The following is a 131,414-nucleotide window of genomic DNA, read 5'->3' on the forward strand; positions in this document are numbered from 1 at the left end:
AAGACGGACAAACTGCTTCAGCTTCCCGACCGTGGTCGGAAAACACAGCGAGGGATATCGTTGTTTTTGGTCTCCAGTCTCCAGCTCGTCAAGATCTGCATGCTTGCCGATCTTGACGAGCTGCACAAACGGCAACTTCCGCTGTACCTGGACTCCTCACAGCTAAACTAGCTGTCCTCTGCCTCACCGCTGGCTCGTCCTGTGATAGCAAATTCGCCGCCAATTACGCATCTCTGAATTATTGCCTCTGGACGAGGCCATTTGCCATCGTGGTTCCAATCTGGATGACGACAAATCCGACACACTGGACCTTTAAAGACATTTCAAACTGAGCAAAGTAGTCCAGCGTGTCTTCCATCTCCTGAGGCGCTCCGCTCTGCTCCCCTCCACCACAACGCTGCACCGATGCACAAGGTAGACATAGTATTCGCTTCTCCTGCCCAGCAGTAAACGGTTGTGTGTGTGTGTGTGTGTGTGTGAGTGTGAGTATGAGAGAGAGAGAGAGAGTGTGTGTGTGTGTATGTGTGTGTGTGTGTGTGTGTGTGTGTGTGTGTGTGTGTGTGTGTCATTAAGTAGCTCTATTGTGGGTCAGCAGGTCAAATGAACTGTCTCGGGGTTACAAATATCTTCAATGACAGGTGAGACAGAGGTTAAAGATTGGCCAAAAGGAAAACACACACACACACACACACACACACACACACACACACACACACACACACACACACACTGTGTGTTCTCCTGAAGTAGCCAAGCCCAAAGCCACAGTAGCCAAATGGGTCATTAAGCCCTCCCTCCCGGCCTTCCTCCCTCCCTCTCTCTCTCCTTCATGCTGCCGAGGTGTCAAAGCATCAACTGGGTGGCCTCAAGCTTCACATGGGGTCATAAAACACTCCTTTGGCCACTCCCAGGTCTCCACGGCAACCGCTGTAGCGCCACTGTCCTTCCAATACATCAAGCCCTCAGGAAGAGTACAGGGCTTTAAAGCTAATTCAACGTAGAATCACAACGACGGGGTCCGTCACGTGATGCTCTTTTCACGTGAACATTCATCGGGAATCAGTGGATAATTTTTCCTGAAGGCTCGGTGGCGGTTAGTAGAAAACGTTAGTGGGCTTGCTTGGATGCGGAAGGTAAATTCATCTGAATTTACTGTCTTTTCCTAAAGCTCCTTTAAAGCCCAATTAAAGTAGGGCTGCAAATGACGATTATTTCCACCATCAATCTATTGTTTGGCCTGTAGAAAAAAAAAAAGTCCACAGTGACATCTACAAATGTCTTGTTTTGTCTGACAAAAGGTCTGAAATAAAATCAATTTATAATGAGATTAGAAAACGAAACGCAGAAAAATAAACATTTAAGAAGCCTAAATTAGGGAATTTTCACCCATTTTTGATGGAAAAATGACAAACAATGAATAAAAAAATTTAATTATCAAAATAGTTAATAGGTTAATTTTCTCAATTGACTATATTAATTGGCTAATTGTGTATGGAGTAATACAGGTGAAAATTCAGGATTCAGGGCCTTTTCTATAAGGACCGTGAACATAAGTCTTTATATTATTGAATTAATCATTCTGTGGTGTGAATGGAAATGAGCATTGACACAACGGCATGCCCAACGTCTAATCCTCGGCTCAGATATGACAAAGATGTAATGAATTAACCAGTGGGAACCATCAAATATTGAATAGAATTAATAAATAGAAGATTCTACCACACACTCGCCTCAGTGGCTCCAACCCCCCTCCCAGTTCATCTCGGCTGTATTAAAATTCACACACAAACGTGAGCAGCAGCAGAGGTTTTCATACGGAGCTGCTGGAACTCTCAGGGTTCGTTGGAGGAGCCGGTAAAATAAGCGACAAGCCCGTCAACATCGCAGTCCCTTAAACAGAAACTCAGTAGTACGACAACACTGAGTCCTGTGTGTGATCTGTGGGGGGTTTCTCGTTATCCAGGAAACTCAGATGAGGAAATAAACTTTTTATAACAGGGTGCAAAGGTCAACATCGGCCCAGATCAGTTGTACGCACAGCTAACAGAGAAACAGACAGACAGCGTTTAATGATACAGCCATTGATGGGAATCTGCAGCAGGAAGCCTCACAGATGTATCAACAGTGGAGGAAGAAGTACTCAGATATTTTACTCATGTAAAAGAAGCAATATCACAGTGTACAAATACTCTGTTACAAAGAAAAGTTCTGCAATCAGATATCTACTCAAGTGAGAGTGCAAAAGTGTTAACGCCAAAATAAACTTTAAAAGTACCAAAAGTAGAAATTGTGATGAACGTCCCATTTCAGAGTAATATATTCTATTATTGGATTATAACCGTTGATGCACTCACGGGCTTTTCCCTCTAATGATGCATCTACTAAAGGTGGGGCTAACTTTATGTACGTTAAATAATGCAAGGGAAGCTTGTCAATTTCCTCCTAGGATTCAATAATGTATTCATTATTGATTTGTTTATTATTTCCTGTTTTATTTATCTCAATCCGCAAGGTAACGAGTAACTTCAGTCATCAAATATGTAGTGAAAGCAATAGTAAAAATACAGTTGTTGCCACAAAGATGTTGTGAAAGAGAAGAATAATGGAGCAGAAATTAATTAAGCAAAATTAATCTTCTCCAGTTAAGTTAAAGTACCTCAACATTGTACTTAAGTGCAGTAGTTAAGACGTATTTAGGATAAATTAAATTACTCTGACAACAGATCATCCACGAGATGATGTGAGTGGATCAAACACTTAAACCATGATTTAAAACTTATTATAAAAGCTTAGAAATAAAGTCTCCTTCGTTCCAGAGATGGGTGAAGTGGGTTTATTTCATCCAGTCATTCATTCATTCGATACCCGCCCTGCCGTGTTCACGCGTTGACCAGCAGAAGCTCTCACGTTATCGCAGCCGGCTGGTAAACCGGGAGCACGCCGGTGTAATAACACATATGTCTAATGGCACCGAACACCGCCACGGGGCTGTAATAACCTCGTCGTGGCTGACGGGCCTGCCGGTACCGGGGCGTTTATATGTGGATGCAGATAGCGAGCACGCAGCCGATAGGAGACCGTTAACCCATTCCTGGTCACGGGCAAACGAGCCCCTCATTCCCGACCGCACCATGCTGAGGACGGAGATGGACGGCTGCGTTTGAGGGTTCAGGAATAAAGTGGACAGAGGCTCACTCACCACTTGTCTGGTTGCGAGAAATGTAAAAAATGTCCAGGATGCGGCGTGATAGTTTTTCGACACCGGGACACACCGTCTCATGTATTCGGCGAAACTCTGTTCTTATCCCGGTTCAGCTGCGCTCGGCTCTGTCGCCCTCCTGGCTGGGTTTTTTTTTTCAACAGTAAACTTGCCGATTCCAGGCTATTGTTAGCTGGGCACGGAGAAGCCTGCTGCACAGAAGCACCCGCCCCCTTCAACGGCGCTCCGGACACGCCATTGGTTACTGGTGTGACTACCCGCCGCTGATTGGCTGGTGTGCTCCGGAGTCCGGGGCGGGGCGCGGCTCGTTGCTAGAGAGCGAGCGGTGAGGCGTTCACTGCCGTCGGGAGGAAAGTCAACATTGCAGCTTTCCTCTAAGCTCTGGCTGCGGACGTTACATTCAGGTGTAACTCGGCCAGTGGGTGACTCGCGTGTTTTCTTTAGCTTGTATATTTAGATATCATTACAATTGGTATTTGCAAAAGCTAGTCTTTCATTCTCCTGCTCTAATACAGTGGATAACAAACGGTGAGCACTGCATGGAAATATATATATATATAAAAAGATAAAAACGTAATGACAGATTTAGTGATTTTTAAATGAGACTTCTGGTAGGGTAATATATTTCTGCTTTGTCATCTTGTTTAGTGACATTCAGCGAAAAGAGAAAGTACTTTTACTTAAGAAAAAGAGCAATGCAACGACGTAGAATAACACATAGTACATTTTTGATTTATAATCATTCATAAATTAATGTACGGATCCTTATAGTGTTGCAGCTGGTAATGGTGGAGCTTAATTTGAGTATAAATTAATGTACGGATCCTTATAGTGTTGCAGCTGGTAATGGTGGAGCTTAATTTGAGTATAGGATCCTTATAGTGTTGCAGCTGGTAATGGTGGAGCTTAATTTGAGTATAAATAGCAAAACATTGAAATACTCAAGGAAAGAAGAAGCACCTCAAAATTGTACTTAAGTAGCGTACAGTAAATTAGTAAGTGTTACTTCCCACCACCGATCAAAAACTAAAAAGAAGTAGGAATTTATAAAGAATGTAATTCACCGAGTACTCTATCTCACATTAGTAAGACAAAAGATGAGGGAAAAGATAGTAAATAGATTATGTTTGAGGTGTAAAGATACATATTTCAAAGTTGATCAATACAAACAAAATATATAATAATAATGTAGTCTACATATATATTTAACATACATTAAACTATATATAACACAAAATATCCAATCAAATATTATGTATATCATGGGGCTTTACCATCTGTACAGAATACAACACCCTCTTTTCCTTGGACCCTCATGTATTGTCTTTTCAGAGCACACTGTGTGATAGTGTTCATGATCATTATGAAGGTGCCGCACTAAATGAGGAGAAGAATAAGAAGACAGGGCCATCTAGTGGTGAGAGGGAGGAACCACAGCTCCTCGCTCTCACCTTATTGAGTTGAGTTATTCAGCCTTTAGTGTAGGCTGAATAACTCACAGTTGATGACAAAATAAATACAATGATACTGCAATGATTTAGACCTGAAAATATGGCATCTTAAATATTCCTGTTTATTATTATTATAATAGTTACTTCAAACACTATAGGAGCTTATTATATCTGAGTGGCCAGGGAAGCTCGCTTTTGAACAACATCAGTCTGTTCCTTGAAGAGGTGATAACTAATAAAATGCCAGTTGACATGCGCCATCGTATTAAAACATAATCTGGGGAGGACTTTTAACAATCACAAGTAGAACATGCTCAGCCAGATGTTGTGTTAAGTTTAGGCTGAGCCCATGGACACACACTCACTGAGGGAGGTTTAACACTTGGAACGTGTCCAGGTCAAAAGATTAGAGTGAAGCAAACATGAACGTTTAAATTCATCTTTAGTTTGAGTTAGACAAAATCATTCCAAGTTTATCTATTTCCGCCACGCCGGTGTTAGCGTCTCTGCCACAGCAAGGAAGCTGTCTGTGGAAGGGCAAAGGCAGAAAGGTGACATGATACAGACCTTCCCGCTGAATCAGAACATGTGTGAGTCAACAGCATTAAAGCATGTCATGTTCCAGTAACCCAAATTACAAGTATGAACATGAAAATAAGCGTGACATGTTTCACAGTGACTGGAATCAACATTAAAACACAATACAGCTACATCCACCTTGTGTTGTAAAATCATGGGAGGAATCCGACTCTGAATTATTTATCAAAAATAGGATGCCATAAAGTTGCATTGCGGGAAATGTAGGATCCAGCTGTTTTAAAGTGCCCCCAAAGGGACATGTCTGTGATATTCTATTTAGAGGATAGTAGGGAATTCCTTGGAGATAAATGTACATATTTACCTCCCAAAGGAGGCCAACTCCTGCCTGACCTGTGGATTTGTTGCTGAGGAAAAAGCTTGTCCTGTGGAGCGGCTCTAACCTCCTCTGGTCTGAGAATGCCACAGTACCTTCTGCAGGGAGAACCCTTCTTCCTACATGATCCCTGACCCATTCAGTCTCTGTCCTATACCAAGAGGAGTGTTGGGCAGAGGGCAAAGAATAACATCAGCATTATAGACTTCTTCTGACACTCCAGTGGCTCAAGCATGTTTTTTTGGGGGGGACAATGGGCAGTCATGGGCTGTTCGGCTCTTCGTGTGTCTGACTTCACTAAAGGGTCTTTACGTCGTACGCCTACTATCTCAGAGGCAGCAGGTCACATCCTCTCAGTTTATGAGTTGCATCATGAAGAAAGAATGTGTATGGAAATCTGACAAGATGCACATTTCTTATTAATTATCCTAAAGATACAATAATACATGATTTAATTCCATGACAGCATCCCACATACCATTAGTGTTTGTTTCCCCAGCAGGTTTCAGCTTTGACCAGTTGTCTAACTAACAAGTCTAACTTCTGCAGCTCAACAGTGACATTATTTTGTATTTTGTGCTTCTAAATTGTTTGTTTATTAAAAAAAAAAAAAACTAATGTACAGTGGCCCAACATGGGCTGAGGCTCATATGCAGTGGCGCTATTGTCCTTCATGTCCACACAAGCTGCAGAAAACTGCACAAAAACTGCTGTGGGCTAAAGCTGCATCGACCTTTGGGAGTCAAATGAAACCAGATGAAGACTGAGGAAGAGGACGTGCAAGAGGCAGTGGAGGGGAGGAATGGCAAGCAATCAGAGAGTAGGAGGATAGAGGAGTGAGGGGCCGGGGCCGGGGCTAATGATGGAGGAGAGGGGAAAGGAAAAGAGGGGACAAAGGGAGGGAGAGGAGAACTGCGGAGTTCAGTCACTTCCGCACCATGTGAGCTAACGGGACTGAAGCTCATTTGCTCCCGGGTTGAAGCCCGCATCCTCCGGGAGAGAGCAGCAGCAGAAGCAGCAGCAGCAGCCCGGGGCGGTCAGAGACACAGCGGCTTGCAGCGCGGTCTCCCAGCGGCGGAGGACGCAGACCTGCCGTCAACATGACGTCGGACGTGTTGGTGTCCCTGTCGCTGCTCGCGGGGATCGTCGCGCTGAGCGACGCAACCCGCAGGTTGATGACCAGGGCCCTCGCGGACACCGGGCTCTCCGTGTACGCGGTGGAGCTCGTGTCCACCTTCCAGCTGTGCTTCTGCACGCACGAGCTGAAGCTGCTGTCCCAGGTGGGCGGCATCGAGCCTCGCCTCGCGCTCACCTTCACGTACCTGGCGGCCGTGGTGCACGCGCTCACCTTCGGCGGGGCCACCGGCAACCCCTCCGGCGCGCTCGAGCACGCGTACCACGCAAGGTTCTCGGGCGGGTGCGCCCTGCGGCGGATCGCGTGTCAGTTTGCCGCTGCCGCCGCCGCGCGAGCCGCGGTGCCGGCGATGTGGGGCGTCGGGTTGTCGGGGTTGCACGCGCGGCACAAGTTGCTCGGCTGCCGGTGCGTCAGCGCCATCCGCGCGCCACTGCCCACGGCCGCCGCGGTGGAGCTCGCGTGCGCCTTCGCTGTTCAGACCGCAATCACGCACACGCGACCGGTGGAGGAGAAATACCGCGTGCACGCCGTGGCTGCGGTCATCGCGGCAGTGGTTTATGCAGGTATGACGCTGTACTATGTTTAGTTGTTCCTCTTTGTTGATGTCTGACATCCAGCCTTGCTCATCTGCTCGTTAGGAGCAGATTTGTGTTGTTTCAGTTTCTTATTTAGCTGAATACATAAAGTTACATTAATAAATAATGACATGATGCTGGCCTTACCGGACTGCACAATAAACAAACAAACCGTTCTGTCCCAGTGTAACCAGTCCACTAAGCCTCTGTGTCCCAGTCCACTCATCCTTTCTGTACCAGCATAACCAGTCCAAGCCTATATGTCCCAGTCCGCTGCCACTCTGTCCCAGTATCTGTCATTCTTCACTACAGCATTCAGGCATCCAGCATGTGAGGAAGCCTGGTACCCCAAGGTGAGTCTGATTGGCTCACTGACTGAGCATTAAGCCACATGTTAAGGTATCCGTGTCTGTGTCTGTCTGTGTGTGTGTGTGTGTGTGTGTGTGTTCAGGCGGCAGTGTGACAGGAGCAGTGATCAACCCGGCACTGGCCTTCTCCACACAGTTCCCATGCAGTGGGAACTCCTTCCTGGAGTACTGCCTGGTGTACTGGCTGAGCCCACTTCTGGGTAAGACCCCTGAGGCCCAGCGGTCTCTGTTAGAGTCCCTGACCCTGGAACACATCCAGTATTTGACCCTGTGTTTCAGAAATGACATCTTCATGTTTTATTATCAAAACATGAGCATAAATATAGGATTCATGTTGTGGGTGAAAGTTACACGAGTATACTGCACCGGAGTACAATTTTGAGGTAATCTAACTATGTTTTAGGTATCATACCTGATACTCACTATACATTTCAGAGAGACACACTACACTTTTTATTGAGCATTTAAGTTTATCTACAGAAAACTACAGGTGGAAGTAATACTTACTGAGTAAGAGTACTCTGTTATGAGTAAAAGTATCAGCATAAACTTAAAGTAGCACAAGTAAAAGTACTCATTATACAGAATGGCCTCTTTCAATATAATTTATTAAATCATCACATTAATGCTTGAAAAGGTGAAGCTCATGTAAATTACTTTATATACTATATTAAGTAATTCACATGAGATTCATCTCTGTCTCCTATATTAAATATAGTGGTGACTTAATCACACATAATATATTACATGATGTAGATTTTATATTGTCTCTATGATGTGGTGGAGAAGAAGTATAAAGTAGCACAACATGGAAATACAAGTACCACAAAACTGGATCCAAGTACAGCTCTTGAGTAAATTAACTTCCATATGTTGACACTCATTGTCATGAACCTTTACAGAGGTGTCCATTGTCGGACGTTTCAGGCTGCAGGGTTCTATAAAATCTGCAGATTTTTTAAAACATGTAAAGTTTGTTCTTTCGGTTGCAGGGATGATGAGCTCCGTGCTGCTGTTTGATAAACTCGTCCCTCTGCTGTCGGGGAAGTCTCCGTGCCTCCGGCTCCCCCAGGAGACCAAGAAGAGGGTGTGAGCTTGTGGACATCTCAGACCTGGAGCACATGGGGTTTACTGACAGACAGCTGGCTCGCTGCTCAGCACAGCCACAAGTTAAGAAAGTAGCAGCACTGATATGCACTTTTTTTCTTCAGACTTCCATACCTCAAGAGCACATCTTAGAAGCATCTCATTTGAGATCTCATTAACAACGCATGCGCAAGTAGATTGACCAAATAAAAAAAATGGTCAAACACAAACAATTGTTCAGTTTTCACTCGTGATAAAAAAAAATTTAAAACTTGAGATCATGGTGCCTCTGCAACTGTTCAAATAAGTGAAACAGAGTGTTTTAACTAACACAACCAGGTTTGCCTTGTACTTGCATGACTTTAAGGCAGATTGCAGCACGTCAATCTCAAGCCTGCAAATCAATAAATTGCCATGTTTTTGTGTGTACTCCAACAAGTTACTTGAGCTAATTCACGCTATCAACTGAAACATTTACAGTAGAAAGTTGAGAATTGGATGTTACAAACTTTATTTGTATAATCTTTTAACAAATGAACAGTGCCTTCTTGAGAGAAAAAAATATCTTTTGATTTGTGTTCATACCTAATGTGACATTGCAGAGCCAAGCAGTGTAGGAATGTAGAGCACACGCTCCATGTGAGCACAAGTTCAACTAGTGCTTTTAAATGCTCTGTATAAAAAAGAAAAAGCTGGAAAGCCAGATTAAACTGTTTTATTGGACCCCATTTTGAAATAATGATTGATTGATCAGTGAGGTTTCAAATTGCAACCGACTGAATCTCGCTCCGCTCGCTGCTCCCTTTCCAAGTGTCTGAGAACTACGGTGGCCTTCAGGGAACATAGGAAACGTGAACGGCTCTCTATGGCGACCCAAATTGCACAAAAAGGTTGATGTCGCTACGACGTTGCATGTTACATGGACTGAGAAATGCACATGCCACTGCTCTGAATCCATACAAAAACTAAACTTGTGTTTAATTAAATTGTATGCATATGGTGAAAAATAAATTAAAAAATTCACAATACCACCTAGCTTACAGTAATGCAATATTAAATGGCAACACCTGTATATCGATATGCATCATATGGCCAGATTCTTGCCAATGCACCACCCCTCCCCACTCATTGTACTAATTTTTACGGCTTTTATCCTTTAATTGGAATAAATCAAACAAAAAATAGATACAAAAACTATGCATTTATTGACAGTTTAATACAAAGATATTCGTTTTCCTCTGCAGGAAAATCTGATATTAAATTGGTCATTAGGTACAAAACAAACAGAAACTTAGCGCTTTGTTTAGACAGTTAACAACAGGATCTGGGCTTCATCTCAAAAGTCTATAGTAGCTGACTTGACTTTATATGGCATACTTTAATAATATGGTTTGGACAAATTAGCAGAGATGAATGCGACTAGAAAAAACAGCAAAAAGCAACAAATGAGCTCTGATGAAGTGAGAGAAAATGTGGCAAGCTACAAAAAGAGACTAGTGAGATGATGTTTAAATACACAGGGAAAAGGTTTGTACGAGTAAGAGCTGAGCGTTAGAGAAGTGCTGCCGTCCTTTCCTCCAATCCCATGATGCAACACTGCATCGGTGCCGCTGAGGCGCCTTCCATCTACAGAAAGAGTGGGACAAGGCACGAGTGAACCAGACTGCTCACATTCTTGTCACTCGTGTGTATTTACTATTGTGATATTTTTTAATTCACGTTAAAGTCTCGCTGCTGTCGTTACCAGTGTTCGACGTCTGCGTCCTCAAACTGACCGGCTTCCATCGCTGCTGCATCCACCTCCATACCGTCTGTAAACGACAACAACAAGCACACCAAATTTGAACAGCATCCTATAAACAAAATCTGGTAAAATCAGCGGTTGTGTTTTTTTCGCAGTGCCCCAATATGCTTTGAATTAGTTTTCCTTCAGATCTCCGTCTTCTCTCTCTGGGACTGTGACATAATGCAAGTGAGAAGTTACTTTAAATTGAACAAAAAAAAACAACTAAAACTTGTACTTTTCGAACCAATAGTATCAACATCATATATTTAAGCTAGATTTCTCAGTTTCACAGAATTAAAACAAATTGTTTAATGCTGGAAACGGCTAATCCTCTTAGAGTCTTAAAAGCTGCATTCTCTCTCCTGACCACCAGGAGGTAACTCATCTGGTTGTATAGAAGTCTATGAAAAAATTCCTCTACTTCTTTGATTTATTCCCTCTTTAAACATGAGTTTATGGTCTTAATCTGTAGTTTCAAGTCTTCTTCAATACAGAATTATGTTAATTTAGTAAATTATGGTCCATTTAGAGTCAAATAGACCATAACACTTTTAAAAACCCACCTATTTTTAGGCCGTTTCCTCGAAAATTGCATACCCAAACTAAAAAGGGTGCATCTCTGCAACCACTAGGGCTATTTTAATAATTTGTGTTATAATAAAAGGCTACACATGTGGGATTTTGTTCAGATGTGTACATATCAATCTATATGTTACTGATTAAGAGTATTGAAGATGACGCACAGAACATTTTTTTAAAGGTTTTAGGTCCACCTAGAAAAAAAAAAAAAAAAAATCATTATTTCTTTGAAATGATGCAGCTTTAAAAAAGGTCCAAATCTAACCCAAATCATAGCACAACATGTGAACATTCTCTCTCCAAAGGTTGACTTTGATAAAGTGAAGCAGAACAAAGTTAGAGAGGGTTTAGTACAGAGAAAATTCAGGCAAGGACTTTTGCGCACATCTGTGACATTTGAAGTTCCTCATGTACTAAACCATATATTTCAAATTCAGGTTAATTTGGAAAAAACACGAAAGCAGAAGGTGTGGCTGTAACATAATTATGGGACTGCTACTGTTAAAACCGCACGCCACATTTCCACTGCACGGCTCCACTCAACTTATTTATGGCACCACCTTGGTCGACTTTCCAAGTAAGCCGAGCCGACACTACAAGGTGGAGTTAAAACACAGCGGACAACTGATCAAATGCCCCACTTTTTGTTTGTTCATTTACTTGACCCAGATTTAAAAAAAAAAATACGGCAAACACCACCCCGTGCAATTGATGTAAAAAAAGAAAATAAATCATTGAGTGTCCCGCTGAAGAAGATGATCTTCCAGCAGTTTTACGCAGCAACGCTACGGCGACCGGCTGCAAGAGCAAAGAACGTGTAAACTCTGCAGCGGAACGTGGACCCTGAATTCACGTCGGGAAAACGATATTGTGCGGGAGGAAATGTTGTTCGCAAACTTTTAGGTGAACTGCTTGAGGGAGAAGAAACTAGGGCCAGTGAGCATAGACCATAGACAGATGTTCTCCATCAGTGCCATCGTGTTGCAGGTGCAGCATAAAAGACGTGTGTGTGTGTGTTGACTCGTACCTTCGAATTCGGGGTTAGCTTCTTCGGTCCGGACCCCGGCCATGTGGTACTGCTGAGCGACCGAATGGGCCAACATCCCCTCCAGCCTCTCCAGCGTGGCCTGGCCCTCCTGCGTGAGGGTCGACAGACCCTCGTCACAGGTGTAGAAGGTGGGGATGTCGGCGTGGCCGTGCTCTGTGGTGGAGGAGAGAGACGCTGGCTTTAGACACACTTTAATCGAGTTGTGCTCAAATCTAAATACATCAAGTGTTTTAATAAATGTAGTTATTTGTCAACAATTGAAACTTTCCCTAGGATAACATTCACAAAAACATTAACTATAAATCTGCTTGCATTACTACATTATAATGTGTTACAATAATAATAATAAATGTGTATTTACTGCTTATAATCATTAAATAGTCAGGTTAAAGTAACTCGACCCATCAGAACCACACCTCTGGTTCTGAAAAGTGAACCCAAAGCTGAAGTGTCTTAAACCTATTTTCTACTGGCCAGCAGGGGGCGACTGAAGACATTAGAGTTCAAAATTCATCAGTTTTGTTCAACAGAAGGAGTTTAGTCTGTTCATGTGCAGGGATGGCTGCTGGACATCTTACCTGCTTCTGCAACCACAGAGTCCAGAAAGCCATGGAGATACAGACAGAAAGAGAACGTTTTATATCGTTACACTCAGTCCACAGCATGTTACATTATTCTGCTTCTCCAAAATTAAAATAAGAAGGGCGAAAAAAAAAGAAAACAAAGGAGAGAGGAGACTGCAGCAGTTTGACTACAAAGTGGGAGGTTTGCAAATATAAAAGTAAACAAAAAAGAAAAAAAAAGTACAAATCCAAAATATATGCAGTAGGGAGAGATATGTTTGTGCATAGTGTCGGGCGATATAGCGTAGAAATAATACATTGGCTATTTAGTTTGTCACGATAAACAATAAATATATATCTTGATGTTTTCACTAAAATGTCATAACAGTTTCATTTAATCCATTGTGATCATACATCATGATCACTTCAATAAACTAATCTGGAGTTTGAGGGAACACGGCTCATATATGACGGCTTAGAGGGCTTTTATTTCGAAATTCCACATCAGAATTTCCTGATGTTTTCCGAGTGACGCGCTGTTATTCTGAAGGGAAACTGGCCCTGTGTTAAAAGATAGAACCGATCCGGGTATTGCTGATGATGATGATGATGATGTGATAATTTGTACTCTATGTTCAATATACAGTCATCTACTACATCCCAAGTAGAAAAGGCAGCAAATACATTGAGTATATGCAATATAAGTATTAGTGGGTAGTAGTCCAGATTGTACACATTGCTGATAGCATGAGAGTGTGTGAATGAGCGTGTGTCTTTGTCCTCACCGGCCTCCTCCACGTCGTACTCTTCTCCTTCGAAGTCGTTGTCGGAGTCGTCGTCCTCTGGGTCGGGGTGCAGCGCCTGGCATTCGCACATCGCTGAGAACATGGGCTCCACTGCATGACAAACACACACCGACACACAATGACATTAGAGGCAGTGCTGCCCTCTGTGGTCAAGTGTAAACACTCACTATGCTCCGTTTCCTGTGTTACATCTATCTGCTTCTAATAATAAGTTATATTTAACCCAACTTGATTGTTTTAACCCAATGGTGCTGAAAAAAAAGAAAGTAGTATTACCAAAACTGCTGAAAATCCAGTCGCAGTTATTTTCCTGATATTTTGGACTAGTGTTGAATCATAATAAAATGCATTAATCAAAGGAAACTAAAGGGCTCCAGGTTTTGTAGTTCTTAGAAGAATTATTGTAAATTGGAGAAACTTCAGCCTCTTCTTGAAGTTGTTTTTTTTGTTGTGTATCTGTGGTTCTAAAATCTGATCACATGTGGTTTACTTGGTCATGAAAACATTATCAATAACTGATCAGAATGAAGATGTGATCCTGGCTGCAAAAAAAAAAAAAAAAAGGACATTTCAGTAAAAGGACCAGAATCAGTCCGACACTCACATGCCACCTTGTCGCTGGGCACAAACCGGATCTCTGTGATGGCTCCTAGATCATCATCATCATCATCATCATCACCGCCGCTGTTACTGCTGTTGTCTTCTTCATCGGCCGCTCCCTCTGGCATCGCGGCCCCGTTCTCACCTGCGAGATGGCAGCGGACCAGACATAGTAGTGAGACACAAGCCGTTAGAAGCTTCTTCTCCTGCTTTCACCGGAACCTGTAGGAGGTTTCAGCATGAGGGTTCACGTGGATGTTCTCCACACATAAGATTTTAAAAAGGTGTTCTCAATGAAGAAACCGTAAGTAGCAGATCTTAAAACAGGACATGAAAAAATTCTCAATCTGCCCCTCAATATCAAATGTAATCCTTTGCGTCGCCCTCACCTGCAAGTTTTCCGTTGACCATGACGTACAGGTGCTCCTGTGGGTAAGCGCTGACGTCTCTGGAGATGGCGTGAAGGCCGATGGTGGGGTACTCCAGAGAGAAACCCATCCCAGAGCCGTCGAACCACGACAGGCGCCTTCTCAAAAAAACAAAACGGTTGTTTGTTCATAAAGGGTGCCGGCACATTTAATAGCACCAGACAGGGGCAGGAGACATGGGAACGGAGGGAGACGACAAAGCTGCAGGACCCACACAAAAGGTTAATATGTCACTTTCAGGAGTGCAAAACACGTTCTGAATACGATTTCGGAAACCATCGACTTTTATTCAAAATGTACCGATTGTTTTTGGGCAACAACTAATCTGTATTTTATTCATTAATCAATTACCTGCTTCAGTTACTAAATGTCATAAAAATAGAATTTAAAAAGTAATAATTTCCCAGAGCAAAAGGGTGAACTCTCATTCATATATGACAAAGAAAATAATAAAATCCTCAACTTGAGAAGCATTTTGCTCTTTGAACTAGGGCTGCAACAACGAATCGATACAATTTGATTATTAAAAGAGTTGGCAACGACTTTCCTTATCGATTCGTCGTGTCGCGCCATTGTTACGTTACACAATAAATCGTGGAGATGTTTGAGCAAGGAAAGCACCCGGCTACCAGTACCGGAGATCATAACGGAGAATGTGAGGTCTTTGGCAAAGACGCGCTGGTAAAGACTGAGAGGGTCATCTGAGTGAAGCCTCATGTGTTTCACTGAGACATGGCTGCACGCGGATTTTCCGGACCACAGCGCGTCGGTTTCCGGCTTCGGGCAGACATGACGACGTGATACTCAACGGTGAGAAGAGAGGTGGCGGGACCGCAGTGTATGTGAACGAGAGGTGGTGCAGTCCCGACCGTGTGTGCGCGAAGGAGCGTTTCTGTAGCCCGAACATTGAACTGTTAGTCACGTGCCACTATCAGCTGACGCTTGTAGTGTTATGTGTATAATAAGTTTAGGAGACCGCTGTATCTTTGGCTAACTTTATAAGCTCAACATTAGCATAACACTGAGACTGTGACTGACAGGTTCGTACAACTCCAAGAGCGGACTGAACACGGCCTAGTCCTGCTGACACCCAGGTATGTTACTCTGGTGCAGAGGCCGTCTGTGACCACCAGGACTGTGAAGAGGTGGTCTCAGGACCAGGACTGTGAAGAGGTGGTCTCAGGACCAGGACTGTGAAGAGGAGGTCTCAGGACCAGGACTGTGAGGAGGAGGTTAATGACGCCCTGCAGGACTGCTTTGAGTCAACGGACTGGGATGTGCTGAGTGGACCACATGGGGAGGACATCAACAGCATGATGGACTGCATCACAGAATACATCGATGCTTTTTTTTTTTATCCGAGTCATCGAAAAAAAACTCATCAACAGATGAATCGATTCTTAAAATAATCTTTAGTTGCAGCCCTACTTTGAACAATAAAACAGACTATCAAAATAGGCTACCATAGAATGGGAAGTAAAAGGAGTACTCTTACTTTTTAAGTACATATTTCGTTATTATATGTACATGCATTGGAATTTGACAGAGTACTTGTTACAGTTTTGTATTATTACTTGTACTTAAGTAAATGTAAAGAAAAAAAAGTATAGTTATTATTTTGAAAGGGACTAGCCCGGAAGTGGTTAGCCCGATGAGCCGTGTTATGCTGCATCTGTTATTATTACACCTTCTACCAGCATATTAGTGTAAGGAACACAGTGGCTGTAATAAACACTGATAACTCATCAAAGTAAACGCCACTCTAAAAACTGGAGGCGGTGGTTTGGGGACAAAAACAAGCGCCACGTGCATCACTCACGTTTCGGCGACGTACAGCGTGCCGCAGCCCAGCTTCTGGCCGTCCAGCACCACGCTGGTCTCGGCTTGCTCGTGCCGCACTCCCTCGGTGGGCGGGCGGAGGTTTTTCAGGAGCACCATCGTCCGTGCGACCGGAGACGTCTGCGGGCCCGCTGGTGCAGGCGGCGGGAGAGGACAGGAACCGGACTCAGCTGTCAACAAGAAGCTGCGTGACCTATTTCGTGCCACAAAAACTCGCTAATTTTACCGGGATAATAACACTTTCAGAAAATGAACGCTCGACAGCTGAAGGAAGCTAAACCGAGAGCCGGGCTGTGCGCTTCTTCTCTGGGATTAACACAACCCGTCCAAGCCGACACGGGCGGTGTGAACGCGTTGAAGTAAACAAGTTAGTCTGCTAACCTCGTGAAGTGTCGACCTTTCAAGGCTGAAATATCGCGGCAGGACGTATCGAAGCAAAACGTCCAAAAAAAAAGTGTCACGTGACCGCCACTTAGAAATCGTGGCTCGGAGTTACGTCTGTTTTTTTTGGGGGGGGGGCTGACTGCAATACCAAACGTTTAGGTGCATACCGCCACCAACCGTACCGGAGTATGTAGTACAGGAAACATAAATAAAATAGAACCAAACCACCTTTTATACTACTACTTACTACTACTTTATACTTTGTACTCTAATTGTTATGTTAATTTATTCCCCTTATATTTAGTGATCTTTCAGCTTTAGTCTTCAAATGGATAACTCTTAATTCCACATTTCTTCCATTTTAAGCGCTTTCTCGATTTCATTCCGTGTCTACAGCATCCACACCGACTTCTGAACGCTGTAGTGACACAGTGTAACCAGCAGAGGGCAGTGTACGTGTTCAGACGGGACGAACGGTACGTGACCGAGACAAGCTGTAACCATAGACACAATCAATCAAGCTTCCGGTGAAGACTTTCAGAATAAAACGCACAAAAACGTAAAACAATACTCAAAGCCCCACGTGCCTTTCAAAGTCTTTTTGTATTTGTACTTAAAAGACACATCTAATTAATAGTGACAGTTGAAATTAGGACATTCATCAATACATCCATATATAAAAACAAAAAACATACATTAAATATATTTAATACCATGAATAAAAATGAGGCAAAGACACAGCGTGTTTTTGAGGAGATGCCAGGGATGTTGGTTTTAATAACTTAGAAAACATTCATGTTACAGCAATACTACAGTAACGGTACAACAGAGAAATGGAAGAAGCCACATTCACCTCCAGTGAATTGAATGCAGATTAACATTTTAAAACCAACAGATTCTGCCACAGTGCGAAACACAGATGCACACCGGGTTCAGTGGAATGATTTTGGGGTTGGGGGGGTTTGGTGGCATCAACACACATTAGCCTGATCTTCCTTTACTGCCAACACAGGTGGGGGGGATTCATCTTGTTTCAAAGAGGCTTTTTTTAAATTGTTTTTTTACTATCATTGATATCCAAATGCTGTCAGATCACAATGAGAAAACAGATGGGGGGTGACAGATTGTTGGTTCTGCCTCCAGAGGGGAGTCCAGGTGAGCTCATAAATTATATTAAATCATTCTGACGATCAAGATGCCGCATTAAGGGAATTTTCCACCACAGCCTGATTTAACTGAAGAAACAAGCATCATTTGAAAAGAGATAACCTGTCTGAAGAGCATTTGATCTAATTATTATCTAATTGGTGTCTTTTTCCTCACAATGGATTCCCACAACACCTGCTCGACTTTAGGAAAGTACCTGAAAGAACAGTAGCCAACATGCATCAGAGAGTGAGAGGGTGGGGCCAATATGTACCAGTTATTTGATGCTTTTGGCAAACTGAGAAGTTCTTCTGCACAAAAGTCTGCATATGTGACCCAAAGTTTCTAAACACTGACATTTATGCAAAAAAATTATAAAAATCAATGGATAATTCTCTGAATTCAAGTTGTGAATTCAATGTTGCCAAGGCTAAATATAAACCACTAATATATACTGTGAGGTAAAGACTTGATTAGTTTTTTTTTGTAATCATTATGGTATGTTCTTCAAAGTTACTGTAAAGGATACAACATTTGTCGACTAAAGTTTCAGACCATCTACTGAACCGGATCCCCGGTCAACACCTCTATGAGTTGGTGACCGCTTCACAGATTGCACTCGGTACGATACATTGGTACACACAGGCAAAGGTAATAAAGTGCCCGACTCACTAAAAAAGAAACTTCATGGAACGAAAAGTCGAAAAGATGTATCTTTCTTATCCGAGTCTCTTTATGCACAGCTCCAGATTAACATCGACCTTGAAACATCATTTTATACATTTCTCAGACGAGTCATGTTACAAAATACACTTTCACATGATCCGACATGGGGAACCATAACTCTTCTTAAAAAGGGGAACTCCTCCAACTCTTTACTGTATAAAAGTAGATGTTTGTCGAATTGGATTTGTGTGTGTGAAGATCAAGAAAACAGAAGAATCTCCTTTGACGGGTTGAATTCTTGCTGGTTTAAGGAGCTTTTCAAGACTGATCATTGCATTTTGGTTATTTTTTTCTTCCTCAAACAAATGTTTTTTTCTTGCACCTTTAGTTTGAGAGTAAACTGCGTTTGTAACTCGAGTAAAAATATGAACATACTGTACTAATGTTTTCGGTGGCTTCCGCTGCTTCGTGTTGTGCGTCAGGAACCGTGTTCTCATGCGCGCTCAGGCTGTGCGAGGCTCCAAGGGTTGTTTGTTATCAAAACACAAAGAAAACGAAATGAGGTGGACTCTGGAGGATCTCCCGCCTCACCACATCACAACCAGAGCTGCAGACTGATCTGGATCTGGATTTATCAAACTGATAAAAAAATTAAATAAAAAAAAGAGTAAAAAATCCTTCCACTTCTACTCACAGCTTTGAAGATTAAACACCCTATTATATTTCTTAGGAATTAGAAATGACTCTTCTGAGACTTGTGATTTTAGCATCATAAAATAATAATGAATGTGTATAATTCAGAATCGGGTGGATTTCACTTTATATTTCTTTATCAGGGGTTCAATCAACAAGAATAAATGTCAAGGTATTTGGTTTGCAATCACCTTTTGTGCATTGTATCATCTTTTCTGTATCGTTTGTTTTCTTGCAGGTGGGACGTAAAGTGTGCTCCATGCTGCTCTTACACTGTGAGTAGAAGGGAGTTGCTCGTTAAATGGGTTTTATTGCTCGCTTTGGAGAGTTGGGAAGATTTCATCTTAAAAGTTTGATAAATCCAGGCTCAAGAATTTGGACATCATCCGTTTCAACTGCTGCTTCTTTATTTTTCCACTGAAAGAAATGTAATGAAAGCTCGGCAAGGATTAACTTTTGAGTCGGACTTTCTGCATCTAAAAAAGGGGGAGGAATCATTAGATATTCAAAGTGACCGGTTGCTTGATTTGCGACCAGTGAATACAGCGTCACAAACTCCTGCCCTTCACATGTGAGAACAGCTTTACCGGCGTGCGGCGCTGGGATGAATGTGAGCGGTACTCGGCTCTCCGTCAACGTTCTGGGACAAAGCCAACGGCCTGCGGGAACCTCGAAACAAAACGAGCAAACTCGTAGTTGAAACCTCATCGGTCCACACATCACTCACAGCAGCATCTCTCCTCCTCTCCTTCATATAGAAAATAGAACACTATATTTTACAAGAAGACTAAGAGAACAGAACATCTACTATCTTACAGGAACGGCGCACAGGCAAAGTATGTACAGCAAACGTGGTCTCCACTGAACCACGGCGTGTTTGGAGCGCGAGGGCCGACCGGTCTGAAACCGAACACTTTGGCTCCCAGTAGAGAACATCCAGGGTGTCCCTTGGATCCAGAATGTGGGCCGAGTTCAGCTCCGTGAAGGGATCGTCTGGATATTTTGAAGTGGGGTTGTGCGAGGAACTTCTCCAGAGTCAGTGTGTTAGCAAAGCAATAATGCGTGTCTGTTTCTCCAAACTTCATCTACTGTAGTAGTCACTGACTACGGAGAAGTACCTCAAACAGCCACTTCAAAAAACTAAACCAACCCTGTAATGCCAAATGAATAAGGATCATTCTACGTTCTGACGATGTCGTTGCTGACTTGTTTTTTATTCGCATCTTGAGAGTTTGAACTACATGATTTTACCCAACAACTGAGTTTAAATGTCTGGATCCTCTGAAGTCTGCATTTAACAGAGCAAACATTTCTAAGATTGAGGACACAAGCACTGAATCTTGTGCAGCCAACAGTAGGAATCACTTTATGTACCTCTAGTAGGATCCAACCATGCAGATAGTTTAATATATATATATATATATATATATATATATATATATATATATATATATATATATATATATATATATATATATATATATATATATATATATATATCTCACAATGGAGGTGAATACTTATTTAGTTTGTGGTGCTCACTGCACTAGAAAAAAGGTGCATTTAAAAGTCACGTGACTTCTTGTTAACTAGATCCTTTTTGGTCTTTTCTCCAGCATAGAGAGAGAGACAGGAAACATGGGGGAGGAAGACAAGCAACCAATGTCCCCCGGCCCGATCACACCGAGATTGTTGCTAGAAACGCATCAGCTAGGCGGCAACCTCTGGTTCTGCCGCGTGAAGCCGATGCGGAAGGGTGATGAACTTGAGGCTTCAAAACAGCAGTCCATAAACCAATGGGTGACGTCACCATGACTATGTCCACTTCTTACACACAGTCTATGGGTACGGCCCCAGTGTTGTCCGAGCTGTTTCTGCATCAAAGTGAGCGACGCGTCTTGGTGTGATCGGCCCCTAAGGCTGCTGGGTACCTTTTCAGGACAGCAACAAACCAATGAAAACGCCACTGTGAGCACTAAGAACATAACTCATAACTCATGGTATTGGGGGTGGAGGCCAAAAACTCTGATATCTCAAAACCTGGACAAATAAAAACCACAACTATCTGCATGCGTAGATACTACTAGAGGACGCTTTTTGTTGGTGTTGTGGCGATCAAGTCTGGTGTCTCTAACCATCAGGTCACATGATTCAAAGTGTTCGGTTCGACACCGCCACCCTCCTTGGCGGTGGGTTATTAAGTGCTATGAGAATGACGAAGTGCTTTTAGGTAGATGTACGCTACAAACAGACTCCTGTGACCAACTCAACGCAAACCCAAATGGGACGAATCCACCATCAACCTGTCGCTTGGACCCTGTAGCAACGAGAACTTCAGAGGGTCACGAGGACCTCCGGCTGTGTGCGAGTGCGTCCACTGAAACATGAATGTCCTGGCGCCAGGATGCTTATATTGTTTTGTTTTTTTGGGTCCGGCTGGCTGTTTCCGTTCTGCCAGAGGTGATGATGAGCGTGAATGTGTAGCTTGTGAGTCTTGTGGTTGTGAGGTCACGGTATGTGACCGTGGAGAGCGCACTCAACACAATACAACAGCGAGGAGGAAGAGCAAGACGTGGAAGAGGCGGAGGCAGTGGGAATCCAGTTTTCAAAAAGGGAGGTTTCCTGGGGTGAAAGGCCTGACAGTTAAAAAAAAAAGACAAAGACGCAAGTGTTATTCACACAAACACAGCCATCACGACTGCGGACTGTTCTGGGCAGAGTTTAATGAGTCTGTCTGGCCCTCCTTCTCTTCCTCTTCCTCCACCTCCTTCAACTTCACCACCTTTACCACCTTCACCTCCTCCTTCTCTTCTTCCTCCTCTTCCTCCTCCTCCTCCTCTTCCTCCTCCTCCTCTTGATGTGAGGGTCCGTTGTGCCTGTCCTGTCCGTCTGATCCCGCACTGTTCCTGGGAACAGCGGGACTCCCGGCCACAGGCTTTGCCGGGCCCCTGGAGGTCCGATGTCTGTTTGACGGAGACAGGCTACGGCCCCTCCCCTTTTCCTGAGTGTCGCTGAACTTCTTCATCGTCCCCTTCTTCTGTCTTCCCCCTTCCTCCTCCTCCTCCTCCTCCTCCTCCTCCTCCTCCTCCTCCTCCTCCTCCTCCTCCTTCTTCTCCTCATCTTCTTCTTCCTCCTCCTCCTCCTCCTCCTCCTCGCCTGCCTCTTCATCGTCATCAGAGTCGATGCGGTTGAGTCTTTTGCGGATCGGACGATCCTCTTCCGACGACGACGTCTCAGACTCCTCCGAATCGTCCGACTCGTCTGTCGAAGGCCGCCTCTTTTTCAGCATCTGAGCGAGCCGCTTGCGGCGCTGCAGCGACAGCATCTCCCTCCTCTTCCCACGGCCCATCTTCTCCGGGTCCTCCTCCTCCCCCTCTCTCTCTGTCCTCCTCAACCGCCTCGCTTTGTCTTTGTCCGTCTTCTCCCGCTCTAGAAGCTTCCGTTTCAGCCGCCTCCCTCTCTCGCCGTCGTCGTCATCGTCATCGTCGTCGTCGTCGCGTCTCCGCCGCTTTTGCCTCGCCCGGTTTCTCCGCAGGTCTTCCTCCTCTCTCCTCCTCTTGTTCACTCTTCTCCTCTGGCCATCTTTCTCCTCATCTTCGTAGTCCTCAGTGTCTCGGGAAGAAGGCGACGCTGAAAGAAAAGGAAAGAGTAAGGATCAAAATCTTAGCTCTGCAGAGATGATACTTGAATAGAAACCCAGTTAAACTGAATGTGAATCAGCGTGACCCAGTGCACATGCTCAGAGTGTGGTGATCTGGGAGAAGATGACCGACCGTCGCTGTAGTCACTGGAGAAATGCTCCTTGCGAGGTCTGCCGCGGGCTTTAACCTTGACCTTCTTGGTGGAGGCCCGGGAGTTGTCCGACGACTCGGATGTCTCGCGGTAGTTGACCTGCTGCCGCTGGCCGCGCCTCAGACCCCGCCTCTTCTTGTCGGCCTCGCTATCGGTCATGTCGCTGAACTGACCCGAGCCTACAGAGGACAAGCACAGTTTTTAACATCTTTTGGTTGGACAAAGCAAGCGATTTTAAGACATCACCAACAAAAATATTCTATCATTAATTGCAGTCTTTAAAAGATTGAAAACTTGACAGCTTTTGCGTTGAAGTTTGAATTTGTAGTGAAATTGTAAAAACACTCATTACAAGAAAAGAAAAGAATATTCATATACTCATTCACGGATCTGAAACCAGACAAGTTTAACATTATAAAATAAAAAGATGCCAGAGGGCCCGTGTCCACATCGTGGTTTATTTTTGAGCACCAGCGTCTTTTCCAGTATCATTGAGAAAGCGCGTCCACCTCTATTTGTGCGCTTCAAGTTGAAAACCTCCGGGCTTTTGAAAAGCACTGGTGATGCAACCGTAGTAAATGGAGGAGAGGCTTTTTCCTGTCTTTCCATCCTGACCTTTATATGTCAGACACTGTCATAACATCTGTGGGACACCACCGAGTGGAAGGCTATATGTGTATAACTAAAATGAGCATCATCTAAAAATCTGCACAATGTCAAGTGTCTGAAAAACATCTGTAAATGTCTAATTAATGCCTACTACCAATAAAAAAAAGAAAAGATGCGATGTGGAAACGAGCCCTTAAATTATAGAAACACTAAAAGTGTAGTACTCATGTCTAAAAGCCATTTCGATCAGCTGTGCAAAGCTCCCTTCATGAAAGCGATTCTTAAATCATCTCGATCAACTCTGCAACTGTGATGCAGAGCACTTCGCCGGCGCACTCACCCATTTCCTCATCGCTGTCCTCCTCCTCTTCCTCGGAGGAGCGTCTCCGCCGCCGCTTCAGACGCTTCCTGCCCCTGCGTTGGGTCTTGCTGGGTCGCTGCTTGGGCGCCCCTCTCACCGCCCGTCTGGGCCGGGACCCACTCTCTACGCTGCCCGCGTCCTCGTCTTCCACCTCGTCATCGTCCGGCCCTGACGCAGCAAAATCTTCGTCCTCTGAGCTTTGAGGGGAGAGTAAGCAATTTAAAAAAAAAAAAAATTTAAAGCATGAACAAGGCGAGAGGAAAAGAAGCACAGAGGGAGAGCGGAAAAGGTTTGTTTGTCTGTGTGTGTGTTACCTGTTGCTGAGCATGAACTCGTCCTCACTCTCTGCCGCCGTGCTGTCACTCTCCAGGTCGTTCAGTCGCCGCCTCTTCCTGTTCCTGACAGAGTGGGCCTGGCTTCTGATTGGCCGCTGGCTCCCCTTCCCTCCTTCCTCGGACAAGACGGCGGAAATGTCTCGGCCTCGCCCCGCTCCTGCATTGGAACAGTGGGTTTGAGTTGACGTTAAGGGGAAACTTTGGCACCAAATTAACAGAGACGAAGACCAGACACCTTGAATTTAGAGCTGTGGGGGATTACGAGTCTCTGTATATATCATCGTGAATCATGACCGAATATCGGACTTATCTTACAAGACTTTATAGCTTGCATTTTTTTTTTTTTTAAACAGCTTTCACCCTTTGGGGCCGGGGCCCACTTCCAAGCGGGGGCAGATGTATACATTTTTAATAAAATGATATCTTCGCAATAATACATCACAGAGATGTGGTTTCAAATCTGGCGGATATGGTTTCCACTTCCTCGTCTGAGCATCTAGACATGGACGTGTCATATGACGCGTGCAAAGCTTCAGTGTGAGTCAGAAGATGCCAAGCAGAGTCCTGAGAAAAGCTATATTGGAGGGGACGGATGGCGCAGCTTCAGTGCCTGAAGGATTCGCTAACAAGGAGCTAGCTGGAGCTAGCAGTGAACTCATACAGACTTGTATTAATGTATTTTACAGAGTGGATTCAGAGCTGCGAGGGTCCAGAGGACAACATGCAGCATCGCTGCAGCAGTCTCCCTGTCCATCTGCCTGCCAACACATCACCATAGCAGGCCTCAAAGCCAGCCAAAGTCACCATCCCCACCATATAATAATAAATTTGGTTTTAGACATTTAATTACATGTGTCTACCATTGTATTCATATATTCCACTGCTTTTGTGAACCTAAGACCTTTGGTAAAACATTTTCCATCACCAAAACCGATATACCACATGAGTAAAGTTATGCTTTCACAACAAATATGAAAAATTTCCAAAATCAAGATTCAATTTTTCAGCTTTAGTCATATTTTCTCTTTACACTTGTGCCTTGGGACAATGGTGCCTCATTATATAGATAGCTGAGATTGTTCTGTAATTTTATTTCATATGCTAGTGACTTCAAAAAGGGAAATTTAAAACACACACACACACACACACACACACAATATAACCTACCGAGCTGCTGTCTAAGGGCAGAATAAACATATATATTGTTAAGGTTAACTGCAGGTTATCACTTTGTCAACAGCGTGAAATCTCACCTCCGCAGAGGTCCCTGATGTCCTCCTCTATAGCCTCATCAATGGCATCATCAAAGTCATCAAACCTGCAACACACACAAATCAGATGTTGATAGCTTCTGTCTGGGATTTGTGTTTTTATTGTGAAAGCTCTTGCAAATATGACACAGCATCTGGCCACACCCACCTGTAGCTGATGTGCTTCCTGGTTCTGGTTGATCTCCTCCCCAGATTTTTGCTCTTTTTGGGATCTTTCTTCTTTGCAGACTTCTCCTCTTCTCCCTCATTTCCCTCCTAAAAAACAGTTGAGACAAATTATTTGTAATAATGCATCGCAAAATATGAGCCAATATTCATTAGACAAATGGCCAAAATGTCAAGTTTAGTTTAAGTCTGTTCTACAAGTCAACACCGGCTTCCCTTGCGAACTAGAACTGCAAAACGTTTGCGAGCTTCTTCGTTCAGAATCTAACCTTTATTCAACCAGAAGACAAAAAAAAAGATCTTTCTCAAGGCTGTCCTCGCCAAGACAGGCAGCAGCACGTATGACACGGTTGTAGAATTATAAGCAAGACGTGCCGACTTCCAAGTCATTTGGAGTCACTTTAAATTCGACCAATGAGACCAGCTCCTGAAGTTGCAAGTGACTGTAACGGATTGCAAGCTGAGGGAGCAGCACAGCCTTTAAGGACAGGTAGTAGGAAGAAGTCCTAGATTTGAAGACAATAAATTGATGGAGGTCTTATGAATAAGAATTTGCCAATGGTTAAGTATACGGATGGACAAGAGGAGGGCTTTAAAAACAGGCATGGAGTCTCCTTTTGTCCGCGAAGGAAAAGCACAACTTCTTTCTCAAATAAAAAACGATTCCATCTTTTCACCAGTTGCTGAATGTAAAGCTTAAATCAGAGGTAATGCATCAATCATAATTCCAAGATACGTCATACCTTAGAGCCCTGAGAAGAATGGTACCGATCACATTTCAATTTTAAATGTGATGAAATTGAAATGGCATTAAAACATATTAAAAGGGATTTTAAGATGCACGGAAGCAATCACATTATCCCCCATGTTTTCACATCTTCACTCATTATTTTATTACGGCAATTCTTATTATTTACACTGATGTGGTAGAACAAATTACACACACACACATATATACAGTATATATATATATACACACTCTTTTACTCACAGGGATGATGTTTTCCACACTGATTCCCACGTACACCAGCCGCTCCCTCCTGCACAGATGGGGAGAGAGGAGAGTCAATCCACATCGTTTTGACTTGAGCTTTTTTCCAGAAAGTCGTGTGTGTGTGTGTGGATTTAAATGCACATGCATGCAGAAGACAAAATGTATGTTAACTTGCGCAAACACATGTAGACCAGATGCAGCTGTGCGGTCCTGCCATGTCATGAGTTGTGAGCCTGCGTTTTTATTTTATGTATGAAAGGAGACTTGTGTTTTATCACACTGTCTCAGAGAGAAATATAAGCAGGTGCTGCAGCTGTTTGAGGAGCATTTTAACCTCCCAGAAGAGCCCACTAACAGTGCCGGACAAAACATTCCAAATGAAAGCTCTGAACCTCCCTCGGGGTCGATCCACAGATACCAGATCATCTGTGTTGTGGAACGCTTTGAATAAATAACTGGTCATCAGTCAAAGTAATACATGGCAATGTCAGATCTCATGGGTCTACAGAACAGTATGTATCTATCAATCATGAACAATCATCTTTTTGGTGAAATGAGCAGTAAAGAGGTACCTTTTAAATGGTTGTTTTTTTCAAGACAATTAAAAGACTAAAGTAATTCAACTTCAAAGTTCAGTCTTGACCTTGGTAGAAAATAAACAGTTCACTTATTGCATGGTCGTATGGACTTCAAATGCAAATGCTCATTTGACAATGACATGAATGTTATAGGCTTCGGTTTGAGCAAACACACTATTTAATCCTTTCCTCACAACTTTGCTCTTGTATTTTATTTATTTTTGTGCAGAAGTTCAGTCCTTTTTCTCTGACATTAGCATAATTATTTCACATTTACACTGGTTGTCTTGAACTACATCCCCTTCCTGTAATTATTTTTGTTATAGTATGTACCTCCGCTCTGCTCGATCTTTTTTCTTCAGAGCACTGTCCAGGTTCTGCAGCTGCTCCTCCAGTTTCTCACACAGCAGCTTCTGATCGGAGGAAACCCGCCCCCCCAAGAAAAACACACATTAAATGTAGGAAACATCTCTTCTAAAACCTCCTGTATAAAAGCGAAACTCAACAGTAAACCAGCATCACTGAAATGTGTCCCAAGCACAGAGTACACTAAGTAGGTAAGTAGTGTCGACAGCAAGTGTTGCCATTGGAAACCATTTTGAGAAATAAGCAACCAATTCATTTAGTGTCACTTTTTAAACATAAGAAAAGAAAAAAAGGGACAGCAACCAGCACAACGTGCACCCTGAAATGAATAGATTTAGAATGTGTTACATCGGTGATCAGTGGTGGGCCGTCAGGGCCTTCTAAGCCTTCTCTGCTGGCCTAAACAGAATCACAAAGTTATAGCTATTTTATAATTTAATTGTTTTTCACAAATACACTACATGTATTATAATTATTTTTCCCTATCAGGTTATTTTCTCATTGTACAGCTCTGTTGCTCAGCCTGCAGTCTTCAGCCATCAGACTGCAGCTGGTTTGAAGGAGAAGCTTTCATCCAATCAGATTTTTTTCTCTCCAGTGTCTCTAGGCCAGCAAGGCAGTTTAAGCAGGCCTTTGCAGATTAAAGTACACAGGGAGTGGACGTTGTAGTTGATTGTCATGGACTTCAACCAATCAGATCGTTAGTTTGATAAGCAGGGCGGGTTCTTTGACATGCATGGCCTGCGAGTTGGCGTGGACGTGTGATTGGTCAGTGGCCCAGCGTGACCATTAACATGCGCTGTGATTGGCCAGTGTGTCAACAGGGCGGAGCTCAGTGGGAGCTGGAATGGTTCAGGCAGAAGCTAGAGAAGTTGTGACATTTTTTTTGCGTGTTTTGGCGCTCGGTGGAAGATAAGAGGACTTGGTGGTGGATTTGAGGCGTCGACTGCTGCTGTCGAGCGGATATGTTCTGCCCTAGAACGCGTGGAGGTTTCCGGGGGTGCGGTCGGGAGGCTCGGCTGTCCTCACCGGTCCTTGGCACCTGTTGCTGGAACTGAAGCGCCATAAACCGTACAACCGCATTGCTGAACTTGTTGTTAATAAGGATAGGCGGATGGACTTTGTCTTTAAGTGAACAGCATCAGGTGAGTTGCTTTTTGTGTTTCATCTGCGGTGGCGTTGCGTGCTGTTTTTTTTAAATCATGGATTGTTTTGTCATGTTATAACGAAGTGTGGTTCTTGTTGATGCGGGGAAATCCCGGGTCAGAGAGGCGCTGCGTGAGCTCTCCCTGACTCAGAAACGTCCGCTGAAAAAAGAAAGAAAAAAACTCCTTCTTCACTACTTCGACTTCTTTCTTTTTTTTCGAGAATAGGCGCGGGGGGCTTGGCGCTTATACGGTGAAAATAGCTCCGCGGGTCGGTCCACACCGTGTGACCTCCATGCCCGTAATAGTGCAAAGAAATCGTCCGTATAGCAGAGTGAGCTCTGCTGTCCACACATGACAGTGTGTATGAACGCACTGTGCAGTGGGCATCGCGCCGTGTTCAATACACGCAAGGGTCAGACAGGAACTCCCGGGACCCTTTTTTTTTTTCTTCTTCCCCAGGCCGCACCTGATGTGGACACACGTCATTGAAGGCCTTGGTCTAAAACCCACGGCCCGCCACTGTCGGTGATATTTAAATATTGCTGGTACAGTCAGAACCAGAAACAGCAACAACACTGCATGTGCAAATGGATTCAACTGAACGGAAAACAAGAAGGAAATGTGCGTTTACTGCAAAGCGTGTACAACATACACATGTACTTGTGACATCGTCATTATTGAGCTGTATAACGCAACATATCTTAATCACTAATAGAAGGTGACTGAAAATAGAAACCATATTTTTTTGTTCAACAACCAAAAGCTATTGGCAGCCTGGCAACCACTTTTAAAAGTTACTGTTGTACTAGTACTGCGTGTAGTGAGGTCTGCTGTTGTACTGAACTGTCATATGAAAGAAAAACTCAATGAACCTTTCTACAAACTATCCACTCCCTCTACGGACCACACGGTAGACTTTTGGTTTGATACACGGACTACTTGACAGATTGAGGAAGAGCTCAAATGTGCTTTATATGTCCCCCTTTCTGTCTCTCTCACACATACACATATATATGTGTGTATATATATATAAAGCTTACATGCTGGCAGGGGGGACAGAACCACTGTCCATCTGGAATCAGCATGAGCGGCGGCCGCAGACAGGCAGTATGGTATCCGCTATCACAGGAGTCACACAGCAGGATCTGAGGACACGAACGCAGGTATATGTCATTCACAAAGAAACTGACAGACCATTTTGCTTGCTTACAGATTTTCAAATAGGACATTTTGCGGCATTTTCAAATCAAAATTATGTGAATTCAATCCTGTTTAGGCGTTTTTTGGTATTTATTTTATATTGTTTTTGGCCTGAACGCATTTTGGGAATCTGTGGCGGTCCAGTTCATGCAGAAGTTGTTTCTTTATTTATGGGTCTGGCTTTGCGCACTTTGAATCAGAAGAACAGCCTCTCACCAGTTCGGGGTGGTTGGGCAGGCCACAGTGACTGCAGGCGTCCTCGCTGGGAATCTCCTCCGACTTGAACGATTCCTCTGAGTCGCTCCCTCCCTCACTCTCCCCCTGTTTCCTCCCTCTGCCCTCCGCCTCCTCTCCGTCGTTCAGTTTGCGTCTCTTGGCGCGAATGTTGGACCATCGGGGGCGGCGATGCCTCCGTTTTCCCTGAGAGAGCGAGCAAGCGAGAGAGTGAGAGAGAGACGGACAAAAAAAAAGAAAGGTAAGTTGAACCTACGTTTTTTGTGTTTATTCTCAAGGGGACATATTTAGAAACTGATTACCCTTTGTTTCCTTATTTGCCCGACTGGTTCCGTTTTGCCGTCTTTCTTTGCGGTTGAGCTCTGCTCCTCTTCCTCTTCTCCCTCCTCTTCTCCCTCCTCTTCTCCTTCTCCTTCTCCCTCTCCCTCCTCCTCTTCCTCATCTTCCCCCGTTCTGCTAGGCAGTGCCTGTTTTTTTTGCGGTTTCTTTCTCTGGCTCTCAGCCACCTTTGAGCTCGGCCTGCAGGTTGGCAAAGCAGATCTTCAAGAGAAAAAAAAGAGAATAGATTGATTGTCAGATTACAACAGACAGACATAAACAAAGTGTATTTTTAAATCCTTACAGTTTCATGAATCTTATCACACACATACCGGCAAATCCTTGCAGATCTCCTCAGCAGCCTCCCGTCCTCCTCCTCCTCCTCCGCCTCCTGCTCCCTCTCCTTCTCCTCCTCCTTTCCCCCCTTCCCCCGTAACTTGTTTCTCCGGTGGGGGGGGATCTTGATCTTCAACCGAATTCCTTCTTTCTGGAGCTCAGAGGAGGCTTCCTCCAGGGGACCCTTCCTCTCCCCTGATCCAAGCCCAGCGTCCTTTGCCCTCACCTGGGCAGCCAGCCCGCCGTTGACCCCGTCTCCCTGGTGGTCCATTGTATCCTGCTGGTCCACTTTCAGAAGCGGAACGGTGCTCCCAGATTCCGCATCAGACTTTCCTAAAGTGCTTTTATTCTCTTTCTGGTCAACTGTACCTCCTTCGGCCAAAGGGCGTCCAGACAGCTCTCCTCTCTTCTTGTCCACATTGTCATCCTTCTGTTCACGACTGCCAGTTGTTGTCGTCCCCCTGTCTGACTGCTCCTCAGTCTTTTTTTCACCCAGGTCTCCTGCCGTCTGTCTTTTGGGGTCTTCTAGAGACAGAGATAGTGGGGAAAGGCTAATGGAAACTACTTTCCTCGCTACCGCTTCAGGAAGCGGATCAGATTTTAAGGATGGCGGTGGCGGTAGTTTTCTGGCCGTTTGAGCGTCCATCGGTGCAAGAGGAGAAAGAAGAGGAGGAGCGGTGGCTGCTGCCGCCACCTCCCCTTCAACAGGTCCCTTTCTTACCAACACCGACTGCCGGCTGACCTCCTTCTCTTCCTGCTCAGTTCTGGAGTCCCGCTGGTCTAAATTGGGCCCGTTCTGTTCCTGCTGCTCGGCGCCGGGGTTTCTGTGGCGCTCGGATGGGCTGCGGATGACCCCCACGTGACCTATGACGCCGACTTGACCTATGACCCCTATGACTCCGTTTTGTCCCTCTTTGTGCGGCAAAGGGATAAGCGCTCTCCCGTTGCTCAGTTCCTGCCTGGATGCAGTGACCACCACCAGCTGCTGCTGCTGTGGTTGTGGGGCAGCCTGGCCACCTGGGGGCGCCAACGAGTCGGGCAACTTCCCCTCTTTGCCGTGGGCGTCCTTGGTCTGGATCACTGACGGGTTGCAAACAATAATGCTACTGCTGTTGTTACTGTTGTTGAGGTGGTTGCCGTGGTAGCTCTCTGCGATCTTGAGCTCCCTCTTCTTCAGCGGCATCTTGGCCTGGAGCTGGCTGTTCCTGACGACCGCCCGCTCCGCCTCCCCTTCCTTGTTCGTCTCCTGCTTTGCGGCAGTCGCGCCTGGCGCCATGACGACCGACACAGCATTTTTGGGGGTGTCGGCGTCCCTGGATTCCGACTTGATGACGGTGGTGATTGTGCTCACGCGGTTGTCAAAGACGGGCGGCGACGTGCGGTCGACCTTCTCTTCTTTCACCTCGGCCTCTGTGTTCTCCTGCTTGGTGGGCGGCGTCTCCTCCAGCTTCACCACTGCCAAACAAAAATGTGTCATTGAAATTGTGTCATGACATCAAGGATGATCAGATCCGTCAGATGAACTCAGAACTAGAGTGTGGAGGTAAATGTTATTGCACACATTAGTAAGGTGACCAGGGCAGCCTTTTTCTTATCGTTTGCCTCTGCATGGCTGAGCCGGCGGCCGGCAGCTAGATTAAAATTTATTACGCCGTCATATTACATTCATTTTGACATAAATGACATTTGCTCTCTTCATTTAACCCATCCATAGAAATTTAGGAGCAGTGGGCTGCTGAGAAGCGCCCGGGGAGCAACTGGGGGTTCAGTGTCTTGCTCAAGGACACTTTGACATGCAAACTATGGGGAGACTGGGGATCAAACCGGCTACCTTGTGGTTTCAGGACGACTACTTATTAATCCACTATATATTTACATATCAAATAGTTGTTTGCTGCTCTATTAACGCTCTGAACCCCCGTACAGAGAACGTCAAAGAAATAGTAAAGTACGACTTTTCTGATCCTTTAAAAAGGTGCTAAAACAGTCTGCCGAAACAGTAAACTGAAAATAATTCAACTTATTCTCAACTGTACTGCCAGAACAAGAGAGAGAAAGTGTTACCACCGTTTTAGCGACACTCCATTGGCTCCCAGTGCCTTTAATAATATAATTTAAGGTTATTTTACTTGTTTTTAAAAGCTCTTGATGGTTTGGTTACATGGCTTCAAGGTTACAGGGTTATTTTATTGCAGAGTCGCTGCCGTTTTATAATCCTTCATGAACTCTCAGATCTTCTACTGCTGGGTCTTTAAGTACAAACAACAAAGCTTTCTAATTGCTCCAAATTTATGGAATACCCTTACCAAAGCTATATGAGATGTTTGTTTTTTTTTACAAACTTTCTTACTTTTATCGTTCATAATGGTCTCTACATGTTTTTCTTTCAGCAATATATTTTATTGTCTAAATATAAATTTGCCTCAGTATAATTTCATAGTTTTATTGTAAAGCACTTTGAGCTTCATATCTTGTATGAAAAGTGCTCTATAAATAAAGTTGATTATTATGACATATCATCTCTCTGCTCGTGGTACCTTGTGTCAGGGGTTCCTCCTCCATTACAGGGTTGACCTTCTCACTGTCCGTGTGTTCCTCGGCGGTCCCGGAGGGTTTGGTGCTTTCAATGGCCTCATGCCCTAAGTCGGCAAAACACAAGACGAACACCGAAACAGTGTGTTTGCAATAAATCTTGCTCTCTTGGGTAGTTTAAGTTGTTCATACATTATTATAATTACTACTGCAGGGTGACAGTGGCACAATTTGATGAGTGACATTGGACTTTTCAAGTGTATAATTTCTCGGGTTGGGTAACGAAAACAACGCGATATGCAGCAAATGCAACAAAACAATTCCGTTTTCTCCACCAAAACTCGTTGAGGAAACGTCTGTTTTAAACGCTGGAATCTGGACGAGAAAGCTGCAGAGTTTCTAGAGAGGGAAAAGACTCCCGAACTATAAACTCCCTGCTAGAAACGTCTGTTTCCCTGATGGAGGTCAACGTCAGAGCGGAGAAACCGCAGCTGACCCCAAAGTGAGATTATTAGGAGGCGCGTTTGTTCCTCAGTTCATTTGGTGTTTGCCAAATTCAAGAGTTTATATTAATGATGACAGGTATTCCAGTAAAGAAGCAGAGTTTGTAGAATCCAACCGTTTCTGTGTGGAGTTCTGTTGCACACGGTCCCTATCAGGCCACCTGATGCTTGTGTCTGTTTTTTTTATATATACCGTATTGTTCAAAGTTTAAAGTCAAAAAGTTTAGAGCTATAGTTTGAAGTCAAGTGTTTTGTATTTATTTATTTTATAGTATACTTTAAACAGTTAATATATTGGTCAATTTGAAGATTTTTTTTGCCTTGGCAATAAAAAAAGTATTTCTTTAATGTCGTCAATCGTCGTGTTGTGCTTCTTTTTTTTTTTTAAGTATCGTTCATGCACCGGTATAATTTAAAAATAGCGAAAAAAGAAAAAAAACAATACCCAACCCTAATCATTTCAGATCATTAGATTATTTTTGGCGTCGTTTCTTTATTTAGTTTGGCCTTAACAGAAATCCTTTGGCTGCAGTTGCTGCTGTAACGTTGCCATCCATATTGTCACCAGCATACCTTCATCTTTCTCTGTAGGGCTGGTGCTTCTGGAACCAGCCTGGTTCTGGTCCTGGTCCTGGTCCGGGTTCTGTTTTGGTTCAACCTGAGACTTCAGCAGCTCCAGAGCCTCAGCCAGGTCGTTACGAGTCCTGAGAAGATCGTTTGGATAAGTGGCTCAAAACTCGTCCAGCAAGGATAGACATCACTCAGAAGAACGCATGTGACAAGACTACTTTAATATGGCCAACGAGATAGTTTGGATGTCTTGAAGTGGGGTTGTATGATGTACTTCTACCAGCACGGGAGCAAAGTAATGTCGAGCTGTGGACGTATTTTAGACACCTAAAGTAAAATCTGCCAGTTTAAGTGTACACTATATTCAGAATATTTAGCTTTCCGTCAGACGGGCATTTCTAACAGCGAGCTGAAGCTGTTGTTTATTCCAAAGCCACCAGAGTCCATTCAGTAAAACAGTCTTTTTACCTTGCAGGACACAGGAGTCGCTGGTCCACCGCTGCCTCTATCAGTTAGTTTGTTAGTGTTATTGGCGGAGTCAGCCAATAACAAGTTCAGATTTACCAAAGTCAATGACTTTGGAAAATCGGAACTAAACCTTTAAAACATCCAAGTCACACAATAACACAAACAGACTAATCGATGGAGGCAGCGGTGGACCAGCAACTCCTGTGTCCAGCGAGGTAAAATGACTGTTTTTGTCAAAGGAGTCTTGATGAGTCTAATTGATCCCTTTTAGACATTGTCGGTGTGTTAATTTGCAATGTAAACCGAATCAAACACAATGATGAAAAACTACTTTTCTAAGAAAATAAGATCTGCATTGTAAAGTACTTTTTTTTGTAAACAGAGAAAACAATAACACCAGATGATTGCAGCCTGAGACAGACTAAGAGAGGTATGTATCCCCTAGAACAGCAATACCTGACGATGCACTTCCAAGTGGATCCGTCCAGATCGTCCTGCTCCTCCGTGTACAGACGGATGTTCTGCTCCTGGTCCAGCTGAAGCCAGTACATCAGGCCCTGCTGGTCCCGACCAATGGGCTGCAGGCGCATCTTCTCCGGTTCCTCCTCATTGATCGCCGTCTTGAACTTCAGGTTGTCATCAAACTGACACTCGCAGAGATACTGGAGGGTGAACAAATTAAATGTGTGTCAGGAAAGCGGACAGGGTTTAATGTGGTTAATGCAGTCTTTCAGATACACTCATTACATGGGAGTAAAAGCAGGGCTTGTCATACTTTGAGGATGCATGACTTGCACTCCATGGACATCTCCTGGTAGCCCTTCTGTTCCAGCTCCCATGCCCAGGTACTGTTCAACTCTTGGCAAACCTACAGGAAACAATGAATATATTATGTCACTGCATGTAAGGTTGTTTGCACAAGTTCTCTGCCTCAGGGCTGATATGACCGGTTTATTATTGTTTTATACATCTCCTCCATCTGTTCACCGAAACAGAATTTAAGCTCTACAGTTAGTGTGGGAAGTTCACTCTACTTAAAGTTACTGCAAGGAATTTATAATTTTTTTTGTTGATTTTGGCTTTTCCCCGAGGACAAAAGTGGTTGTGTTTCTGAGCACCAGTCCTTTTAGAAAACCTCTCATTTTACTGCAGCAGGGTCTGACCCGCTCAGTCCTTCTGGTTCTCTGCCGTCTGTCTTCTGGTTCTCCCGTGCCTCCCTTCTCTCCAGCGGGCCAGGAATTATGGCCTGGGCCTCCAGCAGCGAGGCGAAGCTCTGCTCCTGGCCGGAGAAGGAGACGATGCTGCCAGGAGCTGAACTCTCCTCTTACTGCCGCAGCTTTCCGAATGCAGGTCCAAGGCTGCAGCGAAGCCGGATCTGGGTCTGCCAGAGGTCCAACTGGAGTCTGGGCTGAAGGAGTTTCTGATGAACCTGTATGTTTTCATCTGACTTGGCGAGGGACCCAATCCGGTGACACAGATGACAAGCATGAAGAACAACTACACTGCTGATGGTCTTGTTGAATTATAAAGGTCGTATAGAGTCATCAGTATTACTTTCAGAATGTTTCACAGCCCGTTAAAAGTTCCTCACAGTAACTTTAAAGTACCAAAAGATCAGAGTAAAAGACAAACAGGGGGACTGGAGCTGCATCCCCACGAAAGAACACTGCCCTTCCTGCACAGTTCACTTGAGATTTTTAACACTGTTTATTGTTTAATGTTATGCACCACCCGCCATGACAAATTCCTTGTATGTGAAAACATACTTAGCAATAAATGGTTCTGATTGAGTGCAGACAATGAGAAGTGTCTCTTAACTCCATCCAGAGACAGCCAGACTTACTGATGACTGGACCTCTTCGGTATGTCGTGTCGTGTAATCACATCAAGTGCAGCCTAAGTTGAATCTGCAGCCAAACACATCACAAAACACAGAGGGCCCTCACCTTAGCCAGGTATTTTTCCCAGCGGTCAGTAGTCACAGACCTCCCCAGTTTTCTGAGCAGCTTCACATGGAGCTCCACAAGCGGTTTAGGAACTGCAATGAAGAGGATGAGACACGTTAGCCTTTCACAAATCGCAGCCGCAACTAACATTCATCCTGCCAAGGTGCCCCTAAGCACAAGGTTAAAGCCAGCTGCAGGATTGTGTTTTTGTTCCGTTTCGTCGGCTTGAGATCATTTCCCTTCTGGAGATGAATCACATCACAAACGCTACAGTGCTGTGTTCACGACAACATAGCAAAGAAAGTGGATTCAAGATTCCACATAATACTGAATGTGTAAAATTGCCTCTCAGTTTTTTTTAAACAGATGTGTAACAAAACACTTAACAACTTGACAGCAATGCCTTTTCAATCCAAACGGCAGTATTTTCATTTCACATCGCTTTTTCTTCCAGCAGCTGTCGGAAAACGGCCGACCACTGGTGAATGAAGTAAAAGGAAGAAAAGAAGAAGAAAAAAAAGAGACGAAATGATTCCAGCCGTGAGCGTAACATGTATTCATTCAGATTCATATCCAGCACTGTAATCTTTGGGGGTTTATGAGACGGTTTATCAGTGCAATTTAAATGCCTTGAGATAAGCAATAGAAGCAGACTGCTGCTTGTATGGTGTGTTTTCAACCATTTCTGCACTGAAAGTATATTTAAAAAAAAAAGATAACTGGTGTTGTGCTCGCTTATGGAGGTTTCCTGGTGTTCACTCAGTGATGGGTAAACAGAGGTTTACTATGGGAGTGAAAAATGAAGGGCCAGCTACTTCAACGGGTGCTCAACAGAATCTCACGCCGAAATTTTCAGGAAAACTACATATTTCTCCATTCTAACGTTGGAGACCTTCACATCAGATGTTCCTTCTTTGCTCCAACGGCGTCGATATTCGTCTACATGTAAACAAAGCCATAGAGCAAACTCATATTAAAATCTCTAAATAAAAATCGCAGGTCATCTTCAAACGCCAGACTTGTGTTATGTCTCATCAAACCACATTGATCAGCTAAAATGTGTAATCCAAATTGCAAAGGCTCAGCTAAGATTAATGCCAATATTTTATATTAAGTGATCGTTCGTCGGTTATCAATACAGAGCGGATTTCTGTGCTGAAATCCTTTCTTCTCTTGCCGCTAATAAAAAATGTAATCTATGTCTGATGAGAATGTTCTGTCAAACTCTTGTTGGCCAAACTTAGAATATATATATGTTTTAATACTTTATTTTAATATGAATTCCAAAATGTATCACAATATGGTCTTAATACCCCATGCTTTATTATTAAGATGTCTCAATCAAATTAAAAAATTACTTTGAGGGTACCTCGGCTCTGTTAAAAACACTGCAAGCAGAAAATATATAAAATGCATGAGATATTTACCAGCTTGATTACATTATGGATGTTGCAATCTAGACAGCATCAAAACACACTTCTTCCGGGAGTTTTATTTTTTTTACACTTACAATGAATCTTTTTTTAAGTGTTCTTTTTATTTTTATTCAAGGCGTAAGACATCATTGTTGTGTCATGATTTAGGTTTAGTCTGCCATGATACTGTTACTACTGTTAACGGTGGAACATAACACAGCTCTAATGTGTGGTCTGGTGTGAGGCTGTTACGGAGCCCGCGGGTTCGCAGGAAATTACAGTTCTCTCTGCTGCCTGGCACAGTAAACTGAAGTTTTCTACGTTTACTTATTTTATTTTTTTTACAGCGACACAATCTCAGAATCCCGACAAAGAAAACGCAGTTACTCATGCCCGAGTCTGAAATGGCAGAGAACCATTACAGCTAACTACGGTAGAAATATTCGCTGTTAGGTCCAACTTTATTCCTTCTAACGCGGCGGTATACGGAGGCTAATGAAGCGACACAACTAACGGTAACTGAAAACAAAGCTCGCTATCAAGCGGGACTGGCCAACCCGGTCAGCAACGCTACAAACACGACAGCTGCGAGTATACATCATCTCTTTCTGTCTAACGATAACGTGGTAAAACAACTGCAGTGCTCTTGTGTTGCACTTTGACTAACAGTTGGATCTCCGATGCTAACCAGTTAGCCAAGAGCCGGAGTCCCTACTGCGCCTGTGCAGATTTGACAGTACCCTCTACCAATGGCCAAAAAAATATAACATCCCTTGTTTTTAGCTAACATCGATCGTTCAGCGTTGACAGCTGTCTACAACGCAGATCGAAGGAGGGACATTATCGCCGCCGTGAGCAACACGGTCAACACGTAAACACAGGGGACACCGATGCCACTCCAGACCCGACTGGCTGTGAGGCAAGGCCGGTGAAAAATTACACCTGACAACGCTCCGGAGCTAGCTGGTTGGCTGTGTGTGGTCACTAGGCAGTGCTGCATCATGGCTCCCCCACCAAGTTTAGCGTGAACAGATCAATACCAGCCCTGACAACACTATCGACGATCTGTCACTTGACTCCAACTTAACTCCGTCTGGGTAACGTTAGCTTGCGTTTTTTTTATTATTTTTTTTTCTCCCGCATGTATCCGTTCTTCCTAACTTTTAGCACAACATAACACAGAGTGTGTGTAATTTGGAGTGGGGGTAGCTTTACGTTAGCAGTCTACGGGTTTCCTGTCTCCACATATCTCCTCAGAAACTTGGGATAAAAAAAAAACCGCGTTTCTACTTCGAGGGGAAACTGTCTCCGACCGGGGCCAAAATGTGCCACAACGCGTAGAAGCTCGCGGACTGAACTCCCGATCTCATGCTGCTGCTGCCGGGGCCACACACTAAACATTTTTTGCATTCCTCATCTTCATCATCACGGTGGTGATGGTGTTGGACCCCTTCTCCTTCGGCTCTCGAGTGTCGCAGCTCTTCCACCACTTCTTCGCCCCGCCACAGCTCACTACCGATATCTCACCTGTCGTTGTGTCCCGCAGATACCGCTCCATCTGCGGGAAAGTCATCTCGGGCAGATCCAGCACCGCTCCGAATCGCTCCAGAAACGAACAGACCTCCGCGAAGCTCGGGCACAGCGCCGGGCCGGAGCTTCTCGCCACCACCGGAGCAGCCATCTTTCCAGGCGGAGAGAAACAGGAGGGGAGGGCTCGCTGCTGGGATGCGACTGTGCGCGAATGAAATGAATGGAGGGAGTGAGGCGGCTACCGGTGTCAAACTGGACGGCGCGAGAGCGCACGGCTTCCGGGTAGCGTTTTCAAATTAAAACCACTTGGAGACGTGCGTTGATCAATAACACGACAGTAAAGGCTGTAGAGGATCACTTATAGTTCCGTAGTCTACCGTTAAACCCCTTTTATTAAGCTAAACCGTGTAGTGTAAATATATATATATTTATTGTTTCAGTTAGACACACATGGTATGCCTTTATTTTAGGCATGTAAGACATCCATTTCCGGTAACAGTGTGCATATTGTATAGCAGCTTTACGCAGCTGCGAGAAGTTGGGAGGACCAGGGAAGGCAGAGCGAGAAATGCCCAGAATTCAACGCGATAGAGCAAAAACATTTCAAAATGGTTTTGTTATATATTTCTCTAACGATTTCAGAATAAGTAACGTTAGCCGAGCAGATAACCACTCTCCAATCACACACATTACACTCCTAACACACGACCACGATTTAAACGGACGCTACAATTGTATTCTTCGTGATTTGTTTTATATGTACAGCTTGTTCTTCTTTGTAAAACGAACGAAGGATCAATCCGTCTCTCCCATGAAAGCCCAGCACCACTGCATGCTGCGTAGTAGATAGATCGGGAGGGTGCTGCCTTTACGGACTGTTGGAAATATCTACCAATCAGAAAAAATAAATACTCATTTTCTCAAGTACACTTTGTTTTGAACTTTTAACTGTAGCTTAACCAATTCTGCCTAAGGTTAAGCGTTGCAAACAGTCTCACATGATCATTTTGACTCCACAAAAAAATCAAATTAAAACTATTATATTAGTAGAATTGCACATAATATCACAAAATGCATGTGTTTTTTTCACAATGAAGCCGCTTAGATGCCTAAAGTTGATAATATTATGACAAGTTAATGATGTCGCAGGAACAAAAGAAAACATCTTTTGGGACTTGACATCTCTCTGTAAAATGATGAATTTCTACTGCTATGTTGCTTTTCCAAAGTAGTGATTTCCTGGTTTGGTTATTTTCATGATCTTTAGGCACTTTAAGTACATTTTGATGCCGATACTTTTGTACTTTTAGTTAGTGACATTTGAATTGTAACACCGTATTTTTTGCACTGTACTATTACTAATTTTACTCAGGCAAAAGAAGAATACTTCTTTCGCCAGTAATGGACCGGGTAATGGACCTTTAAAACAATAAAAGAACAGACAACAGCGCGTTCTCGACTGTACGTACTCGATTGCCCAAAGCAAACTCACGAGCTACATTTGAAGGCAGCGTTGCAACTGGAAAATCGTGCTGTCGATTTGCACTTGAAGGCATCTGTTTTTTAAGAGGGACGGAAGAAGTGTCTTGTCTTGCAGGAAGAAGACTGATTCAGATCTTTTCGAGGTTACTTGGTTTGTGGCTGTCTCGTCTGCCACATCGTTTCACGCGCCTCTGCGGCCCCTTCACTGCGGGCGAAGTTGTGTGTAATTGCAGCCATGCCGTTCTACTAACTGACACGTAAAAGTTGGCGGGAGCAGGTCACTCGGTAAGTTCGTTATCCTGTTTTACGATTAATTAAAAACGAGCTAATTTAATGAGCGGGCGTTTGTTTTGATCCCGGAGAACAACCGCTTTGTGTTACGTGAATTCAACGTTTCTGAAAAGTCCCGCTGAAGTCTATTTATTACGTTAAGCGTTTGGGGCTAACGTTCGTTAAATATCTCAAAGTTAACCTAGGTTCCGAACCAAATTTATTTATTTTTGTTGCTTAAAAATATGATCAATAATAGTGACTGTAAAATGCTACTATACACTGCAAAAGAAAATCGATCTAAACAAAGGAGCCCGTTGACGTTGTGGGGAGACGGTCAGGAGTTGTTTGTCATCCTCGGTTTTTTTAAGCGCACATGTTAAACCACCTTTTAACCTCAAGACATCAAAAGAACTGCGGTGATGGTGACTGACCGTTGGGTAAAATGAGTGTGTGTGTGTGTGTGTGTGTGTGTGTGTGTGTGTGTGTGTGTGTGTGTGTGTGTGTGTGTGTGTGTGTGTGTGTGTGCGCGCAACTCCTCTTGTCCGCTTCAGCGTCACCTTCTATCTAGAGATCAATGGGATGCAGGAAAGAGGCCATGAATCAAATGAGGTTATTATCAAATTTTCACGAAATATGCATCATACAAAAATAGATAACAGTATAGCATGTGTTTTATATATTTGAGCAGTTTTGGGGGCGTATCAAGCACTGCACAGACTGTAAATGGGGGGCGGGGGGAGATAAAAAAGACTTGTTTGTGACCCTAGAATGATAATGCATAAGAGAAATGGTAAATGAGGAAATGTTGCAAACAGAAGTGGGAAATATTTCCCTTTTTATGGAGTGTATAACCTATTAGGAATATAAATACGAGATCAAGATGCATATTTATAGACCTTCGAGGTTATTAAATCTGTCATCCGCAAAGTTTCACGAACATCATAACCGTCAACAGCAAAGCTGCTTTCAATTGGGCTAAAGTGTGTCACAGTTGCACGGGGAAGGGCCGGGACATTGGGGAAGTAATCTTAGTCTGTGGTTGTCTGCTGTACTTTACCAGCCTCTTTGGTAAATAACCACAGGCTGTTTACCTGATGCTTGGATTTGCAAATTAAATTTGCCTGGCTGGCCAAAAGACAAAGAGCGCTTAAGACTGTGTGGTAGGAGGACTATTATAGTATCATTTCTTCCTATTTTTCATATAGTTTGGACGGGCACTTTTCCTCCTTCTTCTGCTATTTCTGACATCAATATGTCTCAAAAATATTCCTGAACCGTTCAAGAACTATACTTCAAAGGTCAATTTTCAGGTCCCTCCTAAATGTGTTATTTGCAGAGGTCAATTTTTATTAAGATTTCTGGGGGTGGACAAATTATAGAGCATCTTGTTACTCTCTAAAAATGTTTCTAATGGTGCTTAATTAAAAGAAAAAGGTTTTTTAATTGCTTTCCCCGAGTATTATTGCAAAATGCATGCACAAACCTGCATGCATCACGCTTTCTATCTTTGTTGTTGTTGATAATGTATTATTATAATTACTATTATATAGCCTGTATCTGGTTCAAATACTTTGCCATGAATATTATGTCGTCCTATCTCACATGTATTCCTTCAGTGTTATCTATGATATTTAGACATTTCTAACAATGTTTCGGTGGAGGCTTCAAACAAGCCCAGTGTGTGTTCTGCCTCTTCCTGCACTGTGATATTATCCGGTTCTGGTTGTGCATTTTCACACTGTCCAAATGAAATGCTTGAAAACTCAACAGAAACATGTTCAGTATTCTACGCAGGATGAGCGTCTGAGGTGCTTCCTAATTATGGGTGTCCGCAGGTGTTATTGATGCGCCGCCGGTTGGTAGCAGAGCGGTGAGATGGCCATCGCCCACGTGGCCACGGAGTACGTGTTCAGCGATTTCCTGCTGAAGGACCCAAACCAGGCCCGGTACCGCAACGTCCGGACCGAGCTGGCCTTGGACAAGATGGTGACCTGTGTGGCGGTGGGGCTGCCCCTCCTCCTCATCTCTCTGGCCTTCGCTCAAGAAGTTTCAGTTGGTGAGTGGGGGAGCTCGGGAAATCGAGACCTACCGAGTCCATTTTTTAGAAATAAAAGTCCAGGGTCAACACTAGATCAAGTCCAGACAGGTTAGTGTAGGAAGCTTATCAGTAGATTCAGATTGGGCCTGGTCATGTTGGTCGGGACAGCTGCAGGTGCTCGAGCATCGTAAACCATCTTTACGTAAACTTTTAACCTTTTTAAATACATTTTAAGAGGTTAAAAAACATCTTATAATCCTGCAGTCAAACCGACAAGCAGCCTGATCTGTTTTTCTTTTGAGAAGTCTGCAAAATGAAAATGTTAAAATAATGATTTCTTCCTCTGGTGTCTCAGGTACCCAGATCAGCTGTTTTGCTCCCAGCAACTTCTCCTGGAGGCAGGCCGCTTACGTGGACTCGTACTGCTGGGCGTCCGTACACACACACACTCTACCTCTGTGGCTGCACAAGGTACGCACAGTGTTACAGTTGCTGAAACTCTTATTTACAGTGTTGTGGCTGATTTCCTTCTTCGATGATTATTTAAATCCTTCTAAACCTGATGCTGTATGAACTTGATTCTGTCTCCTATCTGACTGCTCGTGAGACGCCACAGGGCCCCACTCAGGACCTCAGTAATCGGAACACCCACAGAACACAGAGTTTGGATCGAAGTTCAATTCATGTAGATTTATTTGAAACACACAGTTTACAAACAAAACGTGTTGCGCCCGGTATCATTAGACAACAGCTTCTGTTCCCGTCTGTCTAACGCAACAACCCCCGAATAATCAAAACAGACATTATTATATCGTCTCCACCCCCCCCCCAATTACATATTCCTTGTCACCCACTCTCCTCAACGTACTAGTCTAACGCAGTGACTTAAGGAATGTGGCTTTTGCTGACGTCTTCCCTTGTCGTTGTTTTGGTCTCTGCTTTCTGGCTAAACTCCTGAGCAGAAAAAGGCCACTGCGACTATCTACAATCGATGTTCAAGCTGCTCTACGTTGTGAAATTAGCTCTCATGGGCTGTCTGCAGTTGTACTTTACACATAAAACTATCTTAACACAATACTTAATATTACATATTATTATAAAATATTTCCCCTCCACAACAGACATTAGTTTGACGACGTAAACATGCGAGTCATGACGTTGTGCAGTGATGATACGGGTATTAGAAAGTGCTACTTGGAAATGATAAACGTCTCACCAAACACGGAGTGTTTAACAGGGTCCGTTGCATTCAATTGACAGTCGTACGGTAGGTGAAATCTAAATTATTTTGTTTCGTAATTTTTAAAGGCGTGGTTGAGGATATTTTCATGGAGATGTTTTGGGTCTGAAGGCGTTGTTAGGCGTGTGCCTCTTTACATTCCTAAATCTCTCTCTTTCTCTTTCTCCTTCTCTTCTCTCTCTCTCTCTCTCTTTCCCCCCCCCCCCCCAAGTGGAAGATCATTTACAGCTTGATCTCTTGTCCAACAAGGATCAAATATTTTGATTGCACCTTTAAATGAGCAAAGGGCTGCTTCCGATTTTACACTGTGCTACAATTCTGCTGATGTACAAATCTTTGCATCAAAGTAAGACTCCGAATGAGGCTCGTCCTCACCTAAATACAGATTGTTTTTTGTTTGTCTGTCCGCTCCCTGTTAAAACACGTAAACTTTATAATATTCGTCCCCTATTGGCTGAAGACTGAGCAGTGAATCCTGTGCTTTTGGTGGACACTTGGACAGCTGTTTGCCTGCGTTTGCATCTCCTCTATTGACCGTTGCACGAGCAGGAACGTCACTGCCTAGAATAGGATTGTTACTCACTATCCCGACTGTCCTCTCCAGTTCTTCCCCTACATTTTGCTGCTGGTGGCGGTGATGATGTACACGCCGGCGTTGTTCTGGAGATTTTCCGCGGCGCCCCTCCTGCAGTCAGATCTGGGCTTCATCATGGAGGAGCTGGACCGGTGCTACAACCGCGCCGTCACTCTGGCCAAACGCATGGCCACGTCAGGACTGCTCACCCCAGACAGGTACAGAAATAGACAATTTACACAGTTATGACAAACTAGTAAAATGGTTGGAGATTAGAAGCAGACTTGAAAAGGTTTGTTTGTTTTAAGGGCTTTTTTTTTTTTAAGAAAGGGAGCATGAGACTACAAGTGGGAACTACTCAAGGTGATATGGCTGTTAATGATTTTCAGAGACAGAGACTTCTGAGGAAGAGGAAATATCAACATTTGCTTTTTTAAAGATGCTCTGTTTCTCTTCTCTTGGTCTTGCTAATTGAAGTGAATCAATTAAAGCTCTTAATCACCCTCCACTGTTTTTTTTTTTCTCTCTCTCTCTCTCTGCGCTCCTGTGTTCCCTGGACCCAGCGACCCCACCGAGGGTTGTTTCAATTACCCGCTGGTGGAGAAGTTTCTAATGACCAAGCGTTGCTCCCGGTCAATGCTGTTGCACTACCTGCTGTGCCGCGGCCTGACCCTCGTCACCCTGCTGTGCGCCTGCGTCTACCTGGGCTACTACCTCCGTCTGGCTTCCGTCACCGACGATTTCGGCTGCGAGCTGCGCGTCGGCCTGCTCGCTTCCGACCCGGGCGTCCCCGACAAGGTGCAGTGCAAGCTCATTGCCGTGGGAGTCTTCTCTTTGCTGAGGTCAGTGTAATTTGGTTAATGACTGACTGTTTCAATTTAAGGTCATTTCATTTTTTTATGCTAGTTGTAGAGAAACCTCTCGCCATACCTCCTCTTCTCTCCAGCCTCGTTAACCTGGTCCTGTTCATTGCGCTGATTCCTGCGGTGATCTATGCCGGAGTCCGTCCCCTCTTCTGCACCAGACACGCCAGCTTCCTGGAAACCTACCAATCGCTGCCCACCGTGAGCATCCTGCCAAACCCCACAAACCAATGGGACGATCTCTCTCTCTATCTGCTCTTCCTGGAGGAGAACATCAGTGAACTGAAGTCCTACAAATACATCAAGGTGCTGCTAATGTGTGGTGTGCCCGCGTCCAGGGCTGTGTCCCAATTAGTCTCCATTTACCATTTAGTGCATTTTTATCAGTGGTTGCTGTTTTGAGTAACATACCAGGATCTGCTTTATAAGGTCTCTTTTTGCTTGATCCATGCTATTCTGGCCCACATTCTTTGTGCAGCAGGTATATTAGCAAAGTTTTAAAGAAGTAGTATGTCCAGATTGAATGTGTACTGCATGCAACAGTGCGTACCTTGTGAGGGTAGCTGTCTACCTATAGCGCTATATATATATCTATCTATCTATCTCTCTCTCTCTCTCTCTCTCTCTCTCTCTCTCTCTCTCTCTCTCTCTCTCTCTCTCTCTCTCTCTCTCTCTCTCTATCTCCAATAATGTTTTCTGACTGCAGGTGTTGGAGTTGTTGAGGAAACAAGGCGAATGCTGCGGAGAGGACTTTGATTCCATGGGTCTGCTGCAGACGCTCTGCCTGGTGAAGATGGACAGCGTGGATGGGCGGAAACCTCCCAGTGCTGCTGGGAAACAGGATCAAATGAAGATGAATGCGGCGGAGTCAGCTGGCAGCCACACAACAGCTAAGAACAGCTGTAGCCATCCGAACTCGGCTGCAGTAAACAAAGACGGTGGGATGGAAACTGAGATGAAAGGTGAGGTCAGAACAGTGGTGTTCTATGAAGGATTTAAAATCACATTTTAAAGAGAGAAATTCATTACTGTTGTTCAGCACAGTTCTGTTTCAGAGGTTATAACCATCTCTACTTAATCAGTTGGACTGTGGATAGAAACGGGCACTTATCATGTTTCAATTTTAAAACTTTGTTTTGGACGAGAAAGAATTTTGCATCCCTTTTTTACCAAAATACAAACAGTATTGATTGAAAGCACATCATATAACAAAATTAAGTGTATTTACTTTGCAGTGTCAGTTCCAGTTGGGATCAAACACTTATCTGCTTTCTTACATAGTTAGATGGAAAGGTCGAGGCTAATGTAGTAGATTTTTGGGCAACTGTACACAAAATTATTTCTGTATTTTCAGAGCTTATTTTTCCGCTGCTCGACACCGACGTAACGGGCAGCAAACGCCGTGAGGAAGAGGCTCTCCGGCAGCGAGCGGTGTGACCGGCTGCTGACACGGCCATGGAGACCTGGACAGAGGGGTTCTGAGGGAAATAACATCGATGGGAGATTGAATTATCATCATCGAAGAGGATGGAGGCGTTCAAACTTTTCAGTCTTTCTTTGAATGATTCGCTTGTTCTTTTTTTTGCGTGGTTTGCGGGGCCGATTTTTGTTTAACAGCTCAAAATAAGTGAGCCAGTAAGACTATACACACTCATGTAACTCATGTTGGTAGAGATTTCAGGAACATTGACTGTTTTACCTGCACACTAATATTCCACTATTAATATATTTTGTGCATGTAAACATAGTTGTCAAACTTGTAAAACTATGAAGGACTAATCCAAATCTATTTCTGAGTAATAGGTTAAAACACTACAGTGCTAAAATGCCAACAAAGATGCAACTGTTCTGCCTATGCATTGTGGGATACATGATGTCATTAGACTGACATACAGTAAAGAAGAACATTCTTAAAGACTATTTGGCAGGATGTGAGACATATTTACCAGGGATATGGATTTCTTTTTTAGTTTTCTTTTCCTGATCCCTATTACTGAACAAGTTGATCACACACTGGATATGTTCTCCGTAACTATTTAAAGTCAAAGCAGTTTAGTATGCAGTAAAGGTAGTTTACGGCTTTTATATTGTGAGGGTTTTAACAGATTCATTATTTGGAAAGCCATGGGACAATTTCGACTTTAAATCCAAGTTAGGGTATGAAATTGTCAAATTTGCAGTCATATGGTTTTCCTTAATGTATTTATTTGCACTTGTCATTCTGGGAGAATGTACTTTTATTGAGATTATCATTTACATTTTAAGACAGTCAAGGTTGTAAAGGGGAATACTACTCGATGAGGAAGTCATTCTTCATCCTTCTGTCTGAAAGTGATACGACACGGCAGCTGAAACCTAAACCTGTGCTCAGATATGTCACATTAGGGTTTGGGGTGTTTAGTTTTCTGCTTTTTTTTTTTTTTGATTATCTATATAAGGTGTTTACCATGTGGTACAAATGCAGGACGCTTTTATTGAATGTGACATTTATTGTCGTTGTCGCCCCGCCCCCCCAACAAATATGGTACAAGGCTTTATGGCCTAATGTTTAACAAATGCATAATTTCTCTAAAATGTGACCGCACATCACAGGTAATAACTCTGCTTTAGGTTGAATAATTTAAGAGTTTATGTACTTTAGGTTGTTGCAACCTGGCATTAAACTCAGCGTGCTTGTTTGGAAATCTCAGGGATAAAAAAAAAATCTCACATCGCATGAGATTGTCAGCGTTTACGGCTTTTTCTGCTTCCTGTAAATATGCACGGCACTAAGAGGAACATTTGAACATATCGTCATGAAATGATGGTTGTGGTTAGATCTCCTCTTTACTCTCAACATTGCTGTATGTTTAAGAACTGCTCTGCTGTTTTTGCCATATAAATATTGGGGTCCCAGTGCAGTGGGGCACTTTATTAATGTAAAGTCTTTGAAGAAACTGATGTTTGTGTTGTGTTGTTTCTGAGATGACATTTGGATGTTTGAAACTGCTGTTGGTCAAGTTTGAGATGGCTTGTTTATTATACTTGTAGGATTGCCTGCAGTCTTAGAAGTAAATATTGTAAAATATACTATAGGTAATATCTAGTAAAGAGGTACTAACTTAAGGTCAAACTTATTTAAGCAGCCTAGTCAGGATGGGGTCTAAGAGAAGGTTTAGAAGTAGACATTGTTGAAGTCAATTGGTAAAGGTCAATGGGAGAAAAGCCATCCAAATATACATCAGGGTTTACAGCTGTTTCTACGGTTACGCTATTTGAGAATAGATCAGTACTGGTTGAGGGCAGGAGATTATTAATCTGGTAATAGTTTAAATATATATTTTTCTCTATTAATGAGTAATGGGCTGCTCTGGCATTCCTATATGTTTTAAGACCATCTCAACACACAAACCGAGATTCTTCCCAATTGGTTGAACGCATTTCTTTTCAAGTTTTCGTGATGTTTGTTTTAACTTTGAGGGTTTATATGTATTACTTTGCACTGCTTAAGTGGTGTTATGGAGATTCAATAATGTACAAAGGGCAACTGTGGCTCAGTGGTGAGCAGGGTCGTCATTCAATCGGCGGTTCGATCCCCGGCTCCGCTAGCCAATGTCGCTGTGTCCTTGGGCAAGACACTTAACCCCCAAATTACTCTCGTAGTTGTGCCTACGGTGTATGAATGTTAGCTACTGGAACCTTAGCCCCTCCCATCAGTGTATGAATGGGTGTGAATAGGTGAATTATGACAAGTACTGTGGGAGTGCTTTGAGTGGTCTGAAGACTAGAAAAACAGTACAGGTCCATTTACAAACTAAGGGGGATTCACTGTTCCTGCAATATTATCCCATCCATCCTGTACCAATGGAAGCCTTTCTTTGTGTAAATTTACCAGATAACTAATATAAAATACAACTTAAGAGGAATGTGGGGAGGTTTATCGAACCTTTTTCTGTACAGGGGTAGATTCTTTCTCGTTTTATGTATTCATAACTCCTCAATATAATAACTATTGTCTTTATCAGGGGTTTCCTAAAAGAGAAATGCATTGGGAATACATACGTTCGATGTAATAATGTGAGCAGAATGTCTGCTTTAACTGCCATTACCTCCCTGTTTGGGGTTGAGCTTCACAGTGATGCATTCACTCTGAACTGGTTACTGCAAGCTAGGCTGTGGAAGGTCAGTGAGATACACAATTAATAGACGTTGAAACCCTTTAATAGAAAATGATACAAAAAAATGTTTGGTAAATTCTTAAGACTGGTGATGTATGGTCAAGACTAGCAGCCAGTCCTAGGGTTTCCGGCCCACAGACCGGTCCAAGCAGCAAGATTAGTCTGAGACCGATGTCCACTAGCCAGCCCACAGAGACCCCGTCCACATCCAGGGATCCAGATTACTCCATGGAATCACCTCGGAGTGTTGTGTGTTGCAGGAGGAGCTGGAGGGAAAACCCCAATGGCGTCCCATTTGCTGACATTTCCAGGCTCTAAGAGGACACAGAAAGAGGCCGGTTCACCAGCATTCATCACCTGTCGGTTCAAGAGATGACTGGTGATGAAATCAGACCGCATGTGGTTTTATCGGGAGGGATCGTCTCTGCATTAATCAGAAACCGTTTATTGCCAGGAATGTTTGCACAGACGAGGAATTTAGTTGGGCGGAAGGTGCATACATTAGACATTAGACGAGACAAACAACAATCAACGACAGGAACAGTGCAAAAAGTCTAAATAAGATATGGATAAAGTGCTCAGATAACATTAATGTAAGCGTATGTTAAAGTGACGTGTGTGTTTAAGTTAAGTGTATGTATTAAGTGTATTAAAGTTAAGTGTATGTGGCATGTTAAAGTGACGTGTGCGTTTAAGTTAAAGTTAAGTGTATGTGGCATGAGTGTTTAAATATGAATTGTGCAGTGGAGTGACCGGTAGGAGGAGAGAAAGGCATAAAAATAAATGGTCCGAAAGAATGGTCCGTGAATAGTCCTGTGATAGTCAGTCAGTGGGGAACCCGGGCTCTATTGATGAGCCCGACTGCCGACGGGAAGAAACTGTTTGTGTGGCGTGAGGTCTTAGTCCTGATGGACCTCAACCTCCTGCCAGAGGGAAGGGACACGAACAGGTTGTATCCAGGGTGAGAGGGGTCAGCTGCGATCTTTCTTGCCCGCTTCAGTGACCTGGAAGTGGACAGGACCTGGAGGGATGGCAAATTGCAGCCAATCACCCTCTCCGCTGCAGCCCGGCCTTGTCCTTGGCAGTGGCTGCGGCATGCCAGACAGTGATGGAGGAGCAGAGGATGGACTCAACGATGGCGGTGTAGAACTGCACCATAATTTTCTTTGCCAGGTTGAATTTCCTCAGCTGCCTCAGGAAGAACATCCTCTGCTGGGCCTTCTTTGTGAAGGAGCTGATGTTCAGCTCCCACTTGAGGTCCTGGGAAATGATGGAGCCCAGGAAGCGGAAGGACTCCACAGTGTCGACGGGGGAGTCACACAGGATGAGAGGGGCGGGTGGGGCTGCATTCTTTCTGAAGTCCACAACCATCTCCACTGTCTTCAGGGCGTTGAGCTCCAGGTTGTTTTGGCTGCACCAGGTCGCCAAGTGGTCAGTCTCCCACCTGTAGGCGGACTCGTCCCCACCAGAGATGAGTCCGATGAGGGTGGTGTCATCCGCGAACTTCAGGAGCTTGACGGACTGGTGACTGGAGGTGCAGCTGTTGGTGTACAGGGAGAAGAGCAGCGGGAAAATAACGCAGCCTTGGGGGGAACCGGTGCTGATGGTCCGAGAGCCTGAGACGTGTTTCCCCAGTTTCACGTGCTGCTTCCTGTCAGTCAGAAAGTCTGTGATCCACCTGCAGGTGGAGTCGGGCACGTGCAGCTGGGAGAGCTTGTCCTGCAGCAGAGACATGAGGACACTTGTTCCAGGCTCTACCTCCTCCAAGAAGCCAACAATGTGCAGGATTATGGCAGCCAGATCCTCTCCACTTTTGGCATTATGCTAAAAAACATGTTCCACAATGCCATACTGTATGATGCAAAACATGTTTATAATGGTTGTAAAATGAATCAGAGGTCACAGGTGGTGAAGAAGCTGTCTGGGGAAGCTCGAGGCTCAGCCGAGTGGTTCACCAGCATAGGGAACGAGCATTCACAAAACGTTTCATTTGTGCTGACCTGCAAGGAGTCCACTCCAAAGCTGAAACCCATGTGGACCGTGGGTGTTGATGGTCTCAGGGTCCAACAGCTTTGGAGACTTTGTTTAAGTCTTGTGTGGACCATGGGATGGTTGTACATCTGGACATCTTTCACTGGATCCACCGGTTTGACGCAGCCAACAGTAGCAGTACAGTAGCCTAAATTGTCTGTTACTATAATCTAGTTTTGTTTTTGTTTGGGTTTGCCTGTTATACATTTGCATGTGCTTTTAATTATTTATTTATTTATTATGCATTTGCTGTAAATATGCTGTCTTCAAATCGGCTGTAGCTGGTGGAGTGCTGGACTACAACCACTCAGACCTGGAGCTGCTCAAAGCGGTCAGAGCCAAGGACCCGGCAACTTTTAAGTCGGTCCCAGACGAAGATGTTGTCCGCTGCTACATATCCAGGGAGCAGCTCAAACACCATGTGAGGAGGGTCACACTTGGGGCTCAGGAGACATTCGGTTTTCCCCTGGACAGGAAGGCGATGACAAATTATAACCTGAAAAGTAACCAAAGCTGTACAGAAAACCAGTAAAAAGTACAATAATTCCCTCGGAGATTTTGTGGTAGCATAAAATGTAATACAAAGGACAGCACCACAGGACCTGCTCTGCACTGCTGATTGAAAGCCTCAACACCCGCTGTCAGCAGCTGTTCGGGGGGAGACTGGAGGAGAATTTCCGGGCCCCTGCCAGAAGAGCTGCCCCTTCAAAAGAGCTGCTCGGGTTGGAATGCCTGTTCAGCCAGAGCACGGGTGACTCTGAACCCTTCTCTCTGAAGGACATTGTGAACGGTGGACTTGGCCCAGAGGAGGAGGTGGTTCAGTATGGGCAGCCCGATCCAGACCCAGAGGCTGAAGAGGCGTACCAGAGCGACGGGGAAGCCCATTGTGACGTGTTGGATGCCATCCTGCCCCACATTATTCACCAGCGACGAAACCTGCACTGTTAACCCTACGGCCTTTGTGAGTAACTGTGGATCTGGTAGAATTAAATGTAATTGATTGCTGGACAATGTGCACATTTTAACTTATCGTATTTATATGGCAACTTTAACAGGAGGATGCTTCCCTTCCTGGCTACGAAAGGTTGAAAAAGTTTTGCTCTGCTCTGGTGGAAATTAGCCTGATAGAGGACATGCTGACTCTTTCCACTGAGTGCAGGAACAAGGTCCTTGAAGCCTGGAATGCAGTGGAGGAGCATGACAAGCAGCCGCAGCAGTTCAACCAGCTGTACAGAACCCACTGGGGCAACACCCTGTACTGCCGCACAAAGAGGGACGATCTTGTTGACGCTGCGGTGATACAGATGCTCACGATGGCTAAGCACTACGCACCAGCACAACAAGATGTCAGTGCTCAGCACAACAGGCTGATGTACACGCTGGTGAAACTGTTGTGGTTGCGCTCACCTCAAGGGTCTCGCAGCAGTCCTGAGAAGAGAACCATCTTGAAGGCGTACGACAGAATACAGCACCGGATCCCCGGTAGAGGATTCAATCCTGTGCAAAGCAGGCATTCCTCTGCCAAAAATATAATATATATATATATATATATATATATATATATATATATATATATATATATATATATATATATATATATATATATATATATATATATATATATAAAATATAAAGACTGCATGGGACTTCATCTGTCGTCAGGAGCACCTCCTGAACCTGCATGCCACTAAACGGTCCTCCATGGTCACAAAAAACGCCTCCATCTCATCTGCTGCCCTCCCTCCAGCACCACACCAGCCAGCAGTCCTCCCTCCACCCCTACCCTCTGATGGAGTATGTGTCCACACCCAGCACTGCAGGGGCTAAAATGTTGAAGGGAAGGACGGACATAATCGTGCCACTCTCCCGGCCTCAACCACCACTGCCACTTGTGTTACCGTCACCTCGAAAAACCGCCACCCTACCATCACCAGACCTGTGTCGCGGCTGCACAATCTCCCCGTCTGTTTGTGCTGTGGCCAACCGACCCAGGGACATAAAAAGTACAAGAGAAAGGCTTTCTGCCCTGTAAAGTGTATGTCCACAACAAAAGGTCTGGACAACAGTGTACGACAGCTACAACCCCTTCTGTTAAGGACAAGGTGGAGCAATACTATTTTAGATTGTCATGTACATATTGTAGTCTTCTTTTTTATGTACAGTCTTTATCTGATTGAACACATGTAAGAGGTAAAAAAAATGATAATCTGGGTTTTTGGTGAGTCGTATGTGGGTTGTGTTGCTGAGTGTTTATGTTTGTTACATGTTTGTGTTGCGTTTCATGTTTGGGCCCCAAAATCAAGGCTTGATCCAGACTAACAAAAAAAATGAATAAACACTTCTCTCATTAATAATAAAAGAATAAAGTTTGAGAAGAATAAAAAGGATTTTTCAATGTTAAAATGGGAGTCCATAGGGGTTGTTTGCAGAGCTCTGGTTAAGATAGAAACCTCATTAGGAGAATTAGAGGGAAAGACTGCCGGCTCCTCCACAGAAGAACTGTCTGAGCAGTTCCCAGCTTTTCCCCTCATCTCTGATAATCCAGAAGATGAGGAGGCTCATTCTGATAAAGGCCTTTGGCCTGATGTGCATTGTGAGGGGGGTGTACTCTCCATCGCCAGCCTCTTCAATTAGCTCTAACTGCTTCATCTTGTCCTCTTTCTCGTTTGCTTAGCTGCCTTCAGTTGGTTGGAAAAAGAAATAAAGCAATCTCTGAATAAGATCGCACTTTCTGCCTTTGGTGCATTCCTCAAAAATATGCCCAATTTTTCGACCACTCCAAATGTTCCGCTTCCACACTTCTGCCAGGTGCATTTACTCACTATACTTATAGCAAAGCTTTGGCTAGTCCTGGTAGTGAGCGTTGCCCCTAATGTGTCCCACAACTATCACAGATGGAGGATGTTTCAGGCCTCAGAGGCCCTGAGGTTCTGCCATTGTTGGACGTGGACACTCCATGAGCAATTCCTAATGCCATCCTCATCTCTCACTTTGGTGGCCTGGCAAACAAATGTCATCCACATTTACAGTTTCATAGAACATTATGATCAGAGAAATCACTAACTAAATGATTAAAAGCCCATTTACCTTTTCTTGTTTGGCATGGTCAACATGTTGTCCAGGTAAGCAGTCCTCTGTGCCGCTGGATTCCTCTGTGAAAGATTTACAACTGCAGTTGAAATACATTGCACCAAAACTGCCATTATAATAACTGCCATTACCACCAACAGGAGCACTTGACTTTTTTTGCCAAAAGGCAGAGAAGCAACACTAGTTCAGAATTAATTTGAAGGCAAGATACAGCACAGTTACTGTCACTGACAGGTCAGGAGGGGAATAAGAGTATAGGACCAACGACAGAGGAGGCAAACGTCACAGAATCACGACAAAGTATCTCATCTTAAAGAAACAAACTTAACAAATGTGGTTCATCAACTCTTCCTGGTTACATGGTGCCTTATAATCCAATTTTTAAAACATTTTAAATGTTTCCAATTTAAAACATGAGAAACCATGTTACAGTACATACAACTGTGTGTATTTTTTATTTGTGTTAATGTTTACAAAGACTGATCATGACAGTTCTCTCCAGGTGAAAAAGTAATGTGCTATTTGTAAAATAATGTCAGTGAAATAAACGGAGCTTCCTTAAAACTGGAAACAAGTTTACTAAACGTTTTACTGATGAATAACTACAACGCAAAGGCACAAAAGAAGGACACGAATAAGTAGCAAGATATTCATAAAGCAGCGCGTGGGAGTCATCTTGGTCCCATCACAAACTATGATCTAATTTACAGCCACGTTACAAACACAGTTGTGGCACAAAAAGAGACAGAGAGCAATGTTTCATGGAGAAGAATGTGTTTTTACTAAAAGAGCTCTGGTAGTCTCTAGTGGAGAACAGAGCTGACTGCAGGATTCACCCCTAAAGTGACCATGAGACACACAGAGTTTATGATGTTAACTATGAACTGCACAACATGAACATTATTCTCTTCTTCACTGACTGTCCGTCATATTAACAAGGGAACCGCTGTGACTGACTTTATATTCATTAGAGCAGTGGTTCCCAAACTTTTTAGGCCACGCACCCCCTTCTACATCCCGACCGGGTTCACGCACCCCCAATCCCCCACACCTTAAAAAAAAAAACGCAACAGAGCCTATTTATAGCCGCATAAAATCGGACCAATGCGAGAACCGTTTGCTCGCGTGTGGCGTTTGTTACAAGATTTAGTCCGCTGTATACATTTCAGTTACACAAGGCGTCACTTTTAAAGAGCAATAAAGGGCCGTTCACACCAGACGCGACTCTCAAAAACGCGTCGCTAGCAAAACCATTGTTTTCCTATGGTACGGCGCGCCTTTCATGCGCGCTTTTTAAATGCCGCGCGACGCGTTTTTCTAGTGTTTTTTCGGCGCGCTTAAAAGTTGAAATATTCTCAACTTTAAGCGCCTTCCGGAGTCGCACAGCTCAAACGCACAGCTCAGTCGCACAGCTCCCTGGATGGCGAGGACACACGCACAGGCTCAGAGGCAGATTGCATTTCACATGTATTTACTTAAACACAGTAAGCCACGTAAAGAACAAAGAGTGGCACATGCATAGGCTCAGAAACAGATATAAATAAAAAAGGAGGAGTCCATATGAGGATGTTCACATGCAGCGCAGCCTGCAGCAAGAGAGATAGAGAGGGAGAGGGAGAAAGTGAGAGACGTGAATGAAACTGCAATTGTTTTTGGCTGTTTTGTAACTCTTCCAATTTTGATCTAAAAAATGTAAGGGGCTTCCGACTTGCACTGGCATGCTTGGTGTTCAGGTGGCGGTGCAAATAAGAGGCTTCAGACAGCTGTTAGCCAGAACCTCACTGCACAACACGCACTGTGGCTTCTGCATTGCCAATCTAAGTGAAGCCCAGACCCAGATAATTGTCATCATGTTTCCTCTTTTTTTTCCCAGTCTGATGCTCACTCTCGTCTCCTCTTTCTCCGACTCCCGGTCGATTTCTTCTCCCGGTCTCTCCCCAACGCACCTCTCCGTTTCTCTCCCTCCGGTTCCTCCCTCTCTCTCTGTCCCTCTCCTCTTTTATTTCTGATAGCTTCAGATGTCCCACCTGACAGCTTCCCCGATTTCAGCCAGTTTAACATATTTTCATGGATGTTGCTGAATGAATGAAATGACGTTAGGTGCACAAGCTAGCTAGTGTGTATGTAAAAGACAGTCTGGCGGCCGGACCTGAAGTGCATCTATTTATTAAATTTAGGGCTGCAACAACGAATCGATAAAATCGATAAAAATCGATTATCAAAAGTGTTGGCAACGAATTTCATTATCGATTCGTTGTGTCGCGTGATGATTACGCCGGGCAATAAGTCGCGGAGAAGAAAAAAAAGAGCAGAGCAACTGGCCGGCCAGCGTTTCTGAGATTGGAGTGAGACACGAGAAAAGCTGAGGTTGTGATGTTCTCAAAAATAGAAGATCTTTGACAAGTCGAGTCTTGGCCAATCAGCGTCTTCATGTTCCTCAAACTCAAACTTGTTTTTAATGGAAGCTAGTCAGCTTGCTATCACGTTAGCTAACGTGTTTGGTTGTGTATTGTCGTTAAAGTTATGTTATGTTCCGTTACAGTTCAGTCTTGCTTGTAAAAAAAACGTAACGTGATGAAACATGCCGTCACCCCCCGGTCTGGTTCAGTTCATGCTGTCACTCGTTAACGTTAAACCGGCGGATCTGGCTGCAGGTTTTTTTTTTTTTTTTTTTTACTCAAAGTAGAATGAAGCAAATCACGTAGTTGGGCGTAGCCAACAACGTGACGTCGTGGTCATAAGAGACCCAGAATGAAAGAGTTTAAGGAAGAGGACGCTCTATATGGAGCAGTACAGCTTCCCTCTGTCCCAGTATTTCATACATATTGATAAAGCAGGGTATGTAAATGCAGCCTCTGGAGGGATCAATTACAGTAAAAAGGGTTCACATTTGGCAGATGTAAAGCATAGATGTGTATGTTTTTAGTGTTAGTCCATTTTGTTGTTTTAATTAACAGCTCAGGGATGTTCAAGGAGCAACCAGTTTGTGCACTTTCTGAAGATGTTTTGCACTGTCACTTCTGTTTTTGAATAAAGGGTTGGAAATGAATGCTTTTTTGATAAAAACATTTTTTTATCCGATTCATCGATTAATCGAAAAAATAATCAACCGATTAATCGATTATTAAAATAATCATTAGTTGCAGCCCTAATTAAATTGTACGTTTTTAATTTTAAATTTAAATCTTACAAAGGGACATTTTATAATTAAAAAAAAAAAATCCTACTTAATTTTTTTTATTTTTATTATGTTTAATATTAATTATTACACCATTAGACCACCATTACATTTTTCCTCTCGCGCACCCTCTAGAGGCACCACACTTTGGGAATCCCTGCATTGGAGCATCATTCACTTAATCGGAATGAATTTAAACTAATATGTGCGAAGGAATATATTTTTGCTTTATGGGGAGACTAATCCTATTTCATATTAAAATCAGTACCTGCTTCACAGCAGTCAACACCCAACCTTTAGATTATTAACAGTATAGGAACTAGTTTGACCTCATTATTCATAAAGCCATTTGTTATAGTGAAAACAATTATATCATTATTTTTTCACACTTTATCAGGGGAGAGCGCGGACGCAGTCCCCCACTACCAGAAATTATGCAATCGAGATTCCCACATTTGGGGAATTCGCAGAGGTCAGCTCAGCCGAAGTGCAATGGCCAAGCCTCGCCCTGGGTGAACCACCTTCTTGATCATGGTATCTCCCTTGCCAGGTAAGTATGAGTTGTACACATCCGAGGCCGGGGACTCTTTCACAGACGTACCATGTTGACTGAGGGTGCTGAATATATAGATATTACCCAAAAATACAGACTAGAAGAGGTCTGATAACCTACAGGAATTGAATGGAGGAAAGTTATGTGTAATAAGGTTGACAAAAATTATTTACATTTTACTTGAAACATAATGGGTACAATTCCCATCATGCAATGCTGCATTTCCATATGAAAAGCCAACCTAGAATCACCAGCGCTATCCATTTATCTACAACTAAAGAGTAACAGTTCAACAGCAGGTTCAGATGAGACTAAAGCTAAATCAAACTGCTGTCAAAAGTAGTCCGATCCACATTTTAGATTCAGAGGAAAGAATACAACCACACGTTCTCTGGTTCTCGCACATTATAACCACTTCCTGTTTCTTTGTTTACTACTGGTGCGCTACTGACATACTGCCATCTATTGGTCTGGAGTATGAACAACACTGGTTGTTCAGCAAATATAAAGAATACAGTTCTACAAAAGACTGAACATGATTACCTTAATGAAGGAAGGATTTATTGCAGATCTGTTGTATTAGACTGCTTTAGGTTTAGCAAGGCCAACTTGATAAACTGACAATTGGTTATAAAGTGCATGTTTCGGTGTATGGCAAAGAGCAAAATAATAATGATGAGAATAGTTTCAGATTACTTAAATAAAGTGCGTGCATATATCTATATAGCTTTTTTGTTTTATATATAAAAATATATACATACAGACAATAGTGTTTCTGAGAGACCAAACAAGAAAACAGTGCGGTCAGGATTTTCACTTTCAGGAAATGAGCAGTTGACACAGATTGAATCAATGAGAGTAAATTAATTCATGTTTTACATTTCTTCTCAAATGTGGAGAGAACTCAGTAATTTATTGAACAAAACCATCGTCTCACTCACCAGTTCAATGTCTTTAACATAAACTTACATACCATAACAGAGTTACATAAATTGTCACTTAGTAAGACGATCTATTATAGCTTAAGGGAGCTTTGTGATAGTTTAATAGATATTATTTTAAACACATTCAGGGGGTGCACCGTTCCTGGAGGTACTGCAATACCAGGTCGATGCGTGGAGTGGACGGAGCAAGCCCCTATTCCATCTCCCTATTCCAAAAATCAATTTAATATATGGTCCCCGGGTAGGGGACGTATCAGATATTAAACTGATAAGAACAGATTTTTCTTTCGAAAAAGTTTTATTGATACCTATTTCAGGTTAGTTTTTTTCATGAAAAAGAATTCTTTCTAACATCTCAGATTCACTTTTCAGTCAATAAATATACAATCATCTTTAAAACCATATACATTTGTACTCTTAGAGCATCTGAACAATTACATTGCCAATTAGTACAACGATCTATTATAATTTAAGGTAACTTGTGGTAGTTTAACATATTGTTTTACACACATTTAGGGGGTGCACTGTTCCTGGATGTACTGCAATACCAGGTTGATGCGTGGAGTGGACGGAGCAAGCCCCTATTCCATCTCCCTATTCCAAAAATCAATTTAATATATGGTCCCCGGGTAGGGGACGTATCAGATATTAAACTGATAAGAACAGATACTACACTTGATCTTAGCCAAAAGGCCGAGAAGCGATAACGTGACACAGTCGTAGAAGAGGAAGGCATTCTCCGCACAGTGAACCTCACTGATGGGTCGGAAACTGAACTACAAGTTTTTAGGTCACCATATGACACAGGAACAATATACAAAAGCAATAATGTACCACTGGAGCCGTTTTGTTTGTGATATTTACATTACACTTGCGTTCGCAGATTCGTCTTATTGTGTATTTCCGGACACGTGGTACGCTGTCGTCCAATAGGAAGTAGAACCACGATACATATCATTCCGACTTGTGGACACGTTGGGATTCATGTGATGTCTATAAAAGTATATTATTTCTTAAAGATCATGTAACGATCTTGTGAGGTTGAGAACAGTTTTTTAATTACGCTTCAAATCTCAATTCACGACAACTACTGGAGCTCTGTCTCTCTGTCTCTAGTGGAGAGCAGAGCTGACCGCACATTTCGCCGTCTTTAGTCTCTCACAGTTACAGAAGAAAACCCAGCACTGCAGTTGTTCACTAATTATTTGAGTTCCCGAACACGTCATGTCTCGCTGACGTAACTCATCCAAAGCAGAATATAAACATTCAGGAGGCCATAATGAAGACAATGCCAGCAGCTCAAATGTGTACTGTTAGCTTCCTATTGAGGTCCATAGAACATTTAACTACAGTCCTGAATTAAGTTTTAAACCGATAAAATAGCAGCATAAGCGTCGAGTAATAATTATAAGGTTAACAACCTTGACATAAATACAACACGGTTAAAGTGCTGCACAACGTCCGCGGTGTCCTTCACACCAACGCACGATTTATAACTCGCGCTATAACACTGTGATAGGAACAAACATGGACGTATCATGATGTACCGTTAACGTGCTGTTATAGCGAATGAAAGTCTACACACCAACGTTAAACTGAAGCCAGCAGGACAACCTGACGAAAATAAGTATTGACACGACTCAGTTTGTACTCTGCAGAATAACAAATGTAGCATAAAAACAAGACATTTTATTGAGACACACTAGCTCGGAGCTAGCATTAATTTAGTTAACCGTTAGCTAGCACTATCAAAACACAGGTGCTGCGGCGAAACACCTCTAAAGAGCCGAACACTATTTGTCTTCCTTACAATTGTTGTCCTAATAAAGCACGCTCTACTGTTTTTATAAGAAATGTCGAGTTATTTAGTCAAAATGAATTTACTGAAGGTTGCCTTTGATAAATGCTAATTGTTGAGGTATTCCTGCTCAAACTGCAGCGTCTCATGTGCGCTTGACCGTGTGCAAAATGACGTCAGCTCTACCCTGCTAATCTGCTCAAATCAACACTCACTTGCTGCTTCTCCTTGATAAACCTCCTGAACATCTTCATCGGCACGCTTATGATGTGGATCGCTGGTGTGTGCAGCCACATCCTCAAAGAACTGTGGGCCTTCTGAGTGAGCTACTGGCTGTAGAGCTCCCACATCTCCAGAGAGGTGTGATGCTCAAAGCCTCTCTGGCCGTAGACACACCTGTCGATGCTGACCTCAAGGAGACTGGAGACGTGAAGCTCTCTGCACACTCGGTGAGGTCGTCCTTCACCCACTGGTCCCCACCTTTCCCTTTCTCTGTGGGTTTGTCACTCCAGTCTGTGCTTGTCCATCATGCTGGAATCAATAAATCAACTTAGTACTTATATCATTAATATCACTGCAATTGAGATAATGTGTAAAGATGACTAATATACACTGATGATGCAAACAGATTATTTTAAGCAGGCCATAACAATTAGTGTATTTGAAATGCATAGCCTACACTGGTATTAATATAATGATAATGTAACATGCTTACTACTTCATGTAGCCCACATCATTCGCCACAAGCTAGTGAAAAGGGGCATTTACATACTGGCCGAATGGAACCACCAGCTTTCCCAGGCACAGCTGACGCGATGGAGAGGTGGCACCCTCTGCAAGAAGGAGCTTCTCAGTGTGGGCCAGGGCCGGGGTCTGGTCAAGCAGCTCCTGTGGGGGTTTGGGATTGAGCTGGCACCTTTCCAGTCACAAGCTTCTCTAACCTGTATTTCACTATTGCCTCATTTAAAAATGACCTAATTTCCTTAGAAATGTGTCTTGCATCTTGAAAATAATCCAGGCTGTTCTTGAGGTCTTCAAACTGAGACTGAATTTTGCTATACTTGTAAATTTCCTAAAGTTGCTCTAGAGGACAATTCTCTCAATTGGTATGAATTTAAACTAATATGTGCGAGGGTATATTAATAAGATTAAAGGAATTTTTTTCTTTACGGTGAGACGAATCCTATTTCATATTAAAATCATTACCTGCTTCACGGCAGTCAATATTCAACCTTTTGATTATATACAGTGAAAACGATTATATCATTATTTTTTCACACTTTATCAGGGGAGAGCGCGAACGCAGTCCCCCACTACCAGAAATTATGCAATCGAGATTCCCACATTTGGGGAATTCGCAGAGGTCAGCTCAGCCGAAGTGCAATGGCCAAGCCTCGCCCTGGGTGAACCACCTTCTTGATCATGGTATCTCCCTTGCCAGGTAAGTATGAGTTGTACACATCCGAGGCCGGGGACTCTTTCACAGACGTACCATGTTGACTGAGGGTGTTGACAATATAGATATTACCCAAAAATACAGACTATAAGAGGTCTGATAACTCACAGTAATTTAATATGGAAGAAACTTATGTGCAACAAGGTTGACAACGATTATTTACATTAAATAATGGGTACACTTCCCATCATGCAATGCTGTATTTCCATATCAAAAGCCAACCTAAACTCACCAGCTGTATCTATTTACCTCCCATTAAAGAATAACAGTTCAACAGTGAGTTCAGATGAGACTACGCTAAAGCAAACTGCTGTCAAAAGTAGTTTGATCCACATTTTAAATTCAGAGCTTAAGAATAAAATCACATGTTCTCTGCGTCTCTCACATTATAACCACTTCCTGTTTCTTTGTTTACTACTGGTGCGCTACTGACAGACTGCCATCTATTGGTCTGGAGTATGAACAACGCTGGTTGTTCAGCAAATAATACAGTTCAACAAAAGACTGAACATGATTACCTTCATGAAGTTATGTAATCTAAGACGTATCATCGTTATTATTTTGCCGTTTGCCATACACAGAAATATATATATCTATATATTCAACCAGTTGTCAGTTCATCAAGTTGGCCTCGCAGTCTAATACAACAGATCTGCTATATATCCTTCCTTATATGAGATTATTTATATTTATATATATATATATATATATATATATATATATATATATATATATATATATATATATATATATATATATATATACACTTTTGGGAAATGAGCATTATAAAGTCTAACAACAGATTGAATCAATGTGAGTATATAAATGAATGTTTTAATTTTTTCCTCAAACGTGGAGAGAACTGTGAACTCACAAAACCCTTGTCTCACTCGTTAAATGTCCTTAACAACAACTTACATAACATAACAGAGTTAGAGCATCTGAACAATTACATTGCCAATTAGTACAACGATCTATAATAATTTAAGGTAACTTGTGGTAGTTTAATAGATATTATTTTAAACACATTTAGGGGGTGCACCGTTCCTGGAGGTACTGCAATACCAGGTCGATGCGTGGAGTGGACGGAGCAAGCCCCTATTCCATCTCCCTATTCCAAAAATCAATTTAATATATGGTCCCCGGGTAGGGGACGTATCAGATATTAAACTGATAAGAACAGATACTACACTTGATCTTAGCCAAAAGGCCGAGAAGCGATAACGTGACACAGCCGGAGAAGAGGAAGGCATTCTCCGCACAGTCAACCTCACTGATGGGTCGGGAACTGAACTCCAACGTTTTGGGTCACCATATGAAACAGGAACAGTGTACAATAGTAATAATGTACCACTGGAGCCGTTTTGTTTGTGATATTTACATTAAACTTGTGTTCGCAGATTCGTCCTCTTGTTTATTTCCGGACACGTGGTACGCTGTCGTCCAATAGGAAGTAGAAACACGATCAATATAATTCCCGACTTGCGGACACGTTGGGATTCATATGATGTTCATAAAAGTAAATTATTTCTTAAATATCTTTATTCTGAGAGAGGTTTTGTCATTACGCTTCAAAACTCCCTGAACGACAACTACTGGAGCTCTGTCTCTCTGCCTCTAGTGGAGAGCAGAGCTAACCGCACATTTCACCGTCTTCAGCCTCTCACAGTTACAGAAGAAAACCCAGCAGTGCAGTCGTTCACTAGTTATTTGAGTTCCCGAACACGTCATGTCCCGCTGACGTAACTCATCCAAAGCAGAATATAAACATTCAGGAGGCCTTAAGGAAGAAGATGCCAGCAGCTCAAATGTGTACTGTTAGCTTCCTATTGAGGTCCATAGAACATTTAACTACAGTCCTGATTAAAGTTTTAAACCGATGAAATAGCAACATAAGCGTCGAGTAATAATTATAATGTTAACAACCTCGACGTAAATACAACACGGTTAAAGTGCCGAACAACGTCCGCGGTGTCCTTCACACCAGCGCACAATGTATAACTCTTGCTATAACACTGTGATAGGAACAAACATGGACGTGTCGTGAAGTACCGTTAACGTGCTGTTATAGCGAATGAAAGTCTACACACCAACGTTAAACTGAAGCCAGCAGGACACCCTGACGAATATAAGTATGGACACGACTCAGTTTGTACTCAGCAGAATAACAAATGTAGCATAAAAACAAGACATGTTATCTAGCTCGGAGCTAGCATTAACTTAGCTAACCGTTAGCTAGCACTATCAAAACACAGGTGCTGCGGCGAAACACCTCTAAAGAGCCGAACACTATTTGTCTTCCTTACAATTGTTGTCCTAATAAAGCACGCTCTACTGTTTTTATAAGAAATGTCGAGTTATTTAGTAAAAAGTAACTTACTGAAGGTTGCCTTTGATAAATGCTAATTGTTGAGGTATTCCTGCTCAAACTGCAGCGTCTCATGTGCGCTTGACCGTGTGGAAAATGACGTCAGCTGTTGCTGCGTCAGGTACCAGGATGTTGTGATACTATATTCTGAACAAAATAGAAGTTTCCCTTCAGTTAAAATGTTTTAGAAACAAACAGGATTTTTCAAGCTAACTTTCAGCCAATTTTAATATTTTGCTATTTATTACAGAATCCTATATAATATTCCATTCATAAAGAGAAGGTTACAAAACCAAATAATACATGTATGTATTTTTTTAATTATACAAAACATGAAAAACAACATCACAACAGTCTCCACGTGTAAACAGCCTGATTCAGACCAGACAACACTATGTACTGAGGGAGCTCAAGAGGTTGAAGAACCATAAGTTATTGTGTACAATGCCATACATACTGTGTATAATTCCATCTTGTGTACTCTCAATGTGCTGCTCTTTATCTGCACTTTGACTCTAACATTAAACTAAACCAGTGACTATTCCTCTCACCGTTTAAGGCGTCACCGCTACCCCATATAGATAGATAGATACTTTATTCATCCCCAGGGGGGGATTTGTTTGTAGCAGCAGCAAGCAAAGTTACAGAGTAAACATATACAAACAGTATGAAAAATACTCAATATATACAATACAATAAAATAGCAAAGCATAACATATTACATTTAAGAAAATTAAATAATAAATGCAATATATATAGATATATACATATATCAGTCAACATCCTTCTTTATTGAAAAAGCATGAGGGAAAAGTGTGCGGATTATTTTAAGTTAAAATTGGGTCGAAATATCATCTCTTCTGTCAGAGTTTTCTATGAGGAAAAACACAACATTGGGCTGGTTGTTGCAGAAAGAGGACAGAGGAAGCTCTCCTATTGGAAACACACAAGGGTGATTAAGTGACTTGGTTACAAACAACTGGGATAGAAAATGTAGCTTCTGTTTTTATATTAATGGTTGGATGCAATTACCCACCAAAATAAAAGTCCTGTCCTGCATTAGGCTGGAAAAACCTCCCATTGGCTTTGGCTTGAACATCTGCTCCTTTCTGGACCAACAGTTTCACATGGTCAAAGCTCTTTCTCTCAATGGCGGTCTGACCTGTGAGTGACATGTGTTTTATTGGTACAGGACAAATAATTTGAATGTCTTCTGCACATTGTTAGTCTCTCTAAGATAAAAGTCTCCTTGAAATGTAAGAATTGTATTAAGCCCCAAACTCTCTCATGACAAATGGGATCAGATGCAGAGCTCAAAGTTACAAGGAACTTCATGTTTTGTTGATTAGGCAAACCCTGTGGACAAAAGCATGTGAAACATCTGCAGTGTTTAAAAAACAAAAAAGCTGAATGTGAATTGTTTGGTGCCACCCGGTTGGATTCTGTGTGAAATCATTCAGGTTCACTAGAAACTCCTGCAGCTCAGACTCCAACAGGTCCTCTGGCAGCGACCCAGATCCGGTTTTGCTGCAGTGTTGGACCTGCGGTCAGAAGCTCCGGCGGTAGCAGGAGAGCTTGATGCAGCATTTCACGTTACATACATATTTTCTTAACAAAAGACAAGAAGAGCTTGAACACGAAATGCACAAATAAGGAGGGTGATGAGCAATGTTCCCTCTAATTTGTTTCAGCACTGAGCAAAACATTTGTTTTCTGAGCGCACATTTCAGCACTGTGAGCAATTCGCAACCACGCAATCTGCCGAAAATGAACACAAGCCTGCGTTTGCCATAGGGGATTCAAAGAGATGACAGCAAATGCATCAATATGTATACAAGGTTGATATTTATTCAATATCCTTTATAATGGCTGGACTTTGGGAACATTTTAATGATGTTTTACCAGTCAGTTTAGTTGAACTTAAAGGATCTTTGTTGAACTTCAATAAGGGGAGGTTATGACTGGTTCACTGGTTATGACTGATAATGATATATATAAAACAATAAAAGTATCAAAGGTGTTTAGTCATTTCTCAGCAGGTACAACATTTAAGTGGAACTTCATTGAAAGAAAAATGCTTATGCAGTGCTTAACAATAATTATAGGCCTATTAAATTGACATGGTGTCATTTTTCCTAAAGGTAGCCTATATAAACAATTTAATAACTTCATATTCTTCATAATTTAATATGTCTGAAAGTTTCATCCTACCTGTGTCAGTTTGGACTATTTCATCTAGCCACTCATGTTTGAACGTTAGACAGACCTTTTTCTGGGGCACCTGCTCTGCCTTTCTTTTCGCCATGGTAGCCTATAACTGCTGGAGCAGGGCCCGGCAAGAGGAGCCTAAACAGCGCCGGCCCTAGCTCATGTGGCGCTCTGGGCGAGCTTCACTCCTTTCGCCCGGAGGAGGACAGCGGGGGTGGGGGGTGCCAACGGAGGCAGAGCGCTAGCAGAGGTACAGAGAGCGCATGTCGAGAAACGGGACGCTGATTGGCCAAGAAGACTCGACACGTCACATCAAAGATCTTATTATTGTGAAGATGGCTCACTACTATCTCAGAAACACTGGCGCAAAAAACATTTTTAACCCCTGAAAAAAAATCGTTTGTGCGGTCTGAAAAATCTATTGCGAGGCCACTTCAACTGGAGTGCGCGGCCGCTCACGCGCGCAGCTTAGAGGGAACACTGGTGATGAGACACAAGTGGAACTAATCAGGGCAATCACACAGGCAGGAAATACACAAAGGTATTTAAAAAGGAAAGACAGGTGAAAAAACAACACGGTAAACAGAATGAATGAAAAGAAACAACAGGTAACCTCAGAGCAGGGCTGATTATGAGAGTTACGGTTTAAAAAACAGGTTTACTGCTTTAATTCTGCAAAACCTGCAGACTGGTTCATATATTGTTCAAATGTTTTATATATGTAACATATATATACATATATATATGTCAGTGCCTCTTATGTCCTTTTATCTTGTGCTTTAATTGTATTTTACCACTTTTTAAAACAGTTCTTGAACTTTGACACACCCAAGATACATTACCTGCCTTAAAAACACAGTTTGGTATTTATTAGCACATATGCAACAAACAAAATGACTCTGGCCAGGTGATCCCAGTTATGTTGATTAGCTCCGCCTACCAGGGACCTGCAAGACACACACACAAGCCAGAGTACAGAACGAGAATAACGCAGAAGCTTGGTCCGGAGAAGCACAGGCTCTGGAAGGCGCTCGTTCTCCTCAGCGGGTGCAAATCACTTGTTACTGCGCGTGCTAGAATACTAGAAACGGCGGGAGTCTGGGACGTCATCGGTGTGCGACGAATCAAGTTTGTGGAAAATCGGTGGACTTCGAGAGGAGAGCAGAGTTTTGCGGTTCAGCAGCAACTGTACCGTGAATGCAGATAATATGGGTGACAGTTCAGATGGCGAGAGAGATGGAATGCAATGGCAAGAAGCTAACAGAAAGAGGAGAGATTAGAGCGATAGTTCTGGTCACTCCGGAAATGAGTTCGGCAAGGGGAGTAAAAAAAGCGAAGGCTAATGGAGCAAGTGTGAGGAAAGAGGATGAAACAGCGGAATGGAAAGTGGTAGTTGCGTTCAAAAATGAAGGGGCTCACTATCATCCGTTAAAACTGACCAAAGCTATTGAAAAGGAAATAGGGAAGATTAAGTTTGGCAAGTTTTTAAGCAAAATGCGACTGTTCATCTTTGCTACAGATCAAAGGCAAAGGGAGAAGATCCTCAAAGCGGAATCATTGAACGGAGAAAGGATCAGCAGTCATATTCCAGGGAGTGCTGCTAAACTGAGGGGTGTTAGTCAGGATGTGCCACTGTCAATGTCAATAGATGAGATTATCCAGGAAGTGACAGGAGGAAAGGTAGTGAAAGCTTCTAGACTGCAAATAAATCGAGATGGTAAGAAAACTGATAGCCTATCAGTGCTGATGGAGTTTGAAAAGGTCCTAGCCAAGAAAATAAGAATAGGATATATGAGCTATGATGTTAGAGAGTTTATTCCAGCTCCCTTAAGATGCTTCAAGTGCCAAAGAATGGGACATACGGCAGGGCAATGTAAGGGGAAGCAGAGATGTGCAAGATGTGGAGGCGAGCATGAATACGGAAAATGTGGCCAAAATGAAAAAATTAAATGCTGTAACTGTGGAGGTGAACACAGTGCTGCTTTTGGAGGATGCCCAATTCAAATGCAAGCAAAGGAAGTGCAGAAATATAAAATACTCAATCAGGTGTCCTATGTGGAAGCAGTTAAAAAGGTGAAGGAAAATGGAAAAGTTACACCCAGGGAAACAATCATGAAGGAAGCGGGAAAAAGACAACCCCTTGTGGACCTTCCCCCTGCTCCGATTCAGAGTCAAATAGAGTTGAATTCATGCATAACAGAGATAAATGAGGACACACTAATTGTTGACAAAATGTGCTTTGTGGCCTTCATCTGTAAAACTATGAACTTGGCAATTCAGCAAAAGAAAAAAAGTGATAGAATTAAGACCATTGTAGAGGCAGCTATAGAGATTCTGGGGATCAAAGAAGCGAAGGCAGATTTGATTCATAAAATGTTAAATCCTCCCAACTACGATGTTCAGGGTGATTAACCTCCTAATGGTGTTGCATATCCTACAATGGAATGCCAGAAGTTTAATAGCAAATGGGCAAGAGTTCAAGAAGGTGGTGGCTGATCTGAAAGATAGGCCAGATGTTATTTGCATTCAAGAAACTTGGCTAAAGCCACAATTGGACTTTGTAATTCCAGGGTACAGCTCTGTCAGATGTGATAGAACTGGGAAACAAGGTGGGGGGTGTGTAACATTTATTAAGGAGGCACTAGCATTTAGGAAGATTAATGTTCCAGAGCAGTATGAATGTGTTATGATAGAAGTATGCAGTCCCAGAGGAGATATCAAGGTGGTGAACTTTTATAATCTTTGTAAAAAGCTGTCTTTGGAAATGTTTCATGAGATATCAGGAAATGCTGGGAAAAGAGAAATTTGGTGTGGAGATTTTAATGCTCATAATACACTGTGGGGAAGTGAGTGCACAGATTTCAACGGAAGGTAATTCAACAGAAAGATGGTGTTTTCCTAAAGCTAATTGGGGAATATTTAAAGAATGTTGTAGGAAGGCATGTGAAGATATAACTATTGAAGGGGATGTGGACAGCTGTGCGGGAGTAGTGACCTCCATGATTATTGGTGCTGCATCAATATGCATTCCTAAGAGTAAGGGCAATGGGAAAAAGAAAATGGTCCCATGGTGGAATGAGGAATATAAAAATGCCATTAAAGAAAGAAATCACGCCTTCAGAAAGGTAAGAAGCCTCCTGACTCAACATAATTTGATCAACTATCAAAGAAAGAGAGCGATAGTTCGGAAAGTAATTAAGTCAGCCAAGAGGAATGCCTGGAGGAAATTCTGCTCATCTATTGGAAGAGAAATACAGGTGCGTGATGTTTGGGCAATGATCAATAAAATGAGTGGGAAAAGGAAATCAGGTATAATCCCAGTTTTGATAGACGGAGAATATCGGGCAATTACAAATAAGGAGAAAGCTGAGTTATTGGGGAAGAAGTTTGCAAATGTTCACAGTGGAAGTCATTTATATGAGATGCACAGACAGAGAAAAGAAGAAATGTTAGCAGTACATACAGACGTTAAAAAGAAAAAGGGCAGTGAGGGCACTCCCTTTGATATGGAGTTTTCAATACAAGAGCTGAAAACAGCAATAGAGGGAAGTGGGGATTCTGCACCAGGACAAGACCAATTATGCTATGCTATGTTTAAACAATTACCAGAGGAAGCCTTCGAAATGGTGCGTAAACTGTTTAATATGATTTGGAGGGAAGGTGTAATGCCAAGCAGCTGGAAGAGTGCTTTGATTCTACCTTTTGGCAAACCTGGTAAAGACCTAGCTAATGCTGGCAATTACAGACCAATAGCGCTGACGTCGCACTTGTGCAAGTGGATGGAAAAGATCATCACGCGCAGATTAACTTACTTCTTAGAGCAAAGGGACTTGCTTAATAAATCGCAGAATGGGTTTCGTAAAGGTAGATCAACAACTGACGCTTTAATAAAAGTTAGCAATGAGGCAGAGAAAGCAATACGTATGAAGGAGGTTATGGCAATAGTTTATTTTGATATAGAGAAACGACTCCATGTGGAGAGAGGGCCTGTTGATTAAAATGAATAAATTGGGTATTGGTGGAAGGATGTACAACTGGGTATTAGATTTTTTGTCTAGCAGGGTATTCAAAGTAAAAGTTGGAGATGCTGTGTCAGATGAATTTAGTATTGTAAATGGGATCCCACAAGGGAGTGCCATTAGCCCTATTCTATTTAATATTATGATTAATGACATATTTTTGGATATTGGAAGAGATATGGGCTCCCTGCTGTATGCTGATGATGGGGCGGTATGGAAAAGAGGAAGGAATATTGGGTATGTGAGCAGTAGCATGCAAAAAGCTATAGATAAGGTTGAAAAGTGGTCGTATGACTGGGGGTTTAAAATGTCAGTGGATAAGTCGTGCTACATGCTATTCACAAGGAAAATAAATGTAGTCAATTGGAATCTTAAATTATATGGACAAAGTATGGAGAGGGTAGCAGAGTTTAAATACTTAGGCTTGTGGTTTGATGGGAAATGTTTGTGGAGAACTCATATTAAGCACATTGAAACTAAATGCAAAAAGGTGATCAATGTTATGAGAGCAGTTTCTGGGCATGAATGGGGTGCAGATAAACAGTCACTACTGGATATATATAGGGCCATTATAAGATCAAGTATAGATTATGGGTGCATGGTGTATGGAGCAGCTGCTAAAAGCACACTTGAAATATTAGATAGAATTCAGTCCAGAGCTCTCAAATTATGCACGGGTGCAATTAAGTCCACACCAAACATTGCACTTCTGGTGGAAGTGGACAAACTGCCATTAAAATTAAGACGGGCCAAGCTAGCGTTGGCATATTGGGTGAAGCTTAAGGGTTCGGGAGAGGAACTTCCTGCAGTCAATGTGCTGCAGGAATGTTGGGAATACACACACAATAAAGGGAAAGGGTTTGGGTGGAGCATTAACTCAGTAGCCAATGAATTCGGATTAAATAAGTATGACTATGGTCCCAGTGTGATGTGGGGAAATGTTCCTCCGTGGATTTTACCAGCCAACAAGGTGGACTTATCACTCATAGAGCAAAGGGAAAAATGGGTGGGGGAAAACTGTGACATTGGACAGCAGACACAAGAATACATGAACAACACATATTATAACTATCTGCAAATATACACCGATGGGTCGAAAGACAATGGGAATGGTCACGTGGGTGCAGGGGTATTCATAACTGAATTTAATAGGGCTATATGTAAAAGAATTAATGACAGACAGTCTGTCTTCACGGCGGAAGTTACTGCTATAATCCTGGGGCTGCAATGGGTGGAAGAGGTCAGGCCGGAGAGAGTGGTTATCTGCTCAGACTCTGCAGCAGCATTAAACAGCATTAAGTCCAAACGATCTATTCGAGAGGACTTAGTGCTGGAAATATCTATGATAATGCTGAGACTCCAAAGGATGGGTACTAGTGTGCATTTTTGCTGGGTTCCTGCTCATATAGGTGTGGAGGGAAATGAGAGAGCGGACAGGATCGCTAAGAAAGCACTTAAACTTAAAAAGGAGGAAATTTCTCAGCTGGGACGGAGGTGGAGTCTGGAGGGAGTTCTGGCAGCGAACCAGGTGGGTCATGAGGGTTACAGGGCTTTGTTGCGAATTGCCAAAGATACAGGACTAGGACGCAGGATTTAGGTATAGGTTTGTTTGGGTATTAAGTAGATTGGCTGTTAATGGGTAGTATTTTGGGTTTTGGTTTGTTGCTTTGAGGTGCTTTGTTGTTGTTTTTGTTTGTTTTGTTTCTATTTGCTTTGTTGGTTTGGTTTATTTACTTATTTATTTTTTATTTATTTTGTTTCTTTGTTAGTTAGAACAGTTAGTCCTGAATCTGCACACTCTGGTACAGTAGGTGGCGGTATGCACCTAGGCAAATTGGTTGCGATCCGCCAGTCAAATTTGAAGAAGAAGAAGAAGAAGAAGAAGAAGACTACAACACTACAACACACGCACAGCAGGTCCTGCCTAAAGCTGGAGGGTTGTCACACCTATATATGGTTGAGTGAAATTTGCACCAGTATTGGAAATAGAGGGAAAAAAAGAAATAAAAAGCAAGTAGAAAAACAAGAAGAAATGGATGCAGATAAAGTCAAAGAAATCATGGACCTCAAAATCCATAAACACTTACCGGAGGGCCTAACCAAACATCAGAGATATACCATGAAGAGAAGAGCTTCTACGTTTGTGCTCAAGGGTAAGTAGTAATGCTAAACACCATCAATCAGTAACTCATTTTGTTGTTATATTAAGATATTATTTTTTAAACAGATGGAGTACTGCAATACATTTGTAGAAGACGAAAAAACGGGGAACATTTGGCAAAGGTGGTTCTAACCGTGGCAGAGGCAAATCAAGTGTTCGAGGAAAGCACTGCAGTGATCTTGGCTCCCACTGTGGTGTTGAGAAGACTCATCATGCGGTTATCAGACGCTATTATTGGCTAGGAATGGAAGCTGATATCTGCAAATGGGTAAGAAGTGACCTGCAATCTTTTACAAAAAGGTCTACTAAAAAGCAGCTAGACCAAAGGCATACATACATTATTTGGTTACAGGTTGCTCAGTGTCCAGACTGCCAGGCAAAGCGAGGCAGAGTGAGCCAGTCTGGAAGAAAAGACGCAATGTAACCCACTAGAGGTGAGGTTATCGTCCAAATCAATGTCCCATGCAGCTAAATGTGCTTACATATCAGTTACTTCATACAGATGTCTAATTATTGTTCAACTCTTTCAGGCTACAGAGCCATTTGAGCTGGTTGGGATGATCTCATAAAGCTCACTGTAACCAAGGATGGGAATCAATACATTTGTTTAATTGCTGATTTATTCTTCAAAGGGTAGGCCTCTGCCCACTTTGTGAAATAATCAACTGAGCTGGTGACCAAATGTATTTTTGATTTTGTATATACATTTGGTGCACCTCAGAGACTGCTTACAGACCAGGGTATAGAGTTTAAAAATAAGGTAAAGTAATGACAAATGTTAGCAGTTATCAAGCAATACTGTAAATGCTGACTAAATGCGCTTGGCATTAAAAGAAGCTGCTGTTCACCATACCATCCACAAACGAATGGTTTGGTTGAGAAGCTTAATGGCATCATAGAGAAGTAAGATGCATTTTCTGTAATTTACACACACCATGAATGCAATAAAATAAATTTACAATGTTTGCTGTTATGTGAAATATTTCAGGTCACTTGGCAAACTTGCAAAAAGAAATCCCCAAAAATGGGATGAATTTGAGGATACGATGTTAGGACTTAAAACCCCAACAATAATGAACTATTATTAACTGTTTGACGCACACAAAATGTATGCGCACATTTTTGTTTATTGGATGAACACACGTGTAGTACCATCTGTGGCCAGTGGATGGCAGTGCAGCACTGTGGTTTCGACATGTAGGTGCGCGAGCAGACTCTCATAGTTTGAGGTGAAGTTGAATGCAGAAGCCAAAACGTTTGCCTGTCTCATTCATTCCCGTTTTCTCAGGTCAGTAGCTGGTTAAGTAAACCCACATAACTTATAAATTGTGTGCCAATGTTTAATAAACATAGTTGGAAGATTACTTTGTTTTGTTTGGTAGCTACACTGTTTTAAAATATTTACTGTCCAGTGCTAGCTAAGCTAATATTAGCCCTGTGTAACCTCACGTGTTTTATCTGGCTCTTACACATTTGACTTTTTCTTTATCATAAAATTAATCAATTCTTGATGTTTTAGTTGGTCGATTCAGACTACATATGCTTATTAATGTGCCTGTAATTGGTACATAAGTGTTGTCAATGTTTGTTAGCGTTCGCTGTACTAGTTTGCAGTAAAGTCTTCCTCACCTATGCCACAGTGACTGGGCGCATTGCCAAGGTGCAATAAAGAAGGGTTTAAACTTTTATATATATAATGGACAAGATGATTGTTTTCACTTGACATGTAAAATAAATAGTTTGAGGAGAAGCTGAATGCAGAAGCCAAAATGTTTGCCTGTCATTCATTTCTGTTTTCTCAGGCACAAGTCTCTCATCAGGCTCTGTAGATCTGAGACCTGTAATATGCACAGTCCATACTATTTTGAATGTTTGGAAGAGAGGTAAGATATCCATTGGAGGTGCCAAAGGAGTATGAGGTAAGTGGCTCCCTTTCTTTTGTAGTGAAGTGGTTGGGATTACTTGGATAAATGGCTTGGAATATAACACCACTTGTGTTTGTTTTCCTTCAGGTGACAACAGACAAAGTGGAGAATGGACTGACTCACCAACCAGTAGCTTACACAACAGTGCAACAAAATGTGCATAAAAGTCAAGAGAAGATCTTTAAACGCAAGCTGGAAAGCAGTTTGGAGGACAATTTAATGTTGGAGATATCAACCTAAAAAAGAACATCCGTGAACAGCAAAGAAAATGGAGTGACGTGCTGGGTCCATTCACTATCACTGCCGTAAAGGGGAAAGTTGTTCATTTGGCCAATGAAACCACCAAAACGTTGGCAAAAATATCGACCAAATAACTGCTTTTACAGAACCAGAGGAGAGGATTCCATCAAAACTGACTAAAGTTAGCAAATCCCCTCCAGCCCTGACAAACCTGTTGCACTTCTTCAATTACATCTCCAGCCAAGCTACTTAAGATTGTTCCTCTTAAATATGCATGTTAATTGGATTTAGATCTTTTTTATTTTTAGATAGGAAATGCTTGCCTTCTGTGGGTGGCAAAAAGAGTCCAAAGCCATGAAACCTATGAAAATGACACCGATTTGGGAGGCAAATCAAGGGGGTTGAGAAAGGTAAGCACAATGGTTGCAGTTGTACAATCTTATAAACTATAATGTCACTTCGTAGCTTGATGGAAGGGAGTGGGACACATTTATTGGAACGGTCTGCATGAACCATCATTGGACTCAATTTATGCAACTAAATATCAAGCTCAGAGACTCTTGCACATAAAACTATCCTTTCTGTTAAAGGCCATGTATCCTAAGGAAGGACTGCTTTGTTTGTGGATCCATTTGGAGCCACTTCCGCTCAATTGAAACATTGTAGAGATTCTGCAAGGTATAGTGGATCAGGATGTATTCTCATTTGTGTCATGTCTTATGTGTGGTACATGGTTTCTGATGTGAAAAGGATTTTTGCTTTGTGAATTCGTCAAGATGGATGTGTGACAGTCTCGCATCCCCATCAGCAGGATTCCACATCCTGTGGAGTGCTGGTGTGCAAAGTAAGATTATGTACTCTAGTAGGCATTTAAAAAGGTCCAAAAGGAAACTCATAACGCGAACCTTTTATTTAAGATAGCCGAGCTGCTGCTAAAGGGAGGCGGCATCGACTTCGCTTAGGACGAGGTTGCCATAAACTCTTTGCGAAGAAAAATGGCTAGAAGGTTGGTGGATGACTGGTAAGCTTCAATCTAAACCTAACTAGAATGTTTTTATATACTTAACCCTCTAAATTGGAATATCTTTTAATAGACAACCTGACGGAACTGTGCCGTGTGTGTGAGATGAAGAGAACTCTGCAGAAAGAGACACCTCAGAGCCATCTGTTGACAGTTAGCTAAATTAATGCTAGCTCCGAGCTACCGTGTCTCAATGAAATGTCTCGTTTTTTTTAAGCGTAATTGCATCACCTTTCTCAACCTCACAAGTTTGTGACACTATATTTAAGAAATAATATACTAATAACATCATATGAATCCCAACGTGTCGGGAATTATATTGATCGTGTTTCTACTTCCTATTGGACGACCGCGTACCATATGTCCGAAAATAAACAAGACGAATCTGCGAACACAAGTGTAATGTAAATATCGCAAACAAAACGGCTCCAGTGCTACATTAGTACTATTGCACACTGTTCCTGTTTCATATGGCGGCCTAAAAATTTGTAGATGAGTTCCCGACCCATCAGTGAGGTTGACTGTGTGGAGAATGCCTTCCTCTTCTCCGACTGTGTCACGTTATCGCTTCTCGGCCTTTTGGCTAAAATCAAGTGTAGTATCTGTTCTTATCAGTTTAATATCTGATATGTCCCCTACCTGGGGACCATATATTAAATTGATTTTTGGAATAGAGAGATGGAATAGGGGCTTGCTCTGTCCACTCCATGCATCGACCTGGTATTGCAGTATCTTCAGGAACGGTGCACCCCCTAAATGTATATAAAATAATATCTATTAAACTACCACGAGCTTCTTTAAGTTATAATAGATCGTCGTAGTAAGTGACAGTGTAATGATGCTCTAACTATGTTTTGTAAGTTGCTGTTAAAGACATTTAACAAGTGAGACAAGGGTTTAGTCACACAAACACCAATATATATTTATATATTAAAAAAAGTTAAGTAATCTAAGACGTATCATCGTTATTATTTTTACTGTTTGCCATACGCAGAAACATGTTTCTGTATAGTCAACCAGTTGTCAGGCCTCGCTAAACCTAAAGCAGTCTAATACAACAGATCTGCAATAAATTCTTTCTTTTATGAAGGTAATCATGTTCAGTCTATTGTAGAACTGTATTCTTTATATTTGCTAAACAACCAGCGTTGTTCATACTCAGACCAATGCACGGCGGGCTCGGGCGTGGACTGTTCCTGCTGGACAGCGGCAACGGAACAATTTCAATTTACTCTGCTAATCTGCTCTTCCTGTTTCATAACAAATTAATAATCAAATCAACACTCACTTGCTCCTTCTCCTTAATAAACCTCCTGAACCGCTTTATGTGCACACTGGTGATGTGGGGTCACTGGTGTGTTCAGCCACCTCCTCACAGAACTGTAGGCCTTCTGCTCAGCACTGACCTGCTCTGGCCTGTCCTTCTGGCTGAGGTGCTGGCTGTACATCTCCAGAAAGGTGTGATGCTCAAAGCCTCTCTGGCCGTAGATACACCGGTCAATGTTGACCTCGAGGAGACTGGAGACTTGTAGGAAGCTCTCTGCATACTCAGTGAGGTAATCCTTCACCCACTGGTTCCCCACCTTTCCCTGTGTGTTTGTGCACTCCAGTCTGTGCTTGTCCAGTATGCTGGAATAAATACATCAACTTAGTACTTGTATCATCAATATCACTGCAATTGAGATGATGTGTAAAGATGACTAATATACACTGATGATGCAAACAGATTGATTATTTTAAGCAGGCCATAACAAGTGTATTTGAAATGCATAGCCTACACTGGTATTAATATAATGATAATGTAACAACATGCTTACTACTTCATGTAGCCCACATCATTCACCACAAGCCAATGGGATGGGGCATTTTCATATTGGCCGAATGGAACCACCAGCTTTCCCAGGCACATCTGGCGCGATGGAGAGGTGACACCCTCTGCACGAAGGAGCACCTCAGCGTGGGCCAGGGCCGAGGTCTGGTTCAGCAGCGCCTGTGGCGGGTTGGGGAACGGTCTCGTCTTCTTAAAGTCATGGGCTTCTTTGGTGGCTATTACGACGGCCTGTTGACGATTCCCAGGGGCCTCTGGGTTAAAGATGCGGATTTTGGGGGTCGCCATTTCCGTAACTGAAATACACTGTCAAGTAACACCACAACAACAAAATAGTGTTATTATTATTACATTAGGTATTCTTATGTTATAATAATAATAATAAATTACTGATTTAACAATGAACGTCAGAGTACAACAGACCTTTGATATCGTCCCGAGGAGGAAGAGGAGGAGGAGGAGGAGGAGGACGAGGACGAGGGCAGGGTGACAACGGCAGCTCCTCAGAATAGAGATCTCTGGGGAGAGTTCCTATAATGTTATAACTCATATATCATAACTCCTGGGCCTACAAGAATGACTGATTTCTCTGATATGTTATGAACTTTTCAGCTTGTTTTATGTTACGTTTTGTGTGTTTGCTCATAACTCCAAGTGTGCATGTCATTGCCAGTAAGATATTCCATATTCTGTATAACCCTGTCATAACCACAGCCTGAGAAGCAGCCAGCGGAGAAAAAAATGCTGCTTAATTCATAAACCATTCATATTCACATTGATATTCTTAAACCAGCTTAATTATGATTAAAGAGATTCTATTTAGAGGCGCTAGATAACGTTAACCTTACCTTACCGGACACGTACTCAAGCGTCAGGACTTAACGGGTTAACACGAGATGCAAGAGATATTGACAGTAGTCAGTATAACCAATACAATATATACTTTAGAAGATATTGTAATGAGAGATGGTAACCGTGAACTCTTTGCGAGGCAAAGTCACGTTAGCTAGCTGCTACATTTGTAGGCACGTCTGAACGCTAGCGAACGAGCTAGCTAACGTTAACACTAGGTCCGACATCACAAGACAATTGGGCAGTATAAACAGTGATTGTATAAATAGTTATGAAGAAGAAATTAGTTCAGTCTCACCAAAAACACTGTAAATTCACCGCGGCAGGTACATTCGTAACGCTGGATTCGGATTTCTCGCTCATGAATATTCATGAGCCTGCAATTGGCCTTGTGATTGGTTGTCTACAGTCAGTTCCGACGATCTCATTGGAAGTCTGTATAAATAACTGTCTTTGTATTTGATTATTGTTAAATGTAAAAATATTGTACATGCATTTATATAAATGTAAAAATATATCTAAGCAAATTTCTCTCTTACTATGACATGCATCCATTTAATTAGTTAAGAAACCGACATTACTCTATCAAAGATTTAACTTAAAACAGAAGAAAATAACAAAGACAAAGATCAAACGCACCTTATTATATTAACTTTATTCAAAGCTTTTTTGCCACAATTGAGAAGGACATAACTCTGGTCCAACAAATAATTTTGAGCAAATAAGAACATGCATGTGGTCTGGGGCAGTGGTTCAACTGGTCTGGCTTCTGACCCACCATCATCCCTGTATGACCCGCCAAGATCCAATGCGAGGAACATTTTCAACTTCTCAATTTGATTTAATAAAAAGATAGTGCAGTTTGAACCTGAGAAAGTACAGGATATCACAGTATGCCAACACAAAAAAGCTATTTAGAAATATTCCCTTTTACACTCAATTAAAAACCCAAAAGACACAAAGTAATACAACACACCTAATAATTGTATAACTTCAGCCTTTTTTTAACAGACTCGTGCTAGACAAAAGTTGTCAATGAAGTGAACTATCACAAATAGTCTGGTGTGTAAACTCATGCATGTAAAGCATGTTGTGACTCTGCATTGATCGGCCGCAAGGTGAACCACGAAAAGTCTTTTAGAAAAGGATTCCCGCTCCACAGGCGTGCATCTACACAATCTTTAGCTCATAAAAAAGAACGAGTCGTGCTAAGCTACCAAAAAAAAGTTTGTCGCTGAATTTCCAGTCGATTCTCGATGCGTCTATGTCTTATGCAGAACTATTTTCTTCAGAGCGTAATAGGATCTTGGTCGCGAGTGGTGGCACGGTTCGACACGTGATCGTTCTACACCAATGAGGTAGCTGCTTTTTGTCAACAGAATGGCACGATGGCGGCTCCCATGGTTAGATACAACGTTACCGATAAAGAGGAAAACACCAGAACATCACACGTGTTACCGTAGATTTACAGACAAAAACGCCATCGCAAAGGTGGAAAGGCGTCTCGCACGTGAGAGACAAGAAGCTACGCAAGACCACGAGGCCATTCCATCGACTTCTAGCAGCACGAGTCCAACAAAGAAACGACGATCTAGGTCAGGGATGCCACTCGCAGGCTCTGGCCCCGTCCTTCCTGCCTTGTGCATAATTTGCCAAAAAAAGGAGAAGTTAATCAACCGAGCAGGGATCCTCTGTCAAAGGCTGAAACATTAACAGCAGGTAAGCACACACACACACACACACACACACACACACACACACACACACACACACACACACACACACACACACACACACACTGTCTGACTGAAAGGTACAATTATGTGCGAGAGATATGTCAACAAACTCATTGAGCTATCCTTTTTGTTTCGTTAAGGCCAATTGCAGAAAGCTGCCGAGCTGAAGGATGACCAAAGTATATTGATGCATATAAAAGACAAAGACTGAGCTGCAGTACCACAAAGGCTGTTACAATCAGTACATCAGGTTTTTGACGAGGCCTGACAAACCAGAGAAAAAACAGTAAGTTATTTATTATATTGCATTTTAAGGAGCTACTAACTTAACAATATAAAAGTAAACATTCAATCTGCATTCTGTTGTATGTGCACACAATCAGAACACTTATTAATTTCTTTACTTCTCATTCATGTGTTTTAGGAATGAGCCCATGTTTGATGTCAGCTATAAGCTATTCTGTGAGAGGATCATTCGCCAAAGGCTCCTTGAGGTGCTGAGACTGGGCCAGCTGAGGAAGGCCTTCATTGAACTGGTGATAGCAAATGAAGGTCTTGATGCTTCAAACTACAGGTAACTGCAATGCATTCTCTGTCAAGTCTTATTTGTCATGTGCAAGGCCAGCTTTACACAAAATGTGTGTGATTTTTTTTATAATAAATAGGACAGGAATTGAATAGACGGCACTCTGCTGCATTAAAAAATCCCTTCAAAATAAAAGCACTTTTTTTTTGCCCATGCAAAGGCCCGTGACAGACTGAAAACAGGTCCGCGAACGACTGAAAACGGCTCCGCGATTTCATGGCTTTCAAGCCGTCGCAGGCCACATACAATGACGTGGCGGGCCTTGGGTTTGACACCAGTGACCCAGGGATGGAGTTGGCACCTTTCCAGTCACAAGCTTTTCTAACATGTATTCAGTGTTCCCTCTAAGCTGCGCTATTGAATAAATATCAACCTTGTATTGATACATTTGCTGCCATCTCTTTGAATCCCCTATGGCTAACGCAGGCTTGTGGTCATTTTCGGCAGGTCGCGTGGTTGCGAATTGCTCACAGTGCTGAAATGTGCGCTCAGAAAAAAAAATGTTGCTCAGTGCTGAAAAAAATTAGAGGGAACATTGCATGTATTTCACTATTGGCTCATTTAAATTTAAAAATGACCTAATTTCCTTAGAAATGTGTCTTGCATCTTGCAAATAATCCAGGCTGTGCTTGAGGTCTTCAAACTGAGACTGAATTTTACTATACTTAAATGCAAGAACCATTTTGTGGTGTTTGATTTATGATGGACCTCCCACCACTGGGTGGCGTAAGGCCGACTCAGTTGAAATATGTGCGAGGGTATATTAATAACATTGAATGAATTTATTTTGCTTTACGAGGAGACAAATGCTATTTCATATTAAAATCATTACCTGATTCACAGCAGTCAACATCCAACCTTTAGATTATTAACAGTATAGGGACTAGTTTGCTATCATCATTCATAAAGCCAAACCTTTCCTCCTTCAGTGAATATGATTAATTATTTTTTCACACTTTATCAGGGGAGAGCGCGAACGCAGTCCCCCACTACCAGAAATTATGCAATCGAGATTCCCACATTTGAGGAATTCGCAGAGGTCAGCTCAGCCGAAGTGCAATGGCCAAGCCTCGCCCTGGGTGAACCACCTTCTTGATCATGGTATCTCCCTTGCCAGGTAAGTATGAGTTGTACACATCCGAGGCCGGGGACTCTTTCACAGACATACCATGTTGACTGAGGGTGTTGACAATATAGATATTACCCAAAAATACAGACTATAAGAGGTCTGATAACTCACAGTAATTTAATATGGAAGAAACTTATGTGTAACAAGGTTGACAACGATTATTTACATTAAATAATGGGTACACTTCCCATCATGCAATGCTGTATTTCCAAATCAAAAGCCAACCTAAACTCACCAGCTGTATCTATTTACCTCCCATTAAAGAATAACAGTTCAACAGTGAGTTCAGATGAGACTACGCTAAAGCAAACTGCTGTCAAAAGTAGTTTGATCCACATTTTAAATTCAGAGCTTAAGAATAAAATCACACATGTTCTCTGCGTCTCTCACATTATAACCACTTCCTGTTTCTTTGTTTACTACTGGTGCGCTACTGACAGACTGCCACCTATTGGTCTGGAGTATGAACAACGCTGGTTGTTCAGCAAATAATACAGTTCAACAAAAGACTGAACATGATTACCTTCATGAAGTTATGTAATCTAAGACGTATCATCGTTATTATTTTGCCGTTTGCCATACACAGAAATATATATATCTATATATTCAACCAGTTGTCAGTTCATCAAGTTGGCCTCGCAGTCTAATACAACAGATCTGCTATATATCCTTCCTTATATGAGATTATATATATACACTTTTGGGAAATGAGCATTATAAAGTCTAACAACAGATTGAATCAATGTGAGTATATAAATGAATGTTTTAATTTTTTCCTCAAACGTGGAGAGAACTGTGAACTCACAAAACCCTTGTCTCACTCGTTAAATGTCCTTAACAACAACTTACATAACATAACAGAGTTAGAGCATCTGAACAATTACATTGCCAATTAGTACAACGATCTATAATAATTTAAGGTAACTTGTGGTAGTTTAATAGATATTATTTTAAACACATTTAGGGGGTGCACCGTTCCTGGAGGTACTGCAATACCAGGTCGATGCGTGGAGTGGACGGAGCAAGCCCCTATTCCATCTCCCTATTCCAAAAATCAATTTAATATATGGTCCCCGGGTAGGGGACGTATCAGATATTAAACTGATAAGAACAGATACTACACTTGATCTTAGCCAAAAGGCCGAGAAGCGATAACGTGACACAGTCGGAGAAGAGGAAGGCATTCTCCGCACAGTCAACCTCACTGATGGGTCGGGAACTGAACTCCAACGTTTTGGGTCACCATATGAAACAGGAACAATGTACAATAGTAATAATGTACCACTGGAGCCGTTTTGTTTGTGATATTTACATTAAACTTGTGTTCGCAGATTCGTCCTCTTGTTTATTTCCGGACACGTGGTACGCTGTCGTCCAATAGGAAGTAGAAACACGATCAATATAATTCCCGACTTGCGGACACGTTGGGATTCATATGATGTTCATAAAAGTAAATTATTTCTTAAATATCTTTATTCTGAGAGAGGTTTTGTCATTACGCTTCAAAACTCCCTGAACGACAACTACTGGAGCTCTGTCTCTCTGCCTCTAGTGGAGAGCAGAGCTAACCGCACATTTCACCGTCTTCAGCCTCTCACAGTTACAGAAGAAAACCCAGCAGTGCAGTCGTTCACTAGTTATTTGAGTTCCCGAACACGTCATGTCCCGCTGACGTAACTCATCCAAAGCAGAATATAAACATTCAGGAGGCCTTAAGGAAGAAGATGACAGCAGCTCAAATGTGTACTGTTAGCTTCCTATTGAGGTCCATAGAACATTTAACTACAGTCCTGAATTAAGTTTTAAACCGATGAAATAGCAACATACGCGTCGAGTAATAATTATAATGTTAACAACCTCGACGTAAATACAACACGATTAAAGTGCCGAACAACGTCCGCAGTGTCCTTCACACCAGCGCACGATTTATAACTCGCGCTATAACACTGTGATAGGAACAAACATGGACGTGTCGTGAAGTACCGTTAACGTGCTGTTATAGCGAATGAAAGTCTACACACCAACGTTAAACTGAAGCCAGCAGGACACCCTGACGAATACAAGTGTTGACACGACTCGGTTTGTACTCTGCAGAATAACAAATGTAGCATAAAAACAAGACATTTTATCTAGCTCGGAGCTAGCATTAACTTAGCTAACCGTTAGCTAGCACTGTCAAAACACAGGTGCTGCGGCGAAACACCTCTAAAGAGCCGAACACTATTTGTCTTCCTTACAATTGTTGTCCTGGTGAAGCACGCTTTACTGTTTCTATAAGAAATGTCGAGTTATTTAGTAAAAAGAAACTTACTGAAGGTTGCCTTAAATGCTAATTGTTGAGGTATTCCTGCTCAAACTGCAGCGTCTCATGTGCGCTTGACCGTGTGGAAAATGACGTCAGCTGTAGCTGCGTCAGGTACCAGGATGTTGTGATACTATATTCTGAGCAAAACAGAAGTTTGCCTTCTTTTAAAATGTTTTAGAAATCAACAGGGTTTTTCAAGCAATTCTTCCTTCAACCAATTTCAATATTTGCTATTTATTACGAAATCCTATATAATATTCCATTCATATAGAAAAGGTTATGAACACAATTAATTTAATTAGTACAATACATGTAAAACAACATCACAATAGTCTCCATGTATAAACAGCCTGCCTTATTCAGACCAGAGAGCACTATGTACTGAGGGAGCTCAATAGTTTGAAGAACCACAAGTAATTGTGTCCAATGCCATACATACTGTGTATAATTTCATCTTGTGTACTCTCAATGTGCTGCTCTTGTATGCTGCCCTTTGACAAAACCAAACCAGTGACTATTCCCTTCACCGTTTAAGGCTTCATCGCTACCACATATCAGTAAATATCCTTCTTTATTGAAAAAGTATGAGGGAAAAGTGTGCAGATTATTTGTAAGTCAAAATTGGGTCGAAATATCAGCTCTTCTGTCAGAGTTTTCTATATGAAAAGACACAACGTTGGGCTGGTTGGTGCAGAAAGCCAGTGACAGAGGAAGCTCTATTGGAAACACACAAGGGTGATTAAGTGATTTGGTTACAATGATTAAGTGATTTGGTTACAAACAACTTAATAGAAAATGTAGCTTCTGGTTTTTTTGGGGGGGGTGGGTAACATTACCCACCAAAATAAAAGCCCTGTCCTGTATTAGGCTGGAAGAACCTCCCATTGGCTTTGGCTTGAACATCTGCTCCTTTCTGGACCAACAGTTTGGTTTAAGCTCCTTCTCTCAATGGCGGTCTGACCTGTGAGTGACATGTGTTGCATTGGCACAGGACAAATAACTTTTATGTTTTCTCTCTAAGTCTCTCTAAGATAAAAGTCTCCTTGAAATGTAAGACTTGTATTAGGCCCCAAACTCTCTCATGACAAGTGTGATCAGATGCAGAGATGATGAAAGGCAAGGAACTTCATTTTGTGTGGATTTAGGCAAACCCTGTCGACAAAAGCATGTGAAACACCTGCAGTGTTTAAAAAAACAAAAAAGATAACTCCAAATAAGCTTAATGTGAATTGTTTGGTGCCACCTGGTTGGATTCTGTGTGAAATCAGGTGAAAATATTCAGGTTCACCAGAAACTCCTGCAGCTCAGACTCCAGCAGGTCCTCTGGCAGTGACCCAGATCCAGGTTTGCTGCAGCGTTGGACCTGCAGTCAGAATCTCCGGCGGTAGAAGGAGAGCTCGATGCCCGGCCGCAGCATTTCCTCCTCGGGCCAGGAGCAGAGCTTCTCCTCGCTCGGAGCCAACACCAACGTCATGCTGCTTGAGGAACAGACCATACACTGAACATAGTGCTACAATTTCGAGTCAATTCAACTTTGCAAAGAGTTAATATTTTACACTACACTGAGAAGTGTGACTGTGTACACTATGTACATATTACTTGTGTTATTTCAATTTGAGACTAGGACTTTTAAAGTGTTAATCAAAATTAACTCTAATTAAGTTACTTTTCATAAGTGTTAGAATACTTGATCCTATCAGTATTGCTTTTTAACTGACTCCTGCCATTGTTAAAATATATTTACTTCTGTATTTACTCCCTATTAGTGTGATTCTTACCTAGCACCTTAAGTGTTTTGCATTTTCTACTTTACTATGTCTTGTCACTGTAAAACCATTTTGCAGGGGAAAAAACAAGAAACACCATTATAGCCATGCCTTAATAACAATTTATAATAATAATAAAAAATACATTCTTCATTATCTTTAGGTTTTAAGATGCAAGTGTAACTCCCATTTCTGCTACATTGTTCAACAATGAAACCTCACTTTCAGTTTAAAAGTTGGAAAACACATAGTTCTTTTATGTACATGGTATATTTGGAAAAGCAAGAGCTCTTTCTGAATGAATTCACGTGTTCAGTGCATTTGACTTCTGGCCTTATCGCAAGGAGCTCTGGCAACAGATCCAGTGTTGTCCAGAATGATTCCTCCTCCAGCAATAATGTTAATGTCATCATAATGTCCAGCTTCTCCACCCCCGTTGTTGATGACATGTATGCGCATGGTGGATATCTTTAAGTCTCTCAGGATGTCAACTCCTTGATGTCCTGTATACTGAAAGCAAACAAATTGTTTATGTAATATATTTATTGTCAGTTGAGGTTGATATTTAGTGTTGTGTAAAAAAACAGTATTTTCCTCTGGAAAGCAGCAAACAGCAGGATTGTATTTCAAGTAGCCTAAAATGTGCAACTCTTTTTAAATTGTACAGAAGTATGGTTGAATAAGGTATTATATCACTGCAAATTAGCGACTTTATACTAGAAGTGTGTCTGTGGAAGATAACAGAGTATAGAGAACAATTACAACTTGTTATAGAAATGTAATAAACACCAATACTCCAAGCTTCTACTTTATTAATTTGAGAAGAATTTGGAAGAAGCACGAATAAGCACGGTGTTTCATACCGTTTCATCAGCACTGCTGTGTCACAAAAAACGCCTTAGAATATTACAATATTTATCGCTCCCCTAAAGACCCACGTCACTACAATGACGCTTCAAACTGTCCTCTCGCGAGACGGAGCACAGTTTCCCAGGCAGCAGTGTGGCGTGTGCGCGATAGAGACAAGGGAAGATGGCGGAGCAGGAGAGCGAAGAACCTAAAGCTGTCGAGAGCAACGGCGAGGTAAAAATGAATGACACTCTTATTATCTCATTTACTCGTCACGTCCAGGGGAATGGGGCCGTTTTGTCAGTTGGACCGTTGAGTGTGGGACCGTACACATTTAAACGTGTAACCGACAGTTGCACGAGCCTCAGTGACGTTGTCAGTGCCGGCTGGTTTTAAAACGACCTCCCCTCCTGCCGTTAGCAGGGTGTTGAGAAATACGGACGGTTGGCGAAGGGGCAGAGGTGTTAATGGCTAAAACCCAACTAAAGACGTACAATAACTCTAAAGTGACGTGATAATTAGTGAACTCAATGCGTGTCGGTGTGAGCCAGCGGACTGCTGCGGTGTGTCATTCAGCTATCACAAGGCCCGCACCTGAACGACGCAGATTGACTAACCAGGCCGGTCTCGAGCAGCTCGCTCACACCGACTGTCACGCCGTCTTTCTTTAGGTACAGTCATCGCAGGGAAACGTTGAGGCTCGATGTACGTTTTGTCCGCCTCACCGCAAATCTGGCAGCTTATCTTGGTAAAATTGTCAAATGAGATGATTTATCTCATGCAGACAACGTCAAAAATGGTCTAACCCTGGAATATTCTCTCTTAAATGTTTTTAAATGGTATTTGTTAAAAGTAATTGGGACAATATACAACCAACTAGCAATTATTTCCGGAGTGACAAATGTCACATGTTACCACCGGTCAAAATGAATCATCACCCTCCAGAGGCCAACCACTGGTGTCCCCTCTGCCTCATTTACGTCTGTATTAACCCACACACACAACATAGTGATATGCTCAAACAAGCAGCTTGTCAATCTGGTGGAAATGTTTGGTATCTTTACTCTTGAGATCAAGACAGTAGAGTTTTTTTTGTCAATCCAATCTGTTCAGAATTAGGTTAAACTTTGTTTTTACTTTCTTTATGTACCTTTTTATTGTTTTGTATCCCCAATATCCCTATTATGTCATTTTATTTCCATTGTATTCTCACAGCAGAGTATAGATTTAGCAACCACAAATCTCTGTCTCGTCTCAGAAATGCCCAGAAGATTATTTCCAGATCCTTTTCTAACAACCATCTACTTTCCAAGGTTAAATGTTGTTTTTTTGGGTTCTCATCATGAGGGATTTATCTTCCAGAATAACTGAAGCCCAGCTCTGTGATTTAAATCTAAGTGGCAGAATGTAGGGCAAAGACACAACATGCGTTCTTGGTCTTAGGTGAGGCCTTTATGTTGCTCTTGAGGCCCACTACTGGTGATCAGTTGAGAGGCATTTCTGAAAGATTAATCTAGGGGAAATAATACGTAGCTAGTAGTGCTTTATTTTTTTGCAGTTTTTATTTAATATTTCTGTCGGTTACAGATTGGTCCCAGCACAACATGCATGATGTCAGCATTTTCATGTCTAAAATATCATACATTTTCCTTGTACAAAATGTCCTTTTTAAAGTGGTCTTTAATGTTGGCAAACAAACATTTTTGCATCGGAAAGCCTTTTTTAGCCATTAACAATTGACATACAATCAACATATATGCCTTTTATCTCCTTATTTATTGGCTTACTTCCCTCTGTAAGAGATCCTGTCACCATGTGTAGTACATATTACCAAAGCAATCTCCACTTCTGTGAAAGACTGATTTATCTGGACTGTTGGCCCGTTTCCTTTCAGACGCACACTATCCAGTGTGAAGCATTTGCTATGCACCCTGCATAAGTGGTTAATTGTTAATCCTTGTTCAGTGTGTGTAAATTATTATCTTGAGCCGGAACAGCTAACCTTGTTACTCTTACAGAGCATATATTGATGATCTGTCTGTGCAATGGTTATTATGTTGATCCCTTCAGGAGACAGAGATCCATGTTTCAGATAATAGAATTGCTTCTATTTGAACACAACAGGACATAGCATCGAGGATGAAAAGATCTATTTTGAGCCATTTCATGGCCTTGAAATTCAGTTTGTGATGGTGCTAGGCCAGTGGCTTATCACAAACCTTAACATTTATGATGTTCCTTTCGTCATTTCTTGGCCATATTGGAAACTTAATAACCTGCTGAGCGGAAATGTCTTTCCCCCCCCCAAGTGTTTGTTTCTGGAGGCCAACCTCTGGTCTGTTGTGCTGGTGACAATGGAGGAGATTAGATGTTTAGATAGTGAATGAGTCTCATGACTTGACATACGCTTGTGTATTGTGTCACTAGAATGTGGCCTTGCTGAAGGGGTTGGGGGACACGCTGAAGGAAACTAATTACATATTTTACTGATATTGAATATGCTGATTTGTATGAATATACTCCCACAATACACAAAGGTTCCATTGGGTCAAGAGATTATATTATTTAATGGTACTTGGAAATAAAATATCTCAGCTTGGTTGCCCATCATGTCTTCTTTTATATATCCTCCAGTAATTTGTAATTATTTTACGTCGACAATAAATTTTCATCAGTTCAACATTTTGTTCAGTTGAAAGTTAAAAAAACGCCAGAAGATAGTTTAAAAGATGTCTGTTTTCCAGAACCCGATGTTATTTATTCAAATAGCTTATTTTGTCTAAACCCATTTAGTGAATTGAAAATTCTATTAACAAAGACAACAGTAAATCTTCATATTTGAGAAGCTGAAGTGAGAGAATGTTTATAAGATACTGTTTCATCGAGCCAATTAATTGTCAAACCTGCCATGTATGGATGCATATTATTTTGTCCCTTCATTCATCTACATCCTCAATCCTTTAAAAATGTATATATAGTTTTGACCGAGGGTGATTTAGTCTCCTGTAGAAAATACTTTATTTGTTGGACAAGAGAGAAATGTTTTTTTTAATTCCTCTGTATGTTTGGTACGTCGAGAAATGTACAATAAAGCTGACTTTACTCTATCATATCACCATGTTGAGCTTTCAGTAAAGTGTCTTCTTTCGCTCCAATGACCATGTTTCTATTTGGCTGTAGGTGAGCAGTAATGGGACTGTTGCAACTACAGATGACCAGGTTGTGCCGACAGCTGAAAATGCACTTGATCCTCAGCCGCCACCGCAACCAGCACCTAATGCATGGCAGGTCATTAAAGGAGTCCTCTTCAGGTTAGTATTTCTTTTTGTCTTTTAATTTGGCTGGTTCGCCCTCTCTTTATAAGTGGATAACTAGCCCACAGATTAAAAGTTACTGACACTATGGATGTAAAAATTAACACAATACCAACCTTGGAACCCATCATCTATCTATCTGACCACGGATAAGCCTCTGTGGACAAGGGGCTATATTTGGGTTCTGGTGTTGGCAGTGGATATCCAGGCCTAGACTTCCTTTTCCATGGTCCAATTAGCAACTTGTGATTCAAGACTGGAATTGGAGTTGAGACACGACATGTACGACAAGATTAGTAGCCAGTTTAGAAGTTGATTTTAAACCCTTAAAAATCATTATCAGAGGACAGTGTCTGGGTTCCCAGATTACATTTTGGTCAATGTGTTTCGTCTCTTGCTCTCCGCGCAAACTGTTTACCTGTATTCATCCAAAGACTGCTTGAGCGTGATAAGTCACTACGACTCTGACCCACAAACGTATATAGGCTGATGACTTTTGTAAACATTACTGTTGATAGTCTATTGGTGCCATTTAGTTATGTCTGATATATGAATACATTCTAATCCAGTTCTGTATTTTGTATTTTAAAAAGCAGTTATTGAGTAATGAAAAATAAGATAGGAATAGTAGTATTGGGGGAACGAAATCCTGACGATACCCTTCCCTAGTAATACGTATTACCTGACTGTTGTGGATGTCAGTTGTCTCGTGTATGTCGCTTGCAGGAATTTTCAGGGCATTTTAACAGTTTCATAATTGGTTAATTTTGAGGGATATCTTCCTTTTCTAACCAAATGCACAGAAAACCCAGGTCTATTTTTCACCAAAAATGTCCATACAAAGCACAGCATGTATGGAGGTAGTACCAGTGTAGTCCTCTTTTGGCATTTATATCGAATAAAACCCTATGGTTGATTTTTCCCTGCCTTAGGCAAGCAGTTACTCTGACAGCCAACCAGCAGCCAGTGAAAGAACATGTCAATGTATTAAAGCAAAAAGATTATATTGCATTATTTTGCTGTTGTAAGATTTGCTGCCAGTGAATTTAGCTTTTAAAATCTTTCATAAAGTAGTTGGTAGTGGTGAGGAATGCCAAAACAATACCTCATCTAAAGTGGATGGGTAAAGTTTTTATGAACATGATGCATGTTCTGCAATATACCAAACAAATCATAGGCATAGAAAGCAACACAATCATGTGTAACAAAGAATTGATCTTTATACATTTTATGATGACGCCAGACAGAAAATACATTATTTAAATGTCTGTTTAACCCATAGCAACCAAAGAGGGAAGTGTGTGTGTGTGTGTGTATGTATGCATGTATGTATACATGTGCATGTGCATGTGTGTGTGTGTGTGTATATATATATATATATATATATATATATATATATATATATATATATATATATATATATATATATATATATATATATAAATAAAAAAAAAACGTGTTGTTAATGGAAGCTAGTCAGCTTGCTATCACGTTAGCTAACGTGTTTGGGTTGTGTATTGTTGTTGAAGTTATGTTCCGTTACAGTTAAGTCTTGCTTGTAAAAAACCGTAACGTGGTGAAACATGCCGTAACTCCCCCGGTCTGGTTCAGTTCACGCTGTCACTCGTTAACGTTAAATCGGCACACTGGCGGATCTGGCTGCAGGTTGTTTTTTTACTCAAAGTAGACTGAATCAAATCACGTAGTTGGGCTTAGCCAACAACGTCATTTCGTGGTCGTAAGAGGCCCAGAATGAAATAGTTTAAGGAAGAGGACTCTGTATATGCAGCACAGCTTGATGCAGAGCTGAGCTAAGCTGAGATGAGGTGGAGCTGGGCCTGGAGGTTTCGGTCAAAACAGACGTGAGAGGAGCAGTACAGCTTCCCTCTGTCCCAGTGTTTCATACATATTGATAAAGCAGGGCATGCTAAAGCAGCCTCTACTCCAAGGAGATCAATTACAGTAAAAAGGCAGATGTAAAGCATACATGTGTATGTTTTTAGTGTTAGTCCATTTTAATCTAATTTGTTTAATTAACAGCTCGGGGATGTTCAAGGAGCAACCTGTTTGTGCTTTCTGAACATGTTTTGCACTGTGAATTTGCACTGTCACTTCTGTTTTTGAACAAAGGGTTGGAAATGTTTTTTTGCTTTTTTTTTATCCGATTAATCGAAAAAATAATCAACCGATTAATCGATTATTAAAATAATCGTTAGTTACATACATACATACATACATACATACATACATACATACATACATACAGAACAAAACTAAAAGCACACAAAGATGGTTGACAGTTATGCTGCGTTCACACCAAACGCGTTGCGAATTTGAAGCGGGAGTAGATTACATTCAAAGTCAATGCACAGACATGAATGATGCGAATAATTCACCTCATTCGCGCGAGTTGAAAATGTTCAATTTACTGCCGTAAGTCAATCAGCATTGAGAAGCTCCGCCCGTCATCACCGCCGTCCTGTTGTTGCTGAATCAAACTGCTGCTCCGCCTGAAGTAGCGCTGGTAGCGGCTGTCATTCAGACACTGTTGTGGGACGACGGTAAACTGACGCGAGTAATGTTTGATGTGAATGCAGCATTAGACTGATACAAATGTCAGTTCTTGATATTTGTGAACAGTTTCCAGAGTACTCTTTTCATCTTTCACATTAACATACAAATTTGAGTATTAATCCAACTCATAACCTACTGCTCTCCTATTATGTTTTTGTCATCTTTCTTATATTTTTGTTTTTTGTCTGAACTTATCTTTCATGCCTTTATATACCAGATCTTATTTTCTACTGTTTCCCCTTGTTTCTCCAGAATCTTCATAATCTGGGCGATCAGTAGCTGGTTCCGTCGAGGGCCTTCAACTCCAGACCCCAACACCCCAGCCGGGGCACCCAGAGTACCCAGCAGGAACCTGTTTCCCAAGGACACCCTCATGGTATTACACTTGTCCCCTCTGTCTATTGCCTTTTTATCTACACAGCCAGTTGTCAATCATTCCTCACACTGTGATCTCCTGAAGTATTTTGAAAGCAAACGAGTGTTATATCTTCCTTTCAGACTGACTTGCGCACTCCCATGACTCTTTAATATCATAAACACCTTTCTTACTGTCCCTGCAGGACTTGTACGTGTATATGTCCCAAGACGAGGTGTTCTCAGACTTCAACAACACAGAAGCCCTGTTCTGGTTCCACAGGGACTTGGTCTACGGAGATTGGACCGTTGGAGAGAACGAGGACGGCTGTTACGAGTACTATAAGGATATGGACATCCCAGAGGTGAGGATGACGGGGAGGTGCAATGTGAAAGTGATGCATCTGAAGAGAGAGGTGACAGACTGTAGATGGATTGTCAGAGGGATCAGGTATTAGTTTAAGATATAAGGTTGATTTTGGTGAAGCACAGGAAAGACAAGTAACTATGAACTTGACGGATTTATAATGTGTATTTGACTGAAACTCTAATACTTGTTTGGTGTGTATTTGCAGCAATTGTTAAAGAACGGTTCCCTTTACATGCACGTCTACTTCACTAAAAGTGGATTCCACCCAGACCCAAAACGCAAGGGGCAGTATCGCAGACTGGCAACAGTTCATTCAACACGCAGTAAGCACACATGCAAAATGCACAAATTCTAAACTTTAAACAAAAGTTGTAATAATAGAAAAATGTAGTTGATCATTTCTAAGTGTTAACCTTTACTTGTTTACTCTTTCAGTGCTGAATAAATTCAAGCGAAGAAAGTTTATGAAGACAAAGAATCTGCTAACAGGCGAGACAGAAGCAGATCCCGAAGTGATCAAGGTTGGTATTTTTGCTTTACTTTTAAATTATTTCGTACACTGTAAAGCTAGACCGATACATTGACCAGGCACTGATATTGGCTTATTGCAGATATATTGTATGTGGGCAAAGTCTATAAATACATTTAACTAAATTAAATAAAAAATACATAAAGTCAATAAGTTGACTAGTTGGAATTGACTTTCTATTGGTCCTATCATCAATAGAATACAATCTGCTCTTCGTAGATGATGTTGCAGTTCATCACTGTAATGTTAAATCAAATGTGTTTCCTAACAGCGAGCAGAGAGCCATGGTCCAGTGGAGATCATCTCTCATTGGCACCCCAACCTCACCATTAACATGGTGGATGACCACACTGCCTGGGTTAAGGGCTCTGTTCCCCCTCCTCTTGACCAACGTAAGTTCCTCCCACTCGCCCCTTTGCCAGGTCCCAACTACAGTTCTGTTTCTGTCCAACCATCTTTGACATTTCCACTCTTGTATCATTAGATGTTAAGTTTGATGCTGTAAGTGGCGACTACTATCCGATTGTGTACTTCAATGACTACTGGAACCTTCAGAAGGACCACTTTCCCATCAACGATACCCTGACAACACTCCCACTGCGCCTTGGCTACTGCCCGCTGTCCTTGTGGCGTTGGCAGCTCTACGCTGCCCAAAATGCACGTTCACCGTGGAACTTCCTACCAGAGGACACCTACGAGCAGTCTGATGAAGACCAAGACTCTGTCAAGGTAAGACGTCAAGGGTCACAGAGACTGAATGTTAACATAGAAACTTGCTGTATTTATAGTGCTATGATGCTATTTTAAATATCAACACAAATAAATAAATAAAAAGATGATATAAGACTAAATAAAGATATTTAAAGGACTTTGACGCAGGTGTCCCGTTTCAACCATCATGTTAACTCCCAAACTGTTCTGCTTTCTAGCAGATTATCTATGTATGACGTATTAATTACGGTGCACTACATATTTACTTGCATATCAGCTGTCTGAAAGAACTTTATATGACAGTAAAAAATAAATGATTTAAGTGTCTACTGTCCCTCAGTTACATGTTTCGTTGTGTGAAATTTGATTATCTTACTATGTAATGCACTTTGTAGAATAGCATGTACTGGTATACAATAATGTTTTTTGGCATTGACATATCACAATTGTATTTTAGTATAATTGGTTACTTCTGATTCTCATCCTGAATGCTTGGACAGGTTTACTATATTTCAACTACTGTTTTCTAGCAACGAGGCTGCAGCTAAGTGTAACTTGTGTACTTCTTACATCTGTAATTTAAGCTTAAAAAAACTCTTTTATAGGTGGCTCTTTTGGAAACCAACCCGTATCTGCTGGGAATCACCATTGTTGTCTCCATTGTGCACAGCATTTTCGAGTTTCTTGCCTTCAAGAATGGTAAGGTCACAGCAGCCTGTCTGTATTGATGACATGACAAAATAGATTGCACTGTGTGTCTATGCCTCAGCTTCAACTTGCCATCTCCTCCTCAGATATCCAGTTCTGGAACAGCAGACAGTCTCTTGAAGGCCTCTCTGTGCGCTCCATCACATTTGGAGTATTTCAGTCTATGGTCGTGCTGTTGTACATCCTGGACAACGAAACTAACTTCGTGGTGCAGGTCAGCGTCTTCATCGGCCTTCTAATTGACCTGTGGAAAATCACCAAGGTCATGGACGTCAAGGTAAGTCGGAGCATCATTTGTTTTTTCATGCACAATATTGTTTAACATTTTCTATTTAAATAAAAAAAGACTCCTGTCCTCAGTCTTTTAACAAATATTAAAAATGTCAGACCAACTTAATGCAGCCTATATCATGGAGTGCATCTTTAACCACAACATTGGGAGTTAACCAGTGAATGTTTTAAGATAATGTTTGGTTTGAAGTCAGTCTAGTTGGAGTCTCCTCTACTAGACTGACTTTAAAAAGCCCAACAATTGCATTTGACTAAGTTTCACACGTATTTAAAACGTTGCTTTTTGTTAATCATATGCTAATCCAAATGCTAATTTATTGTACCTGTGTCTGTATGTTGTGCTATTATTTCCACATACCAGTAACCACCTCTGTTTATATTTCTCTAGTTGGACAGAGAGAACAAAATTGCAGGGGTGTTGCCAAGATTGGTCTTCAACGACAAGTCAACATATGTGCAGTCTTCAACCAAAATCTACGACGATGTAAGTGAAACAAATACTCAACTACAGAACTCTTAACACCGGCCATGTTCTGAGGACTCTGCTTTCAAAAATACCTGATGACCGACTCACACTCACTCATGTGAACGTCTGACGGTTCCTTAAGCCACGTGCCTCAAGTGTTTCTCTGTGAAAAGGGCAAGCCTCAATGAACATCTCTGTTGGGATGAATGCAGTAACACAAGCATGTCATATACAATATTACTTATTTGCTTTTCATAAAAGTACATTCCTTTTTCTCTCTTGACCTGTGAACAGATGGCCTTCAAGTACCTGTCCTGGCTGCTCTACCCTCTGTTTGGCTGCTATGCTGTCTACAGTCTATTGTACGTAGAGCACAAAGGCTGGTACTCCTGGGTGCTCAGCATGCTCTATGGCTTCTTGTTAACCTTTGGTAAGTATGTCTGAAGCATTTATATACTCATTTGAATAATTATCATTTTGTCTTGTTTTTTTCGTGTCATTTCGTATCATTTTGTCGTGTTTTTCTTTTGTGATATTTATATTGTTTGGCAGGAGGTGAACGTTTTTACGTTTTATGTGTTTATTGGCACATAAATGGGACTTCATGTACTGTAATGGTAAAAAAATTGATAGACAATGAACCCATTACAAATAAACGTAATGACTTATTTGTGTGCAATGTAGCTGTCCATGAATTAGCTAATGTACATGAAATGGTGCAGAGAACACTGTTGTCCAGTATGTTATTAAAGTGATTCTCAAATGTGGGTGAGTGAAGGCACGCCGGGGGTACATGAGATTTTTTTATAAAATATTAGCATCCATTCAAAAAATCCTTTAAAAATAGCTTTGCGCTGGTTAGGGGTACTTGGCTGAAAAATGATTTCACAGGGGTTACATCACTGAAATAAGGTTGAGAACCACTGGGTTATTGCCTATAAATTAAAATCTCTGTCGGCCTTCCAAACCGAAAAAAAGATTATGAAAATGAAGTAAATGATCTAAAAACAAATGTTTACTATAAGTTATTGCTGCTGGCTGACAGTGTTTTTATTGTGTCGGTAAAATGTATTAAAAAAATATGAAACGACCAAATGTAGTAAAAATAAAGTTATGTACAAATAAATTGTATCTTAACAGATTTTTGTTAACATGGATGATCATTTTAGATGAAGCAACACGGACAATATTTCATGTCTTTGTTAAGATTATAACTTATCTCTAATATACTGTAAAAATTAAAATTCAACATCTTTTCTATACTCATTCTTCACTATTCCTGCATCTGTTTTATATTTATTTTTGCCATGTATTATGGAATTTACTATTGATTTTGTTACTATTTATGTAAATCTATTTTCAAAGGCCAGAGATTCATCTGATTATTCTAACAGTCTCTCTTAATTATCCGGTCTCTCAGTGGATGTACTTACAGCTAATGTTTTCTCACTTGCATCATGGTTACGTATCCAATTCCCAATGGCCTCTGCTAATGTGCTGCGTATTAATAGACTTTACTTGGTCTCATTGCTTTAAGTCTAATTTACTGCATCTGGTGTAAAATTGCTTATATTTCCTAATGTGGGACTTCCCTCCTATATCTGTTTTTGTTTTTTAGGTTTCATTACAATGACGCCACAGCTGTTCATCAACTACAAAATGAAGTCTGTGGCCCACCTCCCATGGAGGATGCTCACCTACAAGGCTCTCAACACCTTTATTGATGACCTGTTTGCCTTTGTCATCAAGATGCCCATGATGTACAGGATAGGATGCCTCAGAGATGGTACGTCTTCCCTGTTCTAGATGTTACACTTTTTTTTTTTTTTATGAATTTACAGAGATCAGGGAAGTTAAATAATCATTTAACGTCTTTAAAAAAAGCCATTTTGAGTTTGTAGCTTGGTGACACTCAGATGTACAGTGTTTTTACTGAAGGTTGTTTCATGTTCAAATCATTGCTCAGCATTGTGCAGTTAATCCAGACAGATTAGTTCAAAGACTAATGCCGTGTTCACACCGGACGCGGCTCGAAAATTTACGCCGCATCCACCGCGGAAGTTTACTCGCGTGAGTGAAACGAGGGTGTTCACACCAAACGCGAAAAATCGCGGCGCGAAGGGGGCGTGGCTTTGCTCTGTGAGAGACAAGCGACGAAGCTTTCATTTCCGCTATCGACCATGGAATCAATAACCACTAGTTCTGCTTTATATTTATTGTGGAAGTCCCAAACATGTCGGAACATGAAACGCCCTCATATTTGGGTTTATAACATCATCCGTAGCCGCACACAGCACGGTGAATTTCACCGACTCCTCCAGGAACTGCGTCTCGCATATCTCCATAAAACGATACCGATTATGCCATCCACTATGGAAATAACCACTAGTTCTGCTTTATACTTTTTGTGTAAATTCCACATATGTCGGAACATCAAACTCCATGGTGTCTGGGTTCATAATATTATCCGTAGTCCCACAACAATGAAGCCGCTACCAGCGCTGGTTCAGGCGGAGCAGCAGCAGTTTCATTCAGAAACGGGGAGACGGCGGTGGTGACGGGCGGAGCTCTCACCGCTGATTCTCAACGCTGATTGGCTGCCGCAACTTTGCGTCACGCGATTTCTCCGGCAGATTTGGGAGAATTCAACTCACGCGAATTTGCGCCGCGTCCTTCGCTTTGTTTGCCCAAGGTCAAACGTTCTGTTCGCGCCGCCTCAAACGCGTCTATCTCGCCGCGGCGCGAATAAATCGCCAATTCGCGTCGCAGCGCGTCTGTGGATTGACTTTACATGTAATCTGGTCGCGCCGCAAATTTGCGCCGCATCCGGTGTGAACACGGCATAAGACAACTCACTACTTTGCACTGATTTTCATGATTCCCATTGCTATTGCCAGGTTGACATTGTTACCCTCTGAAAAATCCTACAGATAGACACTATTTATTCAACATGTTTTTGAAGATGTTTCCACTAAATACAACTGTGTGGAGTAATTTGGTTGAATGTCAGCTCATTTTCATTCAGGGAACCTCACACAGGCAATCATGTTACCCCCTTAAATGTCTTCTTTCACTGGATGGTCTGTGAAGTGTGCATAGTCGGTCTTTCTTGATGATATGCTGGTTGGTCAGTTGAGGAAATGTATGTTCATCATTTGTAGGTGATGTCCTTATCTCAGTTTCCATCCGCTTAGCGCCTCAGTTGGTTTTCTGGGTTTCACTTTTCATATCAGTGCGTGTGTCCACTGTTGAGTTCTGGCATTGTGGGTCTTGAGCGGTCACGTTCTGGCTGTACAACAGATGGCCGATGCTGCTGGACAGGCTTAGTACTGAAAACCCAACATGTTTTCATCATAATCAATTAAAGACTTAATTTAACCACTATTACTAGGTAGGTTCTTACTTGATGACAAATGGTTATTATGGGAATAATGTTTTTTAATTATACTTGATTCTCACTGGACTAACCTGTCTCCTTTCCTGCAGACGTGGTGTTCTTCGTCTACCTTTACCAGCGCTGGATCTATCGGGTTGATCCCAACAGGTACAACGAGTTTGGCACCAGTGGAGTGGAACGCGTCCCTGACGGCACGGAAGCAGCAGACGCTGCTCCCGCCACGGCCACTGCCACGGCCGCCATCACAGACAAACCAGAGGGGGAGAAGAAGAACGATTAAGCAAGACAACGCCCTTATCTGCCTCCCTGGCCCTCAATTCTAGGGCGAAGAGGACTTGTGGAAATTAGGCAGGGAGGGGAGTCGTCGTTAAGCTGTCATGGACGCCTATAAAAAAAATGCAGTTCAACTGTTCCCTATGATTTCTGTGTGGATCCACAGAAAATCATATTCAATGTAGACTTGGTAAATTCTTATTTCTGTTCCCGGCCCTCTCGTTTTGCAGTTCAAGTGAAGTAAAACAAAACGTGATGTACTGTATCTGTATGATTTTTTTTCAAAGGGTATCCATGTCTTGGAGTAGAGGTTGGGAGGGGAACTGTTTTTTTTTTTTTTTTATACAGAGTAAAAAAGAGGCTAAGTTTAGCTTTTTTTTCTTTCTTCTTCTTTGTGTAGATTCCTTGTGAATTTTACTTTTCATTCCATGTGAGCATCGTGTTTCGGGTTTCCTGGAACCTGGTGAGTAGTACTGGAGGAAACTGGAAAGGTCCTGAGCCACGAAGGAGGTTAAAAAGAGAGGTGGTGACTGATGGACGACCCTACAGGACGCTACCCACGGGACAGTGACTGCTACCCTCAATTTTAAGCTAATGGTTAATTTTCTAAACTTGAACATAAAAAATAACAGCCTTGCTGGTATTAATATACATATATTAATATTGTCAATGACTTAATTTTGGTTTTTCAGTCACTGAAGCATTTTTTTGTATGTCCTCAAAACTGCACAGAATCTCAGTTTGTCTTGTTAATAATACTGTTGTCAAATCCGTGTAGATTAGCTAATTTGCAAGTCTAATTTTAATTTTACCCCCTCTACCAGATGTCTGATTTTCAAATTGTTTCACATTGACGCTCCAAAACCGATCACCTTGACAGACAGTGGAGACAGTCGGGTGTGTGCTGGAAGAATTCCAGTGTCTCTTGTTTTTATTTTGAGTGCTGTAAATCCAGAAACAAATAGGTTTCCATTTTCGTACATATTAAATTTTGATTCACTCATGTTTATAGTAAAACTTAAGTGTGATTTAAAATGTCTATCCAAAGTTTTTTGTTTACAATTTCTAGTTTTTACATAATCTTTGCATGACACTTCAAATTGTTTAAAATAGATATAACAGCCAATTTGTTTGCTTAACTAGCATGCATATTATGTAGTTAGTTCTTTGAAAGAAGCAAACAGTATTTTCAGTCAACTAGCAAATGTTTCAGTATTTTTGCTTGTGATTGAATTAATAATTTATGAAATGAGTTACACTAAATTGTTTTGTGTGTGCGTGTGCAGGCTAGTTGCAGTATGCTGGGATTAAATACTAGATGCAGGATATGTTTGTGTAATGGAACACAGTGAAAATACTGCAACTAGCACAAATCAAACTAGTTGAAACAGTTAATTTAATCCTCAGACTGGGGCTGACAAACCTTTGAATTTATGTCCACATATGATTTTCTCCTTCAGCAATTCAATTAGTTATTAGCACAATAATGGTATTTTAGTATTTTACTTACCGAGTGGTGTGAGGCAAGATGGACGTGTTTGACCCTGTTGGCATTCGCCTAATACAAAGGATTAATTTACCAGATGACAAGCAGATGTCACCTTCCTTTTATGACGCATTTGCAAAAACACTCTGGTGCCGTCATGCTGACCAAAGCTCGAAGCTGCATGCGTCTAACCTACCAGTTCCCAGCTTGTGACATGAAGGTTGTCTGGGTCTCTGAGCTGTTTGAACAGTGATGTGACGGTTCATTTTCAAAGCTTTTAGAGCCCCAAAATAACTCAAACTCTTTTGTAGGAAAAAAATACTTTAGGTGGGGTTGTTTTTCGTCTTTCCTGTCTTGTTAATCAACTTCCAGGTTGGAACAATTTATCTAGAACACCACTGCAGCTGAGTTGATTTTCCTTTCTTTTTTTTTAAAACCTGGTCCCTGCTGAGTCACTGCTTCCTCTAAATGCTTCAACGTTCACTTTCATGTCCTGTAAACTGGCTGTCCTCTGTGTATCCAGCAGGTGTCACTGTTGTGCGTTACAACTTTGAGCATTTAGTTAAAAAGTTAATGCTGTAAAGAAACTGTACACGTCACTCTTTCTAGGGCAGTTACTAAACGTGCAGTGATGTTATTGGCGCAGTTGACAATTGTAGTTATTCATGATAAAAAAAATAGGAATTCCCACTCATCCACCACTTTGTCGGAAACGGGAGCGGGGTGACATGATGCAACCAGGATGAATAAATAAGCTTCACTCATTTCTCTGTATGGGAAAAGCTGGCGTTGACTACCTTGGATCATAAATAGCCAAAGTGTTTGCTCATTTACATAGTTGCAATTTGCTTTGCAAATTAAGTGAAGCTCGGCAACATAAAAACGAGGACTTAATAAATAAATATATATTTATTATATATATATTTATTATGTGTGGTCACGATCTCCTTTTGGGCTCTAGTGTTTTACTAATTTGAATGTTCAACGTCTGCATGCAGCGATGTACATATAGGTACCTGCAGGGTACCTCTGGGACGTGACGTCAGGGGATTTCCATACCGAAACCAGCCAATCAGAGCGCGGCTGCTGCCGAAACAAAAAAAACTGAAGCGAGCTCCGCTTCAGAAGTCATCCAACACATGGGTTCAAGTCCTTCTAGCAGCTCTTACTGGTCGGCACTGACCCTCGGAGCTGGTTTCTAGCCTGACTAGGCTTCACTGGAGCTGTTTTTAAAGACAGACGTGTCGACGGAGAAGAAGAGACGAATACCGGATATAATCCGGTTCGGAAAGAATTAAAGTAAACTACACGACGGCGGAGTACATGGTCCGAAAGGACTATTCACATGCGATGAACGACATGGACGTCTTCAACGGGACCTCTGGTGGGTTTTTATCTGTGTGTGTGAGTGTGAGTGTGTGAGAGAGTGAGAGAGAGAGAGAGCGAGCGAGAGAGCTTGCATCATTACCAGGCATGTGATTTGTCAGAGCAGAGCAGCCAACACCCATTCCCGGGAACTGAGCACTCTTAACCGGCTCTCATTCCCGCTGTTACTGCAACACTTGGTGTAGGTTTAACATTTACCAGCAACGTGTTTATTCTGATGCTTTCTGTTTTTCCTGCAGAACCCCAAGGGCCGTCAGACTTTGGTGAGTATTCACTCTTTTTGTTGTTGTTGTGTTTTACCTTTTTTAATGTGCTCAGAAGACATTAAGTCATATATGTGTGTAGTGTGAGGCACTGGTGTGACCTCAGATGACTTTATGCGGAAAGGAGAAGTTGGACCAGACCGTAGCCAGTATTTTTGCTTCCTCATCTTGTGTTGTGACGTTTCTTTCAAAGCCTCTGATTAGTTTCCCTGGGAACATGATCTGTGAGCTCATGTTTCATTTGCTCTTGCAGATGCGTTTGCGATTTCAGCAAAATTAACAGCATTATTAATATTTCATGTATTCTTTCTAATATATTTATTGAATTTAAGGCTGCAACCTAATTTCATTATATACCAATTGTTTTCTCACTTAATTATCAATATACTGGACAAGTCTATGAAATGTTAGACAATAGTAAAACATTGAATTACAATTCCCATAACCCTGTTTGCTTATTCAGATTACCTGCAAAAATGATTTCTTTGATTGTTTTTTCACGTTATACTTGTGTTTTAAATTATTTAAATGATTATGACTCCATCATCAAAATATTTGCTGAAGAACTTTCTCGCAATTTCCAAATAGATTAATTGTCTCTGCTTTGTTAATGTTTTCTACTCCGCGACTGCAAGAAACTGTAATTTCTGTGTGTTTGGCAAGTGTCGGACATGGTAGATCTCAACCACAGGTACAAATTAGTGTGCACATTCAAGGGCTAAGAACCAAAGCGATAAACTATCAAACTAACCACTTTTACACAACACATTTGATGTGTTTTGGTAATTGGTCATTGTAAAGACACAATAATGCATGTGTTTCCTCATATAGAAAGTGGTTTGGGGTAAACAACACTTAAGTTCATCATATACAAACAAAAAGGCAAAGTATTGTTATACACATCTGTAACACTGCATATATAGATAGGTATGTAGGTAGGTATGTTAGGACTTTCATATTTCATCATGTGCCATTCAGCAAACATCCGATAAATAAACAGACAACTATAATTTTACTGACAACCACAACAAAACACTTGAACACATCTTTTCCGACTACCTTAAATAAATAAAGTAGCACTCACTTATAGCACTTTGTAGTTTGGCCTTGTTGAAGAAATTGTACTTTCTTGATTCTTGTTGTTCTGAGTTTGTACTCATGGTTGAATGCACTTATTGTTAGTCACTTTGGATTAAAGCGTCAGCTAAATGAAATATAATGTAACATTACTATACACCTGTTCAGCCACATATCATGTAACTTCTTTACACAGCATATCATAAGGTGCAGCATCGTCACACACACAGATTTGTTCAGCAGTGCGATACTAGTTTTGGTTAGAGAAATGGCACCCGATACCGTCTGACGGTAACGCTCACTAAGTAGATAATAATAATACACCAACGTCATTTCAGTTACATCGGCCATATGAGAAACTATCAATGTTTTTTACAGATCTCATTGAGGAAATCATCACCGAGTGGTCGGGCACCTCCCTCCCTGGACCTCCTGCCCCCCCTGCTGACCTTCTCGGCCAGAACCACAGGATGCGACAACAGAGCTCCTCACCGCCATCTCAGCCCGTGCTGTTGGCCAGAGGCACACATTGTCATGTAAGAGCGGGGACAAAAACATCTTGGGGTGTGATGATTTTGTAGCAGCATAGTCATTTGTGGTGTTTGTGTTGATGTCTGCTCTCATCTGGTTTTTATCTCAGTTGGAGGTTTCCTAGACTGTTGCCAACAGTCATTCCTAGAGTGACGGTTGGCAACGCAGCAGCAGGCCTTGAGAAACGCAGATAAAGTTTAGTTGTACACAAGATCATTTTATTAATGGTAATTGTATATAGAGTGTTATAGAACCTGCATATTTTGGCTTCAATCTCAAGCGTGAATACAGCTGTCATTGTAATTGTTTAAGGCTTTTCCCAGCTTGTCTTTATTAAAGTTAGTCAAATTCCATGTATGTGTACACACACATGGCCAATAAAGCTGATTCTGATTAAAACAAATAGTCCTTTTAATAATTATTGCATTGTAGTCTCTCAAATGTGAGGATTTGCTGCTTTATTTTTCATTGTTTTGTATAATAATAATAGTATAACAAAGCATCCAGTCAGACCTGCACTTTGAGGATGTTACCATGAGCTGTGGAACTTGTGATGGCCATTTAAAAACATATTATGCATTCAACGACTAATCAAAACAAAAATCGATTAATCAATGAAAATAATAACTTGGTGTAGCTCTTAGACTATACACAAATATTGATCTATGCAGTCACAGAAAATTACCCATCAGGGTGACTCAATTGATTTGTCCATATTGCCTTCATGTTGTTATTGAAAGCTTGTCAACAATAAACTCAGGGACAGAGTTCAGTTGGGCTTCTTCTCTATAATGATGTAAAAAGAGGTGACTGCAGCTTTAGTGGAGAGTTTAGTGGAGAGTGCAGGCAGTTGGGTTATTTGTTGTTGTACTGCATAGTATTTAGGGAGGCAGGCAGGTTGGGCTCTTACAATAAAGCACGTGGTTTACAGTTCAGACGTGCTGTAATCTGATAAGACTGCAGTGACGTTGTAGCCTGCACAGACGGATAATAATGTAGGTCACAAGAAAGCAGCTGAAACTCTTTATCAGCAAAGTGAGATTAAACATTTTGGGGGCTTTGTGTGTAAATACAGTTAAAAAAAGTCTTGCGGCCCGTGATGGTGGCTGACACACCTCCTCAGCATGCTTTTCTGTGGAAGGGGCCTGAGATAGAGGGAGGAGGAGTGGTTGAAATAACTGTAATAGGACGCCTACTTTCAGTTTGCCGTCCTTTCTGTTTACCAGACAAACCCATCAAGGGGTGAAAGGTCACATTCTTTGCCCTGCGCTTCTCCAATTGGTCAATCCACATTACATTGAGCTGGCTTCCTATTTCCTGTTCGCTGGTTCCGTCTGCCAGGCTTTTGTTTAGCTCTAGTGTTTTAAAGCTAACCAGTCCGCCCCGGCTAACACGCTCTTCTAAAGTGGACTTCTGTGGCTCGACAGGATATTGTGAAACATTATCTCATGCAAAGGAATCACCCAGATCTCTGCAGCAACGGTTTAATGAGCTCTCGCCTGATTTACTGCTTCACAAGTGAAAGAGGTCAACTTCTTTACGTCTTTGTTCGCTGCAGGTTTGATTGTTAATCTTTCATTACATTGATGCTTCAGATAGATTTATAACGTGAGTGTTTTTTATTTGTGGTACCTTTTTATTCCTTTTACATTACATTGCAGCCAATCAGAGGCCTACTATAAGAGTGAATATAGGGAGCACTGCAGATACAGAAAAATAAAGTAGTAACAGCACAAAGAGAGAGCTTTTCAACAACAAGAGCCTGACTGGGAACAGAAAAGTTCGGTGGTCAATTGAGCACATTGTTAACTCACTGATAGAAAGCACATGTATGAAGGAAAAAAACATGCAGTGATTCAGTTTTGCTGCTTAGTTTTACTGCAGCCATCATGCAGAATGCGTCATGTACAGTGTCATCTGCGATTTACTTTTAAAACGTGCCTCTGAATGTTTATTTGTCTGTTATTGCAAGTCTATGTTGTTTTCTAATGCTAAGGGGAAGCCTAGAGGGCCATGCGATTATTAATGGGATAGCTAGACACTGGGTTTTGTTAAGGGGTCACAAATCCAAAACGTTTGGGAAACACTGGATAAGTCTTTTGTGTTTTTTATGTAAAATCTTAAAAGCAACAAGTAGCTATAACTGAGATAAGGGAGCGGAGTATTTTACACCACTGTCTTTAGATGTACGGTTCAGAAGCAGGCAAAATAAGTTGCTACTTATTACAAATGTGTAGGTATTTTGATTTATCTCTCTCTAAAGCAACATGTGTTTTTTATGTTCGAAAACGTTCCTCATTTGAAGCCAGGAGAAGTGCTGGTGTTTTTAAAGCCATTCTGGCTACTTTACCAGCATGTCTCTATGACTTGTGTTCATCCTTCAATCAGTATCTCGGATCACAAGACGCACATTTGCTGTCCATCCCTGATGTGAGGACAGTGATGGAAAAGACAATCTTCATGTTTCTTTTGCTCCTCCAACCGCAACAGGTGTCACCTGGTTGGATAAACGGTGAAGTAATGTTGTTGATAACGTTTTATTATTGTTTTTGCATAGACAACCTGCACCTTCCTTCAGCCCCAGCAGCCGGCAAGCACTTCCAGAGAGATGGCTCATTCTTCCCCGGGAGCAGCCGCTCCACGGCGTAGTCGAGGCTCCTCGTGTTCGCTGGCCTCGAAGAGCTCCCGTGGCCTTTCCTCTCAGAACCGCGGTGGTGAAACAGAGATGCTGGAGCGGCTTCTGAATAAGCCCAAACTGATGGTGTTGGAGGAGCCCAAGGAGAGAGGCATGAGGTTTCGCTATGAATGTGAGGGACGCTCGGCCGGCAGCATCCTGGGGGCCTCCAGCACTGAAACCAACAAGAGTCAGCCTGCGATAGAGGTAGACGCATTGAAGTTCATTTGTATTATTATTTTGTGTGTTGGACCTTAAAGGGGGTTTACTAGCTTTCAGTTACAGTTGGAGAGTTTTTTTTTTTTAAACCACAGTTGATTTTGTGTGGTGTTGCACCCCCTGTGCAGATGGGTGGAGCTGGAAGGATGTGGGTTGTTGGAGTCAATTAGAAAGTCCCCACAAATCCCAGCTCAAGTGTGGTCAAAATTGGGCGGTTTATCCCTTGCCCCCATACTAACAAACACTCCTACACGTTCATCTTCCTTCTTATACAAACACCATCGCACAACGAGGACAACACTTGGCAAAGCGCTTGAAGATTTTAACATTTAAAAATCAGCATATTTCTTTATTTTGTGTAAATGACATGTAAATTGAACACGTCTAAACTGAAAAGTTTAGTTTTCTAAATTGAAAAGTGACAGAAATTCAGATCCTTGGTTGAGGTGGAAATGGAGGAGGAGTTGTTTGATGGCATCAATCAGTTGGAATTAAGTAAAATAAGTAATCCTTGACTCATATTTTATTAATGGCATTTTTTGTTCTTCTTGGTGAAATTGGTACCTCATGCATTGTTGATCAGATGTTTGTCCCAAATGGATCAGTTAAAAAATAGTTAAGTGAGAATACGCTAAATAAATACAAAGATGGTGTGAGGAACACAAAAAAGCCTTTTTTTTTTTCTCAGGCAGCATCTGTTTAATTCATAAATCCTTCTCAATTTGATAGTTCCACTTCTTTCTTACAATAGTTTTTTATACGTCTGTTTGGTTTTTGTTAGCTAGATGTTGATGTGTTTACTGTTGCCTTATGTTCTTTTTTTTGCCTACTTCTCTAGTTCATCTTCCTGTCCTGTTCTCTTTTTCAGATTCAAGGTCCCATTGAACATTTAAAGAGGGTCACAGTCACGGTTTCCTTGGTGACCAAAGACCCCCCACACCGGCCTCACCCCCACTGCCTTGTGGGTAAAGACTGCCCAAACGGTTCAGGAATCTGCGTGGTCACGCTCAATCCTCACAGCAACCGACGTCACAGGTGCTCATCCCAGCTTTCATTCATCTCTTCCCCCAACTTGTTATTACATCTTTTTTTTCTTCTTATCTTTTCCTCAGACATTATCTTTCTTGCATTTTCTAACCGTCTTGACAAAATGTATTTTTCCTTCTGAACTTGCAGCTTTGCTAACCTCGGTATCCAGTGTGTGAGGAGAAAAGAGCTGGACGTTTCACTTCAGAAAAGAAGAAACCAAAATATTGACCCCTTTCAAAGTAAGATGAATCTCAACACACAGAGCTTCATCAGAACAATGTTAATATTGCCATCTTTCTACACATCCATATGTTTAAATTTAAAGGATGGTACTTTTTCTTCTTTCCTTGCTGTTTAAATTCGTTGTGACTCCTGGACTCAGACTTTGATTTTTTTTGTCTTTTCATCCCTCAGCTGGTCACTCAAAGGGCATTGAAGACATGGACATGAATGCTGTGCGTCTGTGCTTTCAGTGCGAGTTTGAATGGGAAGATGGCAGAAAAGACTGCCTCAGCCCAGTGGTGTCCAACCCCATCTATGATAAGAGTAAGAAACTGATTCTTTTAAACAACTGCACCAACATATGTAAATGAATTTGCTGATTCTCACATATTGTTGGATGTTTTGTTTTCTCACAGAGGCCACGACGACATCACAGCTGAAGATCGGCCGTTTTAACCAGTACAGAGGCTCCTGCACCGGCAAGACGGAGATCTACATGTTGTGTGACAAAGTTCAGAAGGGTAAGATGCAGTTTTATTGGGTCCTTTCTGTCTCCCATATACAAAAATATACAGAACTATGCTCACACAGTAGAGTTCATGGGACGAGATCAGTTTTCTCGACAGGAGTATGATGATGTTCCCAAACTTTCGTTAGCAGCTATTTAAACAAGGTATTATACAAATTAAAGCATACTTCTGCCATTATAGTTTTTCTTATGAGGCAAGGGCCAGTTTTGGAAAGCATATTGCTAATGTTTAGTTTTTGTAAACTTTGTCTGTACCTCTGTAAATTACCCTGAAAACTAATTTATAATATATTTTGTTATACAGCAGAACTAATACTAAACTTGAGTAGATGCTTCTGCGACTGATTTACAGCTTCTGTTGCTGGTGTTGAATTTGTTCACACCAGCATTAGCTTTGGTCAGAGGCATTATCTTTTTGGGTTGTTTGAAATATAATTTCATTGTTCTATTTTACGAGAGTGGACAAAGCACTTAAAATTGTTAGGATAAAAGAAGATATAAATAGCTGGTGTACTGGGACTTAAGGGTGGGCAATGTAGTCTAAATCTTCTATCATCGGATATATATATATATTATTTTATATCATGTTAACGGTATATTTCACAATAAAGTAATTGTTACAGCGTGTACTGATACAGTCAATTAAATTGAGAACATAACAATAGAAAAAAATAAAACAACCACACCGTACTTCTTCACATTAATTACTTTGTTCTAAAAAAGCTGCCAAAACACTGTCACAAAAACGTCAAATGTCTTGTAATCATATAACCAGAGTTTTTATTCATCTTGGGTTGGTTGGGATACCTGCTCTGTATTTACAAATTTACTTTCCTCCATGTCTGCAATCATCACACAATATTGCCGTGTGTGTGTATACTATATGTATATATGAATCCACCGTCACATCGCCCAACCCTACTTTGACTTGTCATTCAAATGTAAATTATGCTAGAAAGAAAATCCTTTTATATTCTGAGGTATTTTTCTCCTTTGTCTTGATTAACATGGCTTTGCGTCTTTTCACTGATTCAAAGATGATATAGAGATCATCTTCAGACGAGGGTCGTGGAAGGCGAGCGGCGAGTTTGCCCAGACAGATGTGCACCGGCAAATTGCCATTGTGTTTAAGACTCCGCCCTACGAGGACCAAGACATCCCAGAGGAGGTTGAAGTCAGCGTGTTCCTGCGTCGCCTCTCAGACCAGATGGAGAGCGAGTCGGTTACGTTCACGTACCTGCCACACAACCCAGGTCAGTCGAGACTGTCCACCACTGAACTGTCTGGCCTGTGGAGTTATTGATGTCAGTGTCAGCTTGAATGGCTGAAGTTCACTTGATATAAAACAAATGCAGCAGATCATCTTCAGCCAGAAACATTAACAGCAGGTTAATGTAACTCATTTCAGATCCATATGAGGTGAAGCGGAAGAGAAAGATAAAGTCAGACGTCAGCTTCAGTGAGAAACCTTGTGTGACGGGTGAGTCTCAAATGTTGTTTTCTTTCGTCCGATTTGATGTTTTCTTTTCTCATGTCTACGTTTTTTGGTGTGTAGACATACAGTAGGTAGGAGGTAAACTGTGGCTGTATCGACTTTTCTACAGCAAACATTTTGACTTCCCACGGCATAAAACAAATCCATGTGTTGCTAATTAACGTTAACAATGGCTCAGTTCTATGAAATCTGTGCAGACTGTGCATTTGTATTAATCTTGTACGTTGTGTAAATTCACACTACATGTTTTATTCGGCTTTTCTGCACAACGAGCACTATTATACATTTTGTTGTGTGTACACACGTTTGTTCTTACACCACCAACAAAATAGGCTACAATTCTCTAATGAAGCAGAAAGGTCTTGAAATATTTGAATTTCTTTTTAAGATTGAAATAATTTCAAGTTTTAATCGGCAGACATCTCATGTCCTGATCCAAGTACAAAGGTCTCTTCCTACTAACGGACCTTTCATCATATTTCTAACAGGTCGTTATTTTCTCTGTAACACAATCCGTTTCCTCTCTCCTCTGCAGCAGAGAGTGCACCTGCAGCAGAGCAGCCCTTCCACATTCAGCAGCCTCAAACCATGATGTCTCCAAACGAGAGGCTTTGTGCGGTCCAGCCGGGGGCCTCCGATTTAGGGGAAATGGGTTACAGCGATCCCCAGGACTCAAACAATGGCACCGATGCAACAGCAATCCTGAATCAGTTGCTAGAAATGCCTGTACTATGGGACATGATTTCCGACTCCAGCTTTACCTCGTCCATGCCCTCTGGCTTTGAGCAGGTGCTCGATGCCGGCTCCACGTTTGCCAACCTGGATATGAACTTGAACCAGAACTTTGGCTCGTACACACAGGACTTTTCTCATTACAGCGACTTGCAGTTCAACATGCTCGTCAATGAGAGCCAGACTCCGCAGTCAGAGGGCCGGGACAGCCCCTCCAACATGGTTCAGGTGAAGACGGAAGAGGAGCTGTGAGGACCGAATCGTCACATTCCTGAAACGCCCTTACACGCTCTCTCTGTCCACTTAAAAATCCACTTTGGCACTTTGGGAAATAAACTTATTTGCTTTCTTGCAGAGGGTTAGATGAGAAAATTGGTACCACTCTCGTATATTAATTAATGTTTTGCATTTCCTGAAATGTGTAACTTTCCCCTTGACGCCTCTGGATTCAGACCCAAAAAAGATTATGTTGTCCTCAATCCAAGACTACTGCTTCGGCTGATTGCACTGTGAAATGTGTTTGCCCTTTCGCTAAATCCATATCGTTGTTTGGAGACCTTGCTGGTCAAGGCTTCAGCAACCAGCAGGAGCAGGTTAACATTCCTGCTTGTGTGCTGGTGAATGCTGCCAGCACTAATCGTCAGATTCTCAGTCAGCGTGGAGTTTTAAAATGGGAACTCAAGAGAGTCTATATTTAACTTGGGAACAATAGAGACTCTCCCATGAATTACCTTCTATTGTAGTAAATAATTGGTGAGGTAAAACTTTAATACCTGTCATAAAATGTTTGTCTACGGTCTCGTTTATGTGCTTCAACATGATTTTGGGAAAACAACCTGACTTCCTCCAAGAAGCATACCATTTTAGTTTTAACACAAAGTCTCAAGTACAGTAGTTTCAGATCTGCTCTTCACATTATTCTTGCCTTTTATCACTCTGTTGATGTGACCGTCACACCAGCTGGCTTGTTTAATAATTAATCTACTTAATGCAATTAGAAACCAGTCCTCCTTGTGTCAGTTCTTGCTGTTGTGCAGTTTCACTCTCGTGCTAAACATTCAAACTTCCACTTGCAGCTGAGTCCAACTCCGCCCGTCTCTGTAGTATCGTAGTGTCAATATTTCAGAAAAGAAACAATAAAATGTCAGTCTGTGTTATTGTCTTGTTGTTACTACCTCTGAAGCTGACTGCTGCCTTGATGATTTGTCAAAAGAAACAAAAGTCGTCTAACTTCACTCAATGCCTTTTTATTCTCAAAGCACATTTTACAGAAGTCCAGGCTGTAGAGCAATTCTGCTTTCAGTTTTTTGCTGAGTTGTTTTTAATGTCACATGCTTATCAGGAAACTCAAAATAACTTTTGATTATTGTATAGAAGGCTTTGTAGACTGTAGAAGTAATCAAGTGGTCATTGCAATTTGATCACACCAGTCGTGACGCCAATACAAGACCTACAGTGGGGGGCATAAGCCCCTCTCCCACTTGGTACAACCCTACTTATGCCGCCTTTGCGCAGACCCATCTTCAAACTTGATGTCTACACAGCTGTAAAGTTCGGGACTTTATCGTGCATGGTTGTGACGCCGTGGTGGTGACAAAATCGGCCCACAGATTGACAGACCTAAAAACACCTGGCAATTTATAAAAAATCTCTGCTGTGGTTGTTCCCTCAATCTAATATTTATTTGGCGAGCATCATCAGTTATTCTTTTATATCAGTTATTTATCACCAACTGTTCCTAGAGTTCAAAGTGAAGTCATTCAAAGTAATAGTTTTTGTTGAAACCAGTAAATGTTTGAAATTTGTGGTTGATAAATCACTAAAAACAATATTGTGGACTAATTGTTGCAGCACTTGTGATCGTCACACCCACGACCTGATTTTTACTGAACCGTAAACAGACAATGGTGGCAGAGGAGTAGTTTCAATATTTAACATTCCACGTGTGCACCTGGCAACCTCATGTGTTGTTGTTGGGTGTGTAATGTTGAGAGCAGCAGGTGTGCTACTTTTCTAGCTCTGTGTCTTTTCACTTGACCTGAACATAAATGGCTCACTGCCGCTGGGAAACTCCACACTGGGCTAAACATGATTTCCTGTGAAAAGGTACCACCTCACCCTGCTGCTGGGACTTGTCCGGACACGTTTACGCTATCAGCCACAACATGTGGTCATCCAAAAACTGCTGGTTTAAGAAATATTTAAATAAAGAGAGTGAGGCTTTAATAGCTACAGGAAGTATACGCATACTTCAGGATTTACTTTCATTTGTATCAAGGCCTAGTTTTTACCATCCACATCAGCTTGCGGTATTGTTTTCAGGTCTGGGAGGGGCCAGGACCCTCACTTTAAGTTTTTGGCCCGATTTGGTCCTGTGATACCACCGCAAGATGGTCTCTAGTTGATCCGAGATTTTAGTTTTTACGACAGCAGTAACCACTAATAATTTATTTGTAGTGTAATGAGGAGAAAACTGTGACAGTGGAGATAACTGAGCAGACAGGATGAATCATGTGCAGTGGAAACAGATACAAAAATAATGATGGGAAGAGACAAATCAGGGTGCTCAAGTCTATTTTTAACCTGAAATGTGTAAAAGTGGAAGTTCAAGTTTCAGTTACATCACTCAGATGATGTCATTAAAACAGGAGCTTTCATTGCAGTCAGGTGATCTCATCTGTTTACCAATCACTTACTGATAACGCTCACATTATGGTGAATATTCTGGGGAAGAAGTGTTCAGCTGTTGTACTGAAGCACAAAAGTATTAGCATCAACATATACTTATCAAAAGTAAAACGTATGCAGAATGATGATATACTGCTGGGTCACTTGTGACTTTACCCTCTGAAATATAGATGCAAATACATCCAGTAGTTGTTGAGACATTTCATGCAAAACCACAACTGTCAACTTAATGGTGGCACAAGAGGAACCTTCAGGGAATCGTCAACGTCGTTGGGATTCATGGTACGGAACTGTAAATCCATCCATCCAGCTGTTTAGATATTTCAGTCTGAACCAGAGTGGTGGAATACATCACAATCCATAAAGTTAACTTAAGAAGAACAATTAAGTGTGATAAACATGAGTGTAAACATTAAACCATTAAAAAAAAAAAATCCATATTTGGCCAAAGCTGGACTAGAAAGGGGATTTGCAAGGAGGCAGCTGCCATGATAAATATTTACACAAGTAAAGACAAACCAAAAACATTTGGTCTAACATCTCTAACTTTAAGTATTACTTCGCTCAAGGGAGTGAAGGTGAAGCTGCCTGATTAAACGTGTGTTTGCTGACAGAGAACAATCACTAAATTTGATAGTAAATTTAGTTGATTTAGGGTTTTGCTTGTGTTCATTTGGATGATTTGCTGATCACGTGCACTATATGGATGGGTAATTCCAGACCGAGGTATCTATATAAGGAGTGAATCAGGTGCCAGATATATCATCTTTTTCCTCTGTTGTCAAGTTAAAACACCCACGCGAGTCCCCACACCAGCAGGGATTCCCCAGCTTGCCATAATAGCACGCTGCAACCGCTAAACTACACCACACCAAGACAACTGTCACACACCAGACCAGAAGTGTTGAAAGCGAAACCAGGCAAGAAACGTCCGTTTTTATTTTTTAATCTGAGCTGTACTTGTGGGTCTTCATGGGCAGAGGCCTTCAACTGCAGGTTTATTGGCCGGTTTTCATGCTGTATTTCTTAAATTGAGACTTGATTTTAATAAAAAAAGAATTGATCATAATTTGAACAGGCTATAATCTCACTCTATAAAATGGAGATTTTACTCATTTAAAGCACTTTGGCTCCATCTACTGGGTAAACACAGATATAACATGTCCTGGGTTGACTACTTACTCAAAAGTACTAATACCACAAATCCTGCATTCAAAATATTAATCGAAAGAACAGATATATTGTTGGGATTAATAATTCATCGTTCAGTACAATGGTTCCATTCGGAGTTATATTATTGTCATTGTTAATGTGTGGCCATTTTATCCACAGGTGGGTTTTAAGTTTTCATAGGTTATGAAAGGTACATTTTCTTTCTCTTATTTTATCCATAAAGAACTATAAAATACCATAAATTGGAAATATTCAAGCACCTCAAAATTTTACTTATGTGCAGTATTTGAGAAATCCACCAGTTGAGTCACTAGATGATTGATATCGCTCTTATATTTACCCACCCTACAAAATGAAATACAAGAAACTTTAACACTTACAACACACATAGTTATTTTGCTAATTGTCCAGGCTTGAATATGCATGGCCATATTTAGTCTTTTATCATCAATGGTGATGATAAAATATGATTACATTTATCAAACCAGCAAAATAAAATATCAGCCAAACCGTCAAACCTTACAAGACAGAAGTCATCTCACCTAAATTCATGCAGTGAATTAAATAATACATTAACTGATTTAATAATTATTGAAGATAACAGATAAGCAGAAACAGGGTTTAAGAAAAAGGGAATCTTTTATTTTCTGGATATCCTGGGCCTGATATCACAACTGGTCAGGAAGTATTTACACAAACGGAGGCCTTTCTCTTAATTCCTAAAATGTCTTATGTATGGATCTTTAACGTAAGGGTAAATAAATCAGCATTACTCCACCATGATCTCGTCGTTTTTTTGTGTTGCTCTTAGATGAAAATACAAGCTGAAACTGCAGGATGTTCTCCCGGATGAACACCTTTCAGAAACTGTGCGACTCCTGCCACCATCTGGAGAAGCTTGACAGCTTAATTCTTCAGTCTGAAAAAATGCCTCCGTCCCGCTCAGACGGTTCGCGCCGTCACTTATTCTCTATGAGGTGTGGCTCCGAGAGTTTTTGGATGTGCAGCTCCTCCACCAGCTCCTCCACACAGGCCTTAAACAGAGGCTCCGGCTCCTGAGAGACAAGAGGAGGAACAAAACGGAGTTAGGACAGAATACTCATGGACTGTGCACAAATGTGCAACAAAATATTTTCACATCTTCCAGTGGTCTGTGATTTTGTTACGGTGGGATACAGATGAACTCATTCTCTATGATTGGTAATGTCTTTTTCATACAAAATAGCATATTTTTAGGAACATTTCTTATGCATTTCTATTGGGGTAAAATGACTGAAACAAGTGCTGAATGAGGTGAGCTACAGCAGTCGTGTTTGAGGACTTTGTTACCTTGTGCTCCAGCTGCCTCTGTTTCTCCACGGCCTCCTCCAGACTCAGACCCAACCACTCGGCCTCCTCCTCTGGGATCTCAAACTGCTGCTCAGACAGAAGGAACCAGAAAAAGAAATACATAATGTGTTTCTTAATCAAAACTCCTTCTCAACAACTGGTAAAACACTAAGGTTGGTTTTAATCACTCCATTCCCAACACATGTAGGATCACTCGGTGGACTTGAACAAACCGCGCCTACCTTGTATTTATTGTAGACCTTCTCTCCCTTGACGGGGTCCGACGGGTAAAGCTCTGTGCTTCTGCGCGCCAGGCGAAGCAACATGGCCCTCTTCAGGTCCATCCCCAACTTGGAGTTCAGGTCTTCCTTCGACGTCTGGCAAGAGTTGGATAATTACAGTCACATAAAAAGCCAGTTGGATAAGGGTCATTTTGTTACACAACGGTGGCGCTCTCTTACGTTGAGAATATAGAAGTCGAATCCGAAGGCAGCGTCTATGAGGTTCAGAGTGCGGACTGTGACTGTGATGGTGAACTTGTGGTCGAGGATCTCGCTGTACAGCTCTCTCTTGAACAGCTGTGGTTTCCAGGTCTTCTTCAGACGAGTCGACATCTACAGAGAGAGATGTTTAGGACTATATGTGTCAACGAAAATATTGTACAGAACAAGTTGGGAAAAATCTAAATACTCTGGGTTTTAGTGTCACATATTTATATATTTCAATAAATACTTTAAACATGCAATGATTTTTTTATTGATTTAGTCTACATATTTATAGTCACTTAATGCTGTACTTATAGTGATATATATGATAGTGATGTTGATGAACAGAGTGAAAATGTGTATGTTTAATGTGTTTTTTTTAATAGATAAATTCTTAATAGAGTTCACTTACAAATATTTGATTTGAATTTTCACGAAAACAAAACGTTTTATGATCTTTCTGGTTTATTGAAAAGTTAACAAGAAGAGAAGGAGCTTGACAACGAGTGGACAGTCACATGCTAACAAAGCCTCGCCTACAGCAGCTGGACGTTTATACTGTGATTATTATGGTCTAACTATTTCATGTCAACACACTAGTGGAACTAAAGGCAGACAATCCTTTTCCTGGATACTCACTTTATCATTATTGGCGTATCTGAAGCCTGATATCAAGCCCTCTCCTCCCCACAGGCCATCCTGGGAGTTTGGAGGGTAGAAGATCGGTATCGGGACATCCTGTACCCGTTGCTTCTGCCCCGTTGTTGGGTGGGCTTGGTACTGGACTCCCAGAGGCTTCCAGTGGACGGGGGTCGGCTCCCTCAGTTCCAGGGACTTGAGGTAGTGTTTGGGGAGACGAGCGTAGATGCCCTGCTTCAGCTTCAGGACCTCCCAGATTTTGGGGGCATATTTATGAAAAGGCATAACGAACTGCCTCTTCGAGTCAGATCTGAAAGACAGATTAAGGATGGAACATTTCTACTCAGTTTCTGTAGGAAATCCATAAGAAAGTAAATCACAACACAGCATCGTAACTCAAGAGTCAGAGCGGAAACTGGAATTTATGGTCACAGATTGACAAATATTAAGAGTTTTCTTCCCTTTTTTTTCCGGACACACTGAATATTTGGTGGTTCAATTAACGATTGTATTATAGAAAAACTGTATATTTCTGATGTGATTGACAGTTTATTCTATACAATTTCAACAAACTGTGAAAAATGTCCATCAAAAATAAAAATATACAGTCTGTCTAATGTCTAATTGCTTACAATTGGTAGCAACGATTGTTGGCATTTAAGTTAATACATGACAAAGTAGTAATCAATCATTAAACGTGTTGCTCAAGCTCTCAGTAACTAACCAGTGTGTCTACTTCACTGCCGCATGTCTGCTGTGGGTCCGTTTCAGGAGGACATTTTGATTAGGCACAAATGTTGAAGACACCAGCGACATATCATATTTAAATACTTTTCATATACTACTTAGTCTGCTTTAAGACTTTGACACTGGTCCTCAAGACCTAGCTAATTGCAGCCATACTACACATCACATTTAGGACAAATAAAACTCTCCTCAATATTGATCTCACATGATAAGTGACTGCAAAGCTGCGTGTAAACTAAACCAATTAGACTACCTCTTTATTACTTTATTAATACATATAAATGGGCAGAAACACACAAATGAACCACTTTCATAAGCTTACTGACGTTAGTTAGCAGGACGCTAACTGGCACTGGGCAACTTCACAGCTATACATCTAAACATCTGCCTCTATGAGTCTAATGTAACGGTGAGAGCACGTGCATCAGACTGTCTTACCGGGTTATAATACAACTGTGACCTCCACCGAGTACAAAGTGAGTTTTTCAATCCAGGTTAGCCCAAAATCTAGAGGGCAAGGACATCACGCACACCACCCACAGCCTCCGCTGCACAGACGCGTTTCCGCATTGATCAGCCCGCCTCCACCGGGGAGGAACATGATTGGATGGTGGACCAGAAATACTCAAAGATGATTGGTTTTTATGCACTGTCAATCAATGTTGTTTTCTTGACAGAGCGGATGTAGATTCAGTGTAAATTCTGTTTCCACAGTTATCACCCTGCATTTATTTACAACATATACTGTAAGGACTTTTTACAAAACAAAGCAATTTTACAATAGGTAATCATTGATCTTGTGTTTTCATTTTCGTGACTGCTATGTTTCCGATAAACAAAACTGCAGAATTACATTTGAATTATCTTTAAATTGTTTTGTTGTATAAAATATAGATAACGTTAGATACATCATGTAATAAAGCTAAACGTGCAATATTTATAACGAATTACTCACGCAAATGTTTTATTAAAGTACGTTTCTTGAATACCTTAGTGAATACAAACACGTCTAAACAAGTATAAAACTTCAGTTTTTTAAGTAGTTTTAGGTATTTAATCCAGTTCAGGAAGAACTAAAACAAAAGCACATTTATAGACGAATATGTATATGAACCACCAGTTGTGCGAATACGCCCGAAAGGTGGAATTGGACCACTCTGCCGCTAAGCAGCTACAGGTTTGAAGCCTGCACCCCGGACCACCGAGGCTCATCCGGGCAATTCAACCGAGTCAGCGGGAAGCATATTAAACAATCTATCAAGGGGAGTATTCTGACTCAGGGTGTATTGTCAAATAATGTTAGTTTTCTTTCGTGACAGAGCGCTCGTATACAAAGGACCCACACGCACTGGATGTCCTGGAGCATGTTCTTGTCAAATAAACACAGAAAACAGGAAACATAATCTGGTCTGTGTTGTGCTATTCAAAGTAGGCGCGTTGTGATTGGCTGTATGAAAATAAAAAGGTGGAGCCATATGGCGCATATATCACAGAGTAAGAAACATAGAGTAGTGGTTCTCAATATTTTTTGGCATTTTGGGTTGAAAAGAAAACAGCGCTGTGCCATCAGTGTCTGATTTAATATATAATACATACAATTCATTTTAAGAATTATCACTTATATTATTGAATATTTATTCAATATTACATTTTAAAGGATTTTTGAATTGATGCTAATTTTAAATATATATATGGTACCCCCATTTGAGAACCACTGATATGGAGGATTAAACAGAGATATAAATCTAATTCTGGAAAGGGACATGAATAATGGCTACACAGGTGTGCCACGTTTGCCATGAAAACGTCCTCTGTGTAAACTGATTAACTCTCTCAGCTTTGCTGCTTACATTACAAACTCAATATATAGATATTACCTACCACCCACATCCAATCCTTCAGGTGCACATCAATTCATTTTATTCGTGATTTTTGGAAGGGCTATCCAAATAATACAAATAAAAGTACTCCATTTCAAGGGAGCAAATAAATAGTTGTTTTAGCAAAACATGTATTACCTATTATGCGGAGTGGCTGACAGCAAGGTTTGAGTCATTATCAGTGATATATTAATATGTAAGTGAGACATCAATGTTGTAGTTGGAGGAGCTAATTTGAACTATCCTAATTCATACTTCATCTACTGTTATGTAGTTAACAGTACATCATATTTTATGAACTTTTTATTTCTCATGTTAAATCCTAATCTGTAAGGTATAAGGTAGAAGTTATAGCTGTAAAATCAATGTACTGGCTTAAAAAAGGTACAATATCTGCGTTTAAATTGAATGGAGTACAAAAAGTAGCATGAAATTAAACATATCCATCATGTATACAGTACTTGTGTAAATGTACTTTGTTACTTTCCACCACAGGGTGTATAAGTTTCATTGAGTATTAAAGTGGATATAATACAGTAGCCTATTAAATCTCATATCTTTATTTGTTTCTTTCTTTAGTTGCCGTGACACTAGGATACATTGAGTATTATGTTAAAATAAAAAAGACACACTTTAGTATTACTTGTTTATACATACATGGTATAGAATACAGAGGTTTTGGGTACAAATGAAGCATCACAAGAAGAAGGACCTCACTTGTTATTGCAGCACCATGTTAATGTCATCAAACTAACACTACATTTACATGTAATGTACGAGCAGAGTTTTACGAGAGATTGCACTTTCAAATCTGCTTTTCCGCATCATCCATTACTTTTACCGCGTTTTACGTTTGTTTATTTATTTTCCTCCAGTGCAATCACTTCAGTCAGAGGAAGGTGTTCTCGATGACCAGTGTCTGAGGCTCTTCCTTTGTTTCCCCAGCTGGTGGTGCCATCCGGCTGGTGTCCTCCTCTCGGGGAGAGCAACACATATGACCGGCGCAGGCCTTTCCACAGGCGAGGCTGCAGGTCAGAAGAGGTGGCAGGGAGGGGTCCTCTCTGTGGATGACCGGTGAGGCGTCCCCCTCACTGCCTGCAGAGGACCCAGAGCAGCAGGAGGCAAACTCCGGTTGGACGGTGCAGCAGCTCACTCCAACACTCTGCAGCACCTTAGTGACCCCCGACATCAGATCAGCACACCTGCATGTGTGAAAGGATTCTGCATTATTAAATATATAGTTTTTAATCTGGACAAAAACATGTATATGATAACCAACCAGCTACAATAAAAACAAAATGATGCAAGAATGAAGTATGATTATTCATACTTTTGCTCCCCATTGACATCAGGGCAGCAGAAAGTCTACACCTTCCGCCGCAAACTAAAAACTCATCTTTTTCGACTATACCTTGAATAAAGAAGGTACCACCTAGTCACACTTTAGTAGCACTTAGATGGCATTTACTTATAGCACTTTGTAGTTTAACTTTCTTGAAGAAATTGTACTTTCTTGATTCTTGTTGTTCTGAGTTTGTACTCATGCACTTATGTACTAATGCACTTATTGCAAGTCGCTTTGTATAAAAGCTAAATTAAATGTAATGTAATGTAATTAGGTTGAACCACATCTGTCGCCCAATGTGAGCTTGGACGGGTTATCTGTGATGGTGCACAGATACACAGGATAAGAGGTTATGGATTCAGTAAAGGATGGATTTGGTCTGTCTCATCCAAAACATGTATTAACATGTAATCAAACTATATCATTGTCATTTCTTTTAAACAATACTTACTTCAGTTTGAAGGTGTCCGGTTTATACTGTACGGTTACACAAAATGAATCCATACCTTTCATCCAATCATAATTGATAATTCCTCAATGGTTTGTTAAAACCCCCTTTAGATACAAAAGCCAAAGTACTTTCCCACTTCACCTGTGCATCGGAAACCCAGCATGGCAGTGCACATGGACAGAGGCCACCATGAACGAGTCCGTTAACTGCCAGATGTGAAGGTTGTGCACAGCCTGCACTCCGGGGACACTCGTAATCCTTCGTCCAAGATCAGATGCGCAAATGTGTGGAGGCGTGGCCTGTAGCAGCAGAAGTCCATACCTGTGCACCTGGAGAGATTTACCGGTGACAAAACGACAGTCAGTGCAGGTTTGGATGCAACTGCTGCATAAATGTATTATTGTGATTAGTGGGTTTGACTCAAAATTTGGTCTTCATAAGAACTTCAAGCTAAATGCTTAAAAGCAACATTTAAATTAAAAGGCATCCCATAAACATACAGACCTGTGGTGCAGCTGTGGCAATCAGCATAATCACAGCCAGTAGGGAGAGAACAGGATCCATGTAAACCAGCAGGCCACAGGTTCCCGAGCTGTGGAGGAACTCTGGGCCGACCAGCAGCATCACCAAGCTGTTGAACAGCGCCAGCAGAGAGGTGCAGAGGCCCTGCACCACGAGGACAAAGGACCGGAGACTGACCGGCATCTGGCTGCTTGGTACAGTCATGTGATGGGATGACTTGTAGACTTTGGTGTTAGATGCATTTTGACTGTCTGAAGAGGGAGAAAACAGTAAAAAAAAAAAAAAAAAAGGATCTTCAGATAAGTAAAACAAAACTTTCAACTGAAGTTTATTTTAAAGTCTTAAAACAAGATTAATATAACATTGATGAACAAAATTTGTTTAATTAAAATGAAATGATTTCACTTGAAAAAAAACACCTCATCCGTAACATATAGGTAATCTCACTTGGTCACATATGAAAACCAAATATTGAAATATGTGTATTGAATTCTCACGTGCATCCTTTTTCTACAGGACACTAAAGTGAGAAAGGCGACCAAGTCCAAGGAGCTAAGCTCTCTTACCAAGATGTCCCATGCAGGCGTTGTCTTTGTAAAGCTCTGTGGTGTCTTCTGGACGACTCTCACTGTCTGCCTCACAGTCCCTGCTGTCCTGTTGAGCTGCTGCATGGCGGAGGACCGGCTGTTGTCGGGCAGTTTGAGAGTCTGTGTCAGGGACGCTCGAGGTTCCCGGGTTGCAGAGGACAAGCGCCCCATTGTGGAGCGAGTTGTCCACGGCAGATTGGACATGGCTAACATCATCCAGGACTCGCCCCAGCTCAGCCTGGCCTTTGGTTTCCTCTGCAGCCAAGACTGTGGGAGTCGAACAGAGGAATGAAAAACAAACACGGACACTGTTTGATGTTCCTTACAGCTGAGTATACACTTGGCAGATACTTCAAAGTGAAATATGTCTGTACACTAGCATCACCTGAACAGGCACAATCATTCTTCTGTACATTTTTACACAATGCCATTACAAGTATGTGCTTTCACATAGCGGCTCTGCAGCGGTGTTTTTAACAAGCCTCCTGCATCATTGTGATCTGTCACAGATTCCACATTCTCCAAAATGAATGAATTTTACCAACCAGAATTGCAGTAATGTGTTTTACATGTCATTGGACTTTAGTACAGTTAAAGGTGTGGTCATCCCACATTGAACAACTAACTATTGTACCTCAGATGGGATTGAGGAGATTTAAATCTTTAACCAGCTGGAACTGGATGTCACATGTCCAGATTTCAGTTGTAAAAATCCTGTGAGGATCAATACCAATCACATGTCTGCATGCTAGATGTGAAGCTTCAGCTATCATTAGGCTAAGCATCCAAAGTAAAAATTGGGAGGACGGCAACACCGACCACAATCTAGCAACCCAAAATGGCTTATTAATGGCTTATAGCTATTATACAAGGCATTTGAAAGTGATTAACTGACTGTTAATAAAGTTAAATATGCCATACTATAAATTTAAACCAACTCTTGTTGTACTGTATATTTGTGCTTCATGCTTTCAACGTGACCATGTAACCTGCAGGTGATGTTACCTTTGTGGTTCTCTTCAAGATGAGGTTCATTCTTCAGCTGCCTGCTGACTTTGGCCCTCTCCTTCTGCAGCTGACCCCAGTTCAGCCAGACCACCAGCAACTTATGAAGCAGACTGACGGCTCCGACCGCCACAAGCAGCAGGGGGCGCTGCACTATGTGTGGCTCCAGGGAAAAGCTGATGATTTCCATGAAGTAAGAGAGACACAGAGAGGTCAGGAGGAGAGCAGAGATGAAAGCCCCCACAGGCTGAAGCCTGCTGCTGGTGAAGGACACGCCACAGGCCGGAGGCCCCCCAGCCGGGGTCCGGGGTGGAGACTCAATGGATGACTGTACAGGCAGGAAGGAGGGAAGCATCGCTGAAGAGGAGGACGCATGAGGAGGAGATGAGGACAAATCCAAAGAGGGGAGCGTTTGTTTCTTAATGCTTGCTGTTTGAGGAGGAAGAGCCACGCGCAGGAGGACAAAGAGCGTGTGGAAACCGTCCACTAAGGTGATGAGGGACTTGCACAGCTGACTGATGGCGACCTCACAGACCAGCAGCAGGATGGTCACTCCCAGCATGCACCAGTGTAGCACCCTCATACCAACACCTGAGAGTATATAAAACACACACTAGAATACTTTGTATACTCTCTCTCTCTCTCTCACACACTCTCTCACACACACACACACACACACACACACACACACACACACACACACACACACACACACACACACACACACCTGTTCTTAAAACCTCCACCTTGCATACCCTACATATTATGCTCATTATTTAAAAAATACATAAAAATGGATGTAAATGCGATTTAAAAACCCATTGCATTTGCTTCAGCGTTGCTACTTTCTATTTCTAGACACATTGTTATTTCCCATCACTGCTTATAATATTCATTCAAAATTAATTACACCAGTGTGTCTCATATATTCACTGTACAATTTAAGGCACTTTACTTTCAATTTTCTGCAACTCTATATGAATAGTCCATCTTTTCAGATGCAACTTTTGTACTTTTTACTCCACGACAGGGATTTGATAACTTGAGATAAAAGGTAGTTTGCAGATTGAGATTAATAATGCAAAAATATAATTAACAAATAAATGATCATGTATTATTATAGGTGAAGATAAAACGATATTGATCCACCCCTGTTACCAGCTAAAACATTAAGGTATGTATACAATAATGCATCAGTAATTATAATCCAGAAATATAATATATTGTACTGAAATATGCATAATGAGTACTTTTGGAGTATTTTCACACTGTGGTTTTACTACTGTTACTTGAGCATTTCTTCCATGTCTAAGTCATGAATAAGTGTGTACATTTAAAACACAGCAAACTATTTGCACAAGCACAACTGGGGAATCAAAATTGAAGTCAAATGCAACAAATGTAGACTTTTTTTTCCTCTGTTTAGTATAAAGTTGAATTACCCCAGAAAAGCAGAGGACCCTCAGCCAGCAATCAAAAAGTTGAGTTCTTGGATGTGATGTGTGCTCCGAAATCCGAAAAATGTCATCATCGTGCTCACCATCTCTGTCCCACCACACTCCTCTGCTCTAATCACAGTCATGTGAGCAGAGAGGAGGAGGAGGAAGAAGAGGAGGAGGGGTGGGATCGTCCTCTCCTCAGTCATCCCTGTTTGCATTCTCTCCTCAGCTCTTTGGTGGGAGAAAATACCTTGAGTGGATGATCACAGAGCCCACCCAGCTTCACCCACTGAGCAAATCCAGTGAAGCTAATTTGCACTAATTAAATCCCCATTGTGCCTTCAGGATTACATAACCAGATCATAAGGTTATGTCTGAAAAAAAGAGCCCCAGGCAGAGTTATGCCTGAGTATCGGGAGCTTTAAGATACCGACGAACATAATTCAAGTCGTCTCGAACTTTTCAAACCTTTTTGTACTCTCTTATACTTTTAAGGCTCACAGCCAAATATTACCTACCTACTTGTAGCTACACATGCGGCACCCGATACACATGTGAGTGGAGGCATGGTGGCATTTTACGGACGGAATGAAGGAGATAAAATGGCATCAAATGAAGTACTCTATTGTTCACTTTAAGGTTACTGGTAGTAGGATCATCATTTTGTTAACGACACCCAGCACTAGTCTGGGTACCAAGTCTAAAACAAATGCTCCACATCTCATACACACACACACATATGATTATATATATATATATATATATATATATATATATATATATATATATATATATATGTAGACAGAATAAAAATTTAACTATTATTATGAACAGTGTATTCATATTGCACAGGATGAAGTGATTAAAGTGACCAAAGCGTTTGAAGTGTTATTTATGGTCTACTAGGAGCTTAGTTGGTTGTGCAGCCTGACAGCAGCAGAAGGAAGGACTTGCGTTACCTCTCCTTCACACACCGGGGATGAAGGAGCTGTGCAGCGCTGCCAGGTTGTCCTGCATGTGGTGGGAGGTGTTGTTCCTCATGGATGAGAGCGTAGCCATCATCCTCCCGTCTCCCACCACCTTCACCGCATCCAGTAGACACCCCAGCACGCTACTGGCCTTCTTTAACAGCTTGTCCAGTCTCTTCCTGTCAGCTGCCACTCCAGAAGACCACTCCATAGGAAATGGCTGATGCCACCACAGAGTCAAAGAAGGTCTTCAGGAGTTCTCCCTGCACTCCTGAAGACCTCAGTCTCCTCAGCAGAAAGAGTCTGCTCTGTCCCTTTTTATAGAGTGCCTGTGTGTGGTCAGTCCAGTCCAGTTTATTGTTCAAGTGAACAATAAGGTACGATTTCACAATGTAAATTATAGAACCTTTAACATGTAAACATATCATTAGCCACATAAACTAATGGCCATCAGGACTATAAGCAAACTAACGGCCATACCAGACTATAAGCAACACCCTGCAAGTACAGACTACAGAGTGAGCACATTTTATTGCTTATGACATCAACTGTTAGGAGGAAGAACAACTCCGCGCTTGATAAGTTATATTCTCACTTGAAAGCTGCTTAAAGGGGACTTTTATGCAATCTCATCTCGTATAAATTTGTGGAAAAACATTTATTCACACCCTTAAGAGATTCCGACTGGTATCCCTCTCAGACATGATCTCTCAGCATTCGTAACCCCACAGATGACGCACCTGTCCCATCAGCCACTGCACTTGTGTGCCAGTGTGCAGGGCTCTGTTGCAGTCCACTGGACTGCGTATCAACAGGCCAGATACGGGCTGACACCAGGGATAAATCCCTACTGTTGTACAGCATGCCAGCACATTCCTGAGAGAGCAAGCGAGAGACCTGGCAGCTTGGCTAAACCTTGTGCCCCCAAAGCTGGGGTTTACTTACGAAGCTCTGCTTGCTCCTTTATCTTTGGAGGATTTCTTTAAAGCTGCTATAACTGATTTTTTTGTCCACTTGGAGGCAGCAGAACAATATGAAAACCCAACATTGAGAAATCATCACTGCATAAAGCCGTTGTTGTCCAGTTTGACTCCTGCAGAGGACATGCAAACATCAGTATCAAATCAAGTTCAGCTTATTGTTACCCAGACTGAGGAAATTAAACTGTCCGTGGATCTAAGAAAACACAACTTCCCCGTGGAGCTCAATCCCATGTTTCATAGACATGGAGAGACAGAGCCTGAGGATGTTCTCTGAGCAGATTAGTCGTGAACAGGAACAAGAGGCCAACAGAACATCAGGAAAGGTTTTATTTTCACCAGAAAGTTACAGGTACCCAAAGATGCAATGAAACCGAAACCCTGCGGTCCTCACTGGAGGTTGGAGAGCCCAGACCTTTATGTCCAAGTGTCACAATGTTTCTGGCATCGACTCAACTCGCTGTGATATGAAACTGACACTTTTGGTTTGATGTTTTGTGAGAGCTTAAAAATGACTGTATAGGATTGCACAACATTTTAGTAAATGCTCACAATAACCTTTGCTCTATAGACGCTTACAATATTCAAACTATAAAGAGAGACCTTTATTTTCTGGGGGGAAAATAAAGTCTCACAACCCTCTGTATTATTAAAGCATTATTGGGCGTGAGTGGATTAGTGCAGTCCGGAATTCCTCACATACGAGCCGAGCAGAGCTCCCACCCGACATCGCTACACCTCCCTCCAGGACACAGAAGGGAGTGAGCGCTTTTCTTTGTTTTGATGGAATACTTTTTAAAAAGATATACAAATTATTGCAAGACATAAAAGATTAGAGGAACTTCTAAAATTACATTTTTTTGGGTAGCAGAAGCATGTCTTTCTTTGCATTTGTTATCCTGTTAATCTTCCTTTTAATAGATGTCGATTTTGAATATTTATCATGTATTTCTCTTCAGTCATGCTAACAGCGAATGTTGAAGGGAATGCCGTGACATTGACATTCCATGAGGGGAAAGACCCAGAAAGGCACAACGCAAAGCTCTTTTTTTAATGTGAACATGAGCAAATCAATTTGCAAGGCATTGTGGGATCCACAGAAATGTAGGACTGACCAGCAAAACAAAAAAAGGGAGTTTTCAAAAGTTGAAATGTTCAAACTTCATATAAATTAGGGTGAAATTTGCCTGCTGGCTACACTATATTTTGCAAAGGAAACTACAAAACTGACAATAAGGCAATGCAGTGGTGCCTCAGGAAGTCTTTCTCTGCTGGGGAGAGCAGTGTCATCGTCCCTCTGATTCTTCTTTGCGACGTCTCTGGCCTCCAAGACAACAGATGCAAACAAAAACGAGGTGCTGCCTCGCACATCAAGTAAATTGTTGGGAAAAGTGCAGGTTGCTTATTGGCACAATGTTTGCTAATTAACAAGTTACTCACTGCCACATTCTTTGGAACAAAGGTTTTGCAATCCTAAATGCTAACGGTTTGTTATATTCGATGGCCGGGTTTGTCTGATCACCTCGACTTACAATTGATTGGTGCATTAATGTATCCAGCGTTCAAGAGGAGTCATCAAAAATATTGTTGTGCTTTACAGGAATGATTTTTCAACAGATATAGCATGCAACAACAGATACATTAACAATGAAATATGGGACAGGATAGGAAACTTAGAACATATCTTCAACATCAAAGTTGCAAATTCGACCGGGAAACTTGATTTTCCTAAAGTTCTGGTATAATAAAGACTCTTTAAATTTACATCCAACGTGACACTAATGGTAACAATATACTAAAACTACACTACAGACTGTGAACAGTTTTCATACGTCTCTAGACTGAATCACAGCAGATGTAATTGTTAGTAATTTTGGTATCAACAGAAAGTGAAAATAAAAACCCACCTTTAAATGGAC

General features: G+C 41.8%; 8 protein-coding genes across 9 annotated transcripts; 4 read left to right on the forward strand and 4 right to left on the reverse strand.

The window, feature by feature from the left end:
* Positions 1 to 6,340: 6,340 nt before the first annotated feature.
* LOC306742184 (aquaporin-11-like) lies at positions 6,341 to 8,755 on the forward strand (the record flags this gene model as incomplete). Its single annotated transcript, XM_079224526.1, is given in 6 exon segments — positions 6,341 to 6,404; positions 6,453 to 6,568; positions 6,570 to 6,650; positions 6,652 to 7,282; positions 7,746 to 7,862; positions 8,655 to 8,755. Coding segments are annotated over 6 exon segments (1,110 nt in total).
* A 1,056-nt stretch (positions 8,756 to 9,811) lies between these two features.
* Positions 9,812 to 16,808, reverse strand: clns1a (chloride channel, nucleotide-sensitive, 1A; the record flags this gene model as incomplete). Of its 2 annotated transcripts, XM_079225509.1 has the most annotated exons (7): positions 16,378 to 16,808; positions 14,520 to 14,656; positions 14,135 to 14,275; positions 13,510 to 13,620; positions 12,141 to 12,314; positions 10,493 to 10,559; positions 9,812 to 10,374 (listed from the first exon to the last, which is right to left on the reverse strand). In XM_079225509.1, coding segments are annotated over exons 1-7 (750 nt in total). In that variant the 5' UTR covers positions 16,497 to 16,808. The 2 variants fall into 2 exon arrangements, with proteins under 2 accessions (XP_079081635.1, XP_079081634.1); XM_079225508.1 differs by lacking the exon at positions 9,812 to 10,374 and having other exon boundaries at positions 10,489 to 10,559.
* A 5,170-nt stretch (positions 16,809 to 21,978) lies between these two features.
* rsf1a (remodeling and spacing factor 1a) lies at positions 21,979 to 40,108 on the reverse strand (the record flags this gene model as incomplete). Its single annotated transcript, XM_079225217.1, has 18 exons — positions 21,979 to 22,916; positions 23,060 to 23,257; positions 24,028 to 24,245; positions 24,363 to 24,540; positions 25,637 to 25,701; positions 25,803 to 25,909; positions 26,811 to 26,859; positions 27,725 to 27,804; positions 29,946 to 30,050; positions 30,322 to 30,525; positions 30,642 to 30,879; positions 30,984 to 32,448; positions 33,531 to 33,632; positions 34,602 to 34,732; positions 35,523 to 35,728; positions 35,842 to 35,934; positions 37,013 to 37,104; positions 39,955 to 40,108. 18 exons carry the CDS (start codon positions 40,106 to 40,108, stop codon positions 21,979 to 21,981), a joined length of 4,623 nt encoding a protein of 1,540 aa, XP_079081343.1.
* A 3,479-nt stretch (positions 40,109 to 43,587) lies between these two features.
* On the forward strand, positions 43,588 to 53,563 carry LOC306742185 (pannexin-1-like; the record flags this gene model as incomplete). The annotated part of the gene is made up of 8 exons (XM_079224527.1): positions 43,588 to 43,768; positions 44,106 to 44,221; positions 45,595 to 45,782; positions 46,128 to 46,406; positions 46,511 to 46,733; positions 47,134 to 47,389; positions 52,897 to 53,118; positions 53,202 to 53,563. 8 exons carry the CDS (start codon positions 43,588 to 43,590, stop codon positions 53,561 to 53,563), a joined length of 1,827 nt encoding a protein of 608 aa, XP_079080653.1.
* A 35,247-nt stretch (positions 53,564 to 88,810) lies between these two features.
* On the forward strand, positions 88,811 to 103,143 carry clptm1 (CLPTM1 regulator of GABA type A receptor forward trafficking; the record flags this gene model as incomplete). The annotated part of the gene is made up of 14 exons (XM_079224582.1): positions 88,811 to 88,861; positions 91,808 to 91,938; positions 94,768 to 94,891; positions 95,076 to 95,234; positions 95,445 to 95,562; positions 95,675 to 95,760; positions 96,040 to 96,160; positions 96,253 to 96,497; positions 97,085 to 97,178; positions 97,274 to 97,464; positions 97,867 to 97,962; positions 98,239 to 98,374; positions 99,563 to 99,730; positions 101,431 to 103,143. 14 exons carry the CDS (start codon positions 88,811 to 88,813, stop codon positions 101,619 to 101,621), a joined length of 1,911 nt encoding a protein of 636 aa, XP_079080708.1. The 3' UTR covers positions 101,622 to 103,143.
* Positions 103,144 to 104,450: 1,307 nt separating this feature from the next.
* Positions 104,451 to 114,351, forward strand: relb (v-rel avian reticuloendotheliosis viral oncogene homolog B; the record flags this gene model as incomplete). Its single annotated transcript, XM_079225442.1, has 11 exons — positions 104,451 to 104,484; positions 104,726 to 104,749; positions 106,205 to 106,362; positions 108,915 to 109,238; positions 110,119 to 110,285; positions 110,427 to 110,518; positions 110,694 to 110,825; positions 110,918 to 111,022; positions 112,068 to 112,283; positions 112,439 to 112,510; positions 113,061 to 114,351. 11 exons carry the CDS (start codon positions 104,451 to 104,453, stop codon positions 113,507 to 113,509), a joined length of 1,773 nt encoding a protein of 590 aa, XP_079081568.1. The 3' UTR covers positions 113,510 to 114,351.
* A 3,404-nt stretch (positions 114,352 to 117,755) lies between these two features.
* On the reverse strand, positions 117,756 to 120,862 carry mrpl28 (mitochondrial ribosomal protein L28). Its single transcript, XM_079225341.1, has 6 exons — positions 120,757 to 120,862; positions 119,572 to 119,881; positions 118,909 to 119,061; positions 118,690 to 118,824; positions 118,448 to 118,534; positions 117,756 to 118,173 (listed from the first exon to the last, which is right to left on the reverse strand). Exons 2-6 carry the CDS (start codon positions 119,854 to 119,856, stop codon positions 118,078 to 118,080), a joined length of 756 nt encoding a protein of 251 aa, XP_079081467.1. The 5' UTR covers positions 119,857 to 119,881; positions 120,757 to 120,862; the 3' UTR covers positions 117,756 to 118,077.
* Positions 120,863 to 123,087: 2,225 nt separating this feature from the next.
* Positions 123,088 to 126,691, reverse strand: LOC306742186 (proton-coupled zinc antiporter SLC30A1; the record flags this gene model as incomplete). The annotated part of the gene is made up of 5 exons (XM_079224528.1): positions 123,088 to 123,400; positions 124,136 to 124,323; positions 124,499 to 124,767; positions 125,083 to 125,370; positions 126,109 to 126,691. 5 exons carry the CDS (start codon positions 126,689 to 126,691, stop codon positions 123,088 to 123,090), a joined length of 1,641 nt encoding a protein of 546 aa, XP_079080654.1.
* Between the last annotated feature and the right edge of the window lie 4,723 nt (positions 126,692 to 131,414).

The sequence above is a fragment of the Taurulus bubalis genome (assembly GCF_910589615.1).
Source record: "Taurulus bubalis genome assembly, chromosome: 10".
Lineage (NCBI taxonomy): Eukaryota > Metazoa > Chordata > Actinopteri > Perciformes > Cottidae > Taurulus > Taurulus bubalis.

Bases quoted from the DNA above. Each gene is read 5' to 3' on its own strand.
- mrpl28 (XM_079225341.1), bottom strand. From the start codon at position 119,856: ATGCCTTTTCATAAATATGCCCCCAAAATCTGGGAGGTCCTGAAGCTG. The intron at 118,825-118,908 runs GTAAGAGAGCGC...AACTCTTGCCAG, and splicing joins TCGACTTCTATATTCTCAAC to ACGTCGAAGGAAGACCTGAA. The intron at 118,535-118,689 runs GTAGGCGCGGTT...CTGTCTGAGCAG, and splicing joins AGGTCTACAATAAATACAAG to CAGTTTGAGATCCCAGAGGA.